At 38.6% G+C, this 144179-nt stretch overlaps 3 protein-coding genes and 1 long non-coding RNA gene across 5 annotated transcripts in view; 2 read left to right on the plus strand and 2 right to left on the minus strand.

Moving 5' to 3' along the window:
* Positions 1–31555: 31555 nt before the first annotated feature.
* GALNT10 (polypeptide N-acetylgalactosaminyltransferase 10) lies at positions 31556–98755 on the plus strand. The gene is made up of 12 exons (XM_088133878.1): positions 31556–31915; positions 55625–55727; positions 57488–57626; positions 58333–58499; positions 61751–61936; positions 66720–66903; positions 72846–72963; positions 88074–88181; positions 89589–89810; positions 91426–91542; positions 96691–96840; positions 97087–98755. The coding sequence occupies exons 1-12, from the start codon at positions 31700–31702 to the stop codon at positions 97252–97254; spliced, it is 1878 nt and encodes a 625-aa protein (XP_087990004.1). The 5' UTR covers positions 31556–31699; the 3' UTR covers positions 97255–98755.
* LOC148216674 (uncharacterized) lies at positions 91070–98833 on the minus strand. Its single transcript, XR_015794802.1, has 3 exons — positions 98750–98833; positions 96452–96589; positions 91070–91499 (listed from the first exon to the last, which is right to left on the minus strand). It is a non-coding gene; the product is annotated as an uncharacterized LOC148216674 (long non-coding RNA).
* Positions 98834–107075: 8242 nt separating this feature from the next.
* SAP30L (SAP30 like) lies at positions 107076–117420 on the plus strand. Its single transcript, XM_007423306.3, has 4 exons — positions 107076–107984; positions 111050–111172; positions 112622–112720; positions 112809–117420. Exons 1-4 carry the CDS (start codon positions 107799–107801, stop codon positions 112932–112934), a joined length of 534 nt encoding a protein of 177 aa, XP_007423368.1. The 5' UTR covers positions 107076–107798; the 3' UTR covers positions 112935–117420.
* A 19423-nt stretch (positions 117421–136843) lies between these two features.
* Positions 136844–144179, minus strand: part of HAND1 (heart and neural crest derivatives expressed 1) — an 8658-nt gene continuing 1322 nt past the window's right edge. The window contains exon 2 of one of the 2 annotated variants that reach the window (XM_088133879.1): positions 136844–138994. In XM_088133879.1, coding sequence (XP_087990005.1) covers positions 138896–138994 — 99 coding nt within the window. In that variant the 3' untranslated portion in view covers positions 136844–138895. Of the gene's footprint in view, positions 138998–144179 lie in introns of both variants that reach the window. The other variant, XM_015891614.3, reaches the window with a different exon arrangement.

Genomic DNA, 144179 nt, shown 5'->3' on the forward strand with positions numbered 1-144179 from the left:
CTATAGTTACCCTTACTATTTATACATTTAAATTTGTTATGGCTGCCCACTCCGATGGACTTGGTAACAGTAAAAACAGTTAAAAACATAAAAGAACACAGACAGTCTGGGCTAAAGACAGCCATATCAGTAACAATAAACCACCAATAAGGGCCCCACAAACACAGTAACCCCAGACCTGGGAACAGAGCCGGCCCTTCAGGGCTTTCTGAACCCCAGGAGAGCAAGCACCGTGCCTGTCTTGGGGGATGCTGTTCCAGAAGGCAGGGGCACAATCGAGAAGGTACATTTCCTCAGTCCCACAAGATGACAAAGTTTAATGGAGGGGGCCTGCAGCACACCCACTCTGCCAGAACGTACCAGGCAGGCAGAAACAACTAGAAGTAGGCAGTCCCTCAGATCTTCGTTTTACAAAGAACGCCGTCCACAGATATAATGCCTCGTGTTTTTTTCATAGCTTATTTTCCACACAGCCACCACGAAGGCACCTGCAGAGCTGGTAGATCAGAGACATGAAGAGTTAAAGCATTACACCAAACCTGTGGATTCTAACGGTAAACTAATTACAGTTATTTGCAGAACCCCAATCCAAAGGAATGCCACAAGGAATCGCTGGCATAAGCTGATAGATGCTTGTTTATTTGTTTGAGGGGAAAAGTCCTTTAAATTAAAAAAAAATGTTATCTGCCAGAGTATGAGAGAATTCACTTGGAATTCATTTTCTGCTAGATACGCTGTTCCATCTGGGTTTCCACTGCCAGACACTGCTCTTAACCAATTAAAAGGCTTCAAGGAAAATCTAACTGCTGTTGCTTTGAATGTAGGGCTCAAGTGATTTTTTAAAAAGCTTGCCTACCCTTGATCCTTGGTTATTGCTTTTGTCTGCCCAGGAATGAAAGCCATCTAACATCACATAATCAATTCAGAAAGTGCCAAAAAAGAGCCCTCAATGCTCAAAATGTGCCAGAAGTTTTAAAAATTAAACAGATTTGGAAGAAATTCCTTTTTTTAAGAAAAGGAAATGTAATCCTCCTTGTCCATGTGGTCTGGCAAATATTTCTGTTGAATTAAAACCAAAAAAAAGTCTAACAGTAGAGTGCTGGAGCTCTCAAAGTGTTCACTACAGTGAAATTGACTTTTGAGGACCCACACCTTCCTAATCATAGATGCTATGCATCATTCAGCCGTGCTTGATAGTGGATTGGACTATTTACTCATCTAAGCTGATACTGTTGGCTTTGTTAGTGCATTCCAGTATTTCTTTCCATCTCTGACCACCTGGACCTTTGAAATGAAGTCACCAGCAGCTGAAATTGTCTTTTGCTCGCAAAACCCTGTTTTACTTACTAGTGATCTCTCATAGATTTTTTCAGTCCATGGTTGCTGCATATAAACAGTTTTGTTCTTATGCATGCAAAATTAGCCATTACCCTTTGACTAGCTGCAGACTTCTAGCTTGTAAAATGCATATGTCTCAGAATTCATCATATGTTCAACAGTATATAGTTTCCATTGTGCCGTGACTAATCTCATCCAAAATATGATTTAAAAAAAAAAAGGTTGGAGAGGACTTAAGAAAGAATGCAGCTATTTGGAATAATGGAAGATCCCTTAAGGAAAACCATTTCAGTTTTATTAGTATATACAGTTACCATATTTTCCTATATGATACATTAGACACCCATTACTTTACCCCAAGGAAATTTTCCTTCCTCTTTGTTTTCCGTTTGTGTTCTGCCTTCTTTACCATTTCCAGCATTTCTGCACGCTGCTGTTAATAAACCTTGCTCTGATTTTATGTTGTTCAGAAAGCTGGCATTTCCAACTAATTGCAAGCTCATTGCTGTAAGGAAGCCAAATTTGGGGATGCACAAATTATGGGCCTATTCAGAGCGGAATTGCTTCTTTCCATAGTTCAAGCAAAGAGAAGAAAAGTCTCCAGTAGGCCTTGAAAGCTGGCTATGGGTGATGAATGCAAAGCTCTCCCACAGCTTTAATTCATGCCTTTGATGGAGGAGTGACAGAATGATTTACTGCCATTTTAATTAGATTATTTGTTTTCTGTCTTCAAAGTATCAAGGAGTGATGCATTTAGAGACAGCTAGTCTGCTTAGGGCAGCAATTCATTTATCCTTTCTATATACGCCATTAGGTTGAGGTATCACACCAAGTGGATCCAAATCATTTCACTATCTTTCAGGTTGATGACATTGCCTTTTCATTGGTTTGCTCATTCTTCTCTCCTTTTTTTAACAGTACAGAAGCACAAGAGGGGAGAAGCACACTCATCTCTGTTAATTGGACAGAGACCAGGTAGCACAACATGACTAGGAAAGAGTTTCCCTCAAAAGGGTACTGGAAGGACAAAAGCTATTGTCCATTATGGGCTTACAAAATCATGGTCCACCACCTTCATGTTTTTGTTACTCCCAGAACCCCACCAGGATGTGTAGGATCAAAAAAAAAAAAAAGCCTTTCTTTACATTTCGGGGAGGGACAATAATGTTAAAGTGATGCTTTCCATATTCTCCTGAAACAAAGCTCACTTTCCACAATTTCTGGTTCTTCAGTGGCAATTGTAATGATGATGCCACTGGGGGGAGGGGGGGGGCTGACATCTGCCTAGCTACTATTGGTGACTTTCAGGTACAACCCCAGTGGCTTCTGGTCACCAGTCACTGCCCTTTATAATCATTTTAGTTTGCGTTGCTGCACTGACATGACACCTGGCTTCACAACCCCCTAGGGTTACAGTTAGAACAGGTCTCATCCTGGCTCCCTAGGTTCCCCTCCCTTGCGAAACAGTGCTGGACCTTTTTCAAAGCATGTGAACATGCATTCAGTCCTCTTGCATGACAGTACTCCATAGCACAAAAAGTTGATCTTTTAAAAAAAACTATTGGAAGTGTGAATCCAATGGCACTAACTCTTCAGTACCTCATGATTTACTAACCACAAGGAGGCAGTGGTGTGTAGCTAGAGAATTATGGGAATACGCTGTGTCTCCTCTTTGTCTATCACTCTGTTCTTTGTCTAGGAAAACAAAGTGCTAATTTGAGGACACTTCCATCTGTCTTTCTTCCCAGTAGACACTCAATTAGTGCAAGCTCTTTGACTATAGGATGCAGTTAGCTAGGTGCTAGGCTTTGTTATGTCCCTATGATGCATTTCCTGTAAATAAACTCTTTTCTGTTATAGTCATGGAAATTGCTTCAATAATCCTTGCTCAGATTAGTTTCTTGCTCTCAGGCACACTCACAAGCACGCACAGAACAGTTCAGCCTCCAATAATAATAATAAGTCTAGCTTTCTGGGCAAAAAGTTGATGTCACCAGGAAAGACGATGTTTCTAGTACTACAGTTCCACTGTTGCTTCTGCCAATAAGGGATGTTGTTGTTTTTAATTTGTTGGGGGCAGGGAGTCCCATTTTGCCTATATGAAAGACTTGTTGGTCACTCACTGCCTGGACTATCACCCTCCAGCTTTGGTAGCTCGGGCTGCTGTGGTGATAGTGAGATAGCAACTGTTGTGATTGTATGGAGGCCAACCTCAAACGTGTCCTCTGGTGATTTCCAGGAGCTGCCAGCTATGTGGCCAGAACTGGACTCGCTGCCAGTGCTGCCATTCCTACTTGAAACTCCAAAATCCTAGTCACTCACCATCCTCTTGAACAGCAACCACTGCAGGAGCAAAGGAGATGATTCACAGATGGGAAGAAAGCATATTAAAGCTGCCCGGATGATACAAGTGGCATAAAAAGAAATCCTTTGAAAACGATTAGAGTTTTGCCAATAAAACGGTAGGAGAAGCATAGTGACTTTTATTGTATAGTGATGCAAATATTTAAATGTCAACCAGTTTCTTTTCAACTGGTTAGGCTGTACTTAGCATCTGTTTCACAACAAAATGTGAATCGGAGATATAGGCATTCTGTCTCAGCTAAGCTCATTAGGAGACCTTGCACAGATCCTACTGGAAATCAAACTTGAAAATGTCCTGAGATCTGATTTGTTGTTTGTTAATTCAGTTGGGAGCATTTTTTGGTCATTGCAAATTGGGAAGGGAGGAATCATATTTATTTGAAAATAAAAGGATCCAAAGATGTCAGGTTCTTTGACATCTGTCTTCACTCTTGGTATCTTCCAGACATTCTGAAATAAATCTATTATCTGTAACCAGTATGGCCAATTATAAAGGAATTTAGGAAATATAATACAAAAAAACTTGAGACAATAGGTTGTTCTTTCTCCAGTTTGCAAATACCTGAACATTTACATCTGGAAATACTATTTCCCCATTAGATTTTGCTCTCCTTCCTTCTTACTCACTGTATATGCTCAGCATTAGTGATGGCCACAAATGAATCACTGGCAGAGAAACAGAAATTCCCAGGGAGGCTTTCTTCCTGCAGCTGCATTGGTTTGTATGCTGTGCCATTTACAGAGATACTGCAGTTATCTTAACAACTGAAATGAACAAAAGCAACCCAGGCTACATTAAAGAGGCAAAGCTACGTAGGAATGACTGGATTTAATCATGATGGTTTCTCATCTCTCTTACTCACAAACACCAGCATCCAATATTTAAACTTTTGTTTGGGCTTTCTAGGCATCTTAAGCCAAGGTGATGCCTGCCAGGAATCTTGACCCACTTAATTTTAACTGTTTTTTAGATTCCTTTAATTAAACTGATTAAATGGGAGGCCTGCATGATGGGAAATTTTAGCATTCTCTTTATTTCTGAGAAAGCCTGTGGGAACTCTGCGTCGTCAGAGCCCATAAGCATTCCTAGAAAACCAATGGTGATTCTTCTTTTTCTTTTGAAAAAAAAAGAAAATAAGTGGTGAGGGTAAGGTACATCCTGAAAACCCTGCCAATCACGAACATCTATCATGCTTTAGAGATGAGCAAGTTTTTCCTCTCCATACTCTTGTACCTCTTTGTTAAGAGTGCCCACAGCGTGGTCCCTAAACTCCAAATGTTCATACTGGCTCCAAAGGTTGCCTATTCCTTTTCTGGGCAGATTTCACAGTAATTGTAGTTCCATAATGATAATTGTGGCTGCTGCCCTCAAGTAGCTGAATCTGAAATATTTGCAGGGCTTCATCACCACCACCATCACCACCATCACCATCATCATCATCATTGTCATCATCAATCTGAACCAATTTTTTCATCTAGTACTAGTGCTCTGATCCTGTGGTCTAGCACTGCATCTCTAGAATGCAAGATAAGATGTGACTGAAGCATCTTTTGGTCATCACAAAGTGATAGGAAACATCCAGTTCAATCATAGTCCAAGAACAGTTGGACAGCACTGTGGCTTTCTATCTATAACTCCTTGATGGCTTTAATAAGAAGATTAAAATCTTCTCCTAAAGACTGATTACATCAAGACATATCAGTTAAATTTGAGCCATGAAAATAATAACTTTTATTTATAGAGAAATGTGCATTAATCTAAATTTTAAGAAAGTACAAAGCATTTGAGTTAAGGGTTTTCCTAAATACTTTGATTCCAGAATATTTATATCAAATTTCAAGGCTAATTCTTCCTCCTGCTGCAATACAAATACAACACAACTTGTTATTTGGCTCTCACTGTATTTGCTTTTACTTTGGGAATGAAATGTACAAACTGAGAGTTATATACTACTAATTGTACTTTAAAGACACCAAAAGGTCTCTCAAAGGGCATCAGTGTGAAAGTATTTACTTAACATAGAACATTTAAATGCCATTTTGATAGACAATGGAATATTAATTAGAATTGTTAAATATAGATTTCATATGACAATACAGTTTTTTGTAGAATGAGAACAGTAATGTCAGAATCAGAACCAGTCCTGCTATCAGATACAGAGAATAGCCGTTTCAGGAGGGTGGGTAATTTATTTATTTATTTAGTTAGTTAGTTAGTTAGTTAGTTAGTTAATCACATTTGTATAGCTGCCCATCTCACATAGTGACTCTGGGCAGCATACACAGTCACAATCAAAAACATATAAAACAACCAATTTAAATTAAGATAAAAACAAGATAAAAACAAAAAACAAAATGGCAGGAAAACATATAGAGGTGGTATTCCATTAACTATCATATAACCATCTAACAGGTTCCATTCTACCATAAGATCCCCAAGCTAGTTGACAAAGCCATGTTTTAAGGGCCTTCCTGAAGGCCACCAGGGTTGGGGCCAAACTCACCTCAGGGGGAGTGATATTCCACAGGGCGGGAGCTATGGCAGAAAAGGCTTTCTTACTGCCTGATGACATTCCCTTGCAGACAGGACCCACGACATGCCTTTCTTGCCGGACCTGATGGGACAATTCGATGTAACCAGGGAGAGGCAGTCCCTGAAACATCCTGGCCCCATGCCATGTAGACTTTAAAGGTTATAACCAACATCTTGAATTGGGCCCAGAAGCAGACTGGCAACCAGTGCAGTTCACGTAGCAGAGGTGTAATGTGTGTCCTGTCCTTCTGGATAGCAGACAAGAGAGGAGCAGAAAGTAACTTGAGAAGTATTGCTTATTTAGGTATGCCTGCATCATCATATGAATATGTATGCGTATACATTCTTTTTCCCTTCCCCTTCTTGTAGAACTGTATAAATATCAGGGCATCCATTTTGCCTGCAGGCAAAGTGTCTCCCACTAACCCTGGGTTGGGTCCCCTCCAGTACGTACTGCCTAATAAACATTGCAGGGAAGCCTTGATTGTTTTGCATTTGTGTCCTGCGTTTTGATTCCACACCAACTGTTAGCATTAGTCTATAATTCCTAAATTTAGAGCAGCATAGTACTGTCACAGCAAGCAACAGTACTTCCAGAAAGCTGAAACATATTTATGTCCTTAGAAAGCAAAACATAGAAGACAGGCCTATTGTGGCTGTCTTCCAAAGACAAAATTCTGAAAAAAGCGATTTGCAAATTGCTAAGGACAGTACTGCCTGGCCTCTCAGTTGTAATGTCACCAAGATATTTCCTCCCTGAATCAGTTTTGTCATTCAGTTATTATTTTTAATGAGAAAAGAAAATAACGCATGGATTCATAAAGATTTACATGTTGCAATGATGGAAGCCCACGTCATTGAAGTGGGGCGAGATGGATGTTTATATATACTCTCTTAATTGAGCAATAAAGCTGGAAGGAAGTTAGACTCATGCTATAGCTTAGATTATCTACAATAGGTTCTTTTCATATTATGTCAGTAATATTACTTTAATTACAGAGCAAACAGCTGACATTCTTGTATTTACTCCATGCTAATCTAATCCTTTGCTGCTACCTACTGGTCATCCAGATTTTTACAGCCAAGATCTGAAAGCCATAGAAGGGGTAGTGCTATTTTTCTCTCTCCAGTTGTTCCCTTTGATACTGCCCTCCCTTGTTTCATCATAGCAATTTTACTTTCCATTTGCAGCAATGAAGATGAATGTGAGGGGAAGAAGCTGGATGGGGGAGAATTGAACTCCCCCTCTTTATGCATTGCACAGTGGTCTCCATTAGGTCTCTACCTCCTTACTCTGGAGTTTAAAAAAGAAGGAGGAGTAGCTGAAAGCCATGTAATAATGTTTCATTTGATCACTGCCATCCATAAGGCCAAAGGAATTGACAACTGACATCAGCATTTGATAAAGTATCCCATTACATTCTGATTAGCAAGTGTAGGCTGGATGGTATGACAAGTGGATATATACCTGGCTTTAAAACTGTACCATATCCAGTCAGAAAGAGATGTTGAATGGGTATGACAAGGTTCAGTCCTGGGCCCTCTCCTCTTCAATATTTTTTATAAATGATTTGGATGAAGGGGTAGAGGGAATACTTATCAAATTTGCAAATGAGACAAAATTAGGTTGGCTAACTTCTACCCTAGAAGATAGAAATAACTTTCAAAGTTACTATAAGAAGTCAGAGGAATGTTCTGAAATTATCAGGGTGGAATTTAACCGAGACAAGTGCAAAGTTCTTCACTTAGGTAATAAAAATCAAATGTACGGTATAAGGTGGGTTACGTTTGGCTTGGTACTTGAGGAAAAAAATACCGGAATGCAGACTGAATATGAATCAGCAGTATGGCATGGCTGCAAGGGAAAAAAATGCAATTTTGGGCTGCATCACCCAAATCACAGGAAGTAATTATTCCATTTTGTTCTGCTTTGAACAGACCCCACTTTAAGAACTTCATCCAGTTATCCACATTACACTTTAAGAAAGTATAAAGAAAGTAGAATAAGTTCAGAGAAGTTCAGTAAGGATCCTTATAGTACTAGAAACTAAATCCAATGAAGAGTGAATGAAAGAATTTGATATCAGGGTCCTTTGAGCAGGCTCACACTTGACTTTAGCTTCCTATTAACCTGAGACAGTACAACTGGAATTGAAATGTTTTTATAATATCTGACCTGAAGCCCATTTACAACAGTTGATAGCCTTTGACAGTTAGGGCTAATTCCTCATCTTATATCCTGTAGGATTCAAATCCAGCACCTTTTATTCCCACATTTTCCAGGGAGTAATGGTAAATTCACCAATAGTCAGTTCTGTGTGGTTGTGGACTGTTTACATTCTCTACGTTCCGGCCCTGGGAAATGCTAGCCTCTAATGTAACTCTGGCACTGAGTGTGTTTTGCCTTGAGAAGACTTAAGGGATGATATGACAACATGGTTCAAATACCCAAAGGATATCATACAGAAGAAGGTGAAGTCCTGTTCTCTCTCATTCCAGAGGGCAGGACATGGAATAATGGAGCTAAGTTACAGGAAAACAGATTCCAACTGAGTATTAGAAAGCACTTCCTAACAGAAAGAACAACTTAACATTGGAACTAGTTACCCAGAGCAGCGGTGGACTTCACTGGAAGTGTTCAAGGTAGCCTTCTGTCATGTATGCCTTCATCTGGATTTTTGCATTGAGTAAAGGCTTGGACTTTATGACTGAATGGTCCCTTCCAACTCTATTATTCTATAAATATATCTACAGGCAGACTTTTAAAAACACAAAGGCTGAAAAAACTATTGCTTCCTGCATATTTGGGGCAGATCAACACATTTACATATTCTCCAAGCCCTTCTATTTGTAGGAAGCAACTTCCAAAATGAAAATCTCAAACCAGAGCTGAAGCCCTGCATCCAGTAATAATTTATGAAGATCTTGTTTTATAAATTGCTCTTCTCACTCATGAAGCATGTACTTAGCTAACTCTAAGAACCAAACTCGTGACCTGCACAAGATGGGCTATGATCATTTAGACTAAAACTCAGACTAAAATTCAGAAGCAAAAAGGAGATAAAGAAAAACCCCCCCACAAGGACAGAAAACTGATATAGAGCCTGAAAAAAGGGGAAGAACAAAAGTACACAACTGGGTTTTTAAATGTAGTTTTCAAGCACTTCCACCACCACTTGCATTCCTGAAAGTTGTACTGATAGTCTTGCCTGGAGAATCATAAAATAAGAAAGGGCAATAAGCCAAGCCTTGGCTGGTAAAGAAGGCAAAAAACTCTACGTGGAAGCAACACAGCTGGCTCTAAAGAGATAGCGCTCATCAAGTGGATGGGAAAATTAGTTTTTGTTTGCTGTGATAGCTCACAAGATATTGTGCTGCTGCTTCTTCTAGGCTTTCCAGACGTCACAGCCAACATAAATCAAGAACGTCTGCCAAAACTGTTTCACGTCTTTCAGGCAAAAAATGTCCAGACAAGTTTAGTCTGAAACAAGTTATTTTACTGTATTAATAAATTAATTTAATTTTACATTCTGCAACCTGCCTACACTTTCAGTTTTGCTACTATTTTTGCAAAGAAATACTTCCTAGTAACCTTTTCTTTATTCTGTATATTTATCTTGTGCACTTCCTAAATCTTCTGTGCCTATATTGTTCATTTCCATTGTATTGATATGTCTTTCCATTTATAATTTTAATAAACTTTAATAAACAAAATTGTATAATTTCAAAGTTCCTTATACGGGTAGTCCTTGTTTAGCAACCACAATTGGGACTGGCAACTTGGTCATTAAGTGAAGCAGTCACTAAGTGAAACCGCAACTGTGCTTATGATCTTATTTCAGCTTTCCTTGCTTTACAGACCTGCAAAGGTTGTAAATGCGAGGATTGGTCGTAAAGTTACTTTTTCATCATCTTTGTAACTGCGAACAGTCACTAAATGAGGCAGTTCCTAAACAAGGGCTACCTGTATACCCCAGTGAGTTTAAACATAATTTTTCAGGTGGTAGGGCCACTGCACATGTCAGCTGGCCCACATTCTGATTTATAATGCAGCAGAGAAGTTTGTCCTTTCCTGGTGCTAATTGGTGCTGGTTATCTCTACCAATGGTTATGAAGAACTAAGCTGACCCTTGTCAATCATAGATGGAGGGTCAGAGACTTCTCCAGGATGTGGGTCTAGACATGCAGTGGACTCCAGAAGTTGCTATTCAACATCTTGTTCTGCCAATTACTTGTCAGTGACTGGCTGCAATTCCTTCTCAGAGATTGTTCCTCTGGGTTACCACCTCAAACAATTGCATGGATGCTTGATGTCAGTCTGTTGCTCCTTCCACTTCTTAATCAGCTTCTCTGTGGGCTGTATATACATTGACTCTCCTGCTCACAAGTCTGGAAAGATTTTAGCTGACTAATTAGAATATTGAGCTTCTTACAGTTTGTTCTTTGTCACGAGTGCAGCTTGACTATTGTGGTTTTTAAGCTATAATAATTTATCTGTTATGGGCAACAATGTCTAATCAGATTCTGATCCAAATCTTGTGAAGAGGTACTCTGATGATCCAGGATGATAAGGATCAGGCCCAGGTTGCTTGCCTTTTCCAATGTTCTCCTGGCCATCTTGACAACTAATGCCATTTTTCCCATTGCTCTGGGGATGGGCAGGTGAGGACATTCAGTGCTCCCACTACTTCTGGAAGATCTTAAATTCCTTTGATATTAATTGCAATGTATTAATAGTAAATGCTATGACAGCTATTCCATAGCAGGCAAAATGGCTCTTAAGCTTTCTTATGACTGTTCTAGATTTGATATCAGACAGTGAGTCTATCTCTCCCAAATTCGAGTAATAGCCAACATAAGATATATTTTTTCCCCACCAGGTAAACAAATCTACTGCAATCTTTTCCCACAGCCAACTGGTACCTCTTAGAAAAGCAGGGTCTCCTTTTGTGTCTGGTCCCACAGCAAGTTCCAAATATTTCATAATATATATGATTTTTCATTCTGTCCACAAATAGTTCTCAATTCCCAGGTGAAAGTAGTGCCTTCATTTTGTTATGACCAGCCACAGATCATGAAGGACAATAGCCCTGCTGCCCTTGAATAGAATCCCATCTTGGACACTCCCTTCTCCCATGAGAAACAGGGTACATCAGCTGGTACTTCATATTTTGCTTCAGACCAAACCTGAAAGACAATATTCCTAACTACCTATAAAACTACATAAAACAGTAACATTTAATATTTATGTAAACATCACTGGGAAACTGGTAGGCACCACATCATAGTTACTGATTCTATGTTTCTCTTCACAAAGCCCTCTTCACTTGCCAATATACTGTAAGGTATTTACCTGGATGGTATTCTATGTGCATAACATACAGTAATGTTGTAATCTCATTAACATTTTCTGAAGGCTCTTAGAGGCACTTAACAGTGGTTTCATCATAATGGCTTCCATAGATTTATGTGCTGATTGGCCAAATGTAAGCTGATGGAAACATTCCATGCCAAATAATACTGGTGACAGTACTTTTTTAATCTGTGCATAATTCCATTCTGGTAATGCTTGGCTGGCATACACAATAGGTTTCTGTCACTGTAACAAGGCAGCTTCTAGGCCTGTCTCTGATGTGTAACACACGTTGTTCTCCAGGACTGTAATATCTGACACAAGGATGTTATATTCTTAACCTTGTCAAATGCTTGCTGATGACTTTCTGATCACTGCCACTCAATTTCCTTGGGTGTCAGCTGTCAGAGTGCTTCACAGTGATCTGCCAGACCTTTGCAAAACTTTGCCAGGAGTTAACTATTCCTGAGAATATTTGGATTCCTTTCACATCTGCAGATCTCAGCATCTCCAGATTGTTTCAATTTTCCCAGGATCAGCTTGTTGCCTCTCTGCTGTCAAAAGATGTCCTATATAAAGCATTTTTTTCAGTCTTAGCTACACCTCATTAGGATTCAGTGCTATATTTCACTGAAGAACAGAACAGAGATAACATTTTGTCATGGTCCATTATTGCTTCTATTTCAATATCTCCTTCCACAACAATGAGGTCATCAGCAATTATTTTTATGTCTGAATTGTTCCCTAGTTCTTGATACAATCTACAATGGAACATCTTGAGTGCGAGGCTGGTTTTCCACTTGCATGCATAACCTACCACGGCAATGAAATGGCATTGCAAAACTTGTCCAATAGCGACCCCATGGCCAACTTAGTATGCCAAAATCAATTATTGCCATCAAATACTAATGAGATTGAGTTGAGATAGATTACATAACTACATCTTCAATGGGTTGGTAATGGATAAAGAGCTTCTGAAGTAGGAACTGGCCAGTTTATAAGCTAAAGGTATAATTGCACCAGTGGACACCAGCATAAGGCTGCTAATCCATACCATGCCAATGTCCATTAGTGCAATTATACCTTTGGCTTATAAACTGGCCAATTCCTACTTTAGAGGTTCCATCAATGGCAAAGGAACCCTTGTTTTAAGGATCGTAACTAGATCGCACTAGGCTCTGCCTTTGACAGTTTTCATGTCAAATATCCTTCTCCCTGAAAAAAAAATCCTAGATGCTTGCAGCATTGTGTCCGTAGTCCAGGCAGCCACATGACTACACTCATTGGTTTGCCCAATATGTAAGATAGTACAATAGTTTACTGCAGTCAGTTTCATAGCTTGCACCATTCTGCTTTCCAACAGAGGTCTAAGGAGCTGCCCTCTTCCACAATAATAAAATACTGATGGAGTTTATGCTCCTTCAAGTTCTGAATTTTAATTCTGCACTTACCCATTCTTTTCAGAGAATTTTCATTATACAAGAAGAGTACCTGGCATCATGGAGCAATAACAGTCCTGGAAGGGAAGAAAGTCTGTGATAACACACAGCAGGTAGCTGCAGAATCCAACTGAAAATGAATACCTTGTTTGTTCGCTAACATTTCTGCACACACAGTGTGGTCTTTCCAGCATTGCTCACCTTGTGTACATCATGGTCTGGACTGCTAACATCAACAGCTCAGAACGTCCTCACAACAGTTAGAGACCTTATTACCTGCCTTCACCATTTTCACTTTCATGGTCTGAAGTTTTCTCTCAATCTTGCACTGATTTTGTACCTTATCTCTGGACTACTTGCTAATATTCTGACTGTCCTGAGAAATGTCCTCTGCTCTGCCCATTTCCAGGTGATAATGTTGTATCAAATCAGCTTTACATAGCAGTTGCTCATGGAGATGCTGCTCCCTTATCCCACAGGAAATCCAGTCTCTAACAAGGGAATCAATAATCTCTTCAAAATTACAAGGAACCTCCAGCATCTTTAGTAGTCATTTATGGATCCAGTCCTTTCTCATCTTCTTGTTGTGTGACTAAAAAATAGTGCTTCATTTTGTTTGGGTATACAATATACTTCCAGTTGCTCTACAGGGTATTCAGCACCCAAACCCAGGAATCTGCACACTGCCCACCCCTTTTCTATGATGAGATAGTATAGTCGGTTTCTCTTTTATTTTTCCTCCAGTCCTGGCAAGAGAAGATACTAATAACTCTTCTCTCCAGTATTTCCATGCTTGCCCTAAATTGATTACTGCAAAGCTAAATGCCACCAGAGGCTTCACGCCTAGCTCCACAATACATGGGGGGGGGGGGGGGATCTGATTATAGCCGGGTCTTCTACCCCCATATTTCAAGAGAAATATTTCTTTTCAGTTAAAAATGCTTAGACCACTTAAACTGGAAGTCAAGTTTTAAAAGCAACACAGCTTGGCTACTGTATCTGCCAAGAACTATGTCAGTATAGCCATTCCCACATTCTGTCTATTTCCTCAGTGTACCACGCTAGGAGCTCATCCTCCTGTTCCACTAACTATGGAATGAAGATGCCCTGCTAACAATTTTTAAAGGACATGTCCTTGGGAAGTTGCCTTTATTTCATCCCCAGCTCTCTGTATTGGCAATTGAAATTCATATTTACTTGTTTCAGTTTTAAAATAGTGTTTTCCATCTTCTCCCAACACAAGTCTTGTCATGGGCACAATCTATTGGCCACTTTAGGCTACTGCAAACATGTCTCTTCCGCCCCCCCCCCCCCCCGGTTGCTGGGTATTTTGGCTTAACCTGTGAAGGGCACCTGGGCTTGTTTTATTTCTTTTCTTTTTTTTTTTCTGTGCTACCCTCCTCTATGACTCCAGCCAAACAAAAATGGCTTAGTAAGCAAACCTGATTTAATCAACCATAGCTGTGTGAGATGCATGAACCCAATCAGTGCCTGGGTTCACATATTATGCTAAGCCATGTTTGGCTCCGCTCTAGGAAGGAGGCAATGGCAAACCACTTCTGAAACACCTTGCCATGAAAACTGCAGGGACTTGTCCAGTCAGTCACCGCAGAATTGGTCACGACTGGGTGCGGATTAAAAAAAAATGTTTGTTTAACTATGATGTATTGAACAAATCATAATTGGATGCATTTTCACAATATGCGAAGTGATAAAATTTGGCTTACAAGCCTCAATGGCTGCATTCAAATATCACACTAAATAAAAACCAAAGAAACCACCACAATGTGTAGAGCACAATGTGTGGACCCAATGACAAAGCATGAAGCAAAAAAAGTACTTTCAGATATTGCTTTATAGCAGTTTTTTTCAGACTTGGCAACTTTAAGATGTATGGACTTCAACTCACAGCATGCTGGCTGGGGAATTCTGGGAGCTGAAGTCCACACATCTTAAAGTTGTCAAGTCTGAAAAACACTGCTATAGAGCAATCCTTCTGCTATACAGGTAGTCCCTGGGTTAAGAATGCCCCATTTATGGATGACCAATAGTTAAAAATGGAGCCAATTGTAGCAAAATTCGAGTTAAATACACAATGATTCAAATTAAATACACAATGGGTTGAGTTCATTACACAATACTACTTATACAATATTATACAATAATACTGTTCCAGCTTACATATAAATTTGACTTAATGACAGACCTTGGGAACAGAACTTGTTCTTAAACTGGGGACTACCTGTAATGTATTTCCAACCAAGACTTTTATTGGGCAACCATCCTGGCTCATCCACAAATCCCTCAAAGTAGTTCAGATGTCCTTCTCTTTCACTTATAACCCTTCTGATTTTTCCTACCACTTGTGTTCCATTATTTTTCTTGTCAGAGAAAGTCTTATGGAAGAAAAAATGACATAGTTAAACAGTTACTTAAGGGAGAAAGTGTTAGGTGCCATAAGTCAGAAAGCACCTTCATTCATGGACTTTTATAAGGGTTCCTAGAGGTCATTAACTTCCATGTTTTCCTTCCATTATTTTGTCTTTTTCTTACCACAAAAAAAAATAAAAAATTAAGGAGCGAAAGATAGAATTGTTGCACAGTATCTTTGACTGGTAGCACTAGGAACCACCCATCTGAAAGCAGAGAAAGAGAAAAAAAAGAAAGAAAATAGTTTTTGATATCCAACCTTTTCAGTTCATGTGCAGAGCCTTAGTTCTGTCAGGACTTTCTATGAAAGAAAGAAACATTTTTAGGCATTTTAGACATTGACATGCAAATGAGTAACCCAGTACAGTTAACTTTAGAATGCTTTAAACAGAATTGGCACAGCTGGTGGCTGCCGAGATGAAGCAGGTATTTGTGTGTAAATTTTACTTTATATTTTTTGACGGATACATTCATTTCCTTTACTTTTCCTTTGCAAGACAGAAAGTGTAAAACCTTTATTCTGCTTTCACTTTCTTTTTCTGTTATTTACAGTTGATGCTACAAGCAGTACACTAAAGACTACGTAGAGAAATGCAATTGAAAACATTGTAGAAGTAATAAAATAGTAGAGATTATTGTTGACTTAAAAGATACTTTAGCTTATTTACTTCTAATTAATTGTTTATCAACTCAGGCCAAAATTTTGCTGGGCTGAACAACAGAAATAAGCCATTATTTTTCCATAAGAGGTGGATCTTAAAGGTAAGTATAAAAAGTTTGTTAAAAAAAAGTTTTCTGGTATTTTTATACAATTTTTACTTAGTTCAACCCTTCCAGTTTTCACTGAGAATTCAGTTAAGTTCTGCATATCCTTATGCCTAATATACAGCTGGGAACATGGGCATACACAAGTGGGGGTAAGAGAAGGTAAATCAGGACATATGCATTAAAACATCATGACACAGATGGTGTGACTTGCGTATTTATTGCATCATTTGTGTAATGTTATGACAAGTCATCACTTTGACATCACCACAGCTTGTTACAGAAGCCACTGGTTAGTAAATTAAAATTCAGAGCTATAACTTGAGTTTATTAACCATGGCAACCTGTCCATGTCTTTAGATATGTTTCTAACTTAGATATATACTTAATACCATTAGCCCTCACTTGTTCAGAAGAGACAGTTTTGATATATTTTGAAATATACAGGTAATGAATTTATTATTACAATTCAGTGTCAAAGAAGAACTTCTGGTGAGGATTCATGGCAAACTAGATGTCCCTGAAGGAGTGGAGATTGTGGAGGAGATCAGTGGTCAGACAGAGAATTCTGGCCGTCAAAGGCTCTGGAAAAAGGCGAAATTGTGAGATTGCCCACTTGTACTCTGGACAGCTGTTCCTTGTAAGTCAACTGCAGTGAGTTGAACAGCTGGGAGTCAAGAGATTTCAATAAAGCTCACAGCCATAATGCAGCCTATATGGACATAAGGTTCGCTGAGCCTCATTTCTTAATCACTTTCGGAAATTCCTTCTTAACGGCTTTTCAGTTATTAGGAACCTTTGGATCAACAAGTTTTATAGCACCAGGGGACTTTCCTTCAATCCTTAGCAAAAGAAGTTTTAAATACAAGTTTAAGGATTTTTTTAAAAAGTCTTTTTTCTTTTTGGAATAAACAGCAAAAGAGTGATTAGAATGTTGATTTTGAAAAGTTACAAATGAACTAAGGGTCCAGATGGATTTGAAATAAGATTTTGAAATTAATCATAAGAATCCTTCCCATGGGAAAATGCTGTTGTTTTGAACTCAAAAACAAAAACAAAAACATGATTGGATGGGATGGGACTATGAAGGTTGGACACTAGAGGGAACCAGAAGGAATTAAAGATTACAATTAAAGGAGAAGAACACTTAAGTTTGACTTACTATTACAGAATGGAGCAAAATACTTTAACATTGGATGTATGGAAGGATATTTGTGAACAATGGACCCAGAAGTTAACTTTAAGAGTGTCTGCCATTATAGATGGACTGGGTTTAACAGATGCTATGGAAGAGGAACAAGTTTTACTGGACAAGACTGAGACTGATTTGAAAGTGGATTTAAAAATGACAGGCTGCAAGAATGATATAGAAAAAGATGCTATACTGGATATGCAAAAAAATCTAGCTGATGTCTTAATAATTGAAAGGGATATACAAATAACAAACCAAAAGAGTGATCTGGATAATTTTCGTATATTGGATTTACAAAAGAAACTTGTTAAAGTTTTGAAGGATTTCGTGAGAAGGGACAAAGAAAAAATGAAAACAAATCAAGTTCCAGGATATTATTTGAAGGGACCAAAGATAAAGATAGTTCAAAGTAAATGGAAGGAATGTAGCATTGGTTTAATTGATCAAGGTTAAAATAGATATATTGTTATCTCTGGTAACCTTTAATGGACTTTTGCTGACCAGGACTGAACGACAAGGCTTTAAAGATATGTTTATAGATAAGACATGACAAATGGGAAGACAAGATCATTTGTTATATTTTAAGAGAAGGTGATAAGTTACTAAAATTGTTTATACTTGTTGGGATAAAGTATTTCTTCATATATTTTTTTCTTTTTCTTTACTAGAGGTAGTCGTCGACTTACGACCATTCGTTCAGCGACCGTACAAAGTTACGGTGGTGCTGAATGAAGGGACTTATGACCCGTGCCTGAAGCTATGGCTGTTGCAGTGCCTCTGCAGTCACATGATCAAAATTCAGGCGCTTGATAGCCCACCCACACTTACAGCCACATAGGGCTTCAACTCCCCCCACCCCTATCTCCCCCCCCATCTATGCCCTTTTGTCTCCCTGCTGCCCTACGCTCCATCGCCCCAGCTGACCTTTGCCATTTTCTTGCTCCTGCTGCTCATGCTTCAGCCACTGCAAAAAAAGAAAAAAAGCAGAAAGCAGCCCCAGAGCCATGGTGCACCTCCCATCTTCCCTTGCAACATGCAACCTATAGATTTCTGGGAATTGTGGTCAAAAATCATGATCACGTAACCATGACTAACCGTGGTGATGCTGCAGCAGCCACAACTTTGTAAACAGAACTGGTGTGAAGATACTTGAAATTTCAATTCCATGGGAGTCATGGGTCCTGGATTTTGGACACATTCTTTAAGTTAGCCCATTTGAGGTACCTTGCTTCAGAAGTTGTTGCGGTATGATGCAACGTTTTGGCCAACTGAAGGCTACAAACAGATAAACAGACAGACAGGAGAATTTTAGTAGTATATAGATTATGTGCCTGCTGTTTGGAACGATCCTCTTGCCACCCCCACCCCCAGATATACCAATGGTCCCTGACCCTGTTGGCCTTTAGAAAGGCTTTACAGTCCTTGAGTGTTGGGGCCAGGATGATTGGAGTTCCCACATGGAGATATACAGTACTTTACTCCTTCAAGTGGGACAATTGATTCTGTGTTTCTATGATTTAAGCTAGACTGTCCTTAGATGCCATTATATTACTGTCATATTATTATGTTATTATTTATTAGCAATTGGCTGCCTTCTGTTGGCTTTTTCCTATGGTCACCCTCCATAGTTGCAAATACAAAGTGGGTGGCTATTTGAATTGACAGAATAAGTAAAATAAATAAATAAATAAATAAAGTGGGTCCTTGATCACTTATTAATGGCTGTTATTGTATTTCTAATTAAAATTGTTTATTTTTTGTTTCATTTCACTTCTGGGTTTATTGTACAATACCCAGAGTCACAGTGTTTGAGTTGGGCAGCCAGATAAATTTGATAAATAAATAAATAAACTTTCTGCGGTACACAATTGGCAGATAAGAAATTATGTTGTTGGGCTACAACTCCCATCATCACTCGTTATGGGCCATGCTGGGTAATACTGAGGGGAACTGGAATCTTAAAATATTTGGAGGATGCAAATATTCTCCATCCTTGGAGTGAAAGACCAAACTACTTCTCCTAGCAACCAATCACCCAACATTTACTGAAACAACAGTGATGATAATTGCCAGTGGATTTCTCAGGGATCCTATTTTTACCAACAGGTTTATTTTCAGATTTATGTTTTAAAAGCTCATTTTTCTAAGGAATTTTCTTTCAAGGAAAAAAAATATTCATTTTCAGACACTTGTTGATATATTTTTAACCACAAAATAACATTGTTCATATACTCCAAAATTCTATTTATCAAAGTAAAGTAAGATTTTCAAAGGGGAAATGGGTTGCTCGGTCAAGTGGTGATAGGGTGTAAGAAGAGACTGTCCTATTATTGGCAGTTGTACATTTTTCTACTAATCAGGATCTCATTTTATTTTATTCTGTAATGTATTATAGTTCTGAAAAAATGTTTTTATTGAATCCTGTCAGATTGAATTCTAAATATTTAACTGCTTCTGTTGTTGTTATCTCACAACCAGTCTCTTCTTTCACATTCTTCTTCTGGGGTTAAATCTCTTGATATTATCTTTGTTTTCATTAATCTAGTATCCAGATAATTCACCAAAATCTTTTATTGTATTTAGCAATTCTCTTTTAGAGCTCTGTGGTTGCATAATTGTTAATACTACATTGTCTGCTTAGCATTTCATCTCGTATTCCTCTCCCTGAATGTTGATCCCAAATACTTAGTTTAGCTTTCTGAATCTTACCTGCCCAAACTTCTAAAGTGATTATATTAATAAGGGAGACAGTGGACACTCTTGCCTTGCACCAAGAGTTGCAGCAATGGCAAAACTGACAGTATATATCAGCGGAGAATAAGGAAGGTGACCTTGATGGAAATATTGTTACTTAGGTAAAAGAGGCTGAAACGTTTTTAAAGTCCAGAGAAATGAGATAACATTTGGAAACCGCTCAGATGCCTCCCTAATTCACTGAAGAATAAGGAGATTCAGCACAATCAAACTGGCAAGATTCTGTTATTATAGCCAATCTCAATAAAAGGGGTAGTAATAACTTCATACTACTATGAACTCCGGGAGGCAGTGAAGGACAGGAAGGCCTGGCGCAATATGGTTCATGGGGCCACGAAGAGTCGGACACGACTTAATGACTGAACAACAACAACAGTAACTTCATATGGAGTTGATTTCCTGGTCTGGTCAACCTAGTGGGGCTGACAATATCCATAACAGGAGTTCAACCATTTATATGAAAAATTTATATACTACATATCACACAAGGCAAATTTAGACATTTGGAACATGGTTTCTAGGAAAGGAGTTGTAAGACCAATCAAAAATAACAGATGAATTTATTTAATCAGAAAATAGCAATAACTTTCAATGTTTAATGTTCAATGTAAAGTGCAAATATTTAGGTTGGGGAAACAAATGGAAGGGGAGAAAGCACCACTGAAAAGAAGAGCAACAGGGATCTCCTGCAATCATTGTTTTATGCTTTTTCTAAGTAGTTATTTTCTGTGTACTACATTTATAACTGTATTCAGTTACTGCAACATACATAATTGTAAAATTCCCTATATTGACCTTAAAATAAGAAGACGCTGAAAGCATTCACAATGCTCTACTGAATGTTGTCTGCCTCCTGTCACCTGCAAAACTGTTGCACAATGAGGGGCAGAGACTATATGTAACATAACTCTGAGCTCGGTTACAGGGACAAAGGCTTTATTGTGACTAATGGATTTTATATGCACTGACAGGTCTGTGGCAATCCCACTCCCGATTCTCCTCTTCTTGACACACTGTAAATAGAAGAGCAACATGAACATCTCTTCTCTATTTTGGAAGATGCGTGTTGAGAAGCTAATGGTTTCTCTTTGCATCAGGGGCACCTGAACAAATGGAAGCAATTCAACGAGCATATTTCAACAACTGCTGTTGGCCTACAGATCTGGCATAAAGTCAAAAAGGTGATTGTTTTTTAAAGAAGCTAAGTGTCCTTTTTTACATTTCTATTTCACCCAACAGAGCTTCAGAGAACCAAAGAACCATAAAATAAGTATAGAAACAGAGAATGGAGGAAACTCAGAAAACAGCAGTTTGATCTCAAGCCACAGAAATTGAAGCTGAAATTCTGACTGGAAATGTTTCTCTTGCTACTATTGTGGAAGCCCAGAAATCTATCAAATCTATCAAACAGGTTCATGCGCTAAGCAAAGTCATGATTTAACACTGGTTTAATGAACAAATCACAGTTGGCTGGCCTCATACATTACACTAAGCTTTAAATCACGGTTTATAAACTGCAATGGTCAAGTTTACACAATGGGCTAAGTCAAAGTCAAATAAACCCTAGATGCAACATATGAATACTGATTCCTAATGCCGATATTCACCAATACAGCTGAGGCTGAAGGTTGTGCCAAGTTTTTTGTCTCCCAAAATGATAGTGTTTATTCCTCAAGTTCATTGAAATCAATAGGTCCCATTTAAATAACATTTCTCACTGGAAGACATCAGGATCTACAGTTCTTTTATCCATTGGGCAGCCTGGGCAGCCTTTCACACTTATTTTGCCTTGCTTATTTAAAGCAAGTATTAGGAAGTGTGGTATCATTTGCATCTCCCCTTGAGAGCAGGAGAACCTAACAAGATCTCAGAACCACAAAGCTAGAATTTGCAAAAATTAGTAAGCATACAGCCCATGTATCTCAGTGGAACTTCTTTAGGAAAATATATTTATAGTGCCACTATGTTAATACTCCAATTAGCCTTACTTCCATTTTTTAACCAGCATTATGTATTATAGAAAATATGATGTGTTTCCTGTTAATATCAGGATTCTTAAGCTTGCCACCCTCATGCAACCCTCCAGCTCATCTTTTGAAGCTTGCAACAATACTGTGTAGGTAGGCAGTGAAGACCCTGCTCACTGAAAGGTAATGAACGAGCAAGCAAACATGCATCTTTTTGCAAGGCATAAAAAGGCTTGCTCTGCCAAGCAAGAAGAGAGAAGAAAAAGCAAACAAGCAAGCCTGAAAAGATTTCTCTGCTCAGCAAGAAGAGAGATGAAACAGAAAAGCAGGATTTAGGCATTTCTTAGAGTATATCATTCTTGATATAATGCTGAAAAAATACTACAGATCAGTGCAGCCATGTAAGCGGCTAAATTGAAATGGCTGTGTTTCATAAGGAGCTTTGTATCACAGTAAAGTTTGCAGTTGAATAAATGCATGTTCATATTCTTCATTTTCTTCATTCTTGATTCATTGGAGACCTGAGCTAAGGCATTAGTCTTCCTGTGGTCCTCATGACAATTTAAGACCTCTGGCTTGTATAAATCTTCCCCAACCTGATGGCCTCAAGATTTGTGGGGCATATTCTATTATTTATGTATAAAATATATATTCTGCATCTTTTTATTTTCTTTTTTTAGGAATCTGTAGTTCTAACACAGCTCAAGTAACCCACTTGACAAAGGCCATCTGTACATACATGTAGAATAAGCAATGAAAGAGTGCAGATCTAAGTAATGCAAAATAGATCAATCAAGAATATCTAGACGAAAACCAAACATAGAAACTAGTTTGTGAGAAGATGCAAATAGTTCTATTGATTGATTGATAATCCAAAGTGGCATGGGCTTCATTTCCTAAATTAACCGCATCACTTTTCCTTTCAACAGCTCCTTCTAAGCCTTCACAGCTGCAATTTTTACTTACTATAGAGGTCATTATTGGCTAATGCAAAGGAAAGAATTGGCCTGAAGCATTACACAAGAGGCTCTTCTAACACGCACACACACACCCCAAGCCTATAGAGCTTGTTTTCATCTTTTTGATATGCTACAAAAATTGTAACCTCAGTACAATGTTGTTGTTGTTTTAAGAAAAGGTATTGTTTCTCACCACATAAGCCAACTAATAAATAGCTTTAGTGATGTGGCTTCACAGGATGAAAGGTGGCTTTAGCAAACAGAGCATTAGTTTTCCCCAATCTAATCCTGAGCTTCTTAAAAGTAAACTAAGGCAGCTTCTAACATTGACTTTTGCAATATTGTTTATGGGTGTAAACATTCTTAAGCCAGCAGGATTACAAAGACAATCTGGCAATAATATGCATCTTGTGTCAGAACTAGTTTTGTCATGCCCTATTTCTAAAATGTTCCCTCAAGCAATCAATACACATTATTCATTTTCACTTCTAAAGTTCTCACAAACAGATTTCATTATACTCAGCATTAAAGGCCCAAGGTTTGACATACGGCCTACGTAGGAGGCAAGAAATGTAACCCCACCACACACGCACCGTGAATTAATAGTACTTCCTGAATAGTGAATAATGGCACACCTAGCAAGTATCCTTTAAAGCAGCTTTTCTCAATTTATTGCCGCCTGATGTGTCACAATTAGAACTAAGAGTGTTAACCCAATGATCATAATGCTGGAAGTTCTGGGAATTGTCCCAACACAGGTTTTGGGGTTCAGCATGTCATGTAAACAAGCCAATAGACACTCTAGTTTGTAACAGACCTTACTTAACATTACAGGAACACTGAACAGGAAGTTTATTTCTTTATAGTGCTAGTTGGTTTGTAAGGCAAACTCAAGCTAGCAAAACAACAAAAGCAAATAATTTTGCAGATAAGGTTGCTGAAACTTCCAGCATATCTACTGACTACTCTCACTTAATCTTTGTAAATTGATGTATTTATCAATTCAAGAAAAATATGGCCAGGATTTAGTACAAAAAATAATATCATATGCAAGGAGGTTTGACACCTTGAAAAAAAATCACCGAATGGAAGAGAAATCACTATGAAAGCTGAAATGAAATGCATTTATCCTACTCTCAGTCTGTAATTGTGTTGCTTTACTGAGAAATCTAGCACTTAATGGTGTTATAAATTAGCAATAAATTTGATGTGTTAAAAAACTCTCTCATTTAATCAGAAGACTGCTAAGTGCCTTTTAGAAATGATGATTCTCAACTGCAAGGTGAAAAACACGTGGCAGATTATAATACTTTGATTCCCATCAGATTCATTTAGTATGCCCAGTGGTTAAGGAAGATGGGAACTGTACTCCTGTAACATTTGGAGGACAGAAGTTTGCTGTCTTGTGTCCATGATTTCTGTAGTGGCTTTTGCTTAAAAATAAAACAAGGTTTTACCCAGCTGTTGTTTTGGAATACCTGTCTTAGGGAAAACTGTTTCAAACAGTTGGAAGTCAAAGGTATGCAAGATTTATCCCAATCCAAGAAACGTATGGGTATCTTTATTCATTGTTATGTTGTGCTCTCTGAAGTGAAACTAAATTGACAACTAGTTTCCATTCAGGGACATGCTATATGGAATAAAGCACATGTGATGGTTACACAGTTGTTTCAAGTTGTTTTTGGAACATCAAAACCTTACAGCACACACTTAAACATTCTTCCAAGATACAACTACTGTACAATATTCCATTTTTGACTCCATTAAAATAAAGGCTCAGCCCTAAATGATTTTTTATGTTTGAAGTTCTGATCAAATCCAGAATATATTAACATGTTTTTATGGATGAAACTAAAAATATCACTGTTTAGTACATTTTGTAACTGAATGCCACGAAGATTTGATTTTGCGACACATATAGCCAGCATATTCTACGATTAAGCCAACTTCAAATTAGCTTGCTCTTTCTAATTTAAGATGCCTGAAGAACATTTATCTGTGGAAAATATTTAATGCAATATTTGTTATACTCTGGATTATTTTATGAAGATTCTGTGAATATAATATTTAGGCACTAGCAAGCCAACTGCAACATAAGTATCTGATTTAATTGAAGATGATGATGATGATGATAATGATGTATTAAACTTGTGTGCTGCCCAACTCTCAGTGATTCTGGGTGCCTCACAACAATCGATCAAAAAAATTACAATGAAATCAATAAATGATAAAAGATAAAAATAAAAGATGGCAAGTGCAATGAAGCAAGGGGTCTCACACTCCCTCATCGAAGGCCTGGGTGAAGAACTAGGTCTTCATGGCTCTTCTAAAAACAGCAGAGCGGAGACCATCCAGATCTTGGGGAGAACCTCGTTCCAGAAGACAGATACTGCTACAAAGAAGGCATGCTTCGAGGGTCCCAATATATGACACTGTCAAAGGAACCCAGAGTGCACCAACCCTGCAGGATCAAATTGGTTGGGCAGATGTTATGGGAGACATGTAGTCCCTCAAGTAACCGGGCCCTATGTCATGTAGCAATGATTTGGAGGAATTTATTATGTGCTTTTCTGCTAACAATCCACAAGTTATCAGATTTTCTGTACAAGGGTTTGCATAACTAGTTCCACCACCCATGAAAGTATTTCTGAATCACACAGCCTGAATTCTGATCTGGTGTTATGAAGTTCCAGGGGACTCATTTAACTATTCAAGTCAGGAGTTCCTAAATCTTAGGCAATTCTCAAGTAGCTAACACATCTGCATTAACTAACCCTGAAATGTTGTTGCTGTCACATCATTTCATAGATAAGAATTTTCCTCCAAAGTAAAAATATACCTCCTTGTTCTAAAGCTAAGTTGCATAGACAGAAAATAGGGTACCACTAGAAGCATAAGCCAAAGGACAGTCCTTAAATTAGAAATGCTTTTGCTATAGCATTTTTGTAATCTAAGGTTCCTGTGGCGCAAAGATTACACGTTTGTGTTTCAGAACATAACTTAACCACATAAGGTCTGCTGGCTGAGAGCAGCTCACTGGGTGTTGAAGATCTGTATGGGATAGAGAAACGGGGAAAGGAGGACATAAGAAAGATAGCAATGCAAAGTGGTGTGAAAGTGCAGAGACTGCTGTGGATGGGGAATGAGGAATGGCTGAGAGATAGAAGCAAATACATAAAATGGTAGAAGGATGATAGGGATCGTTATATGCACAGAGAAACACAGATGATAACCATGAAATGGCTCTGTAGAAAGAGACTTAGGAAACCAAATACTAGGTAGCAGATTGGGATGTTATTTATTTATATATTTATTTATGTATCAAATTTATCTACACCTATCTCGTTGAAAAGCAACTCTGGGTGGTTTACAAAGGAGATAAAATCAATTAAAATACAATATAAAAACAATCTTAAAAATAATAACTAAATTCCAAGAATGATGGAATTGGCAAATAACTCAGGAGTGACATCAGGGCACCAGCCACCCCCAGAATAGATTAAAACTCTTATTGCCCATGCAAGCTGGCAGAGTCAGGTCTTAAGTCCTTTCCAGAAAACCGGGAGGGTAGGGGCCCACCGCACCTCTGGGGGGAGAATATTCCAAAGGGTGGGGTTCTCTTCCTGGGCCCTGCCAGCCAACATTCTCTCACTGATGGGGTCTGCAACATGCCTTCTCTGCCTGACTGGGTGAGTTGGGTTGATGTAATAGGGGTGAGATGGTCCCTCACATAACCTGGACTCATGCCATGGAGGGCTTTAAAGGTGATGACCAACACCTTGAATTGGACCCGGAAGCAAACTGGCACCCAATGCAACTCCCACAGCAAAGGGAGCCATCCTAGGGGACCCAAGATTGTTCACACGGCCGCATTTTGAACCAGCTGTAGCTTCCAGATACTCTTCAAGGGTAGCCTCATGTAGAGCGCATTGCAATAGTCTAACCAAGAGATGACCAGGGAATAAGTGACTGACCAGCGAGCCTCCCAGTCCAGGAAGGGGCGTAACTGGCGCGCCACACAAAGGTGGGCGAAAGCCTTCCTGGCCATGACTAGCACCTGCTCCTCAAACAGGAGTTGTGAGTCCAGGAGGACCCCCAGATTACCCACTGTATCTGTCTGGGGTAGTGCAACCCCAGACAGTTATAGTATGAAGAAGGAGAAGAAAAAAAGGAAGAGGACAAAGCATACAATACAATGGAATCAGAGAAAAGAGTGTAGTTTGGGACAGAATAAAAAAAGGAAGTTGATGGCTGAGTTCAGAGACAACTGTAATAGGAATAAAAAATGAAGACAAGGAAGTAGTCACAGAAATAAAAAGAAAAGAATGATTAAGAAATATTAATGTTGTGAAACACTTGTAAAGGAGCTTTCTAATGGTTAATTATTGTTACAGTCTGGTTAGTGACCTCCACAGCAATTTAAACTATGTGTATCTCTATATCAGAGTTTATTGTATTATACATCTTTCTTTAATTGTTGTATAATGGATAAGGCCACAAATTATGCACTAAGAGGCAAAGTACTATTTTCTATTTTCCTGGATAATATAGAAATGATCAAAACAAACAAGAACAAACCAAATGAGTTGGTTTTACATAACAAACTAAACTCTGTATCTGGGTTAACAAATCACAATTGGTGTGTGCGTATAACACACTATATCAAAACAAAACATATTCTGTTTAATTGTTGGCTTGATTCTCACAACATGCTGAGACAATGGCTATGTAAGCATTAGCACGTATTATTTTTTTGATTATGTGCCATCCAGTCACTGTTGACTCCTAGCAACCACATAGATAGAACTTATCCATGATGATCTATCCCTAACTTGGTTTTCCAGGTCTTCCAACAATGCACTCATTGCCACTGTAACTGAGTCCATCCACCTTGCTGCTGGGCATCCTCTTTCCCAACATTGCAGCCTTTTCCACAGCGCGAAGTCTTCACATCATGTGACTAAAGTAGGATAATTTGAGCCTAGTCATTTGTGCTGTGAGTGAAATCAAATCTGGTTTGTTATGTTTGATGATCCATTGGTTTACCATTACCCATATACCACTATTCATGTAAGCATTACCACTACCCAGCCCCATTTCAGCTCAGTGTATGGACTTTGGCTAATCTTGAAAAGGCTAGCAGGGTTGGAACTGGTTAGTAACTGGATGGTAGACCATCAGGAACACCTTTGGTGCTCTAGGCTCAACAGGGAAATAAAAAATAACACACACACACACAAAGAGAAGAAAGCAATGCAATTCTGTCCATATGGTGGACAAGAAAACTAAAATTCCCATATAGTCATCAGGAATCAAGTTTGGCTCAGGCAGGTCTTCATCTTTAGTGTCCTGAGACTTAATCTGTGATAATCTTTCCCTTTAGCCTACCAAGAAGTAATGACATTTTTCTGGATGAAATAAAATCGATAAACTCAAAAGCCTACCTAAAGTGAAACTGCAAGTTACACCAATTGAGTGCTGTAGCTGGCCTTCGAAATTTGAGTGTTGTTTTTAGATAATTTAGCTGGAGTTGATTAATTCAGAATTTACTGGAAGGTTGCCACCTAGTGGGTTGCATATGTAAATTTTTCCCTTGAGGGTGAGTAGAGAAGAGGTACAGTGAAAGCAAAAAGAATTATGAACTTTCCATTTAAACATATTTTCATAACATAATGAAAAATACTACATAGTTGTGACATTCTAAATGCAAGACATCTATTTATTTAAAATCCTAGGAGTTTAACACCTATCTCTCAGACTGCTTTTTCTGAATTATATACTGTAGGTGATTTCTTCTTAAATTAAGAAATTAATCAAATGGGGACAAGGGAAAGAGAATGATTATTAGAAATTCTTGTGCCACATAGCTCTATTTTGATTGTGCATGATATAGTAAAATATATTTAAATGGTTGGCCAGTAAATTAACATTAGTGTGAACTATGCTCATTCACAGGAGGCTACAGATGCCAACAAATGGCAAAAGTAATTGTGGAAAATGTATACAAATTAAAGTGCAATGCCGGCCATGTCTACTTAGAGGCAGCAAAACAGAATTCACTCTTTTACAGAGATATATAGCATTGGACTGTCAATCTTACTCATCTGAAAGGTAATTTATGTCTTATATATTTTTCTTCACTTAATATTCATTTATTATCTTTGTCCATATTATAAAGTACTATTTATTAGTGTCTAATAATTCATATTAAATGCATCCAGTAATATCAATTCATATTATATGCATCCAGTAATAAAAATATTGTGGTACAGCCATACATTTAATACTCTCTTCCCCCTCAATTCCTATGGGAAAATTGTTTATTTGCCTTCAGCCAGTTATGTTGCTGTTATTAAATATGTATTATTCATATCAGTTGTGCTTTAAATTATTATACAACTCATTCTTGCAAAACTGTGTGTGATGAAGTAGCTTTTTATACTGCTTTAGGACTGAAATTTGGAATCAGTTGTTAGATTTGTTTCAAAGACCTTTAGAAAATCTGAATACCTGACTTTATCTGCAGTGCTGTGTATTAATACTGCTGTAAACAAATGATCACTGGAGCACAGTATATTTGTAACTTATATTACATATCATACCATATTCACTCAGGATTTAAAAGATAAAAATGTAGATTTCCATGGATTTGAAAGTATACTCATATATTAGTTATGCTTCTCAATTATCTATTTATAGAACAAATCCTAAAACTTGCCACTTAGAAGTTCTGATCCAGCACTGTACAGTGCAGCCATTCATTTTAATAACAATAACATTTATTAAATGTTTAATTTGGGTTAAAAAAAAGTACCCACAGAGTTCAAATGACTAAATAATTTCAGAACCTACCACCATTTACCATACCTACAACCTACATAAGATTTATTACAGAAAGTAGGCCACAAATCAAAATTTTAAACTACTTAATTAATATTATGGTAAAGATGCCCCTGACATGGTGACTATACAGCCATATCCATACATTTTACTGGCAACTGTACGGAAGTGGCTTGCCATTCCCTTCTTCTGGATTATTTTTTGACTTCTGTGTCTATTCTATAACCCTGGAATTCCCTTGTGTTCTCCATCCAAGTACTAACTAGCCCTGATTTTGCTTAGTTTCCAAGCCTTGACAAAATGATCAGGTGCTGCAGCTATACCCTACAGAGACTGGTGACAGCATCAATAGTATGACAGCTACACAAACATGTATTTTACATACACTGGACACCACTTAGCTTTGAGAAACTAAATCAACATTAGGCATGTCTTGAAGCTGCTTCTTTTCCCTATGGTTTTACAAAAGTTTTTAAAATTCAAAGTCACTGACTTCTTTCATTACAATTTATGGGAATGAAAGTCAATTATATCTCTTAGTGGAGAGACACTTTGGTCTAGTGGTTAAGGCACCAGGCTAAAACCTAGGAGACCCTGAGTTCTAGTCCCGCCAGAGTCACAAAGCCAGATGGGTGACCTTGGGCCATTCACTCTCTCTCAGCCCCCGGAAGGAGGCAATGGCAAACCACTTCTGAAAAACCGTGCCAAGAAAACCACAGGGACTTGTCCAGGCAGTTGCCAGGAGTCAACTGACTCGAAGGCACAAAATAAATGAAGCCACCTCGTGGTGTTGAAAAAAATAAAATTCCTGTTATTACAATAATTCCCGACAAGTTTATTAAAAGCAAAAGAAAACCTTCAGCTATGAAGCCTAGCAGGCAGACAATGGAGGAGAGAAGAGAGGAGAGAAATTGCAGAGGGCAAACAAACTGAGCATTTACAAGACTATTTATTACGCACACAGTTTATCAGGGGCTAAAATCGAAAGGCTGGAGTTACTCCTTATGCAGAATCTCTGCTGATCTTTCTTTACTCAACTTACTCCACGGCCCCTCTCCGGTCCTAGCATCCACACACCGAGTTCTTGAGGGCAAATCTGTCTTTCATTATTTCGCCAGCGACGCTAGTCACGATATGGCAGCCAGCCTCCTCCTTTTTCTACAGAAGTAGAAACCGCCTCCCCAATTCCTCTTATCGAGGTAGTAAAGGGATAAGAGGCGACCCCCCTGCCCCCTCTCCCTTTGCGCCACTCTCCTTGGCTGCCTTCAGGCTCCACGCTCCCCCTCGGTGGGTCCGCGGGAGAAGCGTGGCTTTGCTGAAATCGATTCGCCTTTGCACTTTCCCGCGCGCTGCTCACCAACCCGCATCGACTGCAGGGTTAAAATGAAATTTAAAAATCCCCCTTCCCCCTTTGACTCGCTTCGGGCCGGGCAGGTCACTCGCTGACCCAGGGAAAAGCCTCGGCCAGCACCACTCGCCGGAGACAGGCGCAGGAGGCGGGTTGCCGCGCTCCCGCCGCCTCTCCGCGACGAGCACTAGCGGCGGACGTGGTCTAGCTCGAGGTGTGGGCGGGGCTTTACGTGACCACCCTCCTCGCTCGCGGTAGGAGTGGGAGTGCCCACCCCTAGAGCGGAAGTGCCTGACAAACGGAGGGACGGGCTGAGCTGGCGCTGTCTTGCCTCGCGCGGGGCTCGAGCGTCGCTGTCATCGCTTCAGCGCGGGAGGAAAGTTGGGCTTGTGCTCCCCTTCGCAGGCGGCGTCTCGGATGCGGCGGAAGCAGAAGCGGCTGCTGCAGGCGGTGGGGCTGGCGCTGGCCGCCCTCGTCTTCCTCCCCAACGTGGGGCTCTGGGCGCTGTATCGGGAGCGGCAGCTGGATGCCGCCGGCGGCGATGGGCGAGGAGGAGCGGGCGGCGGCGCTGCGGGGGGAGCCCGCGGGGGGGCGCCGCCGGGAGCAGCAGCCGCAGTCCGAGAGGAGGCGCAGGTGAGAAGGTGGTGGCGGCGAGGCGCTTTCCCCCCGCCCTCCGGTATGTTCTGAGGGAAGGCTGTTGCGCCTCTGAAGGTGACGGGAGGGGATCCTTCGGCGGGGAGGGCGGCAACGCGGACTGCTCGCTGTGCCCCCCCCCCCTTTCTATGGGCCAAGGACGGGAGGGGACGCTGAATAGAAGGGAGAAGGATCCGGGAAGTGGAGGCGGGCAGAATAATGGGGGGGGGGGCGCTCCAGGAATTGAGGGGAGGGAAGCTTGTATACGGCCCACCGAGAGAGAGCATTTTCGTAGTTGGAGGACTTGGTTTCCGAATGCAGTAGCGCTCTTCGACAGGAAAGGCCAGTGATGACTGTTTGGGGTGGGATAAGTTATATTAGTTTAGGGAACAAATGCCTACGAAATTAGAGCTGAAATTAGAGCTGTGCCGTGTGTGGGACGTCTGGTTTCCCCCAAATCAGTCTCATCTCTGCTCCAAAGCCATTTCCCATTGCACCGCCCCCCCCGCCCCCGTTGGCTTTGAATGATAGTATCCTTTTAATTTGCCTTCCGATTCTGTTGATAGTGACTCCTTAGTGCTTTCTCTTCTGTTGCCCATTGTGAAAGATTTAAATCAGAGTTTTATGGACTTGTTTCTCTTTGGGAAAATAACTGGCAAGATTCTCTTTAAATCACATGAAACTATAGTGCAGTTTTTTTCAGAAGAGAGCAGAGCTGGGATTTGAAATCCATGCTACAGTATTTGACACCCTTAATATTTCTTTTCAGTTGACATATGGTTGTCATCTTAGTTATTTTGGCACTTGTTTATATAGAAGAGCTAAAACTAAGAGTATGAACTGTCACTTGTACCTAAAACAAATATTTTGTTCAAGTCACATGAACCAATTAAGAGTACCATCTAGAGTTTCAGTTCTGTGTATACTGAGCCTGAGAATTAACATCAGACATCTGATAAAATCAGTTTTTTTGCCATAAGAAATCTCTGTCCTACTTCTCTTTAATTTGCAAGAAAATTGTTAAAAAGAATTAGATTTACTTTTAAATAAAACTGTACATATGGATCAAATTGATTTGATGGGGTTATCTTGTTACATATTAAAGAGATAGCAAGGATATTATTGCAATCCATTTCTGTTTAAGGTTGCTTTAAGCAAACAAGAATCTTCCCTTTTCCTCCTGAAAGGAAATACTGTATGAAGTAAAAACATTTTGATACCATACCATACAGCCATGGTAATGGTGTTCTTCTTTGTGCCTTCCTGAAGTTAACAAGACAAAATTCCATGAAATATAACTATGTAGAAACTACTGAAATTAATGAATGCTGGATTTTAGCAAGGCTATTTTCAATGTGTGTTAGAAATTACTGTGGACATGTCACTTAGCACATTATGTTTTCATTGCAGTACCCTAAACTTCAGTTCATATTGAAGCTCAAGCTTTCATTTGTTCTTCTGTTTTCATGCAATTTTTCACATTTTAAGAAATAATTTTTAAACTAAGTGCTGTGTATAAAATTAACAGCACAAACCTACCCAGAGTCTAATGAACTACATTTGTATGTCCTGAGAAAGGAAAAAGAGTCTAGTGTGAATGATTATAGTCACAGTCATTCTCTGTTCTGACAACAAGCAGAGTATCTGCATGCTGCTGTTTTAAGTCAGTTTACCTTTCCATAGATACTAACAGGAAATTACAATTAACTCTGACTTCCAGGGTTGTTTTCTTGCTTGTGTGGAGCCTGTAGTGAAATAACTGCAGAAATGCCATGTGTGACTTTGTGTCACTTGTGCTTATCCTGATTATTAAGCAGGATTGGTGGCTTACTATAGTATTCAAACCAGGCCTTTGACAGTGAAAAGGCAGTTTTCTAAAGCATTTACAGATTGTAATAGAAGTACTAATACTTTTCAGAAGGAAATAGCCATTGAAATAGTGGCTTTTCAATGCAATTTTATATGTAAGTTTGGATGTAAGGAAGATAGCAGAATTGTGGAGATATGAATGAGAAAAACTGATTTTTCCAAATTTAGGTGATGAATATGCAGAATTTTATTTCAATAATTTCCCTAACTATATCCTCAAATTAGGGTTGCGGGAAAGGTGAGTAAGTATAGCTTTCTACCTTGTTTGCAATTTTCTAATAGGATTTCTGCTTTCATGTACAGGTGCTTCTCCTTTCTCCACTCCAGATCTTGGGTAATAGTTTTATAAAAGTATCATTGATGGCTGTTGATTTTACTGTACTTGTAAGCTGCCTAGAACTGTTAGCATAAGTGGATAACATATACATTTTCTAATAAATAACACCTGTCAGTCACATAGAGCAGAGTTTTACTTAGAGATGTGGGCCTTCTGAATCTCACCAGGAGAAAGAGAGAGAATGTAGATTACTGTGTTGCATTTGTAAGACATTTCAGTGATAAGTTAGTATTTGTCTGTATAATGTGGACTCCACAATTTCTATAGAGTCATAAGCATTGTCTGACTCAGTTTTGTTGAACTATTTTCTATTAGCAAGGCCTATAGATATGAATAAAATGATTGGGGAGTCCAACCAGCTACTTAGATACTTGACTCTTTGCTTGTCATGTCTTATTAAATCTAATAAAAATGGAATTAGCAACTCTATTTTAAATAAATAAATAAATAAACCACTCCTATATGATGGTAATGTTAATGGCTATTGTCACGTAACTAATATTGATTTCCTGCACAAAATAATTGAGTAGTGGCTACCCAATTCTTTAAAGTATTGTGTTGCCTCATTTATTAATAAATAATGCATTTTCATCTTTTCATTAAAATAAAAATGGTTTAATGTTGAAAACCTGCAACAAGCGTAGACAACAGTAATTGCTAAAATGTACAGTTCATAGATTGCATGGTCTAAGCAATGCGCAGTACACTAATAACGCAAGTGTCACTCTCATTATTAGAACACACACTGAAGGAGGAAGTAAAACAGTTTTAGCACTTACACAGTATTGACACTTTCCTCAGAGCTATCTCCTATAAAGTTGCTTTCAGGTTTTTCAAGCATGTTTTCTTTTCTTTTTTTATCTATAAATATATTTAAAATCTATTTTATGTTTTTCAAACTTTTTTTTTCTTTTTTATCTATAAATATATTTAAAATATTCCCATATAGGAGCTTTCTTATGACTTACAGCTATGAATGTGTGACAATTTATCTTTTGAAATGATTGGCATGCTGAAGAGATTTTTTCCCCCTAATGGTGTTCCTTTCTCTCTTTAGTCTTCTAAAATCTCCAATCTCACAAAATAAAGCAGCAAAAAAAAGGGGGGGGGATCAGAATAAGATCTACGGTTCTGTTTTGTTTTTTGTTTAGAGAGACTAGAGCAGTTTATTTGTTTGGTACATTGAATGTTAATCCCCATATTTGGGAAATAATCTGTTAATTCACCACTGACAATGTTAATTTTTAACTTAATATATCTGGGGAAGAATTGATTATGTTTAGAATCTAATCATGTGTCTAAATGTGTTTATACTCATGAAGTTCTTCAAAAGAAATGCTACATTCACACTAATTTAGTTTTTCATTCATTTGCTGTTTAAAAAGAATTTTGTACTTTTAAAAAAAATATTTTTATCCTTTTTCTTAAAAGATGCATTATTTTCTGGAATGTTCAGATATCATTATATATAATACAAATGCGTTATAATATTGACAGTTTATCCTAAGGTTTAAATTAAGCTCTTTTTTGCAGTTTCTAATGGTAATTATAATAGTATTAATTTCAAATATAATAATGAACAAGATACAGTATATTTAAATCACATCACTTAGCAATTCAAATTTCTCCTATTATAAACTTTCCTAAATAAACATTTAAATTATAAGCATTAATGTTCTAGCACTTGTCTTTCTATTATATGGAAGGATAAAATTCTTTCAATGGATTTTCATTCATTATGTATTGTAGTATATTTTAAATTCATAGAATTATTCATGAGGAGGCTGAACAAGATCACTTGGATCTCAGTGGGTATAACATTCCAACCCTGCATCAAAATTTGTCAAAGCAAAGGATGCTAGTAATCAATTGCTTTTTTCCCAGAAAGAACAAAGTAAATAGTGATTGTAGATCTCTGTATAAAACAGGATTAAGAGATTATCTGAATAAACCAGTAGGTAATTATGAGGGAGTAGGAAGATGATTCCAAGGACCATGGGTTGGCTTCCAGTATCTGTAATGACCTGACAGTTTCTTGTTTTCTCATTCAAGACAATAGTAATATCAAGTCACCTTATTTTGACATATTTGTAATTGACCTAAGAGGGAGTGTCTATGTGTGTTTGAACCAGGGTTTGTCTGAATTTTTGTTTCTACTGTGCAGTCATCTATGTATTAAAACAAATATCTGGATGCTGTGGTCCTCCAAATGTTGAAGTATAAATCAGTTAACCTCTGGAGGGTCACAGGACCTTACAGCTGTTTTAAGGAATGGATCCACGCTAAATTCATTGAATGTCATTTCCATTGAAAATAAGAGGAAAGTAATAACTGTTTAAAATGCAAACTGCCAAACTAACAACTCTAGGAAGTGTGGCAAATGGTGAGGTTAACTTGAATATCCTGTTCACGGATATTCCAAGAGGTTGCAATGAAAGAAAATAATTTAAAAAATTCCTTCATGAAATTTGTTAACTTTCCTTGTTATCTGAGCCAATACCACTTAAAAATAAAATAAAATATCAAAATAAAAAGACTGAAATAAACAGTGTTGTAATTATTCCCTGTAAAAGAAGATGTTTTAAAAGTTTATTACAGGTAGTCCTCACTTAACAACCGTTCATTTAGCAACTGTTCAAAGTTATGATGGTGCTAAAAAGTGACTTATGACTAGTGCCCGAAGTTATGACCATTGCATTGCCCCCCCCAGTCACATGATCGCAATCCAGGCGCTTGGCAACCAGCTCACACTTACGACAGTTGCAGCATCCTGGGGTCACATGATTGCCATTTGTGACCTTCCCAGCCTGCTTCCAGCAAACAAAATCAATGGGACACCATATGATTCACTTAACGACTGTATGATTCACTTACTGACCATGGTGATTCGCTTAATGCCACTGCAAAAGAGGTTGTAAAATCAGGTCCAGTCATGTGATTTGTTTAATGACCGCATCACTTAGCGACCTAAATTCTGGTTGCAATTGTGGTCGTTAAGTGAGGACTACCTGTAGAGATTTGTGGCCATTGACTCATCACAAACCTCCTAAAAGCAGAGACTAATGAATGGGGATTTTGGATATGCTTCATGTATTCTCAGCAAACTTTTTATGTTTGGACAAATTAATGTAAGAATTTCTGCATAATATGTTCTGACACTAGGGAAGGTCCCTCTGCTTGTCAGTGCAATCACATTAGAAAGGACTGTGCACCTGGATTTTTGAATAAATTATTTTTCTCTCCCTTGTTGCTTCATCTGTTTAGTCAGGATTTATTTTAGGAGAACTTGGTATTACTGGATAAAATTTATGCAGAATTTTGACAAAAGTTCACAGCTAAGTGTATATATTTTTCTCAAAGTGTAGCTTTCAAACAAATGCTTTATCATGGAATGATTTGCAGTCTATAGCACTTAATTACTACAATTTCTTCAAAAAAATACAGCTGATAAAGTAATCTTTTGCCATAATAAGTCATGTACACTCTTGCTACATAAAGTCTTCTTTAAAAATTAAAATAATATAGTGATATAGATACTGTTTAAAATACTTGAATCTGCCACATGTACTGTGTGTCATAAGGTGGATTTGAGCAATGGTTCCCGTCACCTATTTTTTTAAAAGGTCAGTCTTGTTTATTTTATTTTACTTATTTATTTTTGAATGTTTGTATACTCCCCCAGTCACAAATGTCTGGGCAATGCACAACAAGGAATATACAACAAAAACAAGAATATCATAACATATTACCCATAAATGTAATAATAATTTACATTAGCTTGTAGAAATAAAATAATCTTCAAGACCTTCAGGAATGAAAGAAAAGTCAGGACCAACCATTCTTCCGGTACTAGTGTATTTGAGCTTCCAGTACGAGTCATGGCTGACTGAAGACATCTCCACGAATGAGCAGAGATGATGACCACTGTGAAGAATGAAAGACCGGCGAGTAGACCGGTCCTTCGAATCTCTCTGGAGAAAAAGAGATCAGGACTTCTCCTGAGTGCTCTGTATGGCAGCTCTTTTCAAGGAGACTGTAAAACAGTGGTCTCCAGCAGGTTTGAGTGCCAGGAGCTGAGGAAGACGACATCTTAGCTCTCAGCAGCAGCGGAGCCTTTCATAAGGACACTAAGCCAGCCGAACTCACTTTCTAATCACATTCAGAAACGTTCAATTTAACCACTTTATAGATATTAGAGACCTTCAAATTGGTGAGCTTAATTTGACACCTGGTGAGTTTTACCTTCTTCGGATTTAAGAAATTTTAAACAGAGACTTAAGTATTTAAAATAATATACAATTGGCAAAAAAGGCAAAAAAAAGGTTTTTTATTTAAGAAAGTTTTAAATGGATTGGGAAACCAGAGAGATTTGGAATATTGCTTATTTTTGCTGTAAGATTTAAAAAACAAATATATAATTAAATAATATACTTGTAGGAAATGACTAAAACAGAACTAAATCCTTATTAGGAACTGAGGCTTGATGAAGGTTGCAAATGGACACTAGAGGGAACTAAAGGACCAGGCATAAAAGAGTTAAACTGGCTAAGCCAGCTATAACTTTTTCTTATCTTAAAGAGTTTTCTGAAACAAGAACTGAAATATTAATAACTAATATCTCAGAAAGGATACAGCTTTCAATGGATAAATGTTTATAAGATGATGAGAAAAACTTCAAAAAAAATGTTACCTGACATAGACATTATAGAGTTTGAAGGCATGGAAAACAACAAAATTGAGATTACCAAAATGGGAATACAAAAGACAAATCAAGAAAAGGATCTGTTCATGGAACAGCTGCAACAAGAAATCCTGGACGATGCCTCTTTATGGGACTTACAAAGTAGGCTGGTGAAAGCTTTGAAGACTTCTTTTAAATGCCAAAGAGTGATAAAAATCAAATCCTGCGATGCCATAGGAATGATTTAAAAGTCAAGATTATGCAGAACAAAAAGAAGGAATACTGTATAAAGTTGGACTATTTGACCAGGGATAAACTATTTATTTGATATTTTTGGTAACTACTAATGGACTTTTTGCTGAACAAAGATTGAAATGATGATAATTTCTGTATTGCGTATAGATAAAGGTTAGGCTATGGGGAGAAGTGGTTTTTCATTTGTAACTTTAAAAGAGGGTGAAAAGTTATTATATTAGCTTATGCTTGGTGTGATGAAGGTTGGAAGCCACTTCTTTGTTATTGTCTTTGTTGCCTTTTCTTTTCTCTTCTACTTTTTTTTCTTTTTTCTGCACCTTCTGAACTTTTATTTTTCTTATTTCCTGTACTTTAGTTTGTATTAGTTTTTACTATGTTTATTAAAAACTTAAATAAAATTATTAACTTAAAATTCTTCAGGCACTAGTTTATCCCAAATTTGAGGGCTATTACAGAGAAGGGATAACAATGAAACACTGAAACTCTTACACCTATGGGGCAAGATTCCCAACAGGCCTTGTCTAGATAGCCAGACAAGGTAGGCAGAATCATATTTGACAAGGTGTTACCTGAGATGGCCAGATGTTGTGCCCTATAGCGTTTTATAGATAATGACCAACACTTTGAATTGGGACCAGGGGACCAGAAGCCTACTGGTATCTGATGCATCAACCTCAGAATAGGCATAGTAGCAAATCTTTCCAAATAACAGTGGTTGCTTTGTTCTGCACAACTCCAACTTTCTAGTCATCTTCAAAGGCAGCTCCACTTAAAGTATCTTTTATAGTTCAACTGAATGATGATCAAGGTCATGGAACTGTATGATGATCAAGGTCATGGAAAGAGAGTTACAAGGACTTCCTGGTCTACATAGGGCCATAACTGGGGCTCTTGGCCTGGGATCTGAACCATGTTCTCTGGAAGCTGAATATTTAATTTGTTCATATGAGCTCATATGAATGTGTGGGCTGCAGTAAAATGACTGAAGTCTATGCAAGTAATAATAAATCTTTGCCTGGCCCTTGTAAAATACCAGGATAGTATCTGGTGAAGCATCTCCAGGAAAAAAACATTGCAAAGTCTGAATAATATAATAGAAAATGCCCTTTCTCTCCTTGTCTTCTGATAGTAGGTTACCCAAAGAAAGACTTCCAATAATACCCCTAGACATTGGACAAGTTCATGTGGTAGCAGTCAGACTTTCAGATATTTAGGCCTCTAATCATTTTAGCAATTAAGAGGAGATCCACTACAGTTGCTGTAAAACTTCATAAGTTATGATCCAACTGGTTAGCATTAGTTGAAATATTTTTGGTGAGATTGAATTATTCAGAAAAAAAACTGAAATTAATTACTACTCTGTGTACACAGGGATTGGTAGTTCAGTGCTATTTGCCAGATGCCTACGATAACTGTAGATTGCATTTAGAAATTCCCCCACATTGAATAAAAATAATGAAAAATAAAATGGCTGAAGTTTCATGAAGTTGGGAAATCGATCATATGATGGTGCCCAAAGTCTGAAAAGATTACTGACTCCTGATTGTTGACACAACAGCATAAATATTAACTCAAAAACTAGAGTGTATTTCCCATTCTGTGTTTTACAGATATCTCCATTGCTAGAAAAAGGCAATGGCAAATCAGTTCTGTGCTGTTGCTAAAAAACAACAACAACATTGCTGCATCCATGTAATAATCAGAGGTTGAACTTGAATTGAGTCTAGTTTTCTTGTAGCATACACCAGTGCCCATGGGGGATCAAAAAGACAAGATGGTGGGTACAGCAGTAATATTGAAGTTCCAACCATTTGTGGGTACAACATTGACACACAGACGTAAGGGGCAGGGCTTCAACTGCACTGCTACAACTGGAATATTTTAGGAACAAAAGTGTTCCTAAAGTGTTTCAGGAACAAAAAGCTTAAGTAGGAGGAACCTAAATAAGCATGATAAGGACTATGTTCAATAAAAAGGACATGTTTATTACCGCAATACTACAGCACTCTTTGAAAGGGAGAAAGAAATGGGATGGTATTGGAGGAATAGTGTAGTCTTGAAGAGAAGAGCATGACTGCTGGCTGGAAATGTTAATAGGAGGACTCCATATATCAAAGTTTTAGGGCATAAACTTATGGCATACATTTCTGATCATAGATGTCCCCTCTTGATTACTGAACTAGTTATAGACAAATATATATATACTTTACTGACAGGAAAAAAGCATAAGTCAAAGTGATATCTTAAATTTATTCCTCTTGAATCCTAAACAAATGTAGAAAAGTAGTCAGTATCTATGATAATGAATTCATGTTACTTGAATACAAATCAATTACTAAAGTATAAACAAACTAAAATAATCTGACAGCATTTAACACATGAGACTCTGACATAGTATGTAAAAGAAATTTCTATTTTTAGAAGTTGTGTACTGGGCAGAAAGCTAAATTTGATTTTCTTTCTATGTGTTTGCTTATCAATTTATATAATGTCAGTTAAACTTGCTTATTGTAAAGAATAGGAGGTTATGGAGAAATTTAGAGGAAGGGAGAAACCTGAACTCTTGCATCAACAGTTCCAGAAATCGTAAAAGCCTACAACATTTGCACATGTATATAAGTGTAAGTCTCATTCTTCATTATGTTATTCTTCTGAAATCCTTTGTGAATTATACCTGCATTCTATAATTGATAATATGCTTAAAACCTGATTTTCAGAGTTTTAAGTTTTAACACTGTCGTTTTATTTATTTTATTCTTTTGCAATAATAATGTATGGTTGAAATGGGGCCTTTTTAACCTACGCTGATAATGTCTTAAGATCCTATTAATTAGTGACATTAGAGGCCATTATTAAAATGCAGATGAAGCTGGATTCAAATGTGATTTTGATTTGGTTTCAAAAAACTAATACAATAGGCAATTCTAGCTTCAATGTGTATTATAATATTCAGCTCCAGATGTTTAAGACATAACTATTTTATGGGCTTTAACAAGAACTTCTAAAAGCCAGCTGTTTGATAAATTTTGAATGGGCTATAAATATATTCTGAAGAGAAGATTGAAATAAGACTTTGTGAACTAAGCTCTAGGATTTAACATTCACATTTTTGTTTCTTGAGATTTAGTGCTAAAGAACATTTTCATATCATGTAGAAAGTCATACTGATGGTTTAAGGCCAGATGTTTTTCCACTTGTTGGCAGGGAAGATGAACTACTACTTAGTGCCTGACATTTTTGAAAGGGAATATACTCATATTTAAAAACTGTAAAGCTGGGGGGGGGGGAAGCACAGCAGTAAATTATAGTTATTCTGCATGAACGAGTAAGATCAGTATCAAAACGTCTTTGGAGCATTGTTCAAACACAAAAGAAGATTATGTGATTCCTGAAAGGTGACTTATGTTATTGTGAATAAATAAAATAAATTGATAGAGAAGACTTCTAATGTTAGTGTTGGGTTAATTACCACCCTTTAATGGTGTGCAGGAGTTCTGTCAGAAAAATTTTCTCCTGCGTACCTTTGCCTATGGGAAATGCTTCCTAGTTACCCACTCGTATGCCAGGGATTTGATGGAACCCTATCAGTTGATTCCAAAGTTACATCTCCACAGAAGTGGTCTTTCAATGTAAATTAGAATCCACCTCTATATTCTCAGGCTGAAATTAACCCTAAAAGCAAGTTTTTGAAAAATAATACTAAGAATAATTAAAATGCAGCACAAAGTGCTGTTGGCAAGGACAAGTGATCTAGGAAGGATGGAAAGAAATCTGCAGACAGATAGATATGCTTTATTATAGTCCAAGGCCAGCAGCTTAAAATAATATATAGAGACAATATGTCTAGGTAGTAATACAGTGCAAAATTTTAAAAAACCATTAATATAAGTTTAAAAGAATAATTAAAATACAACATAGAGTCCTGCTTGGAGAGAGAGAAGTGATCTAATTCATATGAAAAGAAGTCTGCAAATAATTTGCACCCTTTTTCCAAAGTTGAGTAAAGACTTCAAAAATTATAATTTTAAATTGATGTGTTTCTTCTGATTTTACGTCTTTGAGGAACACATAGCAGCTATTGGCTGTCTGCTCATGTTACTGCTAACTGTATTTCAGGATTTTAAATTTATTTTGAAAAAAGTCCTCTCTGATTAATGTGTTATAGATATGTTCAATTGTCATTAGTTACGAATTGTTATTTCTTCCATAGTTTATATGTTTTTTTAAAAAAAACCTCTAATTGATTTTAATTGGATTTGAGATACAAATGATAAACAAATACCTGTAGCCTTGTAAATCCTGTTCATGCAGATTTCTTGTCCATTTTCTCACTACAGCACCTTGAAAAGCTATGTTTAAGGAGAGGAAATCACTCAGAGCTTTAAGGTAGCTTAACTTGTAATAGCATACAAGGCCCCATAGAGCTAATAGAGTACCTTCTCCATGTGTATCTGCTCATCAGATTAGATCTTGTGAGGATATTCATTTGTGGCTACTGAGTCTCTTTAGGGGTCTGCTGTGTGGTAGCCTGAGGGATGACATCCTCAGTACATCTATTGTACTGGGGAACTTTCCTTGTTCTAGTAAGTTTTTTTGCTGAGAACCCAAGAAGAAATGCCTATTAATGCAGACTTTTAATTATTCTGATTCTGCTATGCATTTCTGATCTGATTTGATATTGCTCCCCTAGGATTAGAGTTTTTAAACTTGATTAAGATATTTGAATTGTGGAGTCCTTGGGGTTCTCTGAGCTTGGTTCTTTTCCTGGAAACGTTTCATTGCCCGGCTAGGTAACATCTTCAGTGCTGGAATGGGATGAGGTTTGCTCTCTGTTTATATACTCTTGCATGCCCTGCCAGTGTTGGTGGGGATGGGGTTTTTGTTTTGTTCCTCTGGTAGTTCCTTGATTAGGGTATTGTTTGCTGCTTGCTTGTGTGTATCAGGTTAAGCCCAAGAAACTCCACGAGACACGAGGCTAACTGAGCTGTTCCAGTACTGTCTTGTGGAGTTTCTTGGGCTTAACCTATCCTGACATATCTCCAGTTACAGTGGGGCAAAAAAGTATTTAGTCAGCCACCAATTGTGCAAGTTCTCCCACTTAAAAAGATGAGAGAGGCCTGTAATTTTCATCATAGGTATACCTCAACTATGAGAGACAAAATGGGGGGAAAAATCCAGAAAAATCACATTGTCTGATTTTTAAAGAATTTATTTGCAAATCATGGTGGAAAATAAGTATTTGGTCACCTACAAACAAGCAAGATGTCTGGCTCTCACAGACTTGTAACTACTTCTTTAAGAGGCTCCTCTGTCCTCCACTCGTTACCTGTAGTAATGGCACCTGTTTGACCTTGTTATCAGTATAAAAGACACCTGTCCACAACCTCAAACAGTCACACTGCAAACTCTACTATGGTCAAGACCAAAGAGCTGTCGAAGGACACCAGAAACAAAATTGTAGACCTGCACCAGGCTGGGAAGACTGAATCTGCAATAAGCAAGCAGCTTGGTGTGAAGAAATCAACTGTGGGAGCAATAATTAGAAAATGGAAGACATATAAGACCACTGATAATCTCCCTCGATCTGGGACTCCATGCAAGATCTCACCCCGTGGGGTCAAAATGATCACAAGAACGGTGAGCAAAAATCCCAGAACCACATGGGGGGACCTAGTGAATGACCTGCAGAGAGCTGGGACCAAAGTAACAAAGGCTACCATCAGTAACACACTACGCTGCCAGGGACTCAAATCCTGCAGTGCCAGACTTGTCCCCCTGCTTAAGCCAGTACATGTCCGGGCCCGTCTGAAGTTTGCTAGAGAGCATTTGGATGATCCAGAAGGGGATTGGGAGAATGTCATATGGTCAGATGAAACCAAAGTAGAATGTTTTGGTCTAAACTCAACTCGTTGTGTTTGGAGGAGAGAGAATGCTGAGTTGCATCCAAAGAGCACCATACCTACTGTGAAGCATGGGGGTGGAAACATCATGCTTTGGGGCTGTTTTTCTGCAAAGGGACCAGGACAACTGATCCGTGTAAAGAAAAGAATGAATGAATGGGGCCATGTATCGTGAGATTTTGAGTGAACACCTCCTTCCATCAGCAAGGGCATTGAAGATGAAACGTGGCTGGGTCTTTCAGCATGACAATGATCCCAAACACACCGCCCGGGCAACGAAGGAGTGGGTTCGTAAGAAGCATTTCAAGGTCCTGGAGTGGCCTAGCCAGTCTCCAGATCTCGACCCCATGGAAAACCTTTGGAGGGAGTTGAAAGTCCGTGTTGCCCAGCGACAGCCCCAAAACGTCACTGCTCTAGAGGAGATCTGCATGGAGGAATGGGCCAAAATACCAGCAACAGTGTGTGAAAACCTTGTGAAGACTTACAGAAAACGTTTGACCTCTGTCATTGCCAACAAAGGATATATAACAAAGTATTGAGATGAACTTTTGATATTGACCAAATACTTATTTTCCACCATGATTTGCAAATAAATTCTTTAAAAATCAGACAATGTGATTTTCTGGATTTTTTTCCCCATTTTGTCTCTCATAGTTGAGGTATACCTATGATGAAAATTACAGGCCTCTCTCATCTTTTTAAGTGGGAGAACTTGCACAATTGGTGGCTGACTAAATACTTTTTTGCCCCACTGTATATCTACACCTTCAGCCTTACCAGCTTTAACATTCTCACAATATATACATTCCATATATATGACAGTACACCTTCATTTTCATTGATTTTTTTTTTGCACACTAACACCTACAGAATTGGTTTTAATTCTGTTCTTCAATATATCAGTCATTCCCCTATTAATCTCTAAACTACTCCTTCCAGTCTTTCCTCACTTCAGTTTTGTTTCAAATCATTTCAGCACTTTTATTTTCATTCTATTCATTTTGTTGAGGCTCCTTCTTTAGCCTTCTTCACCTTCTTCCAGTGTATCATTTCATCAAAATTGCTCAGGTTCTTCTGTACCTCTTTTAATCTTAAATATTCCTTGCTGTCCTTGATTACATTCTTTGCAACTATCTTTTCTTGTCTGTACACTTTATACACTTTTTTTCATTCTCATTTTTTGCTGCAGTCATTCTCTTATATGCATTTTTTCCCTCATCCACAGCCTTTTTCACTTCATCATTCCACTAAGCAACTGTTTTCATACTTTCCATTAGCATGCCTCCACATATGTCTGTGGTACTCTGTAACTGCTTTTCACTCTGTTACAAGTAGCTTCCATATCTACTTTTCCTTGTGTCCACTTTCCATTCAATCTTTTGCAAAGTTATCTATTTTCCAACTTTTTTTCCATATGAAACTAGCATTTTCTCTTCCTGAAGTCATTCTACTTTCACTTTTTCCCCTTTCTTCCATGTCCATTTTTGACTATGCTGATTATGCACATTATAGTTTTTATCTTATTTCACTGTAAACTACCCTTTGAAGTAGGGCATATATAAATACTTGTTAAATAAATAAATTTTGTTGATTAATACTTGTGTAGCCTAAGTTACCAGCCATAGTCATGTCCATGCCATATACAGCATTCCCTGCTAATGGTAATGACAGGAAAAATGATACCAGTCATTTTAGCACATTTTCTCCAGTATGTTACTATCAAAGCCAAGTTTTACTCCAGGCATGCTCATGCTATTCTCTGTAAACTAGGAACTTAATCCAATGCCAAACATACTGTTCCCTGCATCCCACTAATTAGGAGGTATATGCAGTGTACTGTCATATATATGGAATGTATATATTTAATGGTTACTAAATGTTTTGAGTTAAAATTAATTAATTAATTAAATTAAGATTCCAGAGTGAATGTGCATTTTAATGGATTGTATCTCATGGGGCTTTACAGAAATCAAACTAAGGTCACACATGCAGCATGGAACAGCTAATTTTCATAAATCCCCAAAATCTCCAAAGCCTGAGCAGCATATTTCAGAGTATTAAAAGTATTGTTCTTTTCTTATGGAGAAATAGAATATATGCAAAGAGCACTTCTAGTTTATGGAATGTTGGACCAATATAAAAGCAACCAAGAAGATATTGGTGTTAATACTGGTTCATCGTTGTGTCTGCACTAACCCATTATATTTTAATATTTGAAAATTCAAAGCAAGACTGAATGTACAGTATTAGGTTAGCACAAAAAGGATTGCTGTTGTGATCTATATTACTTCTGCAAGTATCCTAGGTAACAGCCAGAATGATACTTGAGCATAGAATATGATTATTCTTGGCTCTGGTCTTCATGTTTTTCATATCAACAGCTAAAAGAGTAGACAGTGTTTGGATTATTTTCCCACTTTAATATGCCTGGATTTCTCTTCAAACTTGCGAAGTGTGTGGTTTTTATGTAAATGAATGTTTACAACTGCATAGAGTGGGTTTTCTGCTTTGGTCGGAAACAGCTTCTTCCTCCTGGTAAATGCTTACTAAAGTTTAAAATTACTAGATGTAAATAAAACTTGCTTCACTGAATAAGCACAAATGACTTAATAAAATAAAATAATGCATTCAAGTACCCATGAGAATTTAGCTTCATTGGGAGTATAATTCAGGACTATTCTAATGTATTTGCATTTTATTTAATTTCCTTTACTGTTGCTTATACCCTACACTGCATACTGTTAGAAGGCTGAGTAATTTTTAAATATCGTTTGGCTCTTGTTGATGTAAGTATTTGTTGAATATTTGTCATACATATATACTGTACCTATGTGTCTAAGCATCACTGCTGGTCAAATAACTATTGTTATTATTATTAGATTCCCTTTCAAAAGACAAAATCCCCAAAAGCCATTTTAGGATTATGGCATGAGAGTATACTATAAAAAAGAAAAAAAAATGTCAGTGTGCATTCAATAATGTATTCCAGATTTTTATTTTTAAAAATGACTCATTCCAAATTGCAAAAATGTTTTTTTTTTTAAGTTTTGAAGGAACTCTGGAGATCCTATTGATCCATTATTATCATCTAAGAAAATTTTCTATCTTTGATATGTTAGGTGGTTGAAATAAGGAATTCCAGGGTTGCATATTAACGTAGGAAGTTGAAAAAAATCCTGCAAGAACACTATGGCAAATTGCTTCCATATCATGCAAAAAAATTACATGGATGTGTCCATATACTCATGAATTAAACTTTACTTGAAGGCAACCTAAAAGCTATGCTGTACTTTGCCTTGAAGTAATCAGATTTGGAATTAATATTATGTACTTGGACTGTTCTAAAACATTTGTTGCATTTTTGCAGTGAACCCCTAAAGTAGGTTTGTGTTACATTTTTGTTGGTGGTTGAGGCTGGCAGAGCTTTAAGGTCACCTAATAAGTGCATAAGCAAGAAGAGACTTAATCTAGAGATTTCTTGCTTCCCAAAGCTGCTTAGCTATTATGTTACAATTACTTCAGTATGCTACTTGATTAACAATTGGAATAATCAAGGGTCTAAATTCTTCCTTCTGGAAGAAACGAATTGGAAATAATTTTTTATAAAGATTACAAGTTTAAAAGAGAAAGATTTGTAAATGCAAGTGGAAACAGTTCAGACAGGCATTATTTTTCTCATCCACCATTTTTTCTATACCTCTTTGCTTTACCTAACATTTCCTGTACAGTTTGGTACTCTTTGTTGAAAAGATCTGGAGAAAAAAATGGATCCATTTTGTACTCTCTACACAAGATCCTATCCTGACAGTTCCACCCCTTTTTGATGTATGCGTGCATATGCACGCTTCAGAAATTAATTGAGTCTCTCCTCAAACTTCTGGGTCGACTGCTTTAATGTATCACCTGCTGTTTCCAGAGTTCTCTTTGCTTTCTCCCTGGCAGATTCACCCAGCTTGAATCATCCATTGATAAGAAACCCTGTTTTCTTAATAAGAGGTTGCTTTGAAAAAGGAATAAAGAATTGGAGAAATGTTTGAAGGAAATTATAAACCAGGTTTTTAATTTCCTTTACTGCACTATTTTGATACACCATTTTAAAGCTGATTCTTGGTAACATTTGAGACAAACTTGCCTTTATGTTTCCTTGAAACCTAATAATTATCAATTATGCGTCTTCGTGGAACTTTGCCTCCTGGACCCTAGTTTTTGCAATTTGAACAAGGGGTACAAATAAGAGCATCTCTTCCAATCTCTGCTTGTTTTGGCATTGATGCCTGTTTCTCCTGCCTTTTTGATTTGCTTCTTTTTCTCATTCCCCTTGGGACTGCAAAGCTTTCTGTGAAGAGAAGAAAAGAAATTGCCTATTCCTTAGGAACATCTAGCAACAACCCTGGGCAATGCAGGGTGATCAACCTTGATTTATTCCAGTGAGTGATTGCAGTTCAGCTGACAGTTGCATAGAGAGGATGGTTTGTGTCTGTGGGTATAAATAAGGTGAAAACAAAGGGATAAATATTCATTTATATAAAAATTAAATATTTTATAGGAGAACACCCTCAATACATATCTAGATGCATGAACTTAGATCAAGAAACAACTAGGTAAAGTCCTGTGAATTGTTAAGCTGAAAATAAAATCAGACCAATACTGTTTAGAATCGGAATGTTAGTGCTCTAATACAAATTATTCAATAAATATAACAACACAAAGTTTCTTTTGGCAGTCCAAAATGGCTCAGTGTTTTAGGCTGGAGCTTAAAATTTTTAAGACCTCTATCTTGACTAAATTAAGTCAATATTATACTGATTAGCATGGGAGCTAATATATTAATATATCTGCTATTTTGATATTGTATTTCTGCTTTGCATATTCAAAGAGAATGTGGATTTATATACACCCAGCTAAATCGCTGAATGGATTAATCAATAGCTATGATGAAAAGATGCAAAGCTGAGAGAGGGAGAAAGGCGGGCCAAGACCAGAAGCCTCCTATACTGGACTCTTCCTTCCATACAGGGCCGTTGCCAGTAGTTGACCTATAAATTCATTTTTAAGTAATAGTTATTGCATTATATACAATTATTTACAGTGCCTGTAGACTGCTGAGAGGATTGTTATCCTGAAAGGTGGAACACAAATAATAATAAGAAAGAGTTGGCGGTAGTCCTAAACAGATTTATGAAGGAGTAATCCCATTGAATTTAATGGGCTTTTACCAAACAGATTGTTTACCTATAAATGGACAATTATACAAAACAACACTTTTAATATTTTGTCTTATCAGGCATTAAAATGCAGTTCAGTACAAATTAAGTATTTTTAAATGGCTCTTATGTGAAGCTATTATATATTTCTATGCTTTTTGCTTTACCTTTAGATTGACCCATTTTGTCTTCTAGTTGTGTTTTTTTCTGAATAAGCAGGATAAGCAAATATAAATCTGAGCTTTACTGACTCAATTCTTCTCTCAAGATATCACCTTCAAGACAGCATGCTTTTGTATATATAAATAAAGAAATAAAATGTATTTCTTAAAATTTTGAAATCATTTAATAGCTGAAGCTCTCTGGGCAGTTTACAATAAAACACACTAAAAATATTTAATGGCTCTTCAAGATGGAGCAGAATTTGTAAACATGACACCCAAATGTACCAGAATATTTGCAATATCTCAAGAGGCTGTTTATGAATCTTCTAAAATAAATTGGAAAAAAAAATGCCAAATGAGGTCTTTAAAGATTTCAGGTAACAATCATGACCTGAAATTTGTTGTGACATTTCAGTGTTCTCATGTGAGATCATAAAGATGAACTGACAAACTTATGGTAACATTTCAGTTGATTTTTAAAATATTCATGGGCACTCAGGTCATTATATAATCTTATGTGATGGCCTGGGACCCGATATGTAATGTGTATCAAAGAAATCCTTTGAAGTTTTGAGACTGTGGATTTTAAGGAAGCTTTTACTAGGTTTCTATCTTTTCTTGTTCTCTTATTTTGGGGAGAGGGCCAGAAAAGGAAGGGATTGAAAGGAATTTGATGAGAAGATAAAGATCTATTCTCAATTACAGAACAGCCAGGAATAACTGCTCTACAACTGCTTCTCCTTTCCCACATTCAGGTGAAAAGTAAAAGAGTTGTTGTTAAGGAGTTATTAATTTATTTTATTTTATTTAAATCTATTAGATTTACAAATATCAGGAAAAAAAGCAAGAAAAATGTAGAAGCAACAAGTTGTAATTAAAGAGATTTACAAGCAGTATGAAATTGACAAAATATTTTGAAATGACATTGATATAAATCTACATATTAAAATATATTTTGAAAGGTGGAATTAGTGTTAGAATAAATCAATATTACAATCATATTATTGTATTATAATTGACAGTATGTTTCCATTTGTAAATTATAAACCAGAAAAGAAAAAAAATTATAGTAAGTGCTACCTGGTCTGAAAAAAATAATAAATTTAGCAGATCAAAGGGAAAAAAAGGAAAAAGAAAAACTAAAATGTTATAATCTTACATTAGGAGAAACCCAAACTTTGGATATAGTATGAACCTGTTTATAAGATTATAATCCAAAATGACTTCCATATTGAGTTAACTTCTATACCAAATGTGTTTTTAAATAAGTAGTTAATTTTGATATTGCTGCATACTTCTATAACTTAATTTACTGTTCTTCTATGGAAGTAATTGTTCATGCTTGCTGATAAGAAGTATGGAATAGTATAGTAGCTATTACCATTTTTAAAACCAGTTCAGTATCATTTATAGGAATATAAGGTTTAGTAATATTTAATAAAAAGGTGATGGGCTAAAGAGAAAAATCCATCTTTAAAATCTGTTTTGTTCTATTATAAATTATTTTCCATAATTATTATGTCTTACAATGTTGCCACCAAATGGGAAAGAATGATCTAACATGGCTATTGCATTTCCAGTAGTTTTTAGAAAATGAATTGTCTATTTTAGCAACCGGTACTAGAATAATATACAATCAGTAGAACATCTTATACCAGTTTTCTCTAATACTAATTGTAAAATTGATATTGTTCTTTCATTGAAATTCCCATTGTTGCATATTAGTTGTATTCAGATTCTGTATCATACAGTCCTTAGTTTGTTCTCTTTCTGAATCATACTTCACCAGTCAATATATGGATAAGTCCCAATAAATTACCTGAATTTTGTGTGTTTAGGTTTTTTTTATTTCAGTCAAATCTCTAAGTGTTCTACCTTGTTTTTGTAATTCCTTTAGGACCATACAACTGATAAATAGATATTGAAAACAGTGATGTGGTTCTGATTATTCTGAAGAGAGAATCTCAAAGGACTTCAATTTTGTTTTATTAATAATTAAATATTGCAATCTGTATGAATTATTATCCCTCCTCTGATAAAATTGCTTTGTATGTTCTCCTTCATAAAGATAGATATTTAATACTGAAGCAAGAGATAATAAATCTGGACTCCTATCCAATTCCTTTTATTTTTGAGAAGTTCTAAAATGTTGCTGCTTTCATTTATTTTCTCTGTTCCCAATACCCACTTTCCTCATACGTTCATTTATTTCACAGATTTTTTTTAAAGCTCCATAATACTTTAAATTCTTTATAGTATGAACGTTATCTACTAATGAAACCGTGCTTTAAATATGTGATATAAATCAAATAATGAAGAAGTCAGCCTACCTGATTTAGCTAACATTTAGGCAAACAAACCGGACCTGCCTATATCAGTTTTGGAATCAGTAAAGGCCCCTAGAATCTCAAGTAACTAAGCACATACTTGCTCTGTGTGGGGATTTCATATTATTTAAAATAATTATAGTGTTAATATTGATATTAGAGTGAACTATGTGTTCTTTGAGAGATAATTACCAGAAGAGAGACAGTGTTGAAGAGTGTACTAGCTGTAGGGCTTTACACTTAGTCCTATGTACAGTTTCCAAAAATCAGAAACCTGAAGTTCTCAGCCAGTTGAACAAGATGCCCCAGACAGATGATAACTGTATGAGCAGTGGCCTTTAATACTAATAAGGAATCTGATATGACTGCTCTGAAACCCAATTAAACATCTGATTCCCAAGGATGTACTAACAGTTATCTGAGAGGGGCTTTGGAGGAAAATAGAACGTAAGGAAGAAATAGTTGAGAGAAAGAAAGAATCCATCAGGTACAGAGGAGCAGATTTAGCAGGGGAAAGAAACAGAAAGGCAGGAAAAGCAAGTCTTGTGTCAGATAGATAGTCAATAGGAAACCAAGGTGGTGTGGGTACAGATAAAGTTGCCAAACAGCAAGTCCAGAGGAGATAGCACACAGCTATTTCTGGTGTGGCAAATGTGAGGGAGAGAGGAAATCTCTGTGGGCCTGCAAAATTGTTCCTGTGAGACAGCAAACTTAGTACATCACAGTGTTTCTTAACTCAAGGCCTTAGAAGACAAGTATATTTTTTGTAACGAGGAACACCTATGACTGCTTATATTAAATAAATGAAAGGAATATTGAAATAAAACATGCTATAATAATAATAATAATAATAATAATAATAATAATAAGGCATACTTTAGTAAAATAATTCTTATAGTTAAGACATTGATTCTAAATTTTAATGGAATTATGCGTTTGCACATGGGAGTATATTTCATGTCTGGAATAAGATTTGTTAAATAAAGTCTTAAGAGTCAAATAAACATTTGTTGTTTATTCTTGGCTATAGTGACAACAAAGTGGCAAAGTCACGTTGAAGGAAAAGGTACTAGAACTTTGACTCCTTTGAAAGTACAGTACTTGCAAAATACCTTCAGGTCATTAGGTTGCCAAGTTGTTCTGTGGTATGCAGTTTAATTGCTCTAGCAGTCTGAATATTAATCTGATTTGTTAATATAAACTGAACATGAAAATAAAAATTGAAGGAAACTATTTAGCTTTGTGAGGAAATTGATTAAAAAACACTGAAAGACATAGAAATTTAATCGTTATTTCAAAGATAAATTGGTGCATATCCAACCAACCCAGCTCTTTTTTTCTACTCCACCCTTAGTATTTATTATAGTAAGCAAAAAGATGTATGCAAACATTATCCAAGGTTGCCATTTTTTCAAATTCTTTTTTTTATTATTATTAGGCCATCCTTACACCTACATCCAGAAATATAACTTCCAGGGTTTTAAAAATGTATATTTTTGGTCTCTTGCTCATATTTTCTGAGGAAAAGGTTAGAGGCAGCAAACATTAAATAGATGGGCTTTTTTCCCCCTAGGATAGATAGGGCCTTGATACCCTGCATACTTGTAGGATCCTGCCTCAAAAACAGTAGTAATAACAGTGCAATCTTTATTTCTGCATACTGTACTTGTTGGGGGAAAAAAAGAAATTGGATTATATAAAAGCCAAGACGTTTTCTACTGTTATGTAAGGTCAACATGTGAAAGTAGTCCAAAAGTGGTTGATATTCGGTTCTTAAATAAATAACTCTTTATTATATGGAAAGATTCTGATTTTTCCCAACTGGATGTCCTCTACACCTATACAGAGATAATTTGTCTGTTTTCAAAGATTGGGGAGGTATGAATTTAATGAATTTTTGTTGTTGTTAATGTTGTTATTTTCAGAGGGGGCCAAGGGTACATATGCATCTGTCTCTCTCCCAGCCCTCCCTGTAAGCCAAGTGTCAGAGGAGTAGGTGGGAATGGAGATGGACATTCTAGGCAAGGAGCAGTTTTTCCAGGGCTCTCCTTTTTTTACTTCTCATCATAGTGCTTTTGAGAAGAAGAAAATATCACAGGCTGTAAATGTATTTCTGTTGCATTTTATGACTCATATTTATGGCAACAGTAGTAACAGGAATGGCTTGGGATATAGCATGGACTATGAGATGATTGTGCTCAGTACTGACCCTTTTGTGGGTGGGTACTGCTGACACCATTTTCCCAAGCAGATAACAAAGAGTTTCAGCCAGTCAGAAAAATCTTTCTATAGATAGCATGATACCAAGAGTTACATTTTTAATAGACTATATACAAGCTCCAGGAAACAAAAGTTATGACCATAATTCTTTCCCCTGTTCTCTGTGAATGCCCTATGATAAGCTCAGAAGGTCATCCATCTCTACATGAAAGAATATAGGAGAAAGGGATGCTCTGAAGATTTTACAAGCAAGCAGAATTTTAGGTTTCAAAAAAGCATTTGTCTAATCATGTGCTAAAAAATTCATATTGAGACAGTAACTTTACAAAATAGTCTGCAAGCTTTTGACTTTTTTACAACTCATCAACTAAGGTGGTAATCCAAGTAAATGGTAATATTACTGATTCATGCAGGACTTTATGTTTCGAATCACTTTTTTAAATTGCCTATAAAAGAAAAATATATTTCATCAGGAATCAAGAATATTCTCACAGTACGCTGATATATGAAATAATATCTTCATTAAAACTACCTAGTGAACTAATAGCAGAGGTATGGTTTGAACCATGAATTTCCTAGCACATAGCTCTATTGCTTTTTGATTCTAGATATTATATATGAAATATCAAATAAAATATTAACATTAAAATTTCATAAAGCATAAAATATAATTTGGAAATATGGCTTATCAGTAATTCTGTATGGGTTTTGAGTGTTTTTACAAAAGTATAACAACAATCATATTTTTAAAGGGTTTCCATGCAAGGCAAAGTGATGAAGCGTACCTTGGTAACAGACAAAGAAAAAAAGACTGGCATGACAGAGAGGCTATAAAGAATGATTTGCTGCAAACAGGTCTGTATAATTCAGTCTTACTCATGAAGATAAAATAATACTGAACACAAGGTACTAGTGGATATGTTCATGTAACTCAAAAGAAATTACCATTGTTATACTTTTAAAAAGAAAAGTCAGCAAGTCATCAGCAAACTAGTAACCTAGAATAGAAATTGAACAAGACTCCCCACAGTTCCTAATGCCTTATGTTACTGACCATAAACAAAACCCCACAGAGGATTGCTTGTTCCAGAAGAGAGACCTAGAAAAATGCCAGACCAAGGTTTTCATTGTCTCCAAGACTTAGAAATAGCAGCAAACAGCATGACATGGGTCCCTAGGAAGCCATTTCTGTATCTGCTTCCTTAGTGCCATCCTATGTCTAGCCAGTTGAATGGAAATGCAGTGGCAGTGTCACAGTGGACAGAGTAACAGGAAAAGGAAAACATAACCTATAACTCATATTTGCTAGTGCTGGCATAAGGAAGGAGTGTTTCTTGGAAGGCTTAAGTATCCAATATTCTAGTGCAGAAGCCCTAGTAGTATACATAACATTTAAAAGTAAGAGAGGAAATGGTAAAAGTTGTTAGGTAAAACAATGAATGTGATAATCAGATATTTTAAAACCAGTTGAAACAAACCAGCATGTTCCTGTTGTATCTCCATGTTTCAAGAAATAAAAATGATGTGGAAATGCACCAACTGTGCCAGTAGTAAACAACAACAATTCTAGATTTGGCTCTAGTACTAGAAACGAGGCTGGGATTGTGAGAATGACAGAAAATACGAGTGAAGCTACAGGAGCCATGGCAAAAGCACTATTTCAGTCTCTGAGTATATAGAACAGTAGTACCCAATCTAGTTATGTTGGTTGTAATAAAAAAAAAAAGATGGATATGATTAGTGATAAAAAGAAAGTTGGCTGGAGCAATAGAGAACATGGACTAAAATATTCTTTTAAATATCTTTTTAAAGACTAAAATATTCTCTTAAACCCATAGATTCTTTTAAAATAAACTATTTGGTCTCATGTGCTATGTCAGGAAAACAAACAAATGAATAAAGCTTCAATATTCTGGTGAAAATTAAAAATGCATGAAAACTTTAATCTCAAAATGGAGGGGACAGAGGGTATTTCATGAACATGGTAAATAGTGCCTTTCCTCTGGAATGGTATCCCCTGGAGGTTTGAATAGCCCTGACCCTGCTATCCTTTAAACAGGCCTTGAAAACCTGGCTTTTTTCCCAAGTTCTAGGTGAGGGTGGGGTGTGCATCCATCTGAATGGGATCATGTTTGGTATCTTTGTGGTGTGTCCGTTCTCCCCAGCTATAGCCATTTTTAAAATTTATCTAATTCATTGGGTTTAATCTGTATACCACCCAGATTCAGTGTGTGTTGGGCAGCCTTATAAATTTAAATTATAAATTATACAGTATGTTGATACATCAGGACAAAATCTAATGAGTCTATTTTTGTGATCTTTTTCAAAAGGAGAAAGTTACCAAGATGTCTCTTTTTAGCATTATTCAATATCCATAAACTATAATCTGCTTCTTAACTAGGAAGTTTAACAATTTAAGGTGTATTATTAAGAAATCTTAGCTGCAGTCCTGGAATGTAGCATAACAAGTATTGCCTAGAGCTGTGAATAATGAGGAAGCTGATAAAACGGCTTCTTGAATTTTGAATGTGGATAAACTTATTGCTCTGTTAAATCTCTGCAGTTAAGATGTGGAAAGCTTTAAGATTACTCCTTGCTTTTCTTTATCTCTTCAGGAAATGGAGAACAAGGAAAACCATATCCTATGACTGATGCTGAGCAAGTGGACCAGGCATACAGGGAAAATGGTTTTAATATTTTTGTGAGTGATAAAATTTCTTTAAACCGTTCTCTACCAGATATACGGCACCCAAAGTAAGTATAGAATTTTCTTGTGGCTGAAAGGATGAGTTTTCTTATTTCTAAAATTGATTTTCTTGCATTTTACCTTAAGTGCCATTCCAGCTAGCACTAACATTTTTTGTTGTCAGAGAGAGTTCTGTCTGTTGCATTAAATGTGATACCTAGTAGCATGGCAACTAGGGGTATGCAAACATTTTTTAATTTAAAAGTTTCATGTTTAAAACACACCTATTGGTGTTTGAAACACTCTATTTTCAGTGTGAAACAAACATGTTTTTAGTTAAAACACTCTTTCAAGCTCAAAACAGTCCCAGAATGTTCAAAACAGCCTGTTCCACATTTGAGATGGGGTAATTTGCACTCAGTATGGGGTGTTTCAGATTTGAAAAGTTTTGTACATCGCTGCTGGCAAGTAAGATTCAAAAACAGAACACAAAGGTATACAGTAATGTACACCAAGTTCCCATAGTTATAAATTAAGTCTCTTTTTATAAGATGAAGGGTGCTGTTTTCATATATTAGGGAAACATGAGGATTGGACTCTGAAGAAGAATGTTATTGTATAAACTATTAAGAATAATTATGTTCTTTATGAATTGAAATATACATGCTGTTAGTTAACTGGATGTTTAATATTTATATACCAAGAGATAATAGGAGTAATTTCCTTAGGTACTGGAGCAGTGGTAATATGATGGTAATTCTCTTCATCTTTCAGCTGCAATAGCAAGCTATATCTGGAACAACTCCCCAACACCAGTATAATAATCCCATTCCACAATGAAGGATGGTCCTCACTTCTCCGAACAGTGCACAGTGTTCTCAATCGTTCTCCTCCTGAACTGATAGCTGAGATTGTGCTGGTGGATGATTTCAGCGATAGAGGTACATCCAATGCATTATTTATTTGCTCAGACATTCATGACTAAGCCAAACAAATGGTATATATTGGATTACTTTGCATATATATAAAATGCAATTTAATGTTGGGCTTTGAAGTACTTCCTCTGTTGTTGTTTTTTTAAAATTATTAATGAATCTTATGTGCTATGTTTATTCATTTTTTTAATATTAAGGAAAACATTTCTTGTTTTTATTCTTGAGTTAAAACTTTTTTAAAAAGTTTCAGAATTAGGTAAGACAGATGAATCATGCAGACATCAAAATTTCTGAATTAGATAATTATATGTGTATTTTAATGGACAGATGTGTATCATTGAATTATGTGTTGTAATTTAACATCATAGTAAATGGTTTATCTAATTTTGAATAATATATAAGAATGTTGTTGGATCAGGACAAACACCCATATAGCCCATGTTCTATGTCATGTGGCAGGCAGGAAGTTCACAAACATGAAAGAGGAATTATACCCCTTTTCCACTATTACTCAGTAGCAACTCATATTCAAGGCAGACATTCATGAGCATAGAAGTAGCCAACAGCTATTAAGACCAGTAGTTATTGATCGCCCAGTTCTGCATGAATTTATCCAGTCCCCCTTTAAAACTATCTAATTTGGTAGCAACACATTCCAAAGCTTAACTGCATGCCATATAAAAAGTAGCTCCTTTTACAGTTCCTAAATTTCTCCCTTTTAGTTTTAACAAATAACCCCAAGTTCTAACCTTGTAAGAGAGGGAGAAAATTCCCTATCCAAATTGTCCATACCACGCATGATTTAATAACCTGATAGTCCTCGGATTAAGAATGCCTGCTTTACAGACAACTCATAATTAAGAACAGAGCCTACTGCAGCGAAAATCGAGTTAAATACACAACGATTTGAGTTAAATACTTAATGGTTTGAGTTAATTACACAATACTACTTATACAGTATTATGCAATAATACTTTCTGGCTTACATACAAATTCAGCTTGAAGACAGACCTTGGGAATGGAACTCGTTCTTAAACTGGAGACTACCTGTATATTTGTCTCCCCTTACTGACCTTTGTTCTAAGCCTTAATCACTGTGGTCTTTCCTTGTAGGGTAGCTGCTGTAGTCCTCTAACCCTTTTGGTTACACTTTCTATATTTTTCCCAGTACCACATTATCCTTTTTGAGATATGGTGATCAGAACTGTACACAGTATTTCACATGTTGTGGAATATATGATTGATATAGGGGCAAAACTATATTGCCTTCTTTATTTTCTGTTCCTTTCATAATTATTTCAAGCTTAGAATTTATGATGGCTGGTATGGGTCTTCCGGGCTGTGTGGCCGTGGTCTTGAAGTTTTGTTTCCTAACGTTTCGCCAGCACCTGTGATCGGCATCTTCAGAGTGCAGGAGCACAGACAGGAGCAGTTCTCTCTGTGCCCAGGGTGATGTGACCCTTCTGTGGGTATTTATAGAGATCTGAGGGGGGGGGAAAGGGGGGATTGGGTGTGTGTGTGGGGGGGGGTTGGGTTACTGAGTGGCTGCTTGTTTTGGTGTCAGCATCTGTGTGTGTCTTCCTGGGGATTAGGCAGGGTTTTTTCTTCTATTGAATTGTTAACGAGGGGCTGCTGGGGGTGATTAGCAAGTTCATTGTGTGAACTGTTCACATGTCCTGGTGGTTGAGCTGAGTTGAGCTGAGTTCATTGACCTTTTGCAGGCTGTATTTTTCAGGATGCGGGCAAGTATACATCCGGACCACAAAACACAGCATCCATACCAGGATAAAAGAACATGAAAGACACTGCAGACTACAGCAACCAGAAAAATCTGCAGTAGCTGAACATGCTCTCAAGCACACTGGACACAAAATCCTATTTGAAAACACAGAAATACTGGACAACACCAACAGCCACTATACCAGGCTATACCGGGAAGCCATTGAGATTCACAAACACCAGCATAGCTTCAATAAAAAAGAGGAGAGTCTAAAAATCAACAAAACCTGGCTACTCATCCTGAAAAATACAGCCTGCAAAAGGTCAACGAACTCAGCTCAACCACCAGGACATGTGAACAGTTCACACAATGAACTTGCCAATCACCCCCAGCAGCCCCTCGTTAACAATTCAATAGAAGAAAAAACCCTGCCTAATCCCCAGGAAGATACACACAGATGCTGACACCAAAACAAGCAGCCACTCAGTAACCCAACCCCCCCCCACACACCCCCAATCCCCCTTTCCCCCTCAGATCTCTATAAATACCCACAAAAGGGTCACATCACCCTGGGCACAGAGAGAACTGCTCCTGTCTGTGCTCCTGCACTCTGAAGATGCCGGTCACAGGTGCTGGCGAAACGTTAGGAAACAAAACTTCAAGACCACGGCCACACAGCCCGGAAGACCCACACCAGCCATCGTATGCCGGCCGTGAAAGCCTTCGACAATACTTAGAATTTATATTTTTTTACACCTACTGTACAGTGGAGTGACATTTTCATTGAGCTATCCATCATGATTCCAAAATCCCTTTCTTGCTCAATCGCTGACAGTTTAGATCCCATTAATATATGTGAAGTGTATGGGTTCTATGACAGTTTGCATCACTTTGCATTTGCTTGCACTGAATTATATACAGCTTACACCTAGAGTAGTTACATAACCACATGTAAGTTTTTAATGGCTATTTTTATGATAACCTCTAAGACTCCCAGATCTGTTAAGGGAGTTGGGAGCATATATTTTTTATAAATAAATAATTAACTTTTGGGGCCATCATCCAGTTTGGAGAGATCTTTTGGAGCATTTTGAAATCTTTTTTGGATGTTATTGTCCTAAATAGTTGGGCATCGTCAGCTGTTTCCCTCTTACTTCATATAATTTATGAACAAATTAAAAAGTCCTTGTCCCAACACAACCCTGAGAATATCCTCAATTTGAAATCTGTGCCAACTCTTTCTTGTTCTATAGCCTGTTTTCAGACTAGAGAATGTCTTCCTTCTTATTCCATTGCTGCTGAATTTGTTTAGGAGTGTTTGGTGAAAGTTTGTCAAACAATTTTGGAAGGACAAATATGCAGTGTTATAGGATCGCTTCTGCCTTTATCCTTCCTAATACCCTCAAAAATGACAACACGCTTAATGGTACAAACCATTAAGAAGCTTATTTGATTATAAAGCTGAGGTAGAATGAGCTTTTTAAACTGCTTAATTTTTAATGCATTTTTTCTTGTATCTTCATTTTGTTCAATGCAGAACATCTCAAAAAGAGCTTGGAGGATTATATGGCCCAGTTTCCAAAAGTTAGGATTCTCCGAACTAAGAAGAGAGAAGGACTAATAAGAACTCGAATGCTCGGGGCTTCTGCAGCAATAGGAGACGTTATTACCTTCTTAGACTCCCACTGTGAGGCAAATGTGAACTGGTTGCCACCCCTTCTAGGTAAGAAGACTATTTGAAGTGTATTTCTGAATGATCAGATGCAGATGCTGAGCCTTTCTGAACAACCAGAGTATGACATTATCCAAATCTTCCAGTGGCAGAGTAAGATATATTTGAATTAACATTAGAATATCCACATATTTGTTATTCTGGCATTCATATTAACATGTTCTTCCTAATTCTGGGGATGAGGAATTACCAGGATAATCAATTATTTCCTTTGCCCTCATCTGTAGGTTGCTCTTCAGTTGCATCTATTTTTCAGATTTATTTATTTAATTATTCAATTTATATAGCCAAAATCAAAAAATAGAACAGCCATACAAACAATACAAATGTAAAAACAATTAAAATCCATACAGTACAATCACTGGGAAAGCCCAGCCGTTCAAGAACAGTACAGCCATTTTATGGGCTCCATACCCCTCACTGATCCTCAGGCCAGATGGCAAAGCCAGATCTTTAGGCCCTTCCAGAATCCAATCTGACCTCAAGGGGAATGATGTTCCATAGGGCACGTGCAGCAGCAGAAAAGGTCCTCCTCCTGGGTCCCACCAGATTACACTCTATAGTGGATGGGTAATCTGCAACAAGTCTCTTCTGCTAGACCTGATGGGATGGGTGGATGACACTGGGGAGAGGTGGTCTCTCAAATAACTCGGCCCCATTTCCATGTAGGGCTTTATAGGTTATCACTAGTACCCTGAACTGGATTCAGAAGCAAATTGTTAACCGAAGGAGCTTGCAGAGCATATGTGTAATGTGCACAGATCTAGGTGCACACATAACTGCCTGCACCACTGCATTAGCACCAACTGAAGCTTCTGAATACTCTTCAAAGGCAGCCCCATGTAGAGCACATTACAGTAATCCATATGGGAGGTGACCAGGGCATGAGTTACTGAGCGTAGAGCTTCCTGATCAGGCAGGGGCGCAACTTGAAGCTGTGCAAAGGCCCTCTAGCCATGACTGCCACCTGCCCTTTGAGCAGGAGTCATGAGTCCAGAAGAACCCCCAGTTTATGTACTGGGTCTGTCTGGGGAAGTACGACCCCATCCAGAACCAAATACAATAAATTCCTAGATCCAGGTGGTCCCAAATCCCATAGCCATTCATTCTTGCCAGGGTTGAGCTGAAGCCTGTTGTTCCCCATCCAAACTCCTACAGCCTGCAGACACTGAGACAGGACATTGGCAGCATAGCTTACTTCATAAGGGGTGGAGATATATACCCGGGTATAATCAGCATGTTACAGATGACCTCACCCAGTGGCTTCATGTGGATGTTAAACAGGAGCAGAGAGAATACTGCAGCAGCCCACAATTTAGGAGCCAAGGGTGGGACCTTTTGCCCCCAATCAACATAGACTGAAATTGAAAGCAATCATGCCAGCAGCAGGAAAGGGCCAGGCAAAGGAGAGATTGCCTGCAGAAATTGTTTGCTTTTTTTCTCCCCCCTCCCCAGAATAGAGAGATTGAAAGGAAGAGATTTCAAAAGAGTACTATAAGCTATTTGCATAGCACGCCCACAGCTCCCAGGCCCAGGCTGATGGCATGGTGGCATTGCTTTCAATGTATAGAAGTACAAACAGCTTACTCTCTTGCAATCCCTTCCTCTCCAATCTTTCTGCTCTGCAAAGGGGGGGGAAGGAAAAAGGTCAGGCACATAACAATGTGTATTGACTGTAATGGTGATCATGTGACTGAGGGACGCTGTGAAGTTTGTAAATTGGCCGTACAGGTAATCTTTGATGTACAACAGCAATTGGGACCAGAATTTCCATCACTAAGCGATGCGGTTGTAAAGCGTGACTGCATCACTTAGCAACAGCAATTCCTGCAGTCATGGTTGCCACTGTTAACTGAATCCCATGGTTAGGCGAGGCAACTTCCTGCCAATTTCCCACAACCAAAGTCAGTGGGGACCACTGGGGGAAGCCAGCTGGAGGTTGCAAGTCCCAGGCCCGCAGGTAGGTAAGTGGCTGCTGCTGGGTCAGGGAGAGACCACAGGGGTGTGCGAGGGAGAGTTGGGGAGGATGCAAGGGGGTCTGTGAGAGGTGCTGTGCAGGTTGGGGAGGGTGCAAGGGGATGGGCAAAAGGCACTGCGCTGGTTGGGGAGGGTTGGGGAGAAGGGACGAGGGAGGCATGAGGAGGGTATGTGTGTGTGTGCAAGTGGCTGGCGTGGCATGGCATGAGCGCAGAGGGGCTGGGGGAGGGTGTGCGGGTGGGGGAAACCTACTCCAGCAGCTTGTGACCTTCCCTGCCGGCTTCCCCATTGACTTTCTGGCAGGGAAGGTTGCAAATGGTGATCACATGATTGTGGGCTGCTTGGCAACCAGTCATAAGTGCAAACAGGTTGCCAAACACCCAGATTGTGATCACAAGACCGTGGGGGTGCTGGGACAGCCAGAACTCCAAGGACTGGTCATAACCACCAGTGCCATCATAACTTTGAACAGTCACTGAACAAATGGTCATAAATCAAGGACTACCTGTAAAGTTATTTTTTCAGCACCATTGTAACTTTGATGGTTGCTGAACGAGTAGTTAAGGATTACCTGTACTTCTGTCTTTAAGATTTGGTAAGATTTTCATTACAGGTAGTCCTCACCAACCACTCATTGAGAGACTGTTCAAAGTTAAAACAGCGCTGAAAAATTAGACTTATGGCTGGTCCTCAAAGTTGCAGCCATTGCAGCATCCCCATGGTCACGTGATGACAATTTGGGCGCTTGGCAACCAGCGGGCATTTACGATGGTTACAGCGTCCTGCAGTCAAGTGATTGCCATTTGCGACCTTCACAGTGGGCTTCGGACAAGCAAAGTCAATGGGGAAGCTGGCAGGAAATCGCAAGTCACAGTCGCATGACATTGCACTTAATGACCTGTGGTGATTCGCTTAACGACCACAGCTGGAACTGACATAGTAAGTTGGCACAGTCATGTCATGTTGCACTTAATGACCACGCTGCTTAGTGACAGAGTTGCTGGTCCCAATTGAAGTCAGTAAGTGAAGACTACCTGGTACAGTTACACTAGTAATATGCCACTCTTTTAAAACAGCAACTAGAAGCATTTAGTATGCTGATATTTGAGTGGGGTTCCCAACTTTGCAGAGCTGGTGAGCGTATTTGAAATTCTTAGTGCATAGTATGGACACTCTCACAAAATGCCTGCTGTGGTGAGCACAGTTAATCACAAACATTTGTTGATCAGAAGGTAAAGTGATAAATTTGCTTCCTATTATCCTCTCTCACCTCCCAGGATATTTTCTACCACTTTAACATACTTTTATCTTTTTTTTTCCTGAGTAGAGAGGCACATTTTCAAAGAGAACTCTCTGTTGCAGCTGCCTTCAGGGTATATGGGGGCCCAGAGTATTAGTTGAAATAAAAATTATGCTTGAGATTGACATTTTGACTTGAAACATGTTAGCTTTTTCATTTAATTAAAGTAATCTTAAAAAATGAAATTGCAAAGGCCTGAAGTCTGGCAGGTATCTAAGGAGGCACGTATGGGTATATTGGGAAGCCTCTTGATTAATGAAAGGACACTTGTTAGTGTTAAAGGCTGCTTTTCCAAGCACAATATACATAGATAGTATTGCACTTTCCCTCTACCACTGGTAATGATCAAACAACTTTGGCTATAGTCATGTTATACAGGTAGTCCTCAGTTAACAACCACTCCTTCAGAGACCATTCGAAGTTACAATGGCACTGAATGAGTGGTACCTACTACTGATCCTTGAAGTTCTGGCCGTCCCAGCACCCCTGCGGTCACATGATTGTGATTCAGGCACTTGGCAACTGGCTCACACTTATGATGGTTGCAGCATCCCACAGTCATGTGATCGCCATTTGCAACATTCCATGCCAGCTTCCCCAAACCAAAGTCAATGGGGAAGCCAGCAGGGAAGGTCACAAGTCACTCTGGTAAATCTTCCACAACTGGTAGTAGCCACCCACATCCTGCCATGCCAGCCCCTCGTGTGGCCTCCCCCACCCTGCAGCAGTCACCCCAAGCCCCACTGCACTCACGCTGCACCCACCCCTCCCATGCCCTCCTGCATCCTGCAGCAGCCACCCCAAGCTGCGCCATGCTCACACCATGCCACACCTGCCGCTTGCACACTATCACGTGCCTTCCCGCACCCTGCAGCAGCCACCCCAATCGCCATGGTGCTCAAGCTGCACCTGCCCCCCATGGTCTCCCACATCCTGAGGCAGCCACCCCAAACCCCACTGTGCTCACACCATGCCACTCCTGCCCCTCATGAACCCTTGTGCACCCTCCCCCACTCTGCAGCAGCCACCCAAGCCCTGCTGTACTCGCACCACACCCGTCCCTCACACGCCCTAGAGCAGCCACACCAAACCCTGCTGCACTCGTGCCAGCCACCCACCCAGCAGCAGCCATTTACCTGCTTGCCAGCTCACTTGCAAGCTTCCTGGGACTTGCAACTTCCTGCTGGCTTCCCCACTGACTTTGGTTCTTGGAAGCCATCAGGAAGTTGCAAAGAAATCCTTGGTTAACAACCCACAAACCTCACTTAACAACAGCAACAGGGACTGCCAGGATTGCCATCGCTAAACGATGTGGTCACCTGATGTCACACTTTACAATCGCATCACTTAGTGATGGAAATTCTAGTCCCAATTATCGTCGTTAACCGAGGATTACCTATATTAGTTCTGAGATTTTTTTTATGTTCAACTGTAGGTGTATTGTTTTGTTACAAATGAAAGGAAGTATAAAGTATGACTTTTTTTTTCATTCCCCAGACCGCATTGCTCGAAATCGCAAAACTATTGTTTGTCCAATGATTGATGTAATTGATCATGACCATTTTGGCTATGAAACACAAGCTGGAGATGCAATGCGAGGAGCATTTGACTGGGAGATGTATTATAAGCGGATCCCAATTCCTCCTGAATTACTGAAACTTGATCCCAGTGACCCTTTTGAGTAAGTTCATGAAACAAAGTGAATAGTTGCTTAACAAGCTATGCAGTTGGTAGGTTTTCAGACAGATATAATCGTTAGATATTCTTTCTTCCCTCTCCCCCAAAAAAGAAAGGAAACCAACAAAGATAAATTACAAATGGACAAACTAAATCATATATCACAGATTACTGTTCCTTAAAATATCTTCCCCCTCCTTTCATCAAATCATCTGTTTTCAAATTGATTTCTCTTTGTTTCTATATAGTTGGCACAAGTTTATCTTGGACTTGTAGCATAGCCTTTTCTGTAGCTGCCTCAGATTTTTTGGATATATTCTTTACAGAGTTAAGGGGATTGTTAGCTTTTTAAAGGCCTTAAAACATGGTTTTTTAAAATAAGCTTTTTACTGTTGAATTTAATTTATTCTGCCTCCCTCTGCTATAGAATAAAGCTGGGCCACCTTTTTTGGACTGAGCTCTGCTTCTTTCTGCCCTGCCTGGAAATCACAAGGGCCATATATGGCGACATTAGGATGTTGGAAAGGGTGGGGCCAAAATGTAAGGCTTGGTCAGGTTTTAAGGGGCAGGTCAAGTTAATGCCCCCAAGGGCCCATAAAAGAAAAAGAGCCTGAAAGGTTCGCCCTCACCCCTTCAAGGAGAGGTTGGGGGTGCACATGCACAAGCTGCCAACCCTGTTATAAAGATGCCTTCATCTCATTTCCAAAATCGCCTTTCTCTGACCCCATGCTGTAGTTCTCTCTGCTCAAGATTTCTGGAAACTACCAGGGGAGGAGATAACAAAGGAATTATCTGTCATAAAATACTGCTGGCAAACGTTAAATACAGAGCATACTAATGAATTCTCAATATTGTCTTTAAAAATTATTTTAAATTCACATGGTGGATATAAATGTTGATGGATAACTGGTAAAATTCATTTTAAGAAAACAATAAAAATCCAAAGCTTGCAAGGCAAATATTATTGAATCTCTGTGTTCACGTACACATGCTCTCACATCTAAGTGAAATAACCTATTTTTTAAAGTTATATAGAAACCTTAAATTGATCATCAGTCTTCCAAGACAGTTTCCCACTCTCTAAGGAATCTGAGATGAGGAAACAAAACAACCATTCTTCTTAGAATTTGATCACTGCTATTGCTTCAGAAATGTGTATCATCAGTTTCAGAAGAGAAAATCAGTTTGTCACCCTCAGTACTTAAACCTCTTTGGCTGCAATAGGTTGCCATCAACTCATTTTTCACTATTCAGAACTCTTAGAAATTTCCAGAACTTCCAGCTGACAATCACTGTGATTATTAACAGGAGTGGTCTCTGTCTTTTGCAACATTATTTCCGTTGTCCGTTGTCATCCCCTCAGTTATTGGGATGAAGATTACACACTCTACTAAGTATGATGGCAGATGGGAATTTGAAAGTCTGAATCAAAAAGACTGTCACTGTTATTATTCCTTCTTGTACTATAGTCAAGAATGTATCCCAGTCAAGAATGTACATTTGTGATAGGTGCTGTTGGCTTGTGTTTCATACTACTTGGTCTTCAGGCACAGATGTTTACAGCAACAATTCTTCTATTTCCATTGATCTGAGTTTTATATTTACACCTACAGTCTGTGTCCTTATAAGAGGGAATTTTTAAAAAACAAATGTTTAATATTGTTTGCTGAGGACAGGGTTACACAACTACTATCCAAAATATTAAAATACAGTGATCTCAGGTCCCATATATAAACAATGTTAGAAGTAAAATTTAGGTTTTATTTTATTACATAAAATAGACATAAACATAAAATATATTAATGCCTACAGTTTTACCTCTACAATTGTTTAATTGCCAGTTATGTTGTCATCTACTTCATTTTCCAATATTGTTGCAGTTCCAACTATTGTGTCAGCAAATTCTGTGTGCTAAGAGGTGACCAACAGTTCACACACATTATAATATGTTTATATATAACACACTTTATATATTATGTGTATATATAATTACTGTATAATAAATTTGAACTGGATCTAGCTGTTAGATTTCTTCCTAAAGGGATTTTTGTTTTCCTTGTGAAACTATTGTTCTTCCAGTAATGCTCTCTTCTCCATTTATTAAGTCCCTTCATTCTCTGGAAGTTCAGGGTGCCCTAATTTTCTATATTCAGAGGATAGCAGCCCTTTAGCAGACTCATTGCCTGCTTGTCTGCTTTAAGAGTTCATGGTCTTGCCATTCTGTCGTCTGTTTTGTGTCTGCTACATTGTGTACTTGGCTTATCAGCTGGCATAATTGCCTTCTCTTCTATCAGTGAATAGCTACTTAGTTATACCAGTTTTCTGAGGGATCTCTCAAAACTATGTGAGCTGCTGTCTAGGTCAGCAGCCCTTGGCCTGGTTTGAATTAACATTGGAGGAGATCACTTCAAGCTTCTGATAATATTATCCTTTCCCTGCATAAAGCTGTTAAGGACAAAAAACAAAAAAAGTGGGGACAAAAAAAGAACAATATAGATTAACACTAAGGGACCTTTTTCTCTATAGAAAATATTTCTGAATACTAGTTTCTCTAGGTGTGCACCTGTGCAGCGCTTGTTCAACAACTTCTGGAGCTTAAAGAATTCTTGATTACAGTCCCCCTCTCCTTGCATACTTCGTGCGACTGGTCCTTCTAAGTTTGTTTTCAACTGTCATTTCAATAACATTTTTATTTTATTTGTTTATTGTATTTATATAGCTGCCCATCTCACATAAAAGTGACTCTGGGTGGAATACAGCAATTAAAAAGAATAAATACATAAAAACAATTACAAGTTTATAAATAAACATGTTCATTCTCTAAAGTTTTTTTTTTCTTTCCTTCAATTTATCTGTTTTAATTTGTTTTGTTTTAGATGTTTTTACATATGTGTTTTCCCCTACCTCGAGAGTTTCAGATGAAATGTCACTGTCCCTTTTCTTATAAGTCTTTTGGCCTCAGCTCTATAGTCCTAAAGGCCCCATTCCACAAGTAGTAAGTTAGCAAGAACAAATTTCCTTCCACAGATGGGTGCAGTCTTTATCTCTTCTGCCTTGGGAGGAAAATGATGCAATAGACTCTTGTAGGTGCTGCCAAACATTTACTGAACAGGCTTGCAAGAATCATTCATCCTATCTGTTAGCCCCTGTTTGGCAATCAAGCTCTTAACAGTAGCAGACTCCAGTAGTTCCATTAACTTCCTCCAAAGTTCCTCTCATGTTCCAGAAGTTGCTGTGGATTCTCTTGCTTCTTTATGAGTCATCTGAGAAATTCATCTCCAGCAGGAAATCCCCAGGCCTCTGCCAGGATGATATCTGCCCTGATAGAATGGTTCAATAAATGGCTTAGGTCTTCTTAAAAGCCTGTCATGTTGGATCCCAATTAGGCAAAAAGAAGAAAATGGATAATGGCCCTTTGGTCTCCCTGGCAACTATGGGTTCTTCTCCATGCCACTTTTCATCATCTTCAGTATTGCCAGTACCGCATGTGCTGGCCTCATCACTGCAGACCATTCAATCTCCCTCTCTGGGTTTTATTTTGGAGAGAGAGAATCATGAAAGATCTCTTCAAGACTTCTTCCAGCCATTTTTCTGCCAGACTGGGCCCTCTTTTCCCTTTTTCTGGCAAGTGGCAAGATTGAAACAAGTCCTCTCGCAACTATGCTATTTTGGGGAGTGATTCTCTCCAATTTCCATCAGTTCTGCCTTTTCCCACCAGCCTTCATTCTCCTCAAGAATTGATCACTGTGCTTTGCAGCATCAGCTTTCTCAGAATCTTAATCAGTTGGTAAGTAGTTCTTGTAGCAGCCTACCCTAATACATAGTGATCTTCTCCATATCCTTGTTATCTTCCTCTTCCTTGACACCACAGCTGTCTGCCTGACTATGAGCATGGTTTTTGGAACTTTCCCATAGCCAGCAACTTCTTACAGTGTTACTTTTGAATCCCCAGATGTTTTTGCTCTAGGCAGAAGCAGCAAAGTTTGTGAAATGAGAGCTTAATGTGGCTCACCACAGAGCTGATTTGGCATTTAAGGTTATGGCATCTTTTACTATCATTCATTCCCCTCTGTGGTTCTATTTCATTGGACTAGAGACCAAGACTAGGATCAAAAATCTCCCTTTACAAGAAAATACTTATTCAGTGCTAAGACATAATGGATCCTAAACACAATCCAGAAGTTAGTATACAAATAGGGCCTGCATCAACCTTACTTTAAACCTCTTGCACTTGTCCATATTTATGCTTCTCCCTTGACCTTTCAACTTTTGGTGGAGCTGATTCCATGGGGTCAGGCAGCAATGGAGAAGCACTGCTTTCAGATCCTCACCTTCCTCAGTTCCCAAGTTGGGTACCCAAAGCATTCACTCCTGAGTGGAGAAAACAGGCCAGCCAAAGACAACATGGAAGACATTGTCCCATAGATATTCTGGCCCTATTCCCTGTAGGATTTTATAAATTAAAGTAGCGCCTTGAATTGTACTCATAAACCTACAGAAAGCAAAGACAGTGCCAGCAATGTAAGTGTTATGCTGCTGAATTAACTCTCACCAGTCAGTGTGCAGGCAGCTGAATTTTGCACAATTAGTCTTTCCTGGAAGACTTCAAGGACAGGCCCAGTGTGTTTTATAAAGGCATGAGTAACTGCTGCCAGAGCTGCCTCTTCCCAAAATTGCAAACAAGTGCACCAGACACAGCTGGATAAAGATGCCACAGTCATTGCTTCCAAGTTGAGTTGTGAATCCAGGAGCCCCCCAACTGGAAGATCTGCTTCAAGGAGAGTCCAACCCTCTTCAAAGCCAGCAGAAATGCCCCCAATCAACACACAGTTGTTGGACAAACATCCAATCCATCTTGCCAAGATTCAGCCCCTTACAGTCTCTAGGCTAGCCTTTCTTAACTGGAGTTCTGTGGAATCCTAGAGTTCCATGACAGGTTGCTGGGGTTCTGCAAGAGATCATGACTGGAAAAAACAAACAAACTTCTTTTTAACCTCCCACATAGCGCAATGGTAGCGCTTGCAGTAGTGGGAATTCATAAGTGCCACAACTCAGCTGCCAGCTTTGCTGTTGTAAACATTGTAAAATGTGGATTGTGTAAGGTAGAAATGAACTGTATTTTGAAGCTTTTGTATTTTTTGCAGTTTTTATGCAGGGGTTCCCCAAGACCTGAAAATTATTTTAGCGGTTCCTCCAGGATAAAAAGTAGAGAAAGGCAGGCTTACCCACTCATCCCGCACCATTATAGTCTGGTACTTTTTACTCAGAAAGAAGTGGAAGCATTGCAGTGCAATATCACTTATTTCTAACCCTCAGAGGCATTCCAGGAGGATACCATGTTTAACAATATCAAAGGATGCAGAGAGATTTAGTAAGACACAGAGAGCTGCACTCATGCCATCCAAATCCCAGCAGAGGTCATCCGCAAGAGTGACCAATGCTATTTCCACCCAGTAACCAGATCTGAATCCAGACAGGAAGGAATCTAGATAGGCTAGATTATTCTTCAATAATCATGTATACATTCACAACATTCTCTCCTCCCCTTCCATCCCAGCTTAGATCCATGTGCATTCTTATGTGTGCCCTGGTTGTTACTGTACTGAGGGAGAGAGAAGCTTGGATTAGTACTTGCACAATAAAGAGGAGGAATTGTTTCCACTTAGATATCTGAGCTATAGAACTCTCCATGGGATTCTGTGAAGGAATCAGACCTTGTGAAGGTGAATGTTCAGACAAGACTATGCAAAGAATAAAAGTTGCAGATAAACAACCTGAGGTTCTGCTGGTTTCCATAATATAAATGATACTGTAAATCAAAGTGCCAAATAGCCAAAGTGGATGGTTAAAAAAATAGAAGTAAAATGTGATGTTAGAGCTGTACATGTAATTTTGGGGAGACTATACTTAAAAATTTGTAATTTGGAGCTTAATTTTTCTCTTAAGGTCTCCAGTTATGGCTGGAGGGCTGTTTGCAGTTGATAGAAAATGGTTCTGGGAGCTTGGAGGATATGATGCAGGTCTGGAAATATGGGGAGGAGAGCAGTATGAAATATCATTTAAGGTGAGTTGTTGAAAAGATATTGGATAATATTTTATAATACAGTATGATTTTGCATACTTTAAAAAAAAATCTTGTGTTTGTATTTATAAAATTATTGGAAATGAGAAGAATTTAAGCAATATTTCTTTAAAATATTTGCTAAAAAAATTAAAAATCTTACTAAGAATCTAATGCTTCTGTTGAGTTGCATAATGACCCCTAATTTATGGTGTCTGATTATTAATAATGTGAGAAGTAGATTTTTCTGAGACTAAATGTTTTACATAAACATCAGGCTAAATTAGTTAAGTGAACTGTCATTGTCATAATTTTAAATGCCAATTGAACTCTGGTTTGATTTAATACATGTAAGAATAGAATTTTAAGTACTCAGTCCCTGCTGAAAAAAAATAAAGCTGCTGACTTTTTTCCTTGTTTCTCAAGCCAAAGTATTAGTTATGTCTTAACACGGTGACCCAGCAGTATGTTATTTGGGTAATATATTTTAACGAAACATGGATAAGTGGTAAACACCTTAAATGCCTCCCATATGCTCTCTTGGCTCTTTTCACAGAGAGGTAAACTAGATTCATCTGCGACTGGTTTATAGTTAACTGTGTCATCCGAATTTGTGGCAATGCTTTTCTTACACATTATCTAACCATACATTGATCTACTACAACTCTTGAATATACTCTGGGTGTTTTATGGCAGTTGAAAATATTGTGACTTATAGCCAGGTAGCATAAAATACACTATTTTGTCCACACATGGAGAAGCCAGTGGACATGCACATGGATTAGTTGTGGCACATTTGCTATTTAACCTTTTTATGATTGAGCATGTTGTGTAAATATACTGAATCTGTAAAATATCATACTGATGTACTTTTACTATTAATTCAATGGTTTTAAAGCAGTAAGTGTTTGAGTCATCATGGAAATGAAGTAATATTCATACTATTACTTTAGTTTAGAGAACTTTTTCATGTATCACTGATCCACTGAGCTAGTAAAGAAAGGAAGGAAGGAAGACAGGCAGGCAGGCAGGCAGGCAGGCAGGCTAAGGTCTTAGTGTTATAAGGTCAAGCGAATGGTTAAATTCCTAAGACATTATACATTATAAGCTTTGGAAAGTAACCAATTAAATACTGGATAAATATTTCACTAATATTACTGAGATGGACTCGTCTGTATGATCTGTAAATTTACTTGTTTATAATTAACGAAATTACTCTTACCCTACTTAAAATATATTAGGTACTAAAAGGCTAATGTTTGGTTTAAATTTGCTTTCAGTCTGAGCTCTGAGAAAAGCTCTCAGAAAATTATTAGTATGTCTACTTTAATAATTCCTTTATCCATTTGAATGAGACAGTTTCAGTATGAATCCAACAGGAGACTAGCAAGAACACTGCACTGTAGATAATTCAGTCTTGCTAACAGCAAGATATATCTCCCTTGATGATTACAATTTCTTGTCTTCTGTTTTGTCTGAATAGTTTTTCTGAATATCAGCTACTTAATGTTGTTAGGATTCTATCATTCATTTGGCAATTAATATGTAATAAATGAAATGTTCTTCCCATTGTTTATCTTCAAAAAACTGAGTAATAAAGACATATTGGAGGTTTCTTGTTTCCCCTTTGGTTCCATTTATCCTTTTTACTATTGTGTATAAAGAAGTGGTGTAACAGTGTAATTCTCTGTGGGAGAGGGTACAAACAGTATTCATCGTTTCTAGTTGGACCTTTTCTAAAACAGTAGTTTCCAAGAGTGATGACAGTGACTGGGAAAGTTCTTTGTTTCTGAAATGCTGGAGCAGGTATTCATTGCTTGATCTCCAGGAAATAAAGCTACTTCATTCATTTGGCTACTTACACACTATATTTCAGAGAGTTTTATTTCATGCCAGAAAGGATAATTTATGGTGGGTTAAATTCACTCTAATTAATCCCAGCTAAGATCCTTTCTATTTCTCTTGCTTTGTGCAACAGAAAATGACATTTAACTGAAAGGGTATACTTTCAGAAATTATGATAAATTGATGCATTTAACTGTGGCTGATAGAAGTCATTATTTTGATGAAATTATAAGAATAACAGATTTGTTATGAATATCCAAAAAGACCCCTATTTTTTACACTATGAAATGCCATCATCTTGTTTTAAGGAATCACTGACATATAAAATGACACAAAGAATTCTGTCTCTGAAGGAGATCCAAAAAATGTTTTATGTATTTTAAAGACCAAATTTGCAATGCATGTTTAGCCAAATTCTTCATTTGCCCCTAAATTCAGTAAAGTGAATTTAGGGGCAAAGTGATAATATCTCAATAAGACAACAACAAAATAGCTAGAATATTGAACATTAATAATAGCAGTGGTGATTCTGAGTCCTTGACTTTACTGAGAGATGAAAGGCTGATCAACTACAATAAAACAAAAGTAGCTTTACACTTACAGTATGGTTTTTAAGAGGATCTTAATGTTTATAAAAACTGTAAATCAGTCAGCGTATAAAGAAGGGGGAAGTTAGAAATTAAATCCTTATCTACTTTTTCCAAGCAGCTCTTTTTTTTTCTTTTTTTTCTCTCTCTTAATATTTATAAATAACAATAAATAACAATACAGTGGAGACTTTAATATAAAGTATTAAGCTCAAAGATTGAAACCTTTTTCATATTATAAAACAGTTCAGTGCAATTTGCAACTGTTTATCAGTGTCATACTTAGCATTAATTTCACAATTTCAGCAACCTTATGTTCATTACATTTTAGAAATCTTATTTAACATTAATACACACTTTTTCCTCATCTGTAAAGGTTTAATTTATCTAAACAATCACATTGTTAACATTTTCTAGTTTCTATTGTATAAATACCACTGTACCCAATTATTATCTGTATTCTATAATGTATTATTCACATTTTATAGTGTAATAAAACAATTAATTTGGAGAAAAACAAAAACAAAAGTAGTTCTTTTATCAAAAATATCTGTCATCTGCCATCACTCTTGGAAAATCAATGGATTCTTCATTGAACAAGTTAAGATATTTAAATATCTAGATGTTTCCTTTTGGTCCTCAGCAGTCTGTAAAGGACAACTAAAGACCACTTCTGTCTTAGCCCACAGACTTCCAAATGGCATTTTGAGTTATGCCAACTGTAATGGCAGCCAGTTATGCACCCACAACATTAAATATCTTTATTTAATTATTGGCTCTTTTAATATGGCACACAGATTTGTAGTAACCATGATTCTTCTAGAAGTAGTCCTGTATAAATCTTTAAAAGCTTTATTTTGAGTCCCCAGGTGTATTTCAGCAGACTGGGCTAATCTCTATATAGACATTTTTATTTTTATTATATAAAATAAATGAGCATTACAATTAAAAAGGTAAAAACTAATACAAATTAAAAGAAAAAGAAAAGGGAGGGAGGGAGGGAGGGAGATTTCCCTCTTCATCACAAGTATAAACAATTTTAATATATGATCACAGCTGCAAGAATGTTATATGTGCAAAGATGGAAAGACTCACAAATACCTACAGTGGAAGAGTGGATTATTAAACTAATGGACTTGGCTCAAATGGCGAAGCTAACAGCTTTAATAAGAGATAATACTGTTTCTAAATTTGTCTCCTCATGGCAACCCTTCCTAGATTACGTGCTTGGGTTGGGAAAAAAATGAAGCTTTGATTGTGGAATTTAATGATTAGATGGTTTGTGTTGATAGAAATAATGTGAATTAGGATTAAATAGTGGTAAGAGATTAATTTTTAAAAAAAATATGTACTCATATCTGTATTGGAGATAGTCGGAAGTCACTTTCTGTTTTATCTTTCTACTTGATCTCACTCTTTTAGTTTTTGTCTATTTCTTTCAGTTCTATTTTCTTTCTCTTCTATACTTTCTGATTTGTATTTTAATTGTACTTTTTATATATCTTAATAAAAGTCTTGATTAAAAAAACAAGTATAAACAATTTTAGTAACTTATCACCTTTTCTTAAAATACAACATATGATCTCTTCTTCCCATATCTCATCTCTTATCTATAAACAAATCTTTTAAGGCCTCATCATTCAGTCCTGGTCAGCAAAAGTCCATTAAGGGTTATCAGACATAACAAGTTATCTATTTTTAGCCTTGATCAAATAAATCAACTTTATATTCCTTCCTTTTATTTTTAACAATCTTGATCCTTAATCCCCTCAAATAAAGTCCTGGAACTTGATTTTTTCTCATTTTTTCTTTGTCTCACAAAATTCTTCACAATGTTAACAGGTCTCTTTTGTAAATCCAGTATAAGAAAGTTATCCAGGTCACTCTTTTGGTTTGGTAAAACATCAGCCAGTTTCATTTGTATATCCAGTGTAGCATCTCCTTCCACATCATTCCCATAGTCCATCATTTTTAAATCCACTTTCAAATCAGACTCAGTCCTAACCGGTAAAGCTAATTCCTTTTCCATATCATCTTCCAAACACTATCTAGCTATAATGGCAGACATTTTTCAAATTAACTTCTGGGTCCATTGTTCACAAATATCCTTCAATACATCCAATGTTAAAGTATTTTGCTCCATTCTGAATTAGTAAGTCAAACTTAAGTGCTCTTCTCCTTTAATTGTAATCTTTCATTCCATCTGGACCCTTAGTCTGTTTATAACTTTCCAAAATCAATGCTGTAGCCACCCTTTCATTGTTTATTCAAAAAAAAAAAATTAAGTCCTTAAACTTGCATAAAACTTTCCCTAAGGATTGAAGGAAACTCTCCCAGTGTAGTAAAACGTATTAGGATACAAAGTTCCTAATATCCAAAAAGCAGTTAACAAGCAATTTCCAAAGGTGATTAAGGAAGGAAGTATGCAAACCCTGTGACCTTTTTAAAGGTGCCAAATTGTGGTTTGAGCAAGATGGCTATTCCCTCATCTCCCAGCACTCTAAACCCACCAGAGATTGCCATTTTGCTGTCTCCTCACAAAGAGCAGCTGTCTAGAGCACTCATGGGTGATCCCAGTCCTCTTCTTGTCTGGAGAGGAATTGCAAAGAGTCTTTGTTTTCACTCCGTCTCTTCATTCCGCCATGGTTGTTAGCTCCGCTCTCAGCAGAGCTGTCTTCAGTTTGCCATTTCTTCCCCAGAAATCCAGGACTGTCTTTATACAGGTAGTCCTCGCTATCCAACCACAATTGGGACTGGAATTTAAGTCACTAAGTGATGCAGTCATTAAGCGAATTATCACATGACTGCTTCACTTGCCGACCACAATCCCAGCATTCCTAGCTGCTGTCATTTAGCAAGAATCATGGGTTGTTAAGCAGATGAGTCCCAGGTAAGGAGTGCGAGGATGCCTCGGGATGGGGGAGGCCCAGTGCAGGTGACGCAAGAGTTGTGGGGGTGCTGGTCTTACCCAGGTCTTGCAAGAATGGGTAAGGGAAGGGAAGGAGAGGTGTGGCTTCCAGAAGGTACTGTATGGGATGCGTGGCTTCAGGAAGGAATGGGAGGAGGTGGACACCAGGTTTAAGGAAGGAAAGAGAAGCCAAGTGAGGATTGAGAGGATGGGAACAGCGCAAGGGGAAGAGCACGAGGTGGCGAAGCCCAGTGGTATGGAGTGTGAGGTACATTTCTCAGTGGCAGCAGTGGCACTGGGGCTGAAGTCAGGGCCTGGGGGTGGTGGCAGCTGGCTGAGAGTGCTGAAGGCCTTGGGCCTCTACTTTAGCCCCAGCCCCGGCACTGCCACCACTGAGTGCCACTGTGCAGGGCAGCCAAAAGGGCATAGATTGGGGGGGGAGATAGGTGGGTGAGGGAGTTGCAGTGCCCCTGCGGTCATAAGGGCAGGCAGGCTGCCAAGCACCCAAATTTTGTTTACATGACTGCAGGGGCACTGCAACAGCCATATCTTCAGGCACGGGTTGTAAGTCCATTTTTTCAGTGCAGTCGTAATTTCAAACAGTCACTGAACATATGGTCAGATAGCAAGGACTACCTGTACAAACTTATATGTGTCTGTGCTACCTCAAAATCAGACCTAAATTAGTCTTTACCGATAGCTCCTTAACTTCCCTAATCTTACAGGATACTTATATACTAGTTTGGAAGACAACCATAGATTCAGACCTAACATTTTATGGCCTGTCTGCTTAATATTGCTCAGCCTTGAGAGGATTTGGGTGGAGCTGAAGGAAGTAATAATCTCTAGAGAAGATGTACATGTTTAATTATTTTTGTTCTTCAACTGTAAAGAAATGTTATGATTTTCTGTGCATTTTCACCCAGTTCAGATGGATGGTATTTGTATTGCATTTAGAATGGCAGGAGAAAGTGCTTTTAATGTCAGAGTCTATGCATTTAAATGTCATTGATTCCTATTGGAATATTATCATCATTGGAGCATGTATGAATGATGTCAGGGGACCTACATAGCCAATAGGAAGAATGTGCTTGTGACAATGCACTCATGGGATATGGATACCTAACACAGGTCTTTAAGAATCTTCTTATTTCCTTATATATACTGGGGAGGGGAAACTCCCTTTTATTTTAAAACACAGTATTCACTATTAAAGTTTTTCCTTCATGAAGATGGATAAGATATTATTGTTCATAAGGATAAGGGCAACAAAATGAGAAAAAGAATTTAAAAATTAAAATGTATAACTTGATTGTAACAATCACAGAAGGAAGTTCAAATATTTATGTGTGTTTGCTTAGTTGCTCTTATAAAGCTATACTTAAAACGTGAGCAACAAAACAAATAAGTCAGTTGAAAATATGTCATCTGTATTTAAAGCCAAATTTCCCTTTCTCTCTAAAAAAAATGCACATAGTTACATTCTTCAGCATCTACTATGCTTTCACAATGGGCCTAGTTTGCCTTCAGGATGCATACTTTCACTTCTCAGTCACAATACCACTTTGTGTGTAACAACTACTTCTGCCAGTTCCAAGCACTAACTTTGAGCCTCTCTACTGAAACAGTTTTTACCAAGCAAATAGTGATTCTTATAGTTCACCTTCATCTTCAAGATATCCACAATTCTTACATAGACTGCTAGTGGCTTGATGCTGTTCTGCTTTCTGAGACCACATTCATTTTACACTTTAATTCTCCCAGGTCCTCAAAGAACCTCAAAGTAATCAAGGACTACCGAGCTGTCCAACAGCCATGATAAAAATTACTTCATATATGGACTTTCCAGTATTGTTTCTCTCCACTTACTGCTTCATCCAGAGACTTAACTACTGTGGGTAGGCCAGGATTCTCTTCATTGGCAGGTCAACTTCATGAGTCTTATTATTGTGAGCCATCCAGAGTTGTGTTTAAGATGGGCAGCCGTACAAATATTTTAAATAAATAAATAATAAAATAAGAGGGTTTATTCACCCCCAACTTCCCCTCTGCCCTGTGATAATTTCCGTGGTTATTTCTAGCACAACCTGAGTTGTAATTCCCCACCTCCCCCCCCCCCGCCAAAAAAGGCATTACAGTACCTCCATGCATTCAAACCCATTTTTCAGGACAGAGGCATTCAAATGTCTTCAGATAACGTAAGTCAGGAGGCATTCTTGGATTATCTTCACTCTTATAGTTCAGCGCTAGATGTTGCTGCCATCAGTCCCTTTTGGGACTGAAAATGATATAATACACTGCATAAGTTGGACTAACTCATGAGTGGTTTTGAAATCAAGAGGAATCTGGTAGCACCTTTTCTAAATATAACATTTTATTAAAAGTCACAAGCTTACTTCATCAGATGCTTGGAGTGACATGTACCTCTCCATGCATCTAATAAAGTAAACTGTAGCTCACAAAAGTTTAAGCCTTTTATTTGTCAGAAAAGGTGCTACCAGACTCCTCCTGATTTTTGGCTACCATAAACTAACATGGCTCTCCTCTCTTGGTTTGAGAAATTGTATGTGACAATGGGTTACTCACTCAGTTGATCCCTTTGAGCCTGTGAAGAACATTCAGTGCCACAACTTTGAAAGCAGGATGAGCTAAAGCTCTATCATGAGGGGATCCCTTTCTTCTGCCATGGAGTGAACTATCATATGTCTTTCCCTCTGTTCCATTACTTATGAGTACTTATTCACATACTATCTCACGTGAAGTCTGTATACATCTAGATTGCCACTGATGGCTAATTCTGGTTCTTAATGTACTTTCAGTTCTCTGGAGTGACCCATACGTAACAACTGGTTTTCATGAACATAATCAAGATTACCATACCAACTTTATCTAATTCTATGGCTCATTCTATTACCTCTATGTCACCTGAGGTAATGAGGCTAATGGTAGTGGCAGATAGGCTTTCTGTTCACCAGTAGAAGTGAAGTGCTCCTTTTTTTTTTTTTTTAATGGTTTCTGGTCTGGATATAAATTCATCTCATCATCTGTTACAGTAGGTTAGCCTTTTTTCACTTTGGCTCCAATCTGGCTTTCTCCTCCTGTTGGGCATATTTGGCAACTATTTTTGCCTTTATTAATTATATATTTGTTTATTACATTCGTTATGGCTGCCCACTGACATTGGACTATACAATAGTTAAAACATAATAGCAAATCATAACTGCCTGGACTAAAAAGCAGCCATAACGTTAAAGAGAAAAACAGTAGGGACTCCACAAACACACTAATGCCAGGCTTGGGAACAGAGCCAGGTATTGGACCTTCCAGAACTCCTGGAGAGTGTGCACCACACCCTGGAGGATGCTGTTCCACAGGGTAGGGGCAATGACAGAAAAGGCACACTTCGACCGTGTTTAATTGAAGGGTCCTGCAGCACACCCACTCTGCCTGAACATACCAGACAGCAGAATCAATTGGAGATAGGTGATTCCACAGATAGCCAGGCCTAAGGATGATGCTCCACTTCACCATTCTTTTTTTTTCCTTGCATTTCTGTAGTGGACAATTTTAGGTTTTTTATTTTTATTATTACAATTTAATGCTTATCTTCAATTCAGTCCTTAGTCCCTTTATGGATCACTTTCTCATACTATTATAATTTGATCAACATACCCATTGAGCCTTTGATGATGACATATGCCTGATGACTTTTAGATTGGATTCATAAAACACAAATTTACCGATTTTCTGGACCTACACAATACAGTGAACCATAAACTAACCAAGCTCTGCATGTAGTGCATTCACATTTGCATTTACAGCTTAAACATTGGTTAAACTGTTTAAGTGTGTTGTGTAAATACAGCCTTAAAGTCATTTTTGTTACAATCAGTTGTATTTTGTGCTCCTAGATCTGATACTTTCCAACACTTCATAAAGAAAAATGTGTTAATAAGACCAGGTACAGCCTTCCTTCCTAAAGTTGTTTCAGATGTCTATGTTAATCAGTTTATATTTAAAGAAAATGATTTCTATCTTTATCAGTTTATACTTAAATCAAACATTGTAACATCTCAGCAGAGCTTTATTTTGCAGAACTAAAAATATGTTTTCAAAGGTTTAATTTCTTCCTTTTAAAATATTTATATGTGAAATGATTTTAGGATAAAAAGTGTAAGGTTTTTTGGAGGAAATAGTTCTGGAATAAACCTATATTTAACCCTTTGAGTAATTTCAGATGTAAATGGAAAAAATCTTAAGTTATATGAGAAGTTGATACCCACCAACATTTTAATATGATGTCTATCCTAGGTTATCCTGATCATCTTGCTGATTAAATCATAATGATATGGCATTTCTGTACAAAGTCACATACATTTCAGATATTAACTCTTGGAAAGCTTTACATTAATTTGATTTCTTCCTAAACTGTACATGGATATTCAAGGACAAATATGTTGAGATTGTCATCCTGTATGTACAGCTACACATATACATCTATTGAACATGTGTAGTAATCTTAGAATCATAGTATTTTCAAGAATAGGCAAATGAGAACAAGATGAGCTAGAATTCATATTATTTAATGCAGAGACCTCTTAGGGGAAAAAAACTGTTAATTTCCGCCTAAGAGAAACTAATGGGTTAGAGTCATGTTCTATTTTGCTTGTTATTTTGCCTCCATCATGAATACTGGGCAGTATATGAGAAGAGAAATAAAAGAACTCAGTTTGTGATTCACTTTGGTTTTCATACAGCAAAGAACCCCAGACTTTTAAATGAGTAAAGACAGTTTCATGGTCTCACCCTTGCAAAAGGTGGTTTGACTAATAATAGTGGGTATAAAGGAACATTCTATTATATGACTTATTCTAAGCCACATAATGAAGTAGAATAGTGTTTCCCAAACCTGACAGCTTTTACATAAGCACGCTTCAATGCCCAGAATTCTCCCTGTTTGGAAATTGTTAAAGTTGGGAAACACTGAAAAAGAACAACAGTTATGGTACAACTATAGCTTGCAACCTTCTCCTGATTTATAGTTTCTTGCCAAGATGTACCAACTTACCATCTTTGATTCTTGTTGTGTATATCAGCTCTTTTCACTGTATGGTGGCCTCAAGAATACAGCTTTTCTTCAGAATAAGTAATTAAGTGGAAAACTGTACGTTCAACTACTGTCAGTTGCACTAAAAACAAAATTAAAGCATTATATGCCATTTTGCCAGTTAGTACAATTATAGTAAAACTACTAAAATATAGATTTTATAGGTACTAAGCTCGTCCATTCTGTTCAATTATATTTCCTAAACCTTCAGAGAGGGGCTGCTATTACTATACTTATTTCTTGTATTGTCAGCTTTGCATCAGAATCTGACACCACCTTGTAGTATTTATTTTTGTATAAAAGGGGAAATGATGTCTGAAAATGACCAAATATATTGTGTGAAGGTAGCTTTCAGTGGTTCTACATAGGTATGTGTATATAGGTATGTGTATATATTCAAGGTTTGAAGGATTAGGCCAAAATATAATATAAATGCAGTGATCCTGTTCTGTGTATCACTAATAATATTAAAATGTATTCAAACATGTATTAACAGCAAGGGCAAATTCAACTGAATTTGCGTCTCATGACTGAAAGGGCTATTTACATGTAGAAAGGAATGGAATATGCTTCTTGGAAGGAAATGGTGCTATAAATTCAACATTCCATTATTTCTGCCTTTCTGACATAATTATTTACCCAAGAACCTTGCATTTTTAATTAAACTTACCATATTTTAAACATTCACTGTACCTCATTAGCCTTCAGAACTAGAATGGTATTTTAAAAGCCAGTCAAAAATTACAGTTGCCAAAATAGGCAAAACCTAGGAAGCTCCAGATAGCAATCAGCTATATGAATCCAACATGGTTTTGGTAAATCCAGACTGCCATTTTGTTTCTTTTTTTAAAAAAAACCCAAGTAACAGAGGATTGTGAGGCATAAACAATTTTGTGAGGCAAAATATGAACTTTATTTTGAATGCTTCAGTGAATAGTGTGCTGCTTCCTTGAAAGGCAAAATCAAGAGGGACTTCCCAGTCTGTCTGCCAATCATTATTCTGATCGCAAGAACTACTTCTTGACTGATACTTGTTCATTTTCCCCTTCAGTACTGTTTAATTCCTCCTCCTGCTTTTTTTCCTTCTACAGTAGTGTAATGCAGTGCTCAATTTCCACTGATTCCTTTTTTAGTAGAGACAAGAACTGCTCATTTTCTTGTAATGAAATTTGACATCACACAAAGGTTTTGATAATAAAATGAATCAAAGCAGCAATGAAAATGAATAGGAAGTCTGCTCTTGAAGTTAGATTTATATCCAAGTGCTACATCAACAGTTGAAACCATTTTTTTAAAACCTGGAGTTTAGCTAGTTAAGTGTGGAGGAAATAGGTTTGTGATATTTCAGTATGAATTTACAAGTAATTTACATGGTTTATAGGGTTAATGTGTTTAAGTGTGGAGTTCTTCTGCAGGCTAAGTTATCTCTGAGTTGCCCTGGCTGTGGCTTTTCCCGCTGTCTCCCAAGGTCATTCCCACATACTATTACAATCTGGAAGAGAAGGCTCTCTCCAAGTACTGACCACTAGGGAATACCATCTGGAAGATTCCTGAGAGCAGGCCTTCTCAGCATCTGCCTTTTTTCTGTGAAGAACTTTGCCCTAGATGCCAGACTAGCCCCAACTCTTCAGGCTTTCTGTAGGCAAATAAGACCTGGCTGTTTCAATGTACTTTTGGGGTCTGAGGGGCTGTATTTGGTCCCTTCTGAAATGTGTGTGTGCGTGCGTGCATGTGTGTGTATCGGAGCTGTTCCTCATTGTCCGGGTGTTATTATTGGTGGTGTTGTATATTGCTTTGATCCTAGTACTATTTGTAGGTCTATAAGCTACTCAGAGTTAAGATTGGAGTGGTATATAAGCCTGGTAAATAAGAAATAAACCCTAAGATATCATTTACTACCCTTGCTTTTACAATGGGGGGGTTATCAATTAAAACTCTTGGCCATAGCTACAGACCATTTTTATTTTTCAAGAATAGACATAAGTCTATGGGCATACGTTATATTTTTAGATGCCATATTCCCTAACCAGGCAGTATTTTCTTGCTCTGGTGCTAATTTCCACAACTAAATGATGGATCTATATAGGATTTATTTCTGAAATCTCTGTTCCCAAGTCTTAGGGTGTTCCTGTTGTGGTAGTTCTTTGTTGAAACTATATGCTTTGAATATGAATTTCGAATATCAAGTGGACCATTAATTAAAGTTGTTGACCTAGAAATAAAATAATGAAAATTATTGAAATTATCATTCCAATCTGATCCTATAAGAATAATCTTAAGCATTTTTCTTTCCACCTACTTTGGATTCTCAAACTGAAAAATACAAGATGTAGGCTTAAGATAGACACAACTCAACTAGGCTATTTTAATCATTTCTTTTCTACCATTCTTTCAGGTTTTAAAATGGTCAAAGAATATGTTTCCGAGTTCACAGTGGTCCACATTTCCTAGATCCTATTAAATATTATATAAAATATTATAAAACTGTCAGATTTTCAAAAAGAAAAGTTCACCTTAATATAAGATAAAATGAACATATATAAGACTATTAAGAGAAGATAAGGTTTTCAGTGGAAAACAACTTAACTGGTGGTAACAGAACTAGGAAAGCATGCAGTCAAGCAGCATTTTGCAAGCTTGTTTAAAATTTCTTGTACTAATTTATTCATGGGAATGTTTTTCTGTCTTAAAAGCTATGCTATTTGCATTCAAGAAATACTTAAAACATAAGAGTGCTGTCACTTCTCAAAACCAGCATTACATTTTGATTGCTATTAATATTAGAAATTATTTTAATTCATATTAGAATGGCTTCAGGGACAGTTCACTACTGAATTTCTTTTATAAAATGAAAGCTTCCAAAATGAAGTTTTTGGCATTTCAATCTCAGCCATCCAACAAGAGTTTCATTGGATAATTAGAATGTTTGCCATATTTGTAGGCAGACAACCTTTTAAAAACATTTTGTGGCTCATTTGTTTATAAATGAATGTGTATTTAAATTCTGTAACTAATAATAACACTCTTAAACTGTTTTAAAGTGCATTATTATTAGTCAAAGCATTTAAATATAATTTAAGCCTATTGGAAAGTATATACTAAATAAAAGCTCTACTTCATTTACTTAGACTGATAAAAGTTATATCCATACAAGTATCAAAGAATGTTCTTATGGAGAGTTGACAAAGATTCAGGGTCTTTTTCAGGAATAATAAATTTCTTGACCAAATGTGGACATTACTGAATGATAACTGCAAGTACTAGTCAAGTTAATTGAGGCTCAGTTTTTAATTCAGAATTAAATTAAATGCTTTTTTAAAAAGTACAAAACGCAAAAAAAGAATAGTCAACAGCCCTAGAAACAATATAAAACCAAAGAAAGTCCATCCAACCTTTGTTCTGTCCCAGAGCCTGGGAGAATAACCAGGTCTTTAATAGCTTTCTAGCAGGAATTGGGCCCCTAGTAAAGGCAAAAGTGGGAAATAATTATCTAACTGGGGTCAGCAGAAAGCTCCTTATCACTAGGCAAAGAAAGTACCTGTGGCTTTGTGGAGAAAACAAGGAAGAGATTACCTTGACTAAGCAACTCTTTGTGTGCTAATTAAAAGTACAGGTAGTCCTCACTTAATGACTCTAATTGGGACTGGCAACTCTGTTGCTAAGCAATGTGGTCATTAGGCAAAATATGTGACTGCTTCACTTAGTGATGGTGGTTCCGGCAATCCCAGTTGCTGTCATTGAGTGAATCCCACATGGTCATTAGGTGATGACCCACCTGGATCCAAGCCATTCTTGGAAGAAGGTAAGGGACTGCCTCCACTTCAACTCTCCCCATCCACCTATCTCCCCCCCCCCCCGTCTCTGCTCTTTTGGCCTCCTGCCTACAAGGCCTTCTTTCACACCAGGTGGTCCTCTTTCACGCCAGCACAGCCAGGGCCTTCTTTTGCACACTGGGCGGGTCCTTTCGCAAAAGGAGACCCTGGCCGGCATGCAAAAGAAGGACCTGGCCAGTAGCAGCAGGCAGCGCATCACACGCATGCCCATAGCTCTTGCCCACCGGGTGCTATGACGGCTGACTCTTTGAGGACTGGGCATAAGTCCCTTTGCGCCTTTGTAACTTTGGTCACTAAATGAATGGTCATTAAGTGAGGACTACCTGTACAGTTCATTCACAGTACAAGAGATTACAATTACCCTCGCTAATTGTAGGTCTGCAGCAGCATAGTATATACCTGTGTGCTCTCATCAGGTTTGAAAATGTCTGTGCGTCAGTAGGAGATTGAAAATCTCTGTTGTCCTCATAACAATTAGACATTATTTCATGAATGCTCTGGGAATTACAAAACAGTCATGTATTAGTAGATTGAGTTAACATGTATATAAAAAGGTCAGCATTCATTGAGACACATAAGGCAAACTGTGCTTGTCCTAAAAACCTCATGTTCCAAATTAGTTTAAGGGTGTGGGTTATTGCCTAATATCTTTACACTGCTGTCTTAAATAATTGTAGATACGGTCCATGCAACTCTGAAAGCAGAGTATAGAAGAACAGATAGGGTCTAAGTGTATTTTGCTGAGTAACAATATTATCTTTGCTTTCAAAAGCTTTGATTCCCATCATAGTCAAAAAAATTGAACTGTACATATTCTTTCTCCTATTTCACAGGTATGGATGTGTGGGGGTCGCATGGAAGATATCCCTTGTTCTCGAGTTGGCCACATTTACAGGAAATATGTCCCTTATAAGGTTCCAACAGGAGTCAGCTTGGCTCGGGTAAAAACCTATCTTGCTCTGCTGTTCTTATATCTTCACAATGAATCAGTCTTTTTAAAAAAAAATTCATCCACTTGAACTGTGGTAAAAAACTGTTAATATAGGAAGCCTGCTCTTGTGTCATTTATTTTGAAATTCATGTCCCCATAAGCAGAAGATAGGTCAGTTAAAGAAAATACATTAGTAAAAGGTCTAAAGCTACTGTTAAACACATGCAAAATTCATATCGTTATTAAATTTTCACATGCACAACTAAAATGAAGAACTTACCAGCTTTTACAATATTTGAAAATACATTCCAATGAAAAAATCTAAATGCTACCTAACTAGAAATTCAAGATTTCCTTTTCAGTTTGTGAATATTCATTTGAAAAGATGAGAGATTTTACTTGGTATCTAAAGTTAACATATTTTAAAATGTGGTTAGGTGCTCCCTCTTGTGGGAGAAGAAGCAATGGAGAAAAGCCATTTAATAACTTTAAGTTACTGTTCTTTCTCTTACTTGACTACCTACATTACAAGCCCAGCTTTAAAAATATTTTGAACACAAAAATACTTTGAATAATTAGGTGTTAAATTTTGATTAATTTTTAGTGGATTTGCTCACTGTCTTATTAATTCATTATGAAATAGTGTATCTTGAATTGCACAAAATGAAGCTGCCTTTGAGTCAAGCTTGACTCCTGGCAATTTATATATCAGCCAAATGCTGTGGTGAGATCAATGTCTATCCAAAATATAGTATTCAACCTTTTTATAACATAGTCATTTTCCTATATGTACCAATAGCAAAGAAACATTAAGTAGAGAAGAGTTGTTTGTCACTAATTGTTCTTAACCTGTCCTTGGTAAGTATATTATGACTCTCTTCCCTGTCAAGTGAGATATACCTAGAGTCATGCAGGAGTCAACTGTAAGAGGAAACTGAGCAGTATGGGTAACTTGCTTTGTCTTCTGAAAATGTACTATAATATGCTGGCCAGTCAACCAGAAGGAAAAAAGTATTCTAAGTAACTATCTTATACCGTGTAGCAATGTTTGTAGAAGATATAGTGTTGCTGCTGCTGCAGCTGCAAATACAGAATTCTGTAGCATCTTTAGAGAATAACAGATGTATTACTTATTATGAGCCTCAGTGGACCTTTGACTGACAAAATATGCAGCAATATCTTACTTAGAAGAATTTTTTTAATCACAAAAATGCTTTGTTGCTGGCACAAAAATGTTGTAAACTCAAACTTATATAAACCCCACAGAATCATTTATTTCATTCTCCTGCATCAACAGAATAATGTAGATATACGTGAATACTTTTTTTTTTGAGATCTTATCTTTTATATCAGAATTAAACTCAGCCCATGATAAGACTTTTTATTTTGTTCATTTAAAAATATTGGAACCTCGTAGAACTTGAAACGGGTAGCTGAAGTATGGATGGACGAATATGCAGAATACATTTATCAAAGGAGACCCGAATATCGACATCTGTCTGCAGGGGATGTGACTGCTCAGAAGGAACTTCGTATTAAACTCAACTGCAAAAGTTTCAAGTGGTTCATGAATGAAGTTGCTTGGGACTTGGGAAAGTTCTACCCACCAGTGGAACCTCCAGCAGCTGCCTGGGGAGAGGTTAGTTTATTCAAGTTACTCAGCCCATTTATGCAGGCCTTGGCATACAATTGCAGATAGTAACCACAGAATTTCCAGTCCCTCTGATTACATTCCCCAAGTCTGGTCAACATGTTTTTATGCATATGATTTTAATTTATCTATTTAATTTCTCTCTCTCTCTCTCTCTCTCTCTCTCTCTCTCTCTCTCTATATATATATATATATATATATATAGTCAAGAAATAGGTATTTGCTATATTAGTTTCTATGATGATTGGACTTTAGAACACTCACTCACATAATGATAATATAGACTCCTCTTCCCTCTGTTTAAATTATGGAGGGAAGAGAACTGAAGAAAGAAAGATTTTGGGGGTTTAGTTAGAAGGAGAGATTTGATAGAAGTTAATCTCAGTTGTAATCTTAAGGAAGCTATTCACAATTTATATGCCCCAGGAAGAGTTGTTTTGAACCAGAGATAAATGGGTCAATGATATTTCTGATTCATGTCAGTTTAACATACATTCAATCATAAAACTATTGTCCTATTTTCTGCTATTTTTAGGGTTGTATCAGGTAGTCCTCGACTTACAACCATTCAGTGTCCGTTCAAAGTTATGATGGTGCTGAAAAAATGGACTTATGAATAGTCCCTGAAATTACAGCCATTGCAGTGCTCCTGCAGTCACATGATCAAAATTTGGGAGCTTGGCAGCCTGCCCACACTTACCATTGCAGGGGCACTTCAACTCCCTCCACCCACCTATGTTTCCCCCATCTCTGCCATTTTGGGTGCCTCCAAGGGTTGCACCCTCGCCCAGCGCCTAGATCCTAGGCCAGCAGCAGGAGGAGGAAGATGGTGAAGGTCAGCTGGGGAGGCAGAGCACAGGGCAGCAGGGGTCTCAGAGTACAGGGTGGTGAAGGCGACAGTGGCTGGGACTGGGCTGGGACGGCTGGGGCTTCCCAGGACACAGCAGCTTTCTGCCACACTGTTGGGACTTCCCAGGGTGCAACAGCTTTGCAGAAGTCCCTTTGTGGCACACTGCTGGTCCAGGCTGGGACTGGGCTTCGCACTGTGGCTCAGGGGCTTTTTGTAGCTCCAGAGCCATGGTGTGCCAGGAAGCCTGATCCACAGCATATTCTTTCCCTGGCCTTCCTGAGCTCATGCTGCAGAGTTGAAATCTGTGTGAAAGGTAGAAGAGAAGCTGCGTGGAGCACTGTGCAGGTAAGCACCCCCCTCCCCCACTTTGTACACAGCCTGCACCAGCCCTCCCAGGCCTCCCCTACCCCCATAACATCATCGTGCCCCTTACCTGGGACTCCCACCTCTTCCCACTTAATGACCCACATGTCTTGGGGCTATGACGGTGACAGGGAGTGCCATGATTGCCATCACTAAGTGGTGCAGTCACATGACATCTCGCTTTACGACCACATTGCTTAGTGATGGAAATTCCAGACCCAATTGTGGTCATAAGTCGAGGACTATCTATCTATATAAAAATCGGAATTATTCCAGTTTTCCTGGCATACATATTTTTGTATCCATTTTCAACTAAGAATTACATCACAAAATTCATCCACTGAAGCTGCTGTTTATTAAACGGTCCTCATCACTGATTTTATCTTGCAGATCCGTAATGTAGGGACCGGTCTTTGTGCAGATACCAAGCATGGCGCCCTGGGTTCACCACTAAGAGCTGAAACCTGTGTGAAAGGTAGAGGAGAAGCTGCGTGGAGCAATGTGCAGGTAAGTGCATTTTTTTAAAATGAACTTATTTATTTATGCATTAACTTATATAACAAGACCAGTGGCAGCAATTACAACTCAAATATTCTTCTAAATAACACAGTGCTGAGCATTTATACAAATGGGGGCTCATTCTTTATGCGTTTTCAGAGGTTGTCACAAAGTTAACATTTTATGGAAATGTTGAAATAATATAACACTTCTGTAATGCAACAGATTTGTGGTCTCTTAAATACTGTAGTAACAAATCAGTTTAACTTCTTTATATTACTGTCTACTTCATCATATGCATGGCATATAATACTAAGAAAGAAATACAGTATTATGTTCACACAGTACACACAGTGGTTGGAAGACTTGGGAAAAATGTATGTCATTACTTTACAGCAATAGAACTGTAGCATTAGAACAATGCTTTCTCAACTCCTGCACCCCAAATCATCTTTTAAAACTAAAATTTGTTTATATATTTATTATACAGTTATGAACCGGAGACTCTATCAAAATTCCAATCAGAACTTTAGTCATTTTCATCTCACTTTCACTGAGAGTCTTGACCAGTTTATGCAATAAATGCCACCCAGACAGCAAGCAAACATACTTGTGTTCATCCTCCAGTGTGGCATATATGTAGTCCTCTCTTAACAACCACAATAGGGACTGGAAAAATTGTTGTTAAGCAGGGTGGTTGTTAAGCGAATCATGCCTGATTTTACGACCCTTTTTGCAGTGGTCATTAAGTGAATCACTGCAGCTGCTAAGTGAATCACATGGTTGTTAAGCGAATCACCCAGTTCCCCATTGATTTTGCTTGCCAGAAGCTGGCTGGAAAGGTCACAAATGGCAATTGCGACCCCAGAATGCTGCAACCATCATAAGTGTGAGCTGGTTGCCAAGCGCCCAGATCACTATCATGACCACTGGGGTGCTGCGACGGTTGCACAGTACTGTGCAAAAGTTTTAGGCAGGTGTGAAAAAATGCTGTAAAGTAAGAATACTTTCAAAAATATATATTGTAATTGTTTTATGTTTATCAATTTACAAAGTGCAAAGTGAGTGAACAGAAGAGAAATGCAAATCAAATCAATATTTGGTGTGACCACCCTTTGCCTTCAAAACAGCATCAATTCTTCTAGGTACACTTGCACACAGTTTTTGAAGGAACTCAGCAGGTAGGTTATTCCAAACATCTTGGAGAACTAACCACAGATCTCCTGTGGATATAGGCTGCCTCAAATCCTTCTTTCTCTTCATGTAATCTCAGATAGACTCGATGATGTTGAGATCAGGGCTCTGTGGGGGCCAAACCATCACTTCCAGGACTCCTTGTTCTTCTTTACACTGAAGATAGTTCTTAATGACATTGGCTGTATGTTTGGGGTCGTTGTCCTGCTGCAGAATAAATTTGGGGCCAATCACACACCTCCCTGATGGTATGGCATGATGGATAAGTATCTGCCTGTATTTCTCAGCATTGAGGACACCATTGATCCTGACCAAATCTCCAACTCCATTTGCAGAAATGCAGCCCCAAACTTGCAAGGAACCTCCACCATGTTTCACTGTTGCCTGCACTCATTATTGTACTGCTCTCCAGCCCTTCAGCAAACAAACTGCCTCCTGCTACAGCCAAATCTTTCAAATTTGGACTCATCAGTCCAGAGCACCTGCTGCCATTTTTCTGCACCCCAGTTCCTATGTTTTTGTGCATAGTTGAGTTGCTTGGCCTTGTTTCCACATTGGAGGTATGGCTTTTTGGCCGCAATTCTTCCATGAAGACCACTTCTGGCCAGACTTCTCTGGACAGTAGATGAGTGTACCTGGGTCCCGCTAGTTTCCACCAGTTCTGTGCTGATGGCACTGCTGGACATCTGATGTCGAAGTAAGCATGATGTGTCTTTCATCTGCTGCATTAAGTTTCCTTGGCTGACCACTGCATCTACAGTCCTCAATATTTGCCCGTTTCTTTGTGCTTCTTCAAAAGAGCTTGAACAGCACATCTTGAAACCCCAGTCTGCTTTGAAATTTTTGCCTGGGAGAGACCTTGCTGATGCAGTATAACTACCTTGTGTCTTGTTGCTGTGCTCAGTCTTGCCATGGTGTATGACCTGTGACATGAAACTGTCTTCCGCAACCTCACCTTAGTAGCAGAATTTGGTTGTTCCTCACCCAGTTTTAAGCCTCCTACACAGCTGTTTCTGTTTCAGTTAATGACTGTGTTTCAACCTACATATGAAATTGATTATTTCTTTATTTATTGGATTTCATTAGCACCTACTTGGTATAATTGGTTAATCATACACTTGACTCTAATCCTACAAGATCCCTAACTTTGTGCAAGTGTACAAAGTGTGCAAGTGTAAGAATTGATGCTGGTTTGAAGCCAAAGGGTGGTCACACCAAATATTGATTTGATTTAGATTTTTCTTCTGTTCACTCACTTTGCATTTTGTAAATTGATAAACATAAACAATTACAATATATATTTTTGAAAGCATTCTTACTTTACAGCATTTTTTCACACCTGCCTAAACATTTTGCACAGTACTGTATGTGCAAGGACAGGTTGTAAGTCCCTTTGTTCAGTACCCTTGTAACATTCACTAAACCAATGGTTGTTAAGTGAGGACTACCTGTACACCATAATGTCAGCAGTGTACCTTTTACAGTTTGTTTACATTGAACAAATTGGCAAATATTTGCAAAATGTAGATGAATGCAAACCTGGCTTGAAAAATGATACCTTTCAAAAACCACTGGGTAAACATTTCTGCTTTCCAGAACATTATTTCATGGATCTCAAAGTACCTATCCTTGAAAAATAAATTACAGTGACCAATTCTGTTGCAAAATGTAACATTTATTACAGACCAATGTGTGCTAATTAGCTATTCAGTGCAACAATATTTGTTCCTACCTGCTACTTAGTTTCTATTTACTACATAAGGTAATTCTGTCTTCCACTTCTTGTTTCATCTTTCTCCTCTTCCTCCACCCCCAGCAACAGTAGTGTATATATATATATAATGTTACTCTTAAAAAAATAAATTGATTATGGGCTTCAATATACTGGTAGTCCTTTAGGTGTCACAAAACTGTTTGTGCAAAGATAGAAGGGAGTTTTAACACAAATAAGTTTTATAGGAGAATGGAACTGTTTTGAGTACTTTGCCAAAAATGCAAAGATATCTAAATATTATTTCAAGTCAAATGCTGAAGTGAAAGGGTAAACAAGGAAAAAACCTAAAAACTATTATAATGTAACGTACAGTATGTTGCTCAGATATATTTATTCCAAACATCCATTGAAACAGGTAAAAGAAACACATATTGGCGGATTCAATAACCACTTTTCATTACCTAACATTTTAACATCTGGTACGTTGCAGAAATAGATGGCATTGGCCAGACAATATTTTTGCTCTCTTGTTGCATGACATGCCAAAAGTTATTTGTTTAGTGTAACCATCAGTGAAAAAGTTACTTTAAATATAGGTGGAGAGGAGGATGTACTCCAAAACTGCTGCATATAGTTTGGGATGTCTGGAAACTGAGAAATTAAAACAATTTGCTTTGAAGAACAGTCTCCCTGAAAGGTCTGGGCTTCTTCCATTGCTTTCCTTGCAGTTATATACTGGGTTGTTCTAAACTAAGGTGGGTGCTGAAATAGCCACTTTGCCTAATTCCTCTATAAAGAGAGAACTATTTTTCCTTTCATTAATACATCTGTTCCCAATGTGTTCCACTGTCATGTTTTCTCTACTGAACCAATGAAGTACCTTAACTGAAAAACCTTCAGATGAATGCAAATGTACAGAACTTCACTAGCCAAACACCACCAAACAGGTCGTGTTGCATTAAATATCATGCTTTATTATTTGGCCACATTTTCTCTGGTATGTTAAATCTTTCCCCTCAAAAAGGTGCTGGCTTCTTTACTCACTAAGAGCAGGTTTAATCTGAATTCCTATATTTACTTTCTGTATGCTTTTCTTCTTGCTCATTTGTGTTTTATACTTACCTACTGTGTGTTATCTTTAGATGGCTCCTTGGGATTTTGAGGGTTATGGCATTTTTGTATTGTGTTTTGAGAGTTATGCTTTTCTGTGCAAAGGCCACAAAGTAGGCTTTATAGAATAAGCATGTGGCTGACAATGGGCACCTGAAGGCAGAAATGGGCAGTAGCTTGGGATCTCCTAGTTTTTATCTTGTATACTATTATCCTAATAGTATAACTTGTTCCAAACAAATTAGACTGCTGAGGTGTAGAAACCATAGAGGTAAACCAGAGTGGACTTCTGTGTGGAAACTTCTGGCACTCATACGCTTAGCTCAAAACATGCTGAGGGATATTTGGTTCTTTAGAGTAATCAGTACATCTGGAGAATGCCCAATAGATGCCACCTTGAAACCTAAGAAAATTGATGCTAAGCGATCCTTATTAGCATGCATGAAATCAAAAAGAAAAATATTAAGTCTGTGCAGCATTGCAGGATAAATTCCAAAAAGGTGCTTTGGGATGTACAAGTGCATGCATATAATACTTGTTGGCAACTTTTTAAAGCAGCCATATCTTTATCTGGGGTGTTGTGGCTATCTAGGGAAAAGGCACAGCTGCTTTAAGGAGTTGCAGACAGCTTTTACGTTTGCACCAGCACATATTCCAAAGCATTTTTAAAAAATTGAATCCAAAATGTTGCATAGCATTAAAACAATGGAAAAGAGTTGCTCTTAATGGTAGCCACAATTACACTACTTTTCTTAGTACTGGCAGTACCACTGTTGATATAGATTGTCTTAGTTGCTATGACCCAATCCACAGGACTGTCTGTGACTGTCAAGAGTCAGAGGGCATAAATATATCAGCTAAACTGGGTATTAATTTTGCTGACTTAAGGCATCTACTCACCTCTTGCGTAATTCCTGTATATGTGATATGCAGAGACAATGTTTGCCAGTATATAAAACCTTAATATGCTTATTTTGCTATCTCTTTTTCACCATGTAGTGGCAGCCTTTTCTTCTGACAGATGTCTGATTTCTTGTCCTACCATACAGGAGAATAATTAGTTACAAATTAAGTAACTATCTGAAGAAAAATGTGATTTTTTTCTCATTCTTTTCTGACAGCGTATGTTTGTTTACCAGGTGTTCACATTCAGCTGGCGAGAAGACATCCGTCCAGGAGACCCTCAGCACACAAAGAAATATTGTTTTGATGCTATTTCCCATAATAGCCCAGTGACTCTCTACGACTGTCATGGAATGAAAGGAAATCAGCTATGGAAATACCGGAAAGTGAGTACATATAGTTGTATCAAACTGTGTGGTCATCTTGTAACATTTTGAATGATACCTTATTTTTTGCTCAGATAGTAGAGAGAAAAGGCATCAACAAAAGGAGCTTATTCCAAATAAGGTCTGTTGGATAATATATTGACTTTGGATATGGAAAAAGACTTATTTATGCAGAACTTGTTTAAGAAGCTGATTAAAACAAAAACAGTGCATATAGTGAGGACTAATTTTAACTTTCATCCTCAGGACAAGACACTTTATCACCCAGTAAGTGGCAGCTGCATGGACTGTAATGAAAATGATCGAAAAATCTTCATGAACATGTGCAATCCCTCATCTCCAACACAACAATGGATATTTGAACATACAAATTCAACAGTCTTGGAAACCTTTAATAGGAATCTTGATCTTTAAAGACATTATTTATATGTATATATTACAGTCATAATTTTTACAGGGGATATGACAATTTTTTAAAAAATAATTTTTCTAAAAAAATGAAAAAGGGAGAATCTCAGGAGAGAGAGTGACTATCAGGCCAGTCTTTACTTTGATGATGCTGCATCTGTATTTTGGGATAATTCCCAGTAGCAAGAAATCTGCAGTTATAATCATGCCACACATAGATTTGGAAACAGTGTCAACCTGTGAAGTGTCATGAGAGGGATAGAGGTAACTTCATGCATTCAAAATGAATCCTTGAGGAAGTGTCTTTTATCCAAGTTTTAATTATCCAGTTTCTTAAATTTTCTTTTCCTTTTCAGTTCTTAGTTAAGAAGCTGCAAGTATGAAACATGGTTGAAAATTTCTAAATAACTGAAATAACATTATGAAATGTGTGGATTACAACAAAATGTCAATTAAGACAAGAATCCATTTATTGGTGTTACTTTTGCATGATACCACAACTTATAGTAGTAACAGCAGTAAATACATGACCAACTGCCATTTTGGCTAGATGTTTGGTTTTTCATGATAGACCTGATTAATTAACACTTACATAATGGTCAGTGTATGTTCACATAATGTTCACAAATATGAATGCCAGGTATCTGTCATAACAGGCATTAGGCAAGCCATATGTGACAAGTTTAAGATTAAAGTCAGATTTTAAGTAGGGATTTCCTAATGTATACTCATAGTCAGTATATAATACTGGCACTTACATCTAATATGGCAATACTGTCAATAATCCACTGGAAACTGACATAGAAGCCAAATGTGAAAAGGATAGTGAAAATTCAAGGCTTCTTCTCTGCAGCAATATAATACTTGTCATTTTTTTTCCCAAATAAACTGACTAGTATTTCTTGATTTCTCATATTAATGATTCTTTAGAATCCTTGAAAGTATTGTTATAGTAGGCAATTGACTAGTTGGGAAATGAACATTCATTTTACCATGTTTGTATATAATTAGTCCACATTCATGTTTATTTATAATCATAAGAACATGTTCTATAAACTTTCCAGACTGCATGTATGTCAATACTCCCTCTGAAAATTTATCAACTAATTACATTAAAAATAAAAATTTAGCTTCCCAAGTTTACTAGGACATGCTACAAAGATTATTAATAGTCACACTACTTGACCTCAAGTTCCAAGCATATTTTTAATGCTGATCAGATCTGTTGGTGCTAAGTCTCTAGAGAACAATAGTTGGTACTGTGACCTTGCATATAAATTATCAATATTTTCTAATCTGATTGAATTCATAGATTTGTATTTATTCATTTATTAGACTTAAATCCTACTCAAAAAAACATTCCAGGCAGTTAACAATTTACATAAACGTTACATTTAAAATGTAAAACATAATTATAATTGCATTTTGAGAACAATAGCACATATACCTAATTTAGCAGTCAAAATATACTAAAGGTCAGCCTAAATAACAGTATTTTTACCTGCTGGTGGAAGGATGACTATTTAGGACAGGAAACTCCAAACTCGGGTAGCAGACATCAACAAGGCCTTTTCTTGAGATTCACCAAACATCTCTCTATTGGTGATGAAGCGGAGGAAGAGATTTGTACAAAAGGTCTTAAAACTGAGGAAGATTCAGAAGAATAGTCCTTCAGATAGCCTCAGTCCAAGTCATATAGGGCTTTCTAGATAATAACACACATTACTTTTGAGCCTGGAGACAGCTTGGGAAGTCATAAAATTGTTATAATTTTGCTGTTTTAAATGCTATTCCATAAGGCAATCTAAATGATTGTAAATCATAGCAACTAAGTGGCTCTTCTGAAGAGCCACCTAGTTGCAATGATTCAAGTATATCCTCAACTCACCATTTTAACTGTTTACATTTTATGAAGTGAAATATTGTGGCTAGTAGTGATGCTATGTGAATTTTTGGAAGCCATCTAAAGACCTTAATTGCAAGGAACTATTCGTTTTAGAAAACTCTTGCACACGCTTGCCCCCATAGAGTGTCAGTAAAATCAAACTTAACAGCATCATTAAAATAAAGAAGTGCCTTTTAAAATGCAAATGTACAGCAAAAGCTTAAACTTGAACAATTTCCTAGTGCCTTGCTGGACAAGAGTAGAATGGGTATGAAATGTACAAGACTTATGTACTGTGTGCAATTAGTGATATTTTGAGGGTGTGATTTTGTTTTAAGTTCACATTGGAGGATGGAAAGATGGTGGATGATTTAGAAAACCTGAATATCTCTGGGTTCCTACATTTCACTTCATTTACAAGTGCAAGTATTGTGCGATAATAATCTTGACAGAATTTCCTGACTGGCTATTAGTCCTAAATAGTGGCACACAAATATGAAAGTGAATAACCCCTATATATAGTGGTTTCTCCAGTGAATTTCCAATGAACAATATTAGGCATACTTCCCAACATCTAGTCAGGGCTGTAATAAAAAAAATCCACCTGTTTACACCTTCGTAAATGCTTGAATACCTTTTCAGAGTGGCATTTGTTTCAATCAACTGAACAACTTGAAGGTTCAAGACCTGAAAGCCTCTGTACTAATAGGTATGAATAATTCAACAAAATCTGTCAAGAGGTTGCTATTTGTTGCTACTGTCAGGCCATTTTCTGACCATATCACTCTGTAGGTAAAAATAGCGATGAAGTAGAGGATCAGTTTCTTTTTACCATGCAAACAGTAAATTCACTGATTTGATTAAGTTTCTATTTTGATCTTCATTTTTCTTATAGATCTGCAATACAAAAATATTCACAACTGAAAAGAACAAATGATTTATAGAACCATTCACAGAGTGCTGACATTGATATAAAAATTGCTGGTTAGACAGAATTTAAACTAGCATAAAGAGAGTAATTACTCCTTTAATATTTAACAAAATCAAAAATTGTTGGCTGAAGAGCTGCATACAGTTTCTGTGTCTTGGATTACTTTTAGTGCAGCCTGATACTGTGCCTATTTTACTCAAACCTAAGTCCCATGAATTATTACTGCATATAAAATTATGCCACTAATTGTTCAGAAATCTAGGCATCCTATTTCTAAATGTTCTTAACACACTCTAAGTATGTAGACTTTTTCCAGAAATTGTACTATCTTGGTGAACTATCACAGTGAATTAGATTTTAAGTCAAATATTGCTAGTATCATTTTTTAAACACTCTGAATTCATAATTGATTTGTAGAGAACTACGAATCAGGTGTGATCTTAACAGAACCAGGCAGGTCTTCCCAAATCACACATCAAGAAAGGGATCTGTTTTATCTTCCTACAGTGACTTTTTACAGGTACGTTTCTCCCAGCCAGGTTCAGTCTCAGCTGGACCCTGACACAGGAAGTGGAGCTTCCAAGGAGGTGTATTATAGGCAGGATAAAAGATAAGCTGACTTTGTTTTGTTTTTTGAACAGAATGCCCCTTTTGCTCTTAAATTAAACGTACAGTACATAAATGCTTTAAGTGAAGAGACACTATTGTTGTAGTCACATTATGTTTGCTTTTGGATGGTTAAAAACAAGTTTTAACACAAACATTTTATTTATTGTCAACTTAAATATTGTTTTTAGAGCAAGATAACAATTTTATTAAAAATGGCCCAACCTGAGGTCTACTTATAATGGGCTTTTTGAACTACATTCGGTTCTAAGCTCTCCAACAGATTTGTGATCAACTAGAGATACCGTCATGTTCTAGCAGATGAAATGCTTTAATTTGAACCAGTTTAGAAGCATACAAGCATATCACGTTGTGGTAGGTAGAATTTATCACACATAAAATTATATGCACTAAGTCCATGACATTGCATTATGCGTAACCAAAGTAAGTATAACATTAGCTCTTCCAACAATACTATTAAGCAGCTAAAGATTTAAGGGGAGAGAAGCAGGAAAAATGCAGCTCATATTTAGGAAGTCTTCAGGGATTCTTAAACTGTTTCCCTATTTGTAATGCATGCTTAATAGTTTCTTTGAAATTGGATGTTGCCACAAACTGTGTATTTATTTTGTGCATCTTGGGACAATGTCCTATTGTGTTGGGAGAGATCAAGGATGTCTAGCACTTTAATGTAGTATTGCTGATTAACTGGAAATCATTTGGATGTCAAGTGTAGTGTTTTTAAAAATTGAATGGACTTTCTTTTATAATATATTTAAAATAAATTTTTATTGTGTCCTTTTTCTGAAAACCTGTATAAGTATTCTGTTTTATTACAGCCAAAGCATTTGTAAATAATAGACTGATTACTTGAAATAATACAGGTAGTCCTCACTTAACGACCACTCGTTCAGTGACCATTTGAACTTACAATGGTGCTGAATGAGTAATAGTTATGACTGCTGCAGCACCCCCATGGTCACATAATCACAATCCAGGCACTCAGCAATCAACCCGGATTGATGACTGTTGCAGTATCCCCGTGTCACATGATTGCAATTTCCATCCTTCCCTGCCGGCTTCCTGCAAGCAAAGTCAATGGAGAAGCCAGCAAGAAGTCAGAAGTCATGATCATGTGAGTTCCTCAGTTAACAACCCGCAGTGATTCACTTAACAACAGCAACTGGGACTGCTGGGATTGCCGTCACTAAGCGATGTCGTCATGTGATGTCGCACTTTACAGCTGCATTGCTTAGCAACAGAAATTCCAGTCCTAATTGCCATCATTAAGCGAGGACCACCTGTAAATCAAATATTGTAGATCAGCCAAAAGTGCAATTGGATCATATTGCCTTGTCATCTTGTCTTCCTTACCCTGTAACAGCTACTGACCATCACCTTTATTTAACAGTTTTGTAAGAAATAGTTGTTCAAATGCTTATTGTTTTTGTGAACATTTTTATAGAAAATCTTGAACGTGAAAAGCTATTTGCTCATAATCATACCTCTTTACTTTACTAGGCAATCATGATAAATGCTTACTATTGGAAATAACAATTTATCAAATCTTACCTTTCTTTTTTTAAAAACAAAGCAGCTATTTTCAGTAGAATGTTGGGCTGAAAGATCATATTAGTTTTTGTAAATTTAAAAAACTGTCTTGACCGTTCCTCCCTAATTCCTTTCAAGCTCCTTCTCTTAATATAGGACTCAAAATGTTTGCATACATTTCAGCAGATCTTCTTTATTGCTCAGATACAATTAATTAAAATTTAAATACTCCCTCATACTTACTTGCTTACAGCTGATATGTTTGTTTTGTGTGGCTGCAAGAAAACATGTATGGTTGATGAGAAAGCCAATGTGTTGGTAAGCATGCTAGGATAGGATTGGCGTGATTTAGATTTACCCTCTAAGCCATGAACCATACTGTGTAACCATCAGCCAAAAATGTTTTAAACTTTCTATTATGTTACTGAGTTCTAATGCATTCCCTTAGCTATCTCAGAAAAGTTGAGTTATAAAGTACTGAAACTGAAGGGGCAGGGAGCTGTTATGAGAGCAATAAATGCTTAAAAATGAAGAATGGCATGGGATTACTCTATTTATCTCCCATTACTTTTAAGGCCTAGTAGGCAATTATATTTTGGACATTTGAGTTAAAAGACTTCAAAATAAGGGAATTATAGAAGTGCCAATTTCACAATTTGAAAATGCTCCTAGATCTTTAAACACTGCAGGAAACTAATGTTACTAGAAATGAGTACAGAATCTCATGTGAAATAATCTGTTTGGTGACAGTTTCTTTCTATGAACTCACCAATATAAGCATAGACTTAAATTTGAATGTGACTGACCAGTAGATAAAAAACAATGAGAAAAGGGTGTCTAGATTTTGCAGTGGAAAAAAGTTAACTCTGGAGTGGAAGGAGAAGAGAGGAGGAAGACAATGGGATGTATTCACATGAAATGCTTGCAGGTTAAATTAACCATGGTTTATGGAATTAACCCAATTTTATGTACTGCATGGACTTGTTTCATGCAACATACTGGCTAAAATGCAATTGGCTAATTTGCGGGTCTTGTATGAACTAAACACAGCTTCATATATAATGCATTACAGTAGGTGTAATTAAAACATGGCTAGTGGTGATAAGGTCATTCCTAGCTTCTAGACATTTTAGAATTCTACAATAACTGTATTGATTCTGCAACTGATAAAAAATCATACAGTTATCTCCTGCTTCTAATAATGCTTTGAACTGGTAATATCTATCCTAAAGATCCATGACTAGCAGTACAATTGACTGATGTCATTGTTCTCTAGCCTATAAGCTTTAGAATTTAAAGATAAAAGAGGCAACCTCTACAAGCTGGAAGCCTACAGTAGTTGCCAGAGTGGTTGCAGGTAGGAGGTCATACCGGCATGTTCAAAGAAGACATCTATCTCTGCAGAAGAATTACTGTGAGAACAAAAACACCCCACCCCCACTCATTTTAATTCCACCAGACAGAAGATGGAAGTTGCTCAATAATTGCTGGCTTCCTGCAATTTAGAGGTGGATCACTGGTAGAAAGATGAAGCAGTTGGGGGGGAGGGGTTGAGTTACTTTCTTATCCCAGCAATCCCACTGAAGATAACTAGTTTCCCATTACTGTTTATGGCAGAGAACCCATGAATCATTTCCTGGTAGTCAGGAAAGTAAGCAGGATTTTTTATTTTTTTTTTTTGCAAACTGTGATCCAAAGAACTAACACATATTGTTCCTCCTATGAATAATTCTTCTAAATTAAAAGTCCTAATAAATACCTTACATGGATTCACTTCCCTCTCTCTATACAGAGAAAGATAAAGGGGAAGTGATATTAACCAGACGGTTAAGGCTCTTTTTCTTGTTTCTATTGCTTTATTTTTTTAAAGGCTGTGCTAGAGGCAATAATTCTGAAAAAAATGCATTTTCTTTCTCTCAAAAGACCAGGCTTTTAAAAAGGGTAAGAACAGTATAAAGAAAAGTTATATGCAATATCTAGTGCTGGTGTGAGTTTATTTTAAGATTTTGTATCAAGAAAGATCACTTTTTGCTGTAGTGTAAACTTGCTGTGCTTGGGCCATTTGAGCTTTTCTTTATATTATTAAAGGATCTTAAACAGAATTAGGCCCTTACATATCATCCTTAATGAAAACTATATTAAAACAAAGATGGAAAAGAAGAAATTGTTCAACTGCCAAGTAACCCACCCTTAACAACAGGTTTTTTTTCAGTATAATCATCTAAATTATTAATCTGCATTTTTTCGTACAACAGGACAGCCTTGCTTTTGGTGAAGACCCTTGTGAAAGTAGCTATCTCTAGATACTGTTAACATGGCAATATTTGTTTAAATGAGCTATTCAGACTGTTTTGCTTCAAATGTCACATCATTCTTAAAGTGGTTAATTTAGACATATTCCTTATGGATGCATGAAAAATAATTATGTTGGCTTGTGGTTTTATGTTTCACATCATAAACTGTAATACAGCACTTCCAAGCCTGTTATGGCAATAAATGCATCCTTAGGTAGTAATCTAGCAGTTATCTTGTATAGTTTAGGGGCTCCTAACATATATTCCTATCATGAAATACTGGAACAAGCAAGTGCAATTTGAATCCGAAGCTGAAAAGATGCTTTGAGCTAAGCATGGGCGCACATGCTGTGACTGTCTCCTTAAAGAAGCAGTGTCACGTTGGGGGTAGGGGGATTGCTTGTTAGCCACACACTCCCTGGAAAATACACGCTTGAGTTAAGATCACACTGACATGACAAGATGCTCTGAGATAGACATGAGCATGCACACCCTGAAAGCACCTTTTTGGCGCTTCACATCCCTGCACATGCACATCATGTGCACAAGCACTGCACATCCCTGGTTGGAAAGGACAGGTATCTGCTATGACTGTTTTGCAACACAAAATCACTCATCTCTGTCACAGTAATGCAAGTCCAAATAATGTATACTGTTCTTCCTGGTCCAGTTTTACAGGATCAGGACAGTAATGCGGGGGGGGGGGGCATATATGGGGCCAGGAAAGGTGTAGAGTTTTGACATGGATGATCCAGCTATCTTGCTTTGTTGTATTTGACAAAGTAGGAAGCCCACCTCCTAAACCTATTCAAAAACTCCAAGTCCATCGGATATCTGGGAGAGTTGTAGGCTTTTGAACAGCTTTATGCAGCTTTTTTTGCTGGAAGGAAAAGAATAGAATGATGACAGAAGGCCGTGTTCAGGGACCCAAAGGGAGAGGGAATGTCACACCAGCTTGAAATGGCCAAGGAATGCTAAGCTGTTCCATCAGATTTTACACATTTTGAAAGTATCTGGGCTGCTGTTAGCATAAGAGGACAAACAGGTGGAACAGCTTCATCTTTCATACATGTGCTGAAAGATGAAGGCAACATCATGTGGAATGCCAGAACAAAGAGGTGGCCAAGGCACACGTGCCAGGATTGTGGGTAATACATGGAGAGCTTTTCCAGATGAACAGCTGCTAGCATTGCTTAAAGGAAACTCTGCTGCTTATTTTTCTTCCTTAATAGACCTTTTTCAGCAGAAAGAAAAATGGAATATATCAGAAGGTCACAAATAAAAAAAAAGAAATGTCTAGATCTGTAGAATTCCCATAAAGTTTCAAATGAAAGCATTCTAAGAATGTAAAGAATGTCAAGTTTCTCCTGACTACTCAGAAGCTAAAGCAAAGTGCATATTCGTTCATCTGCATACCTCCGGGGGGGGGGGGGGCTTTTTTTCCAGTACTCCGATGTTCTACTAACTGCTCATTTACAGGTATTGTGTACTATGGAGAGTGGCCTTGGAGCCAGCTGAGCAACTCTATTAGAGCTCAGCATGTGGCAGCCAGACCATATGCACTGCTGACAGAAACATATTCACTAAAATTGCCCAAGCTCCGCTGGATTCTGTTTTGGACTAAATTCCAATAATTAGCTATTCAACCTAGGACCAGCATAGTTAACCCCTATATACCTCCGCAGTCATGAGCTCTAGACACATCGACAGTAGACTAATCCAGCTTGTGCAATGGGAGCCCACAAGCCTATACCTCTAAAAATACTCAGGCTCGATAAATAGTAAGGTAAAATTTCCAGAGATCCGCCGCTTCCCAACTTGCTTCGCACAAGAATTCGTACCATTGGAACTTAGCCTCAAAGACCAATGCAAGCTGGGACCGGACATCCGCTGGCTTCTGCTCTGGAGTCCCTCTGGGGCACACGAACCGCCCGACCTCCACTTCACCCTCGTTCTCTGGCGCGTCCGTGCCGCCGCGCACCTTCCTCCTACCCTGCTGATTTCCCGGTGTCTTTTCTCTTTCCTCCCCGGGATCTCACGGCTGCCCCTGGTTTCCATCCTCCTCCCCAGCGCTGCGCTCTGACCATCCGAAGGGACCGCTGTATGGGTTTGCAGCAGCAAAACACGCAGGCGATCCGAGCGGGACCAAGAGCATTCCTGGTCGAAAGTCCACTCCAGCGGCGTCGCCCGAGCGTCGCAAGGCAGGTCCGCCTTTGAAGTGCACGAGACCCGTTTGCTTTAGAACTCTCACAGCCCGACCTGCACACATCACCGCTAACGGCCTGCTGTGTGTCTGCAGAAGTTGGCTCCGAATGCGTGGCTACCCGGGTAGCTTAAAAGTCCCCATCCGCCCCCTCCGAACTCCCTCTCCGGTCTCTCTGCCTGCTCCAAGCACGGACTTCAAACGCTCTCCGGCTACCTCCCTTCGCGCAGGAAGTAGCCTATCGGCACGAGCAGCTGCCTCGACCAATGGGTTGTCTGAGCGGGAACCCGGGCCCCGCCTCCCGAGAGCCAGTAACCACTGGCTGCCCGGGGACGGGACTTCCGCTTGGAGGCGAAGAGGCGGAGCGGGCAGGTTTTGTGTTTGAGGGAGTGGGAAAGAGGCGAGCGAGGCAGGCGGGCGGGCGCGGGCGTTGGACTCCGTGGCCTGGTGGCCTCTCCGGCGGCGGCGCGGCAGGTCGTGTCCGCCTGACGAGCTCCGTGGAAGGGGCCGGCAGCCAGGCACAGCGACACGTACCGGGCTGCCGGCTCCGGGGGCTGTGACCTGGGCAGCCGAAGGGACGCGGTCCTCGGCCGGCTGCCGGCTGCCAGCGGGTCGGGAGGCCGTGAGGAGGCGAGAAGGGGCGCTTTCCTGCTCTCGCCGCCTTTCCGAGGGCGGAGCGCTGCCTGCGAGGCTGGGGTCCCCACTGGGTCGGCGCGGGCTGGGAGGACGGAGCGCGTCCGCGGGCTGAAGCGGGAAGGCGATTCCTCGGGGAGGCGAGGGGAGGCGCCGCCCCGAAGGACCGCTTCTGGGGCCCCTGGGCGGGATGGCAGCGTGAGGGGCTCCTAGGGGCCCCCGGGAAGGCCGCCCGGTGGACGCGGCGGGAGAGGCGAGGCGAGGCGAGCGTCGCTTTGGCAGCCGGTTTGGCGGCCCCCTCCAGATGTTTCCTTAAAGCCCGCGGAGCCCAGGGTGGGATAGGCCGGGCGGAGAGGGAGGGAGGGGAGGAGGTTTGCGAGCGCAAAGGCTGGCGAAGTTTGTCCCGGCGCTGCCTCTTTCGTCGCCCGAGGCTGGTGGGAGGCTGCGATGAATGGTTTCAGCACTGAGGAAGACAGCCGGGATGGTCCTCCCACCACCCCTTTTTACGGACAAAGTTGTTGCCTCATCGACGACGGGGATCGTTGTGTCCGCCCGGCTGGTAATGCCTCCTTCAGCAAGAGGATCCAGAAGAGCATCTCTCAGAAAAAGCTGAAACTGGATATTGACAAAAGTGTAAGTGACAACCACCGAGGCTTTCGCCTTGCATGCTTCTCTGCATCTGCAGTTGTGCACCGTGCCTATCTTGTGTTATAGTAGTGCTGCTGTACTGCTGGGTCCTAACATTTTAGAGGGGCTTTTTGTTGAATTCTAAAGGCTGCTGTGAATTCCAGCACCAGCAAAGCAATATTCTACTATCCTGAGAAAAATTGATAGGAACAATCTGAATGATACTGAATTAAAATGAAAGTATATTGGTTTATGTTCCTAGTAAAGAAGTCAGTGTAAATAGAAGTGTGCCTGAAACAGCATACTCGGCCCTATTATCTTTTTAGGGAACTCTTTTATTTTTCACAGAGTGAAATATTATCTTACATGCAAAGCTAATAGCAATGGTAACAAAGTTAATCTCTCTTCATTCAGAACTGATGTGACAAAAATAGCACAAAGCTGCAGCAGATGGCAGCATCTACCTGGTTTTGACAAGGTTAAACAGGACTGAGGTCAACAAATATTTGGATGGGAGACTATCAGGAAATTCTAGGGCTGTATGATAGTAAAAAGAGACAGTGGGGAGAAGGGAACACAAGCTTCATATTGTTGGAAGAAAACTATATGAATTGTAGCTGTGTTGAACTCCACATAAGGGAGTCTTTACTTTCATAATGTGAAGTTTATAAAGTGTGATACATCAGGAAAATCTTGGGAAAGGCAAGATTGTAGTAAGTAGCTAAAATAAAGAAAAGCTGTACCCAATTCTGATTTTTTGGGGACAATGTCCGTATCATTATATATACAAATATACTAGAAGTGTGTTAAAGACCTGTTATTTTTATAGTTTAAGAAAAGACTTTCACTTTTTAATCAACAGCCATATAATGATGTATCTGCTAACTGATATTACAGGTGCTAACATTAATTTTAAAAGTTCATATATGTATTTGTAAGTTAACCAACAAAATGTCCACCTAAAGAGTTCAGAATGTTGTTTTATTTATTTATTTATTAGATATATATGCTGCTTTTCATTCAGTAGCTCAGGGTAATGTACACAGTAATCCTTCCATTTTTCCTCACAACAATCCTGCGAGATAGATTGGGCTGAAAGACAACGACTGGCCCAGTCACTCGGTATACCTCTGTGGCTAAGGGTAAACTAAAACCTGAGTCCCTTTTGACACCTTCATTACTATACTTCACTGCTAGTAGTCTTGAAATAATTCACTTAGAAACTGTCAAATCTCCAGCAGTGAACTGCAGTCAAACTGAAAAACTGCAAGCATGTTTGGCTGGCATCCGGCAAATTAAAGTGCTGCCAACCAATTACTGTTGTTGTTAAGTGCCATCTGTCACACTGGGCATTTTAAACTGAGACATTGCATGTGGTAGTAACGATTGTTTGCATTTGTCCGGATTATATTTTAGTATTTGTCTATAACGCATAATCCAGATTAAACCCCTTTTCATTGAGAAATTAAAGGAGAAGTGGAAGGAAAATTTTTGCTGGGTCTCTTTTAATGTACTTCATTCTAAATTAAAATTTGCATTGAGATTATAGTTACTTTCAGGCAGTTTTTCTTTCATACCACATAAAGAATCCATATAGTACAGGTGGATGTTTGGTCAGACTGCTCCTATTACCTGTTAGATTAATCTATAAGTCTTAATAACTTTATCAAGAATCACATATAATGAGAAGAATAAACTTTAATGATTTCATTTCCTTCAGCAATGTTTCTGTAGGTAATCAGCACAATTATTGCAAAAAAAAAAAAGTGAAACTAATGGTACAAAAAGTTAATTGTGGGTTAGTTTTCTGAAGAGAAATGCATCCAAAATTGTTACAGTTAATTGTCTACTAAATAAGTTATTTTATTAGGCTGGTACTCACCCCATCAGATACGTTTCATTAGTATACTAACTATGAAGCTCTGGAAATACGTTTTGTGGCTAAAAGTTTCTGCTGCATCATTTAAGCCCTTTCAGGCATACAATAACTACCATCTTATAATTCCACAATATTCTGCCAAATTCGTAAGTATATATACATGTATAAGAGAAAAAGAGATACTTAGTATAAATCAGGAGCAAGATTTTCCTTTATCCATGGACAGTGATCCCTGGAGAGTGTTGCTTGGCTTATTTATTAACTTCTACCCCACCATAATCAAACAGCTCTTGACAGCTTATAGGCAGTGGCCAAGCTTAGAGCTAATGATAACTGGAATTTGTCACAGTTCAGTACCGTACAGCAATTCTGTCACCCCCAACTTTTTCTGCCACCCTAAATTTATTTTCTTTCATAACAGTTCCTCACTAGTTTTGTTTCGTGCCTTGTTAACTCTATTAAATTTTAACACACATAGTTTTTTCATTATTTGAAAGTTGGTTTTCAGGGTTTTCATGATTATTAGCAAGGTTGTCCACAGCAAGCTGACACTACTTGAAAATGACAAAACATATTTCGTGATGTCACAATGTATTCTCTTCCTCTTTCTTACTTGTGTGGGTATCATTGCACAAGTGCAAAAAGGGCAGAGTTTGCATTTTAATATCATGATGCACATGTATTATTTGTGCACACAGACCTGCATGAGCCACACATAGCTATAAGCGGAAGGACTTTAATTTGACGTTAAAAACTAAATTCAGCTTTTCCATGTACAGTTTCACATTGTAGGCCACAGCTTTAGTTCTAAACATATTTGCTTATTACTCCAATAAGTCCATTTTTAAAATAACCTCTTTACTATGAAACCTGAAGAAAACAGGTGAGCAAAAAGAGGGTTGCTGGAAGACCTAATTTGGGTTGGTGTTCTAGTGAAATGAAGTTATCTTCCACAAATGAATCACAAACTCAAAAAAGAAAGCAGCCCCTATGATGTTTAAGCAGGCTTGTGGTCTTCTGTCACAAAGTTTTGATATGCAATAGCTCTTAAATGAACAGATGAAAACTTTTTTTTTTTCAAAAAAGAGCTCAAGTTTGTAGAAGTAAAAGTTGACAGATTTTCTCTTGCTTTAGTGTTCACTTTGCTGTTGTAATCATTATGCTATTTAATATTTTTATTGTTTAATTTTAGGTAAGACACTTATATATATGTGATTTCCACAAGAACTTCATTCAAAGTGTTCGAAATAAAAGGAAAAGGAAAACCAGTGATGATGGGGGCGACTCTCCAGAGCATGAGATAGATGTTCCAGAGGTGAATTACATAATGAAATTGGGATTTACTATTCAGATTCTATTTATACTTTTGTTAATCTTAATCACGCATCCTAAAAGCAGCACAGTACATATAGTTATTAAGACTGTACTGTACTCATTAGTGCTCAGAACGTCCTGATTTCATACAATTTTAAACTTATAAATCACGTTAGGGGGAATGGAGCAGTACATCTTTTTTCCAAATCACGAACCTTGTGAATAAAGCAGGAGGCAGGAGGACTCACCAGATTTTTGGTCACAATTTCCTATTGCTTCCATTACTCATATCTTGGGTTGGAAGGAAAAAGATCAGCTACTCAGTGGCTTGCAGGCCTGAATTAAGACATCTGGAGAATGGAGCAACTTTGGATGCAGCAGAGGCTCGTTACTGTCTCTGAAGTGCTGTAACTTTCCACTGGTTATCATCACCTCAAGAACAGCCACAGCAGCTTTCTGCCAGTTTCTGTCTTGCCTTTATAGAGGAAATCTATGTTATCACATTGATGGTCATTGCTTTATCTTGAATAAACATGTAGAGTTTGAACAAGTGCTTGCTTTTATCTGTCCTGAATCTCTCTCACTACTCAGTGTGTAACTTTCACTATATACACGTGCCGTGCTGTATATTGTATACCTCTACAAATCATCTTTCTTTGCTTTTTTATGTTATGAATCACCTAATCTGGTTTCCTTTTCCATATTATTTTCAGCTCTACAGCCTTTTAAGGTATTCACATATTGTACAAACATCTGTTTTCATTCTATAAGTTTGTAGCATTCAAGTTCTGAAGAAAAGCTTAACAAAAATACTTAAAGGATGCTGAAAACATAGCATACACTTAGTCACCTGCATATTTCCTAGTACAAGCAAATGCTTCAGAATTTCAAGGAAGCAAGGGTTACCATACTGTTGCTTTTGCTGCATAGTAGACTTGTCTTAAATTTCCCATGATGCATATTCAGGAACTGCATTTTATTGTATCACAAAATAAATTGCTAAGGTAGTACATTCTCATAATTAGATTTGTATGTTAGTGATTAATCAGTGGGTCTATGCAAAGCTAAGGGACTATTCTGTTGATTGCAAGGCTCTTTGGGGATTATATTATTACTCTCTCCCCCTCTCTCCATTTATATCCTAATTACATTTTTTAAATATCTTAATATAAATTGCTTTGAGATGGAATAAGATTTTTAGGAATGCAGTGCTTTTGAAGACAAAGTATTTTGAAGCACATGACAGCACTTGTGTTGCACCTGCAACTTCTTCAAACACCTGCATTTTTTTCCTGGGGTCACATGGCTGTCCTGCGAAAACTTAACATGTGCAAGTTCGTATACATTGTGAAGAACCTTTTTGCTATTAAATCCAAAGCATTATACAGCTTTGATTTTTTTAAATTGTGGTTTAAACTAAATATATGTTTTCATTGTGCCATTTTTTTAGGTTGACTTGTTTCAGCTTCAAGTAAACACATTGCGCCGTTACAAAAGACATTACAAATTACAAACCAGACCTGGTCTCAATAAAGCTCAGTTGGCAGAAGTAAGTCAGTGAAGACTTCTGTGATTTCCATATGTGTTTTCCCTCTACTAGGGAAATATTTTTATTATTTTTTTATTTGTTCTTTCAGACTGTCAGTCGTCACTTCAGGAACATCCCAGTGAATGAAAAAGAAACTCTTGCTTACTTTATCTACATGGTAAAAAGCAACAAGAGCAGATTGGATCAGAAAGCAGAAAGCAGTAAACTGGAATGAAGGTTAGGTAGTCTCTGGACTCAAACAAGTGTAATATTAAAAAAAAGCATCAGGTGCATTATAAATATTTTTTAAAAAATTAAGATTTTTTGTGTAAATTACAGTGTACACTAGAAAACAAAGCAAATGTTGGTCCCAATATTATAATACTTAATTTCAGAATGTGTGTGAAAACCTCTGCAGTTTCAGAGCATAGTCTTTAACTCAAAGGAAAGATCACAAGAAACCCAAGATGCCAAAAGCAGTGGCTGTCTAAGAAATTGACTTTAGTCACTGATTGTAACATAAACCATGCATGAGTTTGGCATTCTTGAAGAGGGTCATATCATACTCACATAGTACATAAAGGCACAGAGCAGCCAAAGCTTCTGAATTCTGATTTAAAACTCTAGTCTGTACTTACCGCTTGTATACCAGATAAAATTACTTGTTTTGAGACTAAATATCTCAATTTTCATGGGTGCTAAAGATCTCTAATCCTAGCTTTTTTGCATACATGTATTGATCTTGATGGTGTAACATTGAAATTGGCCAGCATTACTCATTTATTCATATTTATTAGAATCTCTTTCATGAATTCACAAATTCTAATTTGTTAAATATTTCTGTTTTTCAAACAAGCTATTGAACAGAGAGCTGTTACCATAGATTCATGCTATTTGCTGATCTTTTAAGGTTGGATATATACATTTTGATGCAAAAATAATTTTAAGTTGCTGTGAGCTCTCTATATGTAGTTGGAATCTCCACCTGGTCCTGATGAGGCTGTAAAGCAAACACTTTACATTAATAATCTGTTTGATCCTTTGCAACTTGAATGCACACAACATAGATAGGGCTGTGGTGTCAGAATACATATATTAGAATTAGAGTTGGCAATGGCTTCAGTTTATCCTTATTTTTGGTAGTGAGAACAAATGCCATGCCATGCCATGTCATGCCATGCCATTTATTTGTTCTAGATATCATGTTTTAAAATGCAGAGTAATTGTACAAAGTTCTCATCATCTATGCCTACAGTCTAGAACCTGATATCCAGTGCACACACATACAGCTTGCTCCCTATTTACTTATGTGGGGAAGGTAGCATTATGGTCTAAATGGTGCTTCCTATAAATCCTAATCTGCTAGGAGTTTAACATCTTTTTGTTCTCTTACTCTCACATTTTGTAGTCTCCAAAAGCATAAATACATTTTAAAATGTCCTACAGACTGCATTATATAGATAGTGAGCTTTCTGGATTAGTCCCATGTTATTTAGCTGTGGTCTAAAGTAAGGCATTACTCAAATGATAGAATTTCTACACTACATCTGCAGTTTTCATATTATATTTAGAATGTCGAATTAAGGATCCCTTAGTTCTTTCCTGCAGTCCTAAACACCATTAAAATCAATTTCTCTTTTTATCCAAATAAGAGGTAAGATGCCAAGAGGCAGACATTTGGTAGGTTTTTCTCCAAAATTTAGTGATACTTTGGTAAGTAACATAGAGACAAATTTTGTTTAATTCAGTATTACATTTTGTTGTTGTTCTGAAAAAACTATGCAAAACCTAAAACACATGTCTCAACAAATGCAAAGTTCATTTATATAGTCATTTAGTATTTTTGTTGCGAATAAATGTATGCAATAACATGGATCACCAATTAATGTTATTCCAATTAACTGAATGCTACTTTAAGAGTAGATATTTTCAAGCAGTTTCATCATAGGATATGTACATTTAATGCATACTTTAAATTTAAAAACACATATGGATATATAAGTGAAAACAACTGAAATACTTCAGATTGCTACTTTACATTTTAAAGTTCACCAAGTAATCCCACTGCTTCCTTCACTGAAAGGCTAAGCTAAACTAGAAATTAAATATACTAAATAATCTTTATAACTGAAAGCTTAAGGAAATTGTATTTGAATATTTGTAACTTCAGAATATTTACATTAGAAATGCGTGACCATGACATAATTTCCATAAAGAGACTGGCACCCTATGACTCCCTTCTAGATCAAAATGTAAACCTTTTAGTTTTATATTGTTAGGGCTTATAGTGCAAATAGCTTAAAGTTTCAGCAACTAAATGACTCTACAGAGAATTGCAATGACTATCTGTTCACGGCGAGCTGTCTGTTCAAGAGTTGCTTTGGAGATCGGATTAAGTAAAGTGTTTTCCTAAATTGAATAAAAATGTTTGCTGTCATACTTTATATAAACAAAATATTTTATGAGGAAATTGAGGAATCTTGTAAGATGTGAAGAGTAGCTGATGTTAGAATCCTTGAGTCATGTCTTTTAAAGATATTTGTATTTGCCTTACTCTCAGCTAGACCAAGTATTGTACAAATGTCTTGGCATAAGGAAGGGCCATTTTTCGTGACATTTTGTGCTAGAGGCTAATTTTAACAGCAACATATATATATATATATATATATATATATATATATATATATATATATAGATTCAGGGAGAAGCCTGTGGTTCTTGAACATCTAGTATTGCATCACCAAAAACACCACAATGCAGTCCAAAATAATGGCAAGTTTTGCTGCATGCCATTTAAGGAAACTTTCAAATTCCTTGTGGTTTTAATAAAACCTTGATCAGCATTTTGAGCTTCAGAGGATTTGAATCCTAAAACAGTACCTAACATTAATAGTATATGTAAAAAGAGTCAGATTGACATGTTCATTCATAGGAACTGGTGGGCTGTATTTTATTGACTCTTAAATATCATTTTCACATGGGATTTAAGCTATTAAATAATAAACCTTGGCCTGGGAATGACTTCCCACATTAAGTCGAGTAGTTGTAGATCATATTGCTGACTATAGCAGTACTGAATAAAACTCACTCAAAACCAAAGGCCTTCAAACCCACTGAAAGCTAGCAGAAGAACTATAATTGTTTAATGGGCTTTGCATCAGAGCCGAAGACTTTAATATGGCACATCTTCTAGAATGAGGTTAACTTCATCAAAGATGGTTGTCCTCTGTGCATTAGTTGTATTTGTAATGATAGCACAAGAAATTTTGTTCATCCCTTGAATGAAGGAAAGAGCAAAGGGAAGGGGAAGTGCAATGTCAATTGGTACTGGAACAACATTTTTATGAATTCCTGGTGCAAGTTGCAGTTGGAGTGTTTTGGAGGATGTGTCTCAGTCTGGTGGTTTAGCTTCCAAGTGTGGTTCTGTAATGTAAATGTTACATATCAGATTTCTGCATTACATTTCATCTTTTCTCTTGCAACTAATGCCATAAATTATGGTTGAAAAGAAGAAGTCTCAGTGTTCTTACAGAATGCTGTAAGTCTGCCACCTGACAGTTTTGCCAATAAAAGTTTCCTGTGAGGGTCAGGAAAACACCTTAAAGCCAAAGTAGTCCAGGGCAAGTGTATTTTTCATACTTTGAATAGAGAATAACAAGTGCAAGATGTATTCAAGTAATAAAGCAGCTGGTGACTTGTTGAGAGACAACTTATTAAGCAGTATTCAAATGTTATAATATATAGATTAGCCAAATACAGATATTGAGGGTAGGGAGGGAGAGACTGGGAACTTTGCACTTTATCTTGTATTGATAAATCCTAATGTAAATAAAATGGAAACTCTTGATATTATTAAAGAAAGCATTTTGATAAAGATGTTGTTCTAAGGGAAAGTGTTGTACACAGCACACTACTGTCACTTCACCCTGTGCATTAAGATAAGGGATAGGTAGCTGCTCATAAAAGAAGCATTTCAGTGCTGTCTGAGTTATTTAAAGGGCCCTGCTATAAAAACATAATATATCAATGTTGTTCCTTCATTTGTGTTACCTACCATGCTCTGTTAGGCATCTACATGCGTGATTGATTTTTTTTCCCTTTGAATATGTAATGATGCAGGGTAATTCTTGCTTTTATAGAATTTATCCATTTTCATTTATTAATTACTTAATAAGGTGTTAAAATTTTAAAGGTCTGTTAAGGGAAAGGGGCTTATGCCTTAAACTCACAATTTTCAATTAAAAAAGATTTATGAAATGTTTAGCAATAGGTTTTTCTGCAGTTGATTTTTTTGTACATTTTTCAAGCAGAGGCTTATATAGAGATTGCCATTTATTACATTGCCTTCATCCTCTCTGTCTTGTCCTGCTGCATATTAAAAAAAAATATGAACACACATTGATGAATGTGTTTTATTCCCCTTTGACTTATAACAGGCTTACCATAAAAAAGCAACTTCCTTTCCTCTTCATTCATTCTTGTGGATCTTCATGGCTTGTCCTGATCCTTATGGCAAATGTTTTGGGTGAACCTTTATTTTAATTGTAAACTATAATAGTGTACTCCTAAAGCGATCTGGTAACTTATAGCGCAACTGTAGAGTTCTTTTCTCTGAGATGTATAGCTTGCATCCTTTCTTCCACTGTGTATAATAGTTAAATCTTTTACTGTTGAGAAAAATTATAAATGCCTGAATTTCTAATAAATGATCAATTCAGCAATCAGTTGTATTACTTTCTATTGATCTTTAATAATGTACAAGGCAAAGCTGAGTAAGAAATCTAGAGCTACACAAATGATATATGCTCTTATCATGATTGATATGAACTTCAATTAATCACACCTGCATCATCCATGTGACAGATTAAGCAGAACAAATTCCAAACCCTGCTTATTTAAAATTGCACTTCAGTAATTAGCATAGCTTTGATAGTTTGAATGAACTCTTAAATTACTGCATCATTGTTTTGTTAAATGGGTAGAAAGGAACCTAGTAGTCTGATGATATAAAGGGAGGCAATGATAGCCCGCCTCATTGACAGACTAGATGTATACAGCTTATTATGTGGCAGTGTTACTGAGTTGATCCTCTTCACTTTCACTGTATGAAGTAGTAGTGCAAGTCTTGTTGTACCTGATGCTAATAGTAGCATTCCAGTGCAGTGATGTGACTGGAACTTTCAACTATGATAGAGGAGATCAAAATTATATTGCAGCCAGCTATAGAGCTCTGTATGAATATATATTACTTAATAGCACAAACATATTTCACCTTTTGTATAGAGTACAAAACTATATACAATATATTTGCTGAATCTGCTTCTACTATATCTGCAACATCTGATGACAACTTTGATATCTGGGTTTGATTTAGTTTAGGTAAATAATTATTACTTAAAGTAGTTACAGTTATTTCCAATGACTGACAACATAACAAAGATGAATATCAAATCTTCAATGAAGTTCACTGGGTGATTGTGAAGTATTCATTCCTTTGGACTAGCCAACTGCTTGGGTTAAAGTGAGAGGAGGAGCAGGATTGAAAATGCCTTCAATTGCTTCTAAGATAAGATTCAAACCTAATGACCATGTTTAGACGATACAACTGACTGAATTATCTTTCCCAGACAATTTATTTACTCCTGTGCACCAGCTATATCTGATCAATTTTCTGAATCTCTCCAGCTGTTGCAAATGAGACTGGGAACCTATCACATCCTTTCCCTTTTTTTGAGGGAGAGAAGTTGGGGATCAGACAGAATCACAATGAACAGTGAAGAGGGCTTCTGTCATTCAATCTTTCTGGTTCCTAAGCCTTTGATCTATGCTGTAAAATTGTTCTATATAGAGTATTATGCATGCATGGTCACATACACCTGCACAAAAACCTCAAAAAAGAAAGAGAAGTCACTTGATGAGATAACTCAATAGCTTTTATCTAGTACCATCGACCTAAGTATTTATACCATAGCAAAAGACACAAAGATGCTTGAAGGAGGGAAGAAGAGACCAGTCTGATCTGATGAGAAAGACTGTGTTAAAGCATGTACATAGCATGCAAAATTAGTGTTTGGTTCTCCAAATAACTGAACAAAACACCAAGGAACTTAGGGGATAGAAAACCAGATTAACCCAATGGAGCCGACTCGGTAATAAAAAAAATCCTATATTCTGTCACACAGATGATGTTACAGTGTTAAAAGGCTCTTATTCAAAGATAGGCACTGGAAATACCCAATGACTGATACAAATTTAGTTGCTAAATTTATGCATAGACAGGTCCTACCACTTGATTGATTGGTTGATTGATTGGTTGATTGATTGATTGATTGATTATGTGCCATCAAGTCATTGTTGACTCTTAGCAACCACACAGATTTTCTCCATGATGATCTGTCCCTAACTTGGTCCTTCAGCTCTTCCAGTGGCACCCCCATCGCCACTGTAACTGAGTCCATCCACCTTGCTGCTGGTTGTCCTTTTCTCTTTCCCAGCATTGCAGCTTTCTCCAAAGAGCTAGGTCTTCACATAATGTGTCTGAAATGGGATAATTTGACCCTGTTCATTTGTGCCTCAAGTGAGAACTCTGGGTTGATGTGTTAAATGACCCATTTGTTTATTTCTTGTCTGTCCGTGGTATTCTTGGGAGTCTTCTGCAACACCAAAGTGTCAATACTCTTCCTATCTTGCTTCTTCAAAGTACAACTTTTGCTTCCATAGAGTGTCACATGGCTTGCTCAATTCTGATCTTTGTAAGTATAGACACATCACGGCATTTGAACATCTTTGTTTGTTTTTCATCTCCTGAGTAATATACAGTGTGGTCTTGAAATGAAATTGTCCAAATCCATCTCAATTTGCTGATGCCTAATATGTCAATTTATAGTCATTTCATTTAATCTTTCACTGAGCTTTCCTGTGTTCCTGTTTCTTATGTTCCACGTTCCTACTGTAATTCTGTCTTTGCAGCTTCAAATTTTCTTTTCCTGTATGGCAACATTAGCAACTAGACATTCTGAAGGCTCTAATCTAGCCACATTAGTACTCTAGCTCTAATCTAGCCATTAGTACTCTGAAAGATCCTCAGCTCTTCCTCAGTAGCATGTTCAGTGCCACTTAACCTGAAGGGCCCATCTTCCAACACTCATTAGCCATTTTATATTTTCTATCCATGTGGTTTTCTTAGTAAAAATAAAGGAGTGGTCTACCATTACCTTCTCTCGCACACTATACATTGACGCTTTCACCATTGACACTAAAGTGATCGTCTGTCTCCAGGATCTTCCTATACTGCTGCGGCCCAATATAGGTGCCTGCTTGCTTTAGCTGGGCAGTGGGATGACCTTCACACCTTTGGGTGACCCTGCTGGGAATATATATCCTGGGCATACCCTCCTGATGTTCTTCACTCATCCCTCCCAGGAACATCCCTCTGCCACAATGAGGCAAGACAGCAGGACTTGGGGGAGGGGGCAACCACTTAACATATAAAAAGGAAATATCTACCTTTTCCAATAGGTATGATCTACAGGATATTTGACTCTACTCTCAGCCATATAGCACAGCAAGTGACTTTGGGTCAATCATATTTCATCCAAGCTACTTCTTTGGATTGTTGTGGGAGAAAAATGAGAGGAAGGAATATTATATTTGCTGCTTTGAGCTACTAGAGAAAAGGCAGGATATAAATGTACAGATCAGTAAGAATAATTGAATAAACATTTCCATAATCAATTCATGGTCAGCTTTCACCATATAGTATTGACATTTCTGAACAGTACTAAAGTTCTAAAAATATTCAGTATATCTACGATAGAATGTTATTCTGCGATGAAACTGCAATAAGGCTTCAAGTTGGTGGTTTTGTCTCAACTGTACCATTGGATGGATAGATAGATCCTATGTAAGAATTTGCAAATTAGTCCTTGGGATTTCTCAAGTAAGTGCTATATGAGTATTTGTCAACCCAGTTAACACTGATCAATTGATTGATTAGTTTTCATGATTGTGAAGTTATTCCAGGCATCTTGAATACCGGACTGTGACCGTTTTTTGTAGAACTTTCCTGTATGCATTTTGACCATAAGAGGGCAGTATCATCTAAGCAATACAACAGTTGAAACTATTACCTGATACCTATTGGTGTTTCTGTGATTTGTTGATTGGATAAGGAACCTCTCCACAGCTGCTATGGAACCACAGCCCTGTCCCAAGTGGGGCTCCGCTAGTTCTGTAGAAGTGGTTATTCTTGTCAGTTACCGGAAATAGGGTTGTACGCTATGAAGGGATGGAGATGTCATAAAAAAAGATTTGCTATCATTTAATGGCCAGGTTGAAAATCAAAAAGAACATTTGTGGTGGATTGGACTCCTGAAGGAGATTTGTCTCCCTTTCCATCTATCCCATAACATTTGATAAAAGCTAGGCTTCAATTTATTTTTCAACTTCCTTATTACAAAGACCAGATTGGAAGATAGTGGAAAAAGGAAATGGTAATTTAATTTTTTGGATTGTCTTCTTTTTTCTTTATTTTTTTACAAGTAATCTGTTATCAGAAATGAATATATTGTAATATTAATGCTTCTATTCCTTTTTTACCCATTGTTCATAATAAGAGATAATTAATGAACTTTTCTAACCATTAATCTGTGAACTGCAGTTAAATTTATATTGTCCTTGAAAATATTCTTCTAGAACTGAGGAAAAACTAGCATTCTTAACTAATTCTTAGGGATGTTTTCTAGATTCTCTTCTTTTAGCTGTTTTCCTAGAACCCATGGAGCTGCAGGAGCCAATATGCTGATGGATGTCAGGCTCCATTTTATATTTTATGTAGATGCTGTTAATGCAAGAGAAAAAGAATAACATGCTATAAATTAAGCTTCAAACATCATCTTCATTTCCAAAAATCCTTCTGAGTCCTATATATCCTCTAGAAACGTTTTTAGAAAACGTTACAGCCCAATGTTTGTTTGAAAGTATGCCCATCTCACCATAATAAAAAATAAACTGAGGTGGTAGAAGGCATCTAGGGAGGGAGCCTAGAAGAAAGTTAATGAAAAGAAACCTCAAAAGTTTGCCTTCTGATATATGAATGTTTTATAATTGAACACAGCTACAAGAGTAGCCACTTTGCAAGCGTGCCCATGTCATGTTCCCTAAACTCCAAATGTGCTTATTAGTTCAAAAATGATGGTATCGCTATCCTAGTGTTATAGCTGATATAGTGGCACAGAATATGTGCTAAGAACAAAAGTAACATCAGCTACAGAAGATTGCATGAAGAGTGGGCTCACTCCACATAATGAACTATGCAGACTTTCACTTTGCCCTATATCTCAGCAAGGGATGGGAGAGAAATTAATTTAATTCATTATAGCAATTTAACTTATTTATAAAATTGCAGGGTTTTTTTTAGTTTTGCCTTGCAATTCACTAATATTATGTGTGCTTATGTCTGTATATATATGTTCAGGAAAATAATATACATAAATGTATTAATGGAAATTGTTTGCAAACATTGTGTACATTGAGCAAAATCCAATTAAAATGCAAATGTTTGGAAGAATGTGCATCTAAATACAAAAATCACAAGTTAAAACTTGATACATTTACAGAAGTAAGACATTATGGAAAAAATAAATGTGTAAAATTTATAAAAATGAGAAAGTAAGAAAAACCAAAACGAACAGATTCTTTCATTGTTAGCCCCTGTTAAGAGGTCATTTAAATGAAAGTATAAGATTGAATTTTGCTATTTAAATTTTTCATCAGTTAAGTTGAAGATGTAACATGAAGACAACTTTAATAAACATATAGCTAAAGGTTTCTACACCATGTATAGACTTATCAATCTATACATCTCTTATACACATACATACAATTAGCAAAAATAAACATTTTAGATCTCTGGATCCCAATATGTTCTTTAGCACTGGTTCTGATTTCATGTACCCCCTCATTGGCTAGATCTTAAGCTTGAAGCTAGAGGTCTCATATAAAAGTGAGATGATTACACTCAAACTATTCTCACTGCTAATATTAAAGAGAGCCAGTTTGGTGTAGCCAGTGGTTAAGTCACCAGGCTGGAGACCAGGAATTCTAGTCCCCCTTGGGCATGAAGCCAACTGGGTGACCTTGGGCCAGTCACTCTCTCTCAGCCCTAGGAAGGAGGCAATGGCAAACCACTTCTGAAATCTTGCTAAGAAAACTGCAGGGACTAGTTCAGGCAGTTGCCAGGAGTCAATACTAACTTGAAAGTACAACCCCACCCCCAGATATTTTCATCATTGCTAATTAATTGCTCAGTCAAGTATTAGTCATTTATGAAGAATAGTATCAGCCAAACTCATGAATACTAAAACTACTTTTATTATAGGGTTACAGTAACAGAATCTTGCAACTCTGAATGTGCCTCCCCCTTCTCTGCCTTTACTAAAGAGAACTGGGGAGGGCCAAGTCTGCTTTGGGCTCAGATTTCTCTTATCTGACTGTTGCCTGGGTTGCCGCTCTTCCTTCTCTTCCTCAAGATTATTCTCACAGCCCATTACAAATAGTCAAAGGCCATAATAATGGCTTCCAGCAATAGCTTTTGTATCTTTGGAACCAAATGTCCAATTATGTGAGGCAGCTTTATTTTGGAAGATATCTCCAATGCAATGGAATAAAATAAGATAATCTTTCATAAAACTAAGAACATGGTCAGGATCATTTGATTTGCATGAAGAACAGCTAATGAGATTCAGTGAACTTTAGTTTCACTGCTGAAAGGGAAGGGGAGATCAGATAGATAATAAATAGATATTGATGATGATGATGATGATGATGATAGAGATGAGAGATAAAGATGAGAGAGAGAGAGAAAAAACACAAACACACACACATCTATACATACATACATGTTTTACTGGATGTTAATTTCATTCTTCTGCAGCAGTTTCCAGCTGCTGAGGGGACAGTTTTGAAAACCTCAGTCTAGCAGAAGTGTCCTGTGGAGATTCTGTTAGCCCTATACATGGGAAAGGCTAGGACAGACAAAGCAAAGAAGACCTTCAAGTGATTTTATTTGAAAATCCAGCCAAGGACTTGAAATGTTGGCAGGCTGGACTAAGATCAAAGACCTTTTGACTGTAAATCTTTCACCTGAAACTGTTACTTACTAGAGCTTATAGCCATTACTTTGAGGTCGGGTCCAGGTCAGGATTTCTCCAGTCTCTTTAGTCCCCAAACTCAGAAACATACTCCTTATCTTTGACGCCATCTTGACATAAAAAACAAATTATGGCCCAATTACCCTCACTGAAGGAGCCATCCAAAGAGTTAGGAGTGGGGGCACCTTAAATGACAAGAACTGTCAGGCACCTCCTTAAGAAAACTTAAAGAATGGAAAGAAAAGAGGGAGTGATGTCAGGTCCTAAGCTAGTTTGACAGAGTTAGCCATACACACATACACTGGGTAGCTTTGCTGCCTCAAATAGTTTCAAGCAGTCCCCATGTGTCCCCAAGAACAAATCTGTTCTATTGATCCTTTCAGATTCTTGAAAATTATTGCTTCCTGAAGGCACAAAATAGGCAACCTGGAGTCCTTCAGAAGCTCTGGACTCCAGCTCCTACAATTACTTGTAATGTGCCTGGCTTTCTGGTATGGCGGGAATTGAAAACTTTCGGGGGACACCAAGTTATCAATGCTTGCGCTAGTCTTTTTTTTTTTTTTAATAGAGGGATGGAGTCTTTTTACTGCAGCATATTAAAACTTCACAGGTTAAAAGAAGAAATATACTCTTTCCAAAGAGGTCAGCCTGTTCCTATACATTTGCTTCATTCAAGTGTCAGGAATTAAAACAAATCTTCTACATTATTTCATTCCAGTTTTCATTCAGTTTGGTTTAAAGAAAATGCATTTAAAGGAGAATAAATTTTCTTGTGGAATGAGAGTGGTGTTCTTGCATTTACTGAATTATGAGGTGGCCAAGGTATCTATGTGTGTAAATGTCCTGCCCTTCATTGTCCAATAATCTCTCTGGCAGTCTAGACTCGCTGGTTCCCCATGCTTCAGTTAAATCCTAAGAGAAATTCCTCCTCCCACAAAACGCTTTCAGGGGCACTATTGTCAGCATAGCTAAAGGGAAATCCTGGTCTTGAGAGGTGGTTGGAGAATTTCTCCTTTCCCTTGAGAAGTGTGGAGAAACTAGTCCCTTTCACATGTGCTACTACCAAGCCAGGTCTCTCTCATCCTATCCATGTGCCTTACATTTTCCCTACTCAGATGCCAAACTATACATTTCTACTTGTTAAATTCTAAGCCATTATGCCCACTGCTCAAACCTGTGCAGATATTTTTGAATCTTGTTTATATATTAGTACCCTCTCCTAGTTTTGTGTCTTCTTCGTTGTCTCTTCAACTCCCTCACCCAGGTCATTGATAAAAATCCACATGATACTCCCTCCAAGCTGAAGTTTGTCACTTTCTCATTTCTAACCACAACAATCATTCTAACCATACAAATAACTTAATTTTCAATGTTATAACCCCTGGAGCCTCAGAAACTCAATGTCAGAACTTATTACCAATTTGTAAAAAAGATGTACAGTAGAGTAAGCTCCAAAAACCTCATCAAAACTAGATGAGCAAATAGTATTACAGACAAGTTTATATAGATCTAATGACTTCTTCTTTTTATTTAAAACAGAAAATGGGTTTAGATCTAGTAAATTTGAACATATGAAATATTTCTTCTATAGATTTCCTTAGAATCTCAGCCATATGAAATATTTTACATACACACACACACGTGGGTATCTGTGTGTATATATCTGTCTTGCAATGTCCAGGAGCTCAAGAAACATTTTTTGAACAACAGTCCATATTGGCCCAGAATAAATTAATTTCAGGCATGAGGAAAATATGAACAATGCATCAGAAGCAGTAAAACATCTTTTTCTTTTCTTTCAATTTCATCATTTATCTTCCTATTATTATATTCTACACTGTCTTATCTGGGGAACCTATGGCTCTCCAGCATTGTTGGATCACAGCTTCCATGGTACCTGGTCACTAGCTATGTTATGGTTACTACAGTTGGAGTTTTCTGTATCTCTTTGCTGTCATCTAATGGACATCCTGATTTTGCATCCCAGATCTGGTAGCCTTAAACTATGATGAGTGGAGTTGATACAAAAAATCCAACATCTGACAGGTCATAGGTCCTGCATTAGCAGACAGACTCTATCCACAAGATCTAAAACATATTGTCCACTGGTGGCAGTGAATTTAAAGGGCCTGCACTGTAGCATAAGCTTTTGCTCCTCCTATTCCACCACTTTAGCATTGAGGGTTAGAGAGAGGTCAAGGGGGTACAAGGAGTGCCCTGATGGTTTTATTTCCTACTGCTAAACAGGTGGAGAATAAGAGGCAATGCAGGAAGCCTACTCTTGACACATTTGGTGATTGGCTTTGTGAACCATACCCTAGAAATGGTCTTAGGGAAAAGAAGGAGCAAGAAAATGGCAGTTCTGCTGACCATTGTTCTAAATAACCTTTTAGTGCACCTAGTGGCCATCTGGAGGTTTGCAGATCAGAGCTGCTATGCCTACAAGTGCTGATTTTACCAAAATGCTACTAATCTTTACTTCTGCACCCTAAAAAGCATGGTCCCCTCTATATAAAGGCCCTATCTCCTCTGTTCTGCTGTTTTAATACCTGACTGTAATTTTAAAATGGAGGGAGAGGAAATGATATTATTTTAAAGAGGGACATAATTTTATTTTAAAAGGGAGATAGATGGAAATCAATGTGTTTGAAAGGAGGGAGGGGAAAGGGAAACAAATCGATCTGTTTTTTTAAAGGTACATCAAATCATTTGACAGGGAAATTTATTTGAAAGGGACACAACTGGTCAGTACTTGGATGGCAAACTAGCAGGAAATCCCAGGGCTGTAAGCTTGACTGAGAAGTCAAAAAAATGCTCCAGAAGAAAGCAGTGGCAGACCACAACTGATTACTGTCAAGGAAACATGGATGTGTCTATTTCACTAGTAGGATCTGATCTTGACTTTATACTTCATGGGTGACCATTCTGATTATTTTTCAAAATCAGCTTCAGTAATTTTTGGTAGATCTCCTCCCTACTGTTCTATTGATCAAAAATAGCATCAGTAACTTTTAGCAAGCCACATTCGGAAAGTAAGCATAATGGAGAATATAAGTAACTCCAGGTTGATTTGTTGGGTTCTTGGGGCTTTCTGAGCATGGTAGTTTTCTTGCAGACCTTTCACTACTGTTGATATTCCTAGCCTAGTCATGAAAGGTCCACAGGAAAAGAAGCAAGTTCAGGAAGCATCAGTTAATATATTTGAATCAGGTGTGTTTCTGTGGTTTGGTGGTTGAAGTAGGGCCAGGAAGACCCAAGGTCAAAACTTTGTTCAGCCAATTTATTATGGTTTGGTTTGGTTTGGTTTGGTTTGGTTTGGTTTGGTTTGGTTTGGTTTGGTTTGGTTTGATTGGCTGCCCATCTTACCTAAGTGGATCTGGGTGGCTCACAACAGTTAAAAACAACAATCTAATAAAACAAGTTAAAGACCAATATACAAACATATAAAACCATCAATTACCACTTTAAAACAAAAATAACAATCGTCAGTGGCAAAATCCACCCTTGTGTCAAGCTCAACAAAGCCATTGTGAAAGTTCACCATTGGTAGACCCCTAAGCATGGTGGCAAAGCCATGTTTTCAGGGCCTTCCTAAAGGCTGGCAGGGTTGGGGCCAATCTAAATTACATCACAGACCTGCGGGAATGAATAAACAGGGACAATGATGGATACTCCTGGAAAGGGCAAGTGATGCACAGTGTTGAAAAATAAGTAGTGCCCAAGGAACAGCTGCCTTATGGTCCCTAAACTCTTCAGCTCATCAGCCCCTTCATGAAGTTTCAGATTGTTCATTGACCCCAAACATTTATTATATGAAAATAAATTTAATAAATACTACTTTAACTAAAAGTACTATGAATAATAATAACATTGACAACTTGGATAGTCCCATCAACCCTTGGGGGTCAGTATTGACCACTTTGGAAAACCCTGCACTATAAGTAGCATGTAATGCTATAGTTCGATTACTTTTTTAAAAAAATGTCTATAAACCCACAGCTGGATTTCCTAAAAACTTGCATATTCACTGTCATTCTGGAAAAAAAATCCCTCAGAAATAAATTAACAACAAAAAGCATAACTAATGTGAATAAGTAAACTGATTTAAATTGAATGAACTCAAATTCCTTTCCATCCACCCTACATTTTCTGGTGTGTATGATAAAGAGATGATTTCCCCGTTTGATTTTTTAATGTTTTTGCGGTATGAAAAAATATTCTTATGCATACCTTGGGTGGGCTACCATTGTTATTTCATTTCCATCCTAATAAATTATTGTTCATATTGCTTCATGCAAACATAAGAGACCTACAGAATCAGGCCAAAGTACCCAGCATTTGGTGTCACCCAAGTGGCAGACAAGATGCATCCTCAAAGCTGACAAGCATGGATAGTCCTCTTTCACTGTGGCTCTCTAAGCAGCTGGATTCTGGAGAGGGTATCAAGCAGCTTTTCTCAACCTCAGCAACTTGAGGGGTTGGACTAGAAAACCTTCAAGACCTTCTTCAACCCTATGATTCTATGAACTTTAAGATTTGAGGACTTCAACTCCCAGAATTCTCCAGCCAGCCAGTTAGCAAGGCAAGTAGCAATGAATAAGTATATTCTATGTAAATGATCCTAGGCAATGAAATACTCAAGGACATACAGTGGGGCAAAAAAGTATTTAGTCAGCCACCAATTGTGCAAGTTCTCCCACTTAAAAAGATGAGAGAGGCCTGTAATTTTCATCATAGGTATACCTCAACTATGAGAGACAAAATGAGAAAAAAAATCCAGAAAATCACATTGTCTGATTTTTAAAGAATTTATTTGCAAATCATGGTGGAAAATAAGTATTTGGTCACCTACAAACAAGCAAGATGTCTGGCTCTCACAGACCTGTAACTACTTCTTTAAGAGGCTCCTCTGTCCTCCACTTGTTACCTGTAGTAGTGGCACCTGTTTGACCTTGTTATCAGTATAAAAGTATAAAACAACCTCAAACAGTCACACTCCAAACTCCACTATGGCCAAGACCAAAAAGCTGTTGAAGGACACCAGAAACAAAATTGTAGACCTGCACCAGGCTGGGAAGACTGAATCTGCAATAGGCAAGCAGCTTGGTGTGAAGAAATCAACTGTGGGAGCAATAATTAGAAAATGGAAGACATACAAGACCACTGATAATCTCCCTCGATCTGGGGCTCCACGCAAGATCTCACCCCGTGGGGTCAAAATGATCACAAGAACGGTGAGCAAAAATCCCAGAACCACACGGGGGGACCTAGTGAATGACCTGCAGAGAGCTGGGACCAAAGTAACAAAGGCTACCATCAGTAACACACTACGCCGCCAGAGACTCAAATCCTGCAGTGCCAGACGTGTCCCCCTGCTTAAGCCAGTACATGTCCGGGCCTGTCTGAAGTTTGCTAGAGAGCATTTGGATGATCCAGAAGAGGGTTGGGAGAATGTCATATGGTCAGATGAAACCAAAGTAGAATGTTTTGGTCTAAACTCAACTCGTCGTGTTTGGAGGAGAGAGAATGCTGAGTTGCATCCAAAGAACACCATACCTACTGTGAAGCATGGGGGTGGAAACATCATGCTTTGAGGCTGTTTTTCTGCAAAGGGACCAGGACGACTGATCCGTGTAAAGGAAAGAATGAATGGGGCCATGTATCGTGAGATTTTGAGTGAACACCTCCTTCCATCAGCAAGGGCATGTTTCATCGGCTTTCAGCATGACAGTGATCCCAAACACACCGCCCGGGCAACGAAGGAGTGGCTTCATAAGAAGCATTTCAAGGTCCTGGAGTGGCCTAGCCAGTCTTCAGATCTCAACCCCATGGAAAACCTTTGGAGGGAGTTGAAAATCCGTATTGCCCAGCGACAGCCCCAAAACATCACTGCTCTAAAGGAGATCTGCATGGAGGAATGGGCCAAAATACCAGCAACAGTGTGTGAAAACCTTGTGAAGACTTACAGAAAACGTTTGACCTCTGTCATTGCCAACAAAGGATATATAACAAAGTATTGAGATGAACTTTTGATATTGACCAAATACTTATTTTCCACCATGATTTGCAAATAAATCCTTTAAAAATCAGACAATGTGATTTTTTGGATTTTTTTCCCCATTTTGTCTCTCATAGTTGAGGTATACCTATGATGAAAATTACAGGCCTCTCTCATCTTTTTAAGTGGGAGAACTTGCACAATTGGTGGCTGACTAAATACTTTTTTGCCCCACTGTACATGGCTTCCAATCTTTTTTTTTTTTTTTAATTTTCCAGTTCCCAAAGTCCCTCTGACTTTGATTATAAAAAATGAGTGGAGAAATTTCTTGCCTGCTGAGGCAGGAAATATAAAACCTGACTGAAATATGCCTAACATAGGAGAAGGAATTGAAGGAAGAGGAGGAAGTGGTCCCCACCTATCCCCAAACCTGAGAAACTTCTCCTTCTGCCCATATGTTCATTTTGTGTTATTTCCCAACTCATAATGGACCTTATCAGACACCCCAAAAGTGCAGCTGCTGGCCACAAAAAGTTTCTTCAAAGCACTCCACTGTCTCTAAGCAAACATAGGGAATGGTTTAGATGGAGCTGTCACTGTTTTGATGGAACTAGCAGTCCCTCAGATATGAACAACTGCGATGGGAAGTAAAAGGTCTACCCTACAGGTCTTCCCTGCCAAAAGCTCTCATAGAAGACCTGGGGTTGAAGTGTCTAGCACTGGCTTCCATTTCTCTGCCTCTCGTCTGCATGAGACAATTGCTGTCCTGTCCCTTCAAGGCAAGTCAGGAGCAGAAAGCCAAAAGAAGTCAAAACCGCTTCACAGAGACCTCGGACTTCTCAGAGGCCACAATGTTCCCCTTTTAATTTCGGCTTTATTTCCATCTGCCTTTCCACCCCTGTTTTTCTTTCTATTTTCCCCCACTTTGTCAGATTGGTATTTTATTTGGCTCCATGCTGTCTACAGGGCGGTCATGTTTAACCCTTTGGTTGCTGCCTTGAAGATAAGAATTGGCTCCCTTGAAATCAGATAAATAGTCTCATAAATACCAAGAAAAACAACAAGAAGGCCCTGTGGTTTTTGAAAGAAACTGTGTGCTGGAGTGTAAAGGGGGTGGGGGGGGTGGCAGACAAGATAATTTGCCAAAAGGCCAAACACATAAGTGCAGAGATGAGTCACTGAGCTCCCTGCAGGGCTAGTTGCTTACCTCTTCACTGCTTAGGCACACTGTCAGGGCAGAAGGATGAGTGATTAGCCATGCAGTGGAAACCTTAGATGGGAGATTCTCAACTACAGTTTAAAGGAATAATAATTATGTTTCTAGCCTTCAGGGTTGCAGGGGGAAAATTGACAGTCCATTGTAGTATAGTAGTGTTAAGGGACAAGGATGTGTTCCTTCATTGTATAGATAATGAATTAGGGATTGTTAAACCCAATTAATTCCTCTCCCTGACCTTAAGCAAGTTGCATTATTTCAGCCCCCTATATGTAATATGTGGAGGGTAACCTTCCCCTGCCTCAAAACAAGATTGTAAGAGCATCGTTGTTGATCATACATGTAAAGTCCTATGAGTACAGTGGAGAGTATCACAAATACAGTGTGGCAATTTGTATGTTCTGACAATTTTGTGTGTGTGTGCCTTTGGGTCAGTCTTTTTTCCTGGTGACTGCTTGGACCAGTCCCTGCAGTTTTCTTGGCAAGATTTCAGAAGTGGTTTGCCATTGCCTCCTTCCTAGGGCTGAGAGGGAGTAACTGGCACAAGGTCACCCAGCTGGCTTCGTGCCTAAAGTGGGACTAGAACTCCCTGTCTCCCACTTTCTAGCCTACTGCCTTAACCGCTACACCAAACCAGCTCTCATGTTCCAATATAGCATCAGATTAGTCTAACAAGAATATATTATGTAAGAGCAGGCTAAACGTTCATGCTTAGAAGTGGGGAAATAGTACGCTGGCCTTTACTAACAGGAGAGAGAGAGAGGCTAGGTTGGGGAGGAGATGATGAGAGTATGTGAACCAGTCATCCACAAAAAGTGAACAAACCAAATGAATGGTTTTCAGTACAGTCAATTTTAGGAATAGAGGTACTAGCATAAACTTAAAGAATTGTTAGAATAATATCTGTGGCAACAGGACAGCAGCAGCCATGTTGAGTTGTGGAGAGAAGAGGTACTAGAGATTAGCCCAGGTTTATTTGTTTATTGTATGTCAAAGGACAAATACCTAGTCCAGCAGTTATCACATTATTCAAGCTCTCATTGTTCTTATATAGTGCAGAATAAATGAGAAGGATGAGGCATTCAGCTTAAGAAGATACAGGAATTTAGAATGTGTTGCACTATAACGTGATTCCAAAATTATTATTAGTCTCAGTTCCTTGTATGCATAAATACTCAAACAGTACTATAAATATGGCCCTGCTCCACAAAATAAACTTCTGGTTCTCCATGTCTCATATGGAGACCTGTTTTATATCCCTGAAGAGTAGGGGGCTATTCCTTCCAAAATATTTCTGGGAGAATGTGGCAACCACTTTCATGGCATGACGGGGGCTATAGCCAGAAAACACTGTTTTCAGTGATAATGCCCATGGCCTGAGAATCTAGAAATCAGGCTAGGCCCTGAGCACTGAACACTCCCAGAGGCCTTTAGGGAGTGAGTGTGTGCCATCCAGAACTGGATTTTTTAATTGTTCATTGCTTCATGCTGTGATTACTGTTTTTGTTATATGATTGTATTATATTATATTATTGGGGTTAAAAGTTATTTCATTTCACTGAGGACGCTTTACTATATGTTATATTGTACATTACATGGTATGCGGTGTGAGCTGCCATGAGTCTGATAGATTCAGCAGCATACAGCTTTAACAAATAAATAATCCTCCAGTTGTTTGATTAAAGCGGTTATTCTTGCGCAGTAATGTGCTATAGCGCTAGGTGAAAGTTATAAAGGAGGAGCTGAGGGTATGAAATTTAATCTCACTGGTGTTAACAATGGCCTTCCCTTCTGCCATTTTTAAACCTGTCTCTTTAATTCTAAACATACAAATAATCTCTAAACCAGAGCTTATTTCAGAGCTCAAATCTACCTGAAGCAAGAGGGCACAGGGGGAGGCTGAACTCCTCCCCACTCCAGTTTCTCAATGGAGAATTAAGCAACATGGGTGGAGAAGGTTACTAATATTTTGAAAAATGCCTTGACAAGAGTTTAAACTGTGCAGGGATAAGTGTTGACATGATATAAGGCAAGGGTTAGCCTCCAGGATCAAAGAGGCACATCTCATACCCCTCTGCCCTTTTCTTGCATGAGGGAGAGGGAAAGGTAATTTTTCTTTCCTGTCCAGCAAAACATTTAAAGATCTTAAATAGTACGGGTAGGTCTTTAAATACAGCATTCACTGTTGTATAAAACACTGTATAAAATACAGACTTTGGGGATATTTCTGATCCAGCACTCTTTCTGGGTTACTTGATTCAGCTTCCAGTTAGCTGCGTGGATGCCCTTCCCTGACGTGCATTTTAACAGGCTAAGCTCAAGAGAAGGAGAAAACATTCACAAATACTTGGCTGTTATCTCTTTTGCCCTGATGCCATTGCTGCATGGCCATTAAGATCAGAAAACCATTATGATCTGGTTCATGTACTTTTACCACAAATGCAATGGGATTTTCTCTTGCACTTTTCCTCTCTGGAAATGCACCCCAAATCTGCTCCCCCAGGTCTTTCAGGCTGGGGCAGAGGGTGCAGAATATTAACTAGAACTAGAACTTTTCCAGCTAGGCACATTGGCTGGGAGTCCTAGGAGTTGTTCAACCAACTTGTGTAGAAGGTGCTCTCCTAGAACACGTCTGTAGCACTTCAAGACGTAGCTTGCATGTATTGTCTCAATGTAATCTGTAATTTGTATATTTCCCATATTACAGAAGGAAGTAGGGGAACTGAGACTAAAAGAGACAGGCTTGCTTAAGGTGAAGCTACTGACATCGTCTGAACTATGAGTTTCTTTATTCATGGCTCAGCCACTAGGCCATGCCAGTACTCACTATCACAAACAGCTGGAAAAGTCAAAATAGATCACCTCTTCTTTGGAGGAAGGGGAGAAAGAGAGTACTTCACAGACCTGTATGTGCTGAAGACTTTGAGCTATCAGTATCAGCACCAAGTGGTGATATTCGCTGTGCAAGTAAATGGGTTTTTTGCCTGCATTAACTTTGCAGCTCTTTTGTTTCTGTCTCTTTCAGTTGTTAGTTGTTCTTTGCCTAATGGCCTGGCTTCTAAGATGCCTAAAACCATTGTCACCCTCCCTCTAAGGTTGCTGGGAAGGAATAAAATAATGGAGCACTGAATCAAGTACACACAGGAACAATTGGGCTTGTGACTTGAATGTTCAGCCCATGCATAACATCCCAACGGATCTCCTGTATCTTAATATCCTCATGGACTCCCTTAAGAATTCACCTTTGGGAGGATGTCTTCCCACCAATCCCTATCATGAAGCTTCAGTAGTAGCATCTTCACATTAATGTGATTAACACACTAACAGAAAACAGTTGATGTGTGCTTATTTATGCATTTGTACCACTTTCATATCCTTTTACTTCTGAGCACGATCTCTATTCGTGCCACTGGAAAATGAGTAGATTAAACAAATATCCTGGTCTCCAGATATGATTCCAAATGATGCAGCTGGAAAAAAAATCAGTACACAGAAAGAACATCATCACATTTAGGCACTTAATGATATGTGCAGATATCTGTCCACCTGTACATGCTTCATGTCTTCTTCCAATGGATGATTGGAAATGTCTGCCTTGAAAGAAGCGTTCTTGAAATCAGTCTTCTCCCACCTGAGTATTGGGTATGTGAACATAAACTACCCAGAATTTCCCAACCAATACAACCATAGTTAGAGACTGTTCAGACTGAAAAAGACTATTCTTACTACAAAACCAACATTTGAGGAGGAAGATAAATAGCAAAGAAATCTTGAAACCTACTTACTGTATCATGGAAGCCAATCAAAGAGAGTCTGTTTTTCTTGGCCAAACTACTAGGCTGGATTTTCTTATTTTCTTTTTGTTCTTCTCCTGAAGGTCTGTGGAGCTACTGTATGTCTCTGTCTATTGAATTGTGAGGTGACCCAGATCCAGACCTATGTGGTTTTTATATGGTACACAGACATTTGATACACATCTCCTAATTTTCCATTTTCCTTCTAAGCTATGAGACATAGAAAATGACTGTTATAATCAGACTTAGCCATCTTAATGTTTGCATCAAGGTTATATTTTACAAAGATTACTTGGATCGGACCAAGTAATGCATTCTAAAGTGGTTGTATGCTTTCCAGGAAAGTGATAGACCTGGTATTTAGGAAAGAAAGAGTACTGAGCTAATGCACAACAACAACAACAAATTGCTGAGTGCTAGAAGTCCAGTGGAAATCTTCATTATCCTTACTCCAAGGACAATGCTCTCACTGCTAGCTCACTTTCCATAAGGCCTGGTGACAAAGGTATAACGTGGACAGCCTGTCTGTCTCAGATTCTCAGCAGTCCCAGTGCAATAGTCACGCCAAAGAGGTTTCTCACTTGACCTGGCTATTTTATCTTCCCTTAACCTGGATGGATGCATGCATTGCGTAGGTGGAGTTAGGCAGAGTCCAGTGCAATTCAGAGAAAAGGCAGCCACCTAGACTCCCTTGACATTCCTTTGGAAATCAATAGGAATAATTTCCTTTAACTCTAAATCTGGGGAGTTCCTGGCTAGGAAAAACTGTATTAGATAGATGATAGATTAGATAGATGGATAGATCGATCGATCAGTTGATAGATGGATAGATATAGACAGACAAATAGACAGATGATAGAGATGATAGAGATAGCACATAACAGATATGCATGTGTAATCGGCATTTGAGTGGCCTCAAATGCCTGCATTTAAAGTTAGAGGTGACTGCTGTTTTATGAGGTCTAGTCCCCTGAAAGTTTGCAGTGAATGTGATGATGCATTTCTAAGTGCCTGTAATGTTAATGTGTTGGTCCCAGAAGAAACATTGCCAGGCAACCAAGGAGCTGCAATGGATTTCCTGAGAGGCTGAGCAGGGTCCAGGAAAGCAGATGCTGATTGGAGATGATGGGAATAGTAGCCCAACACATCTGCTGGCCACCAAGCTAGGAAAGGATTGTTTAGGATGAGGCAACTACAAGCCGTTTAAGAAACTATTCCTGTAACAGAGCATCATGATGCTGCAGGAATAAAAAGAAGTTTAAGTTGCTAAACAGTTGCCCTGGCAATAGTTTCCTATAAAGTTTTATATTATAATCAACAATGTATCTTCTAACTTCCATCATTTGTGCCATGGGGTGGAGGTGGGGGAAGAAAACTACTGAGGCTATGGAAAGAGCTACATAAAACTGTTCGTGTTGCATGAATTCATTTTGCTTTTTCTAAAAACACTGGATTGCATTCATTGTGGGAGACCCATGTCAGTCTATAGTGGCAACAAGTCCGGAGTCTGGTAGCACCTGTCATTCTTAACAGTCCAAGAAAGTCAATGGGACTCTAGTTGCCAGTTGCTATTTTAAGGGTAATCTAACATGACAAACTCTGTATTGACCTATTGATTCCCCTGGAAATCCTAAACATCTCTCCCACTGAAATCACTTTGAATCATTGATTTCATTGAGATACACTGCTTCAATCTATGCCAAATATCTTAGACAGAATCATAGCCCATGTTTAGCTAAATGTTGGTTGTGTTAAAACTGCAAGGGAACAAGTCAAAAACCTCTTTATGTGCTAATGTTTAAGAAGGTTGTGAATCAGGTTCTGTCTGATGTCTGTCTGGGGGGAAGGGGGGTGCTGCCTAATGCTTTTAAAAAATACTGCTGGGTCTGCAAATTATCAAGCAACTGTAAATATTTTTTTCCATAGGACTGTTCCATGTGCTTAAGATACCAAGCTGGCATTTAGCAAGATCAATAAATATGAAGCATTTTCAATATTATGCTTCTTTCAAATAAATCTGTGTTCTGTATATATTTCTATAAATATAATTGACATTGTATTTATTTCAACTGATACTCTTTGAAATACCTAAGCCTCATGTTGCTGGATGGTTTATAGCAGCATAAAAATGGTCGCATCAGTCACTGAGGAAGAAGAGAAGGAGCTGGGTGGACACCCTGCACAAATCTTGAAAACCCAAGTCTTGAAATCAGTTTGGGTTTGGCAGGATGGCATCTTTATGGCTTCCTTTCCTGCCGCTTGAATCTAGCCAAGGTTTCTTGTACATTTGGGATTTCCCCATTCTCTGAGAAACACCCCAGCAAACTATGGTCAGGCCTACCAGGAGGTTCACCTCTCTGCACTCCATTCCCATGTCATGAGAGGAGAGAAGGGCTCATCTGAATCGGAGAGAGGGTGTGTGTGTGGTTGTTTTTCCATAAAGCTTTTCTTTATTATTATTATTAATAATAATATTTTAAAATCGGCATAAATACTTGACTTGGCAAACCTGTCTCTTAGGAAGTGGTCATACAGATTTGAGGTAGAAAACCCGGTACAGACAATATATCAAATTCACCCACGTAGGTAGTTTAAATACATCCAACATAAAAACAACGGGGATGGGAGTGGAAGGCAGGAGGGGAGAGAAACGGGAAGGGAGAGAGGAGGACCTCAATGTATTGTTTATTTACATGTTTTAATAGCACTAAGCACAGTCCAGCCAAAGGGAAGCGTGTTTACGTCCCATGGATTTCAACGGGAGGATTATAATAATGTGCTTCTCTCCCGCTGAAATCGATGGGCGGTTAGAAAGTGCTTAACTGTTGCGGACCGGGCCCAGCGTATCTCCCGCCTTCTTCAGGAAAGCGCCGGAGCGCGGGAAAAGGGACGGAACCCTCCCGAGCGACCAGCCGCCGCGACTTCTGGAAGGCATCGTCGTCCCCGCCACGGCGCCCAGATCGAAACTCAGTTTCAGCTGAATCCGCTTCGGAACCGAGAGCGCGGCAGGAACCTGCTCCGGCCGGATTCGCTTCCACGCCACTTCGGCAGGGAGGGTCGCAGAGAGGCGCTGCACTGAGGCAGGGAACGGACGCGGGTAGCCAGAGTCTCCCCCAACCTGGGCCGGCCGAAGCGAAAAGGATAAACCCTCACCATGCGCGGGCGGCACGGCCGATGGTAGTTGGGGATGATGGGAGAGGAGGAGGTTACCGCGGTGCCGAAGCGGGGAAGCTGCCTGGATCCCAGGGGCCTTCTGCGCTGCTGCTGGCGAAATCCAGGGACGGACGAAGCGCCGTGTTGCCGACTGAGGAAGGGCGGTCCCGCGTTCCCCCCTTTTCTACCTCGGGCCTCGCGGCTCCCTTCTTCCGAGGAAAGCTTCCCCGGGGCGGAGTACCCGGGGCGGGCGACTTCTCCGTTGCCCACTAGAGTCCTCTCCTTTCCCGGGTGCGGGACCCAGCGGCGTCCAAGAAATCCAAGCAGGTCGTTGGAAAGTCAACACCCCGCCTCGATCCTCGCTTCCATCCTCTTAGGGTCGTGGGTTTTTTTGGGGGGGGGGAGATCCTCTCTGGCGCTTTGGGCATCTCGAATCGCTATTCAGACGGTTCGCAATCCTCAAAAGTTACGCGGAGGACGCCACACCCTGGTTCCGCCAAATTTAAAACAGGGCGCGGAGGACGCTTCCCGAGGAGGCGCCTCCCTTTTGGCCTCGCTCAGGAGGTAGACAGCTGTCCGGGGCATGAAGCACGTGCGTGTGAATGGCTTCGGATCCAAGTCCAGCCAAGGGGCGGCCGGCTACTTTTCGGCCTCCCCTCCTCTTTTTCTTGGCGTGTAGTATCCTCCACCGCGGCTCCCACATTGCACGGGCCCTCCGACGCTTCGAAAGGGAAGGCAGGCGAGGGGAAGAGCTGCGCGGCTGCTCTTTGGCACGGCAGGGAAGAGGGGGAAGGCGCGCTGCGGAGAAGAGCCCGCCGTGCCGCCCCGTCCGGTCCGCCGCCACAGTTGGAGATTCTTCTTCGTCGCGTCGGGAAACTCCGGGGGTCATTGATTCAGTTCCAGCGCCCAGACCTGCTGAGGCCACCCAGTCCTGCCCTTAAGCCTTTTTTCGCCGTGACCTAAAGCGTGAGAATATCCCACGGGCTGCTGCAGAAAAAAAAAAAAGTGGAGGGAGGACAGAAAGGGGAGGGAGAGGCAGAAAACAGTTATTTAAAAAGAAAACTTCGCCATAATTATCAGAAGGTGGGGAGGAGTGGAATACGAGAAAAGGCGACGCGCCCATAAGACTCATTCGCGATCCAGCCCGAACGAAAAGCATCAATGGGAGGCATTTAAGCACCGGCTTAACTCCGCGCAGAGGCGGATCGTGCTTAATCGCAACAAACAAAGGAACCCCCTGCCTTGCCTGATCGTACCCCAGCAGCCCACGAAGACGGGAGGCAGCGCCTGACTGGTGAATTGCTTGGTTACCTGATGCCACTGTTTGTAAATTTCTCTCGGGAGTCTGTAAATAAGAACAAGTTGTCCCGCTCTTTAGGAATATTAGATTATGAGGCAGAAGGCAATAAATTCCTTGCCTGTATTAACTGCCCTTTTATAAATATCGAAGGCCGTGTTTGGTAAACGCAACCGGCCCTACTAAATTATGTTCGTTATGAGCCTTTAATTGCCAAGGCGGTTTCAGTAAAACTTTGGGCAAAAGCACTGAATAAATAAGAAACGGTTTATACAGGCTCTTGGAAAATATAAACTCAGAATGTTGAACATGTTTAATTTTTAAAAGAAAAAAAAAAGCTTATTTTTAAACAAATCATTTGCTCGATTTTGAAATGTGCCTTTTCAGCCCTCTCTTCCTCCCCTTCCTTTTCCAAAGGTAATTTGAGAGGTGATCTGAAACCTGAATATAGTTCTTTTAAAAGGGGGAGGGGAAAATGCTTTCTCACCTATTTGCATGCATAAATTGGGGATCCAGATCTCGAAATGGACAACTGACAGTCTCTTCAGCATATGTGTATATAAAACACTATAGTGTTACAGTGTATATAAATAATGTACGCATATACAGACACCATGAAAGGACGATTAGAACTGATCCCTACATAATTATATCAAGTTTGATACAATCTCAACATCAGACCACGCAGCCTTGCAAAACGCATCCTCAGGCTTCGAACAAGGCAAAGAGGAGGGCTAGCCGTTTGCAAAACACTTCTCGCCGGGAGCCCTCCCCAGCCCGGCGCCTTCCAGATGCGTTGTACTACAAATCTCATCCTCCTCAGTCAGCCGGGCTACAGTAAAACGAAAAGGCTGGATCATTGCCTTCCGGCTCCGGGGTCAATAGCTGCATTTTCACCATTCCAGCAGAGCCGTAGACAGCCGTAGACATTGGGCAGAACACAACTTAGCAAAGCATGGGACCAGGGTCTGTTTTGTTTAACGGAGTGAGATTCCAGGGGGAGGAAGAAAGAAATGAAATCAAACCCGCAGAGAGCTTCATCTATTGTTTTGTTTGGAAAGAGTCCGCTCTTGTGAGTATATAGGTGTCGGTCGCAAATGGCAATCTGGTGTGTGTGAGAGAGAGAAAGAGACGGGGTGAGGGGGGAGAAAGAGAGGTTTTCCAGAAAAACGTACGGCCGGGCAGAATTTAAAACGAAAACGAAAAAAAAAAAACCATGCAGGGACCGGTTTTGAATCTATTTTGGAGCCTTTAATCTCCTTTAAAGCACTACAACAAGGCTTGGTGGTGCTTCCTACAGTGGGGAGTGTCGGCCCCACGGCAGAAACCACGCAAAAAAGGCGAAACAGACGTAATGACTTAAGAAGTACAAAAAAGGATAAACTATGATTAAGACTAGGTTTGGCCAAAAGAACTTCAAGGGTTGCAGTACATTGTAATGCCCCCCCCCCGTTAGATCTGACAGCTTTCCCTCTCCGAAGGGCGGAATGCAGCCAGCCCCCCCCCCCCGGCTTTTACTGAGATCCATTCTTTGCAAAGAGCACGGGGAAAGAGAAAAGCTTTTCGCCGCCTGTCAAAAGGAGCCAGAGCTTCGGAGCAGCTCAGTCTTCTTTACCCGAGTTACTCGGAGGGTACTCAGGCTGAGTTCAGCCCGACTTGTTCCGCACAAGCGAGCAAGAGATACAGCAGCGGCGTCTCGCCTTCCAACTGGTGTAGTGCCTTACTGGAGAACAAGGGCTGCGGTGCGCTGGAAACTTTCGGAGTAACCGCAAAGCTGCACATAATTTCCATTATTTCCGGCCCAGGTGCATTTGGACGCTGGCTGTTTCTGCATCGCAGCAGCCTACCCCGTTCTCTTCTTCAATATTCCCCTCCATTTCTGTCCCGTTTCTCCAACTCTATAAAACACCAGCACCATCGTCCCCTCCCCAGTTCCTCAGGTTTGGGAGGGGGGGCTGTAATTTTGAACAGAATTCGTATCCGGAGAAACCATCTCGCACGGGAGTGATGTCTTCCTTCCCCGAAGGGAGAAGGCCTTGCTCCGCTGCCCGGGGCTTCGGGCGTGCAGGCAGGCGGAGGTCATGCGCTTATAAACCACCTTGCAGGGGTTATCTCACCGAAAAAGTGCCTTTGGGCAACGAAAGCGACCGCTTAGGAGCTGCTGACTCCGGCTCCCGCCTGCGACGCCTGAGCCCGGGGATCTGAGATGCGCCGTGCAGAGAAGCCAAGGTTGGGCCCGCGCTTGCCCGCTCCGGTCTCTTCCCCGTAGAGCGTGAGGAGGGAGGCGACGCCTTTTCCGCCCCGAACCAAGTGGGGCAATTCGGGCAGAAAAGAACCTGGTCCCGCCAGCGCAGCTTGGAAGAGCCCGGTTCCTCGTGGAGGGGAATTCACCCGAACCGAAGCCCCGCTTTCGGTTGCAGCCAAGGCTGCGCACGAGCTCCTCGCTTTAGCCAGACCGCCGCGGACCCGGAGCGCTCCGAGCGCGTTCTTAACCTCGCCGGCCGCGTCCTCGGCTTTCCCGAAGGGCAGCGAGGTTGAAAGACTTGGCCCAGACGGGCTGGGGGAGTTGCTGGCAACCCGAAGTCTAATAAGGTAAGGCGAGGCGAGGCAGGGGGCTTGAAGCCGGCAGGAGAAGGAAGTTTGGATCCTGTAATCCTCTGCTCAGTGCTTTCCAGGTTGGACTGCGCCCAGATTTACTGCCGGGCAAGAGGGTGCTGGACTGGGGCCGTACTTGGGCTATAAGCAGGGTTCACACAACACACTCATCTGGATAGGTTTAACTAGTTTTCAGGGTTTATACAGCATACTGAATCATAAACTAAAGGCCCCTGGCTGATTTGCCAGGATGAGGCCCACAATTACATTTTAGCCTAACCAGCTGTGTGAATCCAACCATGGGCAAGTAAGGGAACCAACATCCCTTTCCAGGAGGTGTAGTTGAGTGCCATCACCCACTACGAATTCCCTCTATGCTGCAGGACTGCAGGACTCGTGACCTCCAGTCTCTATCTTGGCTGAAGACATTCCATGCCACAGAATGACTGCTCCACATTTGACCCAATGCTCTTGAGCCACCTTTCGCTGACTGCCTGGGAATGGTGGGAGCTATAGCCCAACATGTCTGGAGAATCACAGGGTGATCCCCGTGGCCCTTGAAGGTACTGATGCTGCTGAGCCTTCAGTGCCTATGGAAATTACTGGCCAGATGTAAATGTCAAGGGATGGGGAAACTTTGTATGAGGTACAAGGAAACCAAGGTCTTCAGACTCAGTGTCAAAACCAAAACTTGACAGGACTGGAACAGAGCATCTTTGCCCAGAGAGATATTGCTGGTTGCAGAAATGTTCCTTTGGAGACAAAGGAAATTGGAGAGGAGGAGAGCCTCTGTGGCTGTGTTCACACAACAAGCTTAATCAGACCTAAAGACTCTTAAATGTTGTGGGAAAATGCGTTCACACATGTTTTTTTAATGGGATAGTATGTTGTAGGAACCCAGACCCACCAGCTACTTTATAGTCCAACATATTGTAGGGAATTGGTTAATTCAAGAACCAGGTTAAACCTGATATGTGAACATTCTGTCTCTTTGGCTCCCCTTTTCCACTTACAAACTTCACTCACTGAACTGCTCCATCTTCGAGCTATACCATCCTCAAATGAAAAAGGACCTTTTTTTTGATTCATGCCACATAAAAGAAAGGTAGGGGCCACAGGATTGGCCTCCAACTAAAAAAAAAGCATTCCAAGGTCATTAGACTGCCCAAGCACATTCATGTGGAAGTCAGTTCATGGATTTTCTATTGTATGTTCAGAACCTTCAAAGATAAACGTGTGTGTGTGCGCAAGCGCGCGCTTTACTACTGATTTTATAGGGTTGTAGATGCCATGTATGGTCTATGGTCATACAACTCACTTAAACCGGGACAAATAAACCTAGCAGCTGCATTTGCTAAACCTAGTAAATGTTAAGGTTGGTATCACTTTTTAAAAAAATGGTTTAGCCTATTGGACAAATCCAGCCTCCTTTTGTGTTAATCTGATGTATGTGTACCCACACAGAATGGGTTAATTAAATAACTAGCTTATTTATCTAGCTGGTTTCTATACCTCCTCAATCAAGCCACAGACTGCCACTTCTCCTGGAATTCCAGGGATCTGACCTTCTTTATTGTTGGAAACATATAGTTCTCAATGGTTGCCTGTCCGCAAGTTTCATATAAATTGACCCTGGTATCATTAGGATGGCCACTAAAATTTCATGGTGTTTACTTTCAAACCATGGTGCAAGAATGATGGGGTGCTGCGCATCTTTACAAAATTCTCAAGCTGTTAAATAAAATCACAATGAGCTGGGGTCACACAACACAGTGGGTCTCAAACAAACAAATCACAATTTGGATTAACATTTTATGTGAACAAAGTCAGTATCTAAGCCCCCAGGTTTAACTGTACTACCCAAACACAGCCACTACCACCACACGACTTGCGGAAATAGTCAACCTGTGTGTGGATAGTGCCAGACCAGTTGAAGATGAGCAGGAAACACATGCTGACATTTCCATCACAGAAGTGCCACCCAGGAAATGCCAACAAAAGGGATCCTAGTATTTTTTTAACGTATTAATGTAGTTTTAAAACAATGTACGCCTAGTCCCATTCCACTGCGCACATGCACACAAAACTAGAGCAGAGTGTTGCTGAGGCAAACTTGAGAGTTTTTTTCCTTCAGAGAGTAAGCAAACTTTCTAGCTTTCTAGCTAGCAAGGCCAGGGATCGGATCTGGAATTTTGGGAGGCCTCCTAAAGCAGAGGTGCTTCTGTGCGGTGTCAAGTTCCTGCTCCCCAAGGACACACCCCAAGAGCTGCGGTGAGG

Source organism: Python bivittatus, unplaced genomic scaffold (genome assembly GCF_059951505.1).
Source record: "Python bivittatus isolate LINGU-HERP-01145 unplaced genomic scaffold, Pbiv_v1 ctg000080_np1212, whole genome shotgun sequence".
Lineage (NCBI taxonomy): Eukaryota > Metazoa > Chordata > Lepidosauria > Squamata > Pythonidae > Python > Python bivittatus.

Excerpts from the sequence above, each read along its gene's own strand:
- GALNT10 (XM_088133878.1), top strand. The coding sequence starts at position 31,700 with ATGCGGCGGAAGCAGAAGCGGCTGCTGCAGGCGGTGGGGCTGGCGCTG. Across the intron at positions 66,904-72,845 it reads GATCCCAGTGACCCTTTTGA|GTCTCCAGTTATGGCTGGAG; the intron begins GTAAGTTCATGA and ends TTTTCTCTTAAG. Across the intron at positions 89,811-91,425 it reads CAGCAGCTGCCTGGGGAGAG|ATCCGTAATGTAGGGACCGG; the intron begins GTTAGTTTATTC and ends TTTATCTTGCAG.
- SAP30L (XM_007423306.3), top strand. The coding sequence starts at position 107,799 with ATGAATGGTTTCAGCACTGAGGAAGACAGCCGGGATGGTCCTCCCACC. Across the intron at positions 107,985-111,049 it reads AACTGGATATTGACAAAAGT|GTAAGACACTTATATATATG; the intron begins GTAAGTGACAAC and ends GTTTAATTTTAG. Across the intron at positions 111,173-112,621 it reads ATGAGATAGATGTTCCAGAG|GTTGACTTGTTTCAGCTTCA; the intron begins GTGAATTACATA and ends CCATTTTTTTAG.